The sequence below is a fragment of the Pararge aegeria genome, chromosome 4 (assembly GCF_905163445.1).
Source record: "Pararge aegeria chromosome 4, ilParAegt1.1, whole genome shotgun sequence".
NCBI lineage: Eukaryota > Metazoa > Arthropoda > Insecta > Lepidoptera > Nymphalidae > Pararge > Pararge aegeria.
Genome location: NC_053183.1, coordinates 6,869,723 through 6,987,041, shown reverse-complemented (window position 1 = coordinate 6,987,041; position 117,319 = coordinate 6,869,723). Strand labels below are relative to the sequence as shown.

The 117,319-nt window shown below is 35.6% G+C and overlaps 13 protein-coding genes across 21 annotated transcripts; 7 read left to right on the top strand and 6 right to left on the bottom strand.

The window, feature by feature from the left end:
* The first annotated feature begins 11,464 nt into the window (after nucleotides 1-11,464).
* On the top strand, nucleotides 11,465-14,129 carry LOC120623292 (zinc finger protein GLIS3-like). Its single transcript, XM_039889237.1, has 4 exons — nucleotides 11,465-11,680; nucleotides 12,018-12,241; nucleotides 12,571-12,718; nucleotides 13,349-14,129. The coding sequence occupies exons 1-4, from the start codon at nucleotides 11,552-11,554 to the stop codon at nucleotides 14,063-14,065; spliced, it is 1,218 nt and encodes a 405-aa protein (XP_039745171.1). The 5' UTR covers nucleotides 11,465-11,551; the 3' UTR covers nucleotides 14,066-14,129.
* Nucleotides 14,130-16,048: 1,919 nt separating this feature from the next.
* LOC120623323 (probable nucleoporin Nup54) lies at nucleotides 16,049-33,915 on the bottom strand. Its single transcript, XM_039889285.1, has 13 exons — nucleotides 33,684-33,915; nucleotides 33,258-33,377; nucleotides 32,350-32,442; nucleotides 30,952-31,178; nucleotides 30,501-30,651; nucleotides 29,826-29,982; nucleotides 29,121-29,229; nucleotides 28,078-28,261; nucleotides 26,385-26,473; nucleotides 24,752-24,919; nucleotides 23,561-23,680; nucleotides 17,835-17,922; nucleotides 16,049-16,965 (listed from the first exon to the last, which is right to left on the bottom strand). The coding sequence occupies exons 1-13, from the start codon at nucleotides 33,739-33,741 to the stop codon at nucleotides 16,832-16,834; spliced, it is 1,698 nt and encodes a 565-aa protein (XP_039745219.1). The 5' UTR covers nucleotides 33,742-33,915; the 3' UTR covers nucleotides 16,049-16,831.
* A 168-nt stretch (nucleotides 33,916-34,083) lies between these two features.
* LOC120637592 (endothelial differentiation-related factor 1 homolog) lies at nucleotides 34,084-34,896 on the top strand. The gene has a single exon (XM_039909441.1). The coding sequence runs from the start codon at nucleotides 34,187-34,189 to the stop codon at nucleotides 34,625-34,627; it is 441 nt and encodes a 146-aa protein (XP_039765375.1). The 5' UTR covers nucleotides 34,084-34,186; the 3' UTR covers nucleotides 34,628-34,896.
* Nucleotides 34,897-37,433: 2,537 nt separating this feature from the next.
* Nucleotides 37,434-42,668, top strand: LOC120637591 (general transcription factor 3C polypeptide 6-like). 7 transcript variants are annotated; one of them, XM_039909437.1, is made up of 5 exons: nucleotides 37,434-37,539; nucleotides 38,084-38,261; nucleotides 38,536-38,709; nucleotides 39,169-39,300; nucleotides 41,432-41,561. In XM_039909437.1, the coding sequence occupies exons 2-4, from the start codon at nucleotides 38,105-38,107 to the stop codon at nucleotides 39,294-39,296; spliced, it is 459 nt and encodes a 152-aa protein (XP_039765371.1). In that variant the 5' UTR covers nucleotides 37,434-37,539; nucleotides 38,084-38,104; the 3' UTR covers nucleotides 39,297-39,300; nucleotides 41,432-41,561. The 7 variants fall into 7 exon arrangements, with proteins under 7 accessions (XP_039765371.1, XP_039765369.1, XP_039765370.1 ...); XM_039909435.1 differs by having other exon boundaries at nucleotides 37,434-37,660; XM_039909436.1 differs by lacking the exon at nucleotides 37,434-37,539 and adding an exon at nucleotides 37,667-37,785.
* Nucleotides 42,669-45,669: 3,001 nt separating this feature from the next.
* On the top strand, nucleotides 45,670-61,164 carry LOC120637590 (zinc finger protein 429). Its single transcript, XM_039909432.1, has 11 exons — nucleotides 45,670-45,804; nucleotides 46,179-46,385; nucleotides 46,786-47,083; nucleotides 48,556-48,681; nucleotides 49,509-49,646; nucleotides 50,360-50,494; nucleotides 51,207-51,513; nucleotides 54,410-54,500; nucleotides 57,111-57,187; nucleotides 58,517-58,674; nucleotides 59,557-61,164. The coding sequence occupies exons 2-11, from the start codon at nucleotides 46,257-46,259 to the stop codon at nucleotides 59,685-59,687; spliced, it is 1,590 nt and encodes a 529-aa protein (XP_039765366.1). The 5' UTR covers nucleotides 45,670-45,804; nucleotides 46,179-46,256; the 3' UTR covers nucleotides 59,688-61,164.
* Nucleotides 61,165-62,474: 1,310 nt separating this feature from the next.
* On the bottom strand, nucleotides 62,475-63,101 carry LOC120623431 (nucleoside diphosphate kinase). The gene has a single exon (XM_039889458.1). It carries the CDS (start codon nucleotides 62,990-62,992, stop codon nucleotides 62,531-62,533), a length of 462 nt encoding a protein of 153 aa, XP_039745392.1. The 5' UTR covers nucleotides 62,993-63,101; the 3' UTR covers nucleotides 62,475-62,530.
* Nucleotides 63,102-64,641: 1,540 nt separating this feature from the next.
* LOC120623424 (DNA-3-methyladenine glycosylase 1-like) lies at nucleotides 64,642-65,613 on the bottom strand. Its single transcript, XM_039889450.1, has one exon. It carries the CDS (start codon nucleotides 65,227-65,229, stop codon nucleotides 64,663-64,665), a length of 567 nt encoding a protein of 188 aa, XP_039745384.1. The 5' UTR covers nucleotides 65,230-65,613; the 3' UTR covers nucleotides 64,642-64,662.
* A 649-nt stretch (nucleotides 65,614-66,262) lies between these two features.
* LOC120623423 lies at nucleotides 66,263-68,225 on the bottom strand. The gene is made up of 4 exons (XM_039889448.1): nucleotides 68,113-68,225; nucleotides 67,872-68,022; nucleotides 66,830-67,521; nucleotides 66,263-66,618 (listed from the first exon to the last, which is right to left on the bottom strand). The coding sequence occupies exons 1-4, from the start codon at nucleotides 68,146-68,148 to the stop codon at nucleotides 66,370-66,372; spliced, it is 1,128 nt and encodes a 375-aa protein (XP_039745382.1). The 5' UTR covers nucleotides 68,149-68,225; the 3' UTR covers nucleotides 66,263-66,369.
* A 4,071-nt stretch (nucleotides 68,226-72,296) lies between these two features.
* LOC120637841 (anaphase-promoting complex subunit 15-like) lies at nucleotides 72,297-74,137 on the top strand. The gene is made up of 3 exons (XM_039909873.1): nucleotides 72,297-72,513; nucleotides 73,173-73,269; nucleotides 73,612-74,137. The coding sequence occupies exons 1-3, from the start codon at nucleotides 72,394-72,396 to the stop codon at nucleotides 73,797-73,799; spliced, it is 405 nt and encodes a 134-aa protein (XP_039765807.1). The 5' UTR covers nucleotides 72,297-72,393; the 3' UTR covers nucleotides 73,800-74,137.
* Nucleotides 74,138-74,259: 122 nt separating this feature from the next.
* On the bottom strand, nucleotides 74,260-83,209 carry LOC120637840. Of its 2 annotated transcripts, none has more exons than XM_039909871.1 (7): nucleotides 83,003-83,209; nucleotides 82,223-82,401; nucleotides 81,237-81,344; nucleotides 79,770-80,179; nucleotides 77,995-78,129; nucleotides 76,378-76,626; nucleotides 74,260-75,258 (listed from the first exon to the last, which is right to left on the bottom strand). In XM_039909871.1, the coding sequence occupies exons 1-7, from the start codon at nucleotides 83,024-83,026 to the stop codon at nucleotides 75,128-75,130; spliced, it is 1,236 nt and encodes a 411-aa protein (XP_039765805.1). In that variant the 5' UTR covers nucleotides 83,027-83,209; the 3' UTR covers nucleotides 74,260-75,127. The 2 variants fall into 2 exon arrangements, with proteins under 2 accessions (XP_039765805.1, XP_039765806.1); XM_039909872.1 differs by having other exon boundaries at nucleotides 79,770-80,134; nucleotides 83,003-83,202.
* A 2,026-nt stretch (nucleotides 83,210-85,235) lies between these two features.
* On the top strand, nucleotides 85,236-89,510 carry LOC120623500 (protein obstructor-E-like). Its single transcript, XM_039889546.1, has 6 exons — nucleotides 85,236-85,308; nucleotides 85,388-85,509; nucleotides 86,850-86,970; nucleotides 87,051-87,245; nucleotides 88,067-88,130; nucleotides 89,369-89,510. Exons 1-6 carry the CDS (start codon nucleotides 85,272-85,274, stop codon nucleotides 89,508-89,510), a joined length of 681 nt encoding a protein of 226 aa, XP_039745480.1. The 5' UTR covers nucleotides 85,236-85,271.
* A 1,331-nt stretch (nucleotides 89,511-90,841) lies between these two features.
* On the bottom strand, nucleotides 90,842-92,203 carry LOC120637850 (trypsin-like). The gene has a single exon (XM_039909885.1). It carries the CDS (start codon nucleotides 91,875-91,877, stop codon nucleotides 90,858-90,860), a length of 1,020 nt encoding a protein of 339 aa, XP_039765819.1. The 5' UTR covers nucleotides 91,878-92,203; the 3' UTR covers nucleotides 90,842-90,857.
* Nucleotides 92,204-92,654: 451 nt separating this feature from the next.
* LOC120637733 (ATP-binding cassette sub-family F member 1) lies at nucleotides 92,655-106,081 on the top strand. 2 transcript variants are annotated; one of them, XM_039909705.1, is made up of 17 exons: nucleotides 92,765-92,987; nucleotides 93,068-93,184; nucleotides 93,644-93,748; nucleotides 94,351-94,476; nucleotides 95,489-95,593; nucleotides 96,289-96,395; nucleotides 97,398-97,581; nucleotides 98,396-98,683; nucleotides 99,179-99,255; nucleotides 99,598-99,746; nucleotides 99,947-100,030; nucleotides 100,658-100,895; nucleotides 101,449-101,629; nucleotides 102,717-102,895; nucleotides 103,275-103,508; nucleotides 104,688-104,846; nucleotides 105,404-106,081. In XM_039909705.1, exons 1-17 carry the CDS (start codon nucleotides 92,765-92,767, stop codon nucleotides 105,503-105,505), a joined length of 2,658 nt encoding a protein of 885 aa, XP_039765639.1. In that variant the 3' UTR covers nucleotides 105,506-106,081. The 2 variants fall into 2 exon arrangements, with proteins under 2 accessions (XP_039765640.1, XP_039765639.1); XM_039909706.1 differs by lacking the exon at nucleotides 95,489-95,593 and having other exon boundaries at nucleotides 92,655-92,987; nucleotides 105,404-105,505.
* Nucleotides 106,082-117,319: the final 11,238 nt, after the last annotated feature.

Sequence of the window (117,319 nt, the reverse complement as noted above, 5' to 3'; positions counted from 1 at the left end):
CAGTTCCCAAAGGATTTGTAAAACACCGTAATAAACGCGGGCAACAGTTATTTTTATATTTAAAAAACAACTTATATTTTAAATGCCAGTTCATAGTTAGGTCTGTCCTTTTTCACGCAGCAACTTTTGCATTAATAAAATTTGTAGGATGGTATATTAACACAGCAATATTAAAATTATTTAATAATCTTGGTAGGATCCATGGAATAAAGATAGACATGTCCACGCGATGGAAACTCTGTTGGGGGGAAATTCAAGTCACAAGCGTCGCAAGCATCGCCTATTTTAATTTAGCCGGCCGCAATAATCGCGTTGGCTATTTTGGAGTTTTTATTTTGGCGTAGTTCGCGTGTGGTCGGCCGGTGGCTTTTGGCGGGAAAGCAGACGTCACCAGTGGCTGACCGATTGTCACCGGTGCAACATCTGTGGCCGCCGGGAATATGGTGAGTCTTGCATGTCCAGAGTCTTGCATGGGTGGTTTCTTCGGTTTTATTTTCAATTATATATAACTGCTAGCCACCGACCTCCTATGTAGGGATTTTCTTAGAAATTAGACTTCATACTTCTTCTTCTTCAATGTGGCAGTTGGCAATTATTATCACTCAAAAGTAAAATTCGCGTAATGATAACAGACTTGTCTGGGTTCGATTACCGGCAGGGTTTTTTATTAATGGTTGTTTTTTAATATCCCCTGATCTGATTTGTCGGGAGGCTTCGGCCATGCCGATATCACCCTACCGGCAAATAGGTATGTGCCGCCAAGCATAGACACCCATTATACGGATAGGTATAAATGCTATTCTAACTTAGATGCATTTAAAGCCAGTTGCTAATCCATCGGCTATGCTAGTCTTACTAGCTTAGCCGATGGTCATAGGAGAATAATAAAAAAAAAAAAATAGTTTATTTGGGTAAATAAAATTACTTTAAACACTAGGCTTAGGCTGGAGCCTTCTTTTAAGGGTAGTATTACTACCCCTGTGTCAGAAGACACCGCTCTTCCATAACAAGAAATAAACATAAAAACGAGGGTAGGTATACAAACAAAAATATTTGTGTTGATATTAAAAATAATAGACATCTTAACAGAAGAAGATAAGTTAACTAAAAAATGAAAATTAAAGAAAAATGACATTACAATATATTTAAAGTGCAAAGTAGTTCGCGTGCGTGTTTGTGAGTATGCGTGAGGGCGTGAGTATGCGTGTGGGTGTGTGTGTGTGTGTGTGCGTGTGCGTGCGTGTGTGTGTGTGTGTTTTAACCTCTATAATTGTACTTAATATTAAATTATGCGTTTTATTAACGATTCCACTTCATTATAATTTAATGTTAATATAAATTTATTTAATATTTCTTTGCATGCATGCAATTTTTGCGGATATATTTTAAGTTTTCTGTTAATCGTGTTATATAAGTAATTTGATTGCGAGAAATATTGATTTCGCGCAAAAGCAGTTCTGTTGCGAAGAGGTTTTGCCACAACAAATCGATTACGTTTATTTAAAGCTATAAACGGTAAAGATTTGTGCCTTCTAAGAACTATGTTTAAAACATATAGCTGCCTGACTGAAAGTATCCCAGAGGTGGAGTAGAGTTGTGAAGTAGGGAACAGATAAGATTTAAAGAACATTACTTTTAAAAGAGATCGTAGGGCTCTTTCTAGCTCAATAAATTTCGTTTTGGCTGCACCACCCCAGACTGTAATACAGTAGCATATAATTGATTGAACAAGAGTTATGTACACCTTATTCAAAATTTTTTTAGAAGCTACATGTTTCAGGCTTTTGAATATCCATATTAGTTTCCTGATCCTGTTAGAGACTAAATCTATATGAAAATACCAAGTCATTCGTTGATCTAGCACTGATCTACACACCGAGGTACTTAATAGTCGAAACTTTCTGTATAACCGGGCAGTCACAGATTGCGTCATTGCGTAACTGTCCGCATGTATGAATCTTAAGTTTAAGATGTTGACCTGGTTGTGGACATTCACGGATAGTAAAACACATATATTTAGTTTTTTCTGTATTAAGCGTCAAAAGATTCCATACCAGCCACTTAGAAATGTCCCTGAGCCCTCTCTCAGCATGACTTTGAACTTCTTCCCAAGAGTTGCCAGTGAACACAATGGCAGTGTCATCTGTGTATGAAAAGATTTGTCCATGTTGTAGCTTTAGATTACACAGTTCATTGATATAGATTAAAAATAAGGTTGGACCCAAAATACTACCCTGGGGGACGCCATAATTAATATATATCTCCCTACTAATATATCCATCAATCTTGATTACTTGGGTACGCTCACTCAGATAGCTCTTAAACAAAGACAATGTCGTATCCCTTACACCAATAGATTCGAGTTTTTGGATAAGAATGGGCACCGAAACAGTATCAAAAGCTTTTCTAAGATCAAGGAAGACTGTGAGACATTTTTTATTGCTATCTAACTGTTTTACGATGAGAGTACTAAGTGCTGATACAGCTTCTTCTGTAGACTTACCTCGTCTGAATCCGTATTGGCATTCAGATAATATATTGCGTTGTTCTAAATAATTAAGCAGTCGTATGTTAATTAATAACTCAAAGTAAAAGTGCATGAGGGCAACAAGACGCAGTGGGTCGGGTTTATTGTGTAGAACAGCGGATGAAAGTTTGCATGGAAAATATTAGGTTAGGTTACATAGCACAAGTTGTACGCAAAAGTGCGAGTATTTGCTGCGATCTGTCGAGGCCTAAAGGCCTCTACGAACCTCAAGGTTTTCCCAAAAATACCCCACTGGACAGAAGGTTTGGTGATCGCAGTAGATGCGAGTGAGTGAATGAGAGAATGAATGAATGAATACACTTTTATTGTTCACCACATAAACATATAGTAAAATTATAAGTAAAAATTTAACAAAAAGTATATAATTTGGCGAGTGGTACACAGAGGAGGCTGCTGCACGTGCTCTGTTATGTTACCTTAGTCGCATCGCACGAAACCCGTAGGATAAAAAGAGGGGTGGTAACTATATTCTGATCTGCCAACTCGCGCTAGTACACTGCACAACCTAGGCATCCTCCCTTTTGGAAGGGAGTGGGTTAAAAAAAGAGAGTTCGCAAAAAAAAACATTCACGTAGAAATGATAACCTAACATTTTGTATATACGTTGATAAAGGCTTTGCGTTTTGTTATCTATGACTTTCAAATCTAATTCATAAAAAAGTGCCATTCATTTAATCTATCGCCTACACCCGGAATTTTGGAGGCCCACGTGCCCAACTCATGTTCTGAAGCCAAGTTCACGTGCTCAGACAGGGATTAGGTCCTTATCACTTATCAAAGCTATCTACATCGGCGCGGCGTTTTGTGATAGTAGCAACTCCTACGCAATTACCTACACCAGAGATAAAAAAACAGCATGTACATTAAAAAACCTCCAAGGATGTAAGATCTTCCCTTGTAAAATATTATGAAAGACCTGGAATAAACATTGCTAAAAAGTGTCCACTGCGAGATATATTAAGATCTTTTGTACGGATTAGTGAGCAAGGCCGCGCTGCGCCGCCCCTTTGTGCCAATACAATAGGGGCGCCGGGCCATCGAAATTATTTTAGTTACACTTACACAGCAACGTATTCTTTGTAGTGGAGTAAGTATCGATAAGTTGGTGCAATAGGTGCACCTATTGCACCAACTTATCGATACTTACATATGCCTTTTAAATAACAAATTCAAAAACATATATTGCGCTTATTGTACAAGTCTCAAGATATAATTCACGTTTGTGTTTTAAGAACAATGGAGAACTCCCAAACAAATTTTTATCGTTTTTTTTAGCGTCTACTAATGAAAAAAAATTAAATGTGTTGAGTATAAATTCTGCTGTCTGAAATAATAATGAAGAAATTGCGATTTAATTATTCACGTAGTGTTTGTATCCTCTTTGTTCTCAGAGGTTTTATTTTTTGCCGATGTTTGTAGAAAATAAAAATTAAAGCTAGCATCACGTCGATGCAAGTCACATCCACAATTTGCCAGTAACTGGGAAGATCCCGTCAAAATAACAACAAAATTGATTATTGAAGTACTTATCGTTAAATAAATATTAAAAAAATCCGAAGTCACCTTCACATTATCAAAGTCTGTAAAAATAATCGCATGATAATTATTTTCATTAATTTTCAATACATGCCATGTGTACAAGATTCGCAAATGAACATTTTTAGGTAGAAAATTAGTATCTAGAAAACCCGCCAAGTTGGACTACCTAAGGCTCGGGCTCTGTGGGTTCTGTATCTTGAAAATAAACATTTTTACAGCAATAATTGATCGATCAAGCATATGGCCCACTTCATTTGAAGTCGAAAACCATCGCCTTTAAACAGAGCGACACTTCGAAGGGAATGCAGGGTCCTACAAAGTACCGACCTGTGTCCATCAAGCCTCATGTCACTGTTATTACACAGGCATTCAAGCCCTTCAGATCGGAATACAGTCAATACAATTGGCGACAGAAACAAGCTCGACGGTATAACTTCCCCGGACGAGCTCTTTCACAAAAAGCTCTACTATTACTAGGATAAGCATAACTAAGTAGATTTGTAAACTTATCACTTTATGTCTCACAGGTGCACAGGCCTCCTCTCTCATAGGAGAGACTATATGCACACCACGTTCCTCTAATGCGGGGTTAAGTTAGGTTAGCCTCACTGACCTCCTTTATTGTCCACTCTATGCACTGGCTATTCACTGACAAATGACAGCTTAAATGTCCCCATTTGAAGCACCAAGCGCTAAAAGTGACATACTAGTATCTCTACTGGTTTTATATTGATTTTGGTATTTCCAATTTTAGTTCCTTGGACACTCGTATTAGAGCGTCACAATAACAGCGCCAAAATGGCATCAATTAATATGAGACAAAATACAAAGTAAAACCAGTCTGTCCAGGAGCAATAATAGTGGTCAGTAGGATAATAATAAATCTCGATAACGATCTTCACCGTTTGTTTTGTATGTTTGTTTGTTATTATTTTGTTACTGTCATTTTTAAAACTAATGGACTTTTTACAACTTTTTAGAAGCAAGTCCTCAGACAATACTTTACTCAGTTATAGGCCGGATGTTTAAGACGAGTGTTTTATAAAAAATAGATAGAATATATCATTATAAACTAACAGACTACTGAACTTTCTATTACGTTTTCTTGATAAGATTGATTATCATTGACCGCTTTCTGCTTTCCGGGGAAAACCTGAAACCTGAAGTGATTACGATAAAGATCTTGATGGCATAATTCAATTATATGGAACTGGCACACGACTTCTCTGGTGTATACCATTGTTATTGAAACTGTGTTTAAAAAGACTGTCATTGAATTAATCTTAATATTATTACACTGAATGTTTTGTTTTATATTATATAACTATAACCTAAAATAAACTATTTAAAAACTAAATAAAATCTAAAACGTCCTCGAAACCACCGCAGCGAGGCACAGTTCCTAAGATGCTGGCAGCATTTCCCCTCTGGATGGCCAAACTAATTCGTTGGCCAAGGTAACTGCCCGCTCTAGGATCACCGGTAGACTCGATAACCCTTTTCGATAATTCTTTGAAAAGGGCTCTTGCCTCCGGACCCCACGGTCCCAAAGTCTCTACACCAAAAGGCACAAAAATGAAGCTGCTATCCAGGTTTTCATATTTACGCCTCTTGGCCTGCTCGGCACTGGAAGCAGCCGCACCTACCATTGACGAAGTGGCCTGGATGTGTGATGCAGCTAGGGTATCAACACAAGTTGCATCCCACAGAAGTGACCTTCCAAGCCTCCAAGGTATGAGCGTCATACCATCAGGTCTCTTGCCATCGCTCCGCGCCAAACCAATAGGTTCTAATACAGCTGGTACGTGAGCGGTAGCTAGAGAACGTCGGATGATGTCGTTGATGGTGCTATGGCGAGAGAAGCGACCAGCGCTTCTTGAACAGGAGAGTCCATGGTGACCGTAGGTGTCAACGCTGTCACCGCAGTGGCATCGATGAGGCAAATTAATTATATTATATTATATTATATTGTATTATTTTATATTATACTTAGTTGTTTTTTTTACGGATAGAAAGTAGGTAGTTAGGTATTCTGTGTATTTTTTCAAAACCATACGTTTTTAACAAATTATCCAGCATAAATTCAGCTAACTAGAAAGAATTAATACTTGTAGTTCCTTATTTCCTAATAATTTCAATGTTATATATTTAACTTTTGAAATAAGAGGGTTTTTTTACCTGCCACCTACAACGAGCACAGATAATCAAAATCAACATAGATATTTATACACAATATGTTGTGTTTATATCCTCTTTGACATACACGCATTCATATATGAATGCGTTCTGCACTGAACGTTCTACAATAAGGAAAATTTTTAAGTAGCAGTATGCGCCACGCAAGATAAAACCGCGCTAGGTAAGTACATAGATCGATGTCCACGAGCCAAGTATTTTCTTATTGACTTCGATAGGTCCGAGTATGCATGATGAAATACGGGCGGTGATCATTTGCGCGAGCGAGATAAGGCCTAACCAGTTCGATCCAGCCGGGGGAAATATGTTCCGTGCCCCCACCGGACTCTACAGATAGCGAGTACATAAACAACCATATTAACAGTGCTTATACATATAAAAATAGTACTTAACGCGTCTTCTTAGAAATCATCACTATACTATAGATCTGTTAATGTGCCACAAGCACAGGTTTTCTCTTTTTAAGAATAGAGGGAATTAGAGCTTAGAGCGTTTGCTTACAGTTACCACCTCGCCTAACGACGCGGAGCGATTTAACGATGTTTGGATATAAGTTATTTTCTTTAAATATTATAAAATCCAAAGAAAGTATACCCGTGGATATTTTAAATGTGTCCCTGTCTTTCCTCTAATAGTACCTAACTAGTATAAAGGAGAATGCCGGAACACGGTTTCGTTTGGTGCCTCATTAAAATTGGTATCAAAAATTAAGTTTTTATTTTTAAAAAACAACCTCTCAAATCCCAATCCTCTTCGACGTTTAAAAAATCTTTTAATGAAATAGATTAGTGGTTCTTATATATTCTGAACAGTACCATCAATAGGTAGGTACAATAATCGCATGTGTCAAAAATAACCTTAATTCACGAACTTCATTTGCATGTAACTCTGAAATCCGGCGAACTAGAGTTTTAATGTTTTTGGTAATGTATTGTAATTATTAAACCCTTCAAAATGAGATAAATTCCAAGAAGGCACCTTATAAGTACTATGTGAAACCAAATCCCACACTACATCCGGCATTCTCCTTTGTACCTAATAGTTAAAGCCCGGCAACTCGCATTGGATTCTGTGGTGGTTAATCCCATTATCCTATGCGAGCGAAGGCTGTGCCCAGCAGTGTGCATTAACGCTCGTTTTCACTAAACCTAGGCTTCGCCTTAATCGAAAACGTCGTGAGGAAACCCACCTGCCTAAGAGTTCTTCATAATATTTTCAAAGGCGCTTACCACTTGGTGGTGGTGGTGTCCACGTGGTGGACAAAGGCCGAAAACTTTCTCACTCTGAGAGGAGACCCGTGCCCGGAAGTAGGCGGGTATTAAGTTGATAATGATGAAGATGCCAAAAAAATCTTCATTATTTCGTAACATTTGATATTATTATACGAAGTAGATATTTGTTTACTTGATATTCCGTTCTTTATAATGTTGTTTCATTGTCGTACCGGTGACACCGACCGTCTGCTGATAAGCTAACCGGCTAAAACCGGCGCACGCGCCGGCCGCAGGGGGCCGAGCGCGCGCACATGCAAACGTATAATGCCGTCTCACAACGCACACATGCAACAGTAACCGCTGATAACAGGCGCGTCGACGTTTACCCGTTTACACAAGTCTCAAGTAATATAATGAGTGTCATAACATGACGTACAATTTTGCACTGTTGATAGGTTGCATGTTGTACGCTACATTGTATCGCTCACGTCTTTGTTTGTAAGACAAATATTAAATAACTAGCTAGCGATCTCCCGCGACTTCATCCTAGTAAAATTTCCGCTAATTAATTTTATTCCACACAAACTTTTATTCTACGACCCACCGCATAGCTTTGCCTGCACGTTGCTCTAATCTTAAAAAAAATTAAAGTAGTTTTAACAGTTGCTTTCGGAAAGCACTAAATATTGGTTCAAGTGAAACTGATAATGAAGACCACGCATGGCCACCGTTACTACACAATAATGGTTTGTAAACAATTTATGCTCGTCGCAATAAAGCTGCTAATGGTGAAGTGCCGGGAGAACTCCTCAACCATTAGGTAACACCCCAGATTCGGAAAAAGAAATATTGTGATTTGCCTATTAGGTTAAACATAGATAATTTCAAATCTAGCTACTTAAAAGCGTGACAAAATTTTTTTTTTATAAAAAAAAGCAGCTTTTTCAATTAACTAAAAAGCAAGAAATAAATATTTTCTACAACATTTTTAAAATTACTGGTACTTTCCTAGCTACTACATATAAGGGAATACGAAATAAAATGCCCGTAAATTTTTACTATATAAAAAAAACATCTTCTCGCTTTCGAGTTAATTATGAATTGCGACTGCCCGTGTTACTTACACGGGCTTGGAAATAGCAGAGATTGCAGCTTTGTAAAAACTAGAATTTTATATTATATGGAATGGAGAAAAACCTTCGAGTCAATTGACTTACACTCCATCCAAAGTGGGATGGAAATAAACGTGCCATTGCGCAATGCCCCACACACAGCGACCACACACACACTGATGGTGTAAAGTACGGGGGAATGCTACCACCACTTACTTATTATGAAAATAAAGCTTTCTTTGCTATACTCGCGAAAAGCAGGAGAACCTGTAATGGTTGAGGATACATTGCCGTAGATCTGATTTGTGTCGACTATAAAGAATGAAGAAATTATAAATTACACCATACAGATTCTCCTGTTTTTCGCGGAGTATAGCAAATTAAGCTTAATTTTCAAAAAGAGTCATGGAATTTATCAAAGTTGCGCCTGCTGCTTCTATTCAATACCATCGCTTACTTAATTCAGTAGATAATATTGCTGACGTTTTGTTTCAGAATAATCGTCTTTATTTTTAGGACGACGGATGACAAGTAAACTTACATTTCAATGTAATACTGTTCTATTGAACTCATACACTATAACTGACAAAAATAACTAAAAGAGTGGGTTCTACACGTGGTTTCAAACAATACATTTTATGCTTAGAAACCTTTGAGATATTTAAAAAAAGTGAAATCGGTTAATAAATGACAGAGTTCTGAGGTTACAAACGTAAAAAATACAACCGATTTGATAACCTCTCCTTTTTGTAAGTCGGTTCAAAAATTAAAAAGTAGGTACGTTGAAACATATGATAAATGTTTCCTGCCACTCTTGTATGCCATATCGGTCATAGAATCTGTAACTTATCATGATTATAACGTAGAGAGGTGCTAGTCACGCAACGAAACTCCTGAAATGAACTTGTATCACGCCGTAGGTATATTGGCTTTTTCCAGTCAGGTGATCGTTTAGATAAATATCGATAGATGATATTTCCGAACTCCTGTCAGAATGAAGAGGTGTTAGGCCGTTGTCCACCACGCTATCTTACTGTGGATTCGTAGACTTCTCGTTTCATATTAGTGGTACTCACATTTATTTTTCCCACGCTGATATCCTTCACCGCTAAAATAACTTACTACAAAACTTGTGAGGCAAGTGCAGGTTATTGTACTTGGTCCCCGAGAAGAGGAGAGAGACGACGTGTTTAGATAGTTATGGTAATACGAAAAGAACAGTATAAGACACCGTAAATGTTGATTTTTAAAATATGGCCTCCCACTCTTACGAAGATATTCTTGCTGTCTGACAATAAATTTAGTATTTAATAATAAAAAAAACTTTAATTTTCCAATGGTCGAAAGATAATAATTTTCCATCCATAGGAAGTGATACGATGAGAGGTGAAGGATGGCAATCACGTCTTTAATTGATGAGAGTCTATGAGATAAGTGTACTTGAGAAATTGAGAGAGACATCACAAATCGAAAAATGATAAAGGAATTGATATATTAGTTCAATAAAGAATGTGTAGTGCTGATTCTTGACCTTTAAAGTAGAAACAAGTGTTTTTTTATACAGTATAAACTTCTTGTAGCCTCTAGAGCCTCGCGACTTAAATTTAGCTAGGTTTAGATAGAACTAAAATTAGTGGCATGTATCCCGATGTCCTAAGGAAAATCTTGTGAGTCTAAACTGCGAATGGAAGTAAACCAATCGCATAAGAAGAGGTCGTTTCTTATAAACACGTTCATATCAGTTACCTATTGAACCGAGGCGTATCAGACTGGTAAAAACTGGACTGTAGCCGAGGCAGGCGGCTTCTGATAACGCGAAACGACCACGCTACTTAGTCGAATGGCGTAACTTTACTATACGAAATTTCCAATATTCAGTAAATACTTTTTAAAATGCCAAAGAACCTTACATTTTATCCCTCCAAGTAATACAACAAGGTTGCAATAAAAGGTTTATTTCCGTGAAAAGTAGTAGCGAAAGCAAACGCACAGTGAACAATTAAGCAAGCTTGGTGGGCAAAAATATTTTAATCTACGTTTTGACTGATTTTTCAGGATTTACCACTATCGCTTCAACCAGTATCATTTCAATAATATTAGCGTCATGTTTCGGAATAATTATTTTAGTTAGGTATATAAGTGACGTCCAGGTATGTGAAATAAACTATCATTCTTAAATAACACTAATCCAAGCGATGTTAATAAAAGCCCAGGTTATGATTGTTTATATTATATTTTATGGATGTGATGAATAAAATCGAATCCGAATTTTTGATTAAATGTCTACTTTTGAGTCCAAGGCCGTGGGTTCGATTCCCACAACTGGAAAATGTTTGTGTGATGAACATGAATGTTTTTCAGTGTCTGAATATTATTCATAAAAATATTCATCAGTCGTCTTAGTACCCATAACACAAGCTATGCTTACTTTGGGGCTAGGTGGCGATGTGTGTATTGTAGTAGTATATTTATTTATTTATTTATTTATTTTTTACTTCAAAAGTCGTCGCAATAGATTAATTTGCACTCTTGCAACTAGGCATCACCATCCTCGTCGATTTGACCCGATGGTATCAAGAACGGACTCCATTTTGAAATAATTCTACTTTTAGGATTTCCTTATCGCTTTAGGCCTAACCACTTTGGAATGTTTTCCCTAATTACAACCTCGTATTTTAACATAGGTGTCTGTTATTGTAATGCTAATGGGATCATTCATTATAATTTCGAATCTTTACACAGACTTTTGTCCAAGCTTGTACTAGGCGATCCACTGTGAAACGGTTCGCAGGGGATTCGGCTTCTTATCAGTGCGTTGTCATTCCGAGACGTTTTATAAGTAGGCAACGCGAGCTACAGCCATCACTACACGCAACGACCGCGTAGTGGCCAGTACTTTTGACAATTGCAATAGTTGATATCGTATATTAGCTTTAACAACTATGTTAGTGTTTCCGCAACTGATACCCGAGATAAGGGACACAGGATGCAGGGTGTCTAGGTGGATCCCAGCAGAGCGTTTCGCCCCATACTTTGCCAGACCTACTGTTTTGCCACATATTACTAAGCAGGTGCGATATTTTTTTTAAAACATTGGGAGAGCATGTTTATGACTATAGCACTTTGAAAAGTAACATTAAAAATCATCTTTTTATTTTCCAACTATCTACTTATAATGAGTGATATTAAACTGACAATAGCCACCTAGAGCTATTATTTTTTATATGATCTAATAAATATTTTCTTTACACACTCATAATTCTCGTTTAACTTGTTCCGTTTTGCTTGTTTCGGTATATTAATCAAAAGAACTATTTTTTTTTTCATTTTAATCATTTTACGGTCTGTAATGTAAATAATCACAAACAATAACAACTTTGTTTTAATAGTTTATCTTTTTTTCTTTAGGATGATGACGATGACTCTCGAGGTGGGTCTTCCCCGGAACATTATGATTCTGGAGTGGAGATTGGTGAAGGAGTTTGCGGTTGGAGGGGATGCGGAGCAAGGTTCCCGAACGTGGCACGTTTGTCCGCTCATGTAGCGCGGTTACACGCGCACGCACATAGAGATGGCCTGTTCTACTGCTCTTGGAAAGACTGCTCGAGACCCCAAAGAGGATTTAATGCACGGTATGTTATTGTATTTACATTTTAATACTTGTAGTTTAGTGCCCCTACATATAATTAAATGAATTGACCCCTTATTAATTAACGTGATGTAGAATATAGCAGTGTTTTGGCTTCGCACTTCGCCAGTATCACATTTTTAGGAAGGTCTAACTAAAAACAGTATATGAAGTATTTTGTCGCACTAGCTGGCAACTGGCAGCTCCTGTTAAATGCTTGACAAAACCCAAACGTTATAAATTAGTATTTTTGTTTTTATTTTGTACTAAAACTCATAAAAATAGAAAACAACAAACAATGTAAATTTATAATAAACACTTCTTTGCCCACAGATACAAAATGTTAGTCCACGTGCGCACACATACAAATGAGCGTCCACACACTTGTAACCAATGCCAGAAGAGTTTCTCCAGAGCAGAAAACCTAAAAATTCACCTTCGATCGCATTCTGGGGAAAAACCTTACGTGTGTCCTTATGAGGTAATTATTGATTCTCATCATAACATTTGTAACATAACCGCAAAACCTAAAGCATGCAAGATACATACTCTAATTTGGTAATCAATGAAGAGTTTATTGAATTAGCATCTCTTGAACATATATGACATATATGACACCTACGACATCAGATACTTGCTTTCAAGTATCTGACGTTCGTAGGTGCATCGAGCCCTGTCACACCTTCAGACAGGACCAATTCTTGGCGAAACCTAAAAAGGTTTGACGATTTTTGTGACAGAGCTCGCCTGGGGAAGTACGGCCATGCTTATTTCTGCCGCCAAGAAGTATTGCTGTCGCCAGGCATTGGTCCCGTCTGAAGGTAATGGTTGGCGGTGTGATTACAGACACATGAGGCTAAACATTTGATGTACACAGGGCGACACTTCGCAGGACGTGTCACTTACATGCGAAATGTTGCTCTGTTTTTAGGTGATAAGTTTCCATTTAGCATCAGCTTGGTCCAACAATTATTACTATTAAAAAAATATCTGAAAAAAAACGAGAGCTCGTAATCAAAAGTTTTTAAAGCAAAATTTTAACAGTCAATTAGAGAATCACGCATTAACGACGTATGAACAAATATTAAATCCATGATTTCCTTGTCCACAGGGCTGCGGAAAAGCATATTCAAACTCCAGTGACCGCTTCAAACACACACGTACACACACAGTCGACAAACCTTATTCCTGCAAAGTGCCAGGTTGCAACAAACGGTACACGGATCCATCCAGCCTAAGAAAACACGTCAAGACATACAAGCACTTCGCCAACGAAATGGAAAGCACAAGGCGGACATCGTCGGATGATCGCCTAAGTTCCGATAACTTATCACCGCTAAGGGACAATATTTATGTACAACCTCAATCACCCAATCGCAAGACATACAGTCCAACTTGTATCACATCGCCGACACTACCATATAGCTCTCTGATACCATCAGACGCAGCGTTGGGTGCACCTTTAACCTACGTACCTGTTATGGATCAATTACATCCATATTCGAGACCCCTGGACATGTATCCGATTAGGGTGCCGAGTAACGAAATGTCCTACCTGGAATACTCGCAGATGTATGACCATGCGTACAGAAACTACTATTCGTGCAGCTTCAATTACTCCGTATTGAGACCAGATATCAATGAGAAGGCATTTACCTATGACGAGCAAGAGAGGTTTCAAGATATAACGTTAAATAACGCATCAGAAGCACATATACCAGAAGAACTTCCTCTAAATTTAATTTGTGCCAAACGGATGGATTACCAACCTTTAACTGAACTAGTCAGACAAACAGACTTGCCTTTAGATTTAAGTACTAAGAGTTGATTATTAAATAAAAAAATATTTATTTGCAAATGTGGTTTATTTTAAATAAATTCAGTATAAAATATTTTGCTTCTTAGTCACTTTACAAAATTTTGTCTATTAACGGAACTTAAGTTGCTAGCCAGTTATACCTTAAAATTTCCTTCGGTATATAATAATAGTATTAAGTATGAAAGGCAAAAAATACTTTATAAATGTAGTTTCCTTCTTATAACGTAAGGAATAGGAAAAACATAAGGGAAGTTCGAAGTCATGACAATACATACGTTATAATATGATCAATGTATTTGACCTGTCACCAATCTTGACGAATACAAAAATAGACACTTGCATAACATCAATCGTGTTCATTACATTTTCCGTAATATGTTTATCACTTTATCAAAAAGAAAACATAGTTTCACGATAACACATTTCAGTAGGAACTCTATTTAACAATAGATACAAAGGTTTTAAAGTTCTAGGTTCACATTACTTAAAGTTTATTGTCTCCAAAGCGTTTGAGCAAGTCTAACCAATAATTAGATTTTATTATCTAAAAATCATCACTGATATGCAAGAGTATTAGAAAAACGTCAACTAACTAACTAACTCCTAAAATATCTCTGACTGATGATTTCTCGCATGCAAACTTCAATTTACTTAGTATTTGTTTTAACACTACGCACAAAAATATTAATGTAATAGAATCATATACAATTACAAATCTACAACACATCGTAACAAATGAATCGCCAGCGAATCGGCCATGTAACAACGAAAGACTTCGGCATCACTCTGTATGTCAATAAACCGTACAACAATAAGATCATTCCTAGACCTTCAATAATTAACATTGTGAAATACCGCACCAGAACTTTTTTCCTCATTTTACAGAATGGCTAGGACAGCATCTGGAACTGCGGCTTAGAAGCATTTATTTATTTATTAGAATAACTTCATAACGTGTATAAGGAAAAGATACATGTCAAAGACTCAACACAATAACACAAGCAAAAGGTGACCTTATCTCTAAGAGTTATCCCTTACACTCAAAAGGATCACAAACTTTGTTCGCCTTTTACCTGATCATAAATTTTAAATTCAATTAGTATTTTATTAAATAGAGCATAAAATAGTAAAATTCAATTGACTTTGAAATTATGAACAATATTTGACAATGTTAGTTAAACGGTATTGGACTTTCAACTTTTATATAATTTTACATACAAGCTACTTTACAAAAATAGGAAGTTAAATTTAGACATTATGGGAGTAAAACAGTGATAAACTGTACACAAACTCGGCACTAAAACCAAGTCACGAATCACATATCAGCCTAATAACCTATTGCTGGTCTTTACCAATAGAATGTAACAGTCCAGTGGCGTGCATAGAGGGTATGCAGACGATATAAAATGAAGAAAATCTCCAGTACGAGTTATAAAAAACTTAAGGATAGGCATTGTAAGAGTTATAAAAAGCCTACCCTACTAAAACTTGGTATCCTTAATAAGGTTAGGCGGTACTTCTCGCCAGGTCAACGCCTCGAACTGTAGCAGGCTCAAGTGCGAACAAGCATGGAGTACTGTAGTCACCTGTGGATCGTCGCGCCAGGAGAATTATAGGCGACAAATCGTTAACACAGGCGAAACTACATAGTCTCCAGCACCGACGCAATGTTGCCTGTTTATCGGTTTTTTACCGGATATACTTTGGTGAGTGTGCTCAGGAACTTCACAATCTTGTTCCTCCTTCCCCGTTCTACCACAGAACAGCGAGACACCGTGAGCGGTGGCATCCTTATGTGGTTGATATTCCTTCAACACGCACGAAACGTTTTTTAACCACGTTGCCGCTAAGATGTGGAACGCCCTCACGGCAACTGTGTTGCCTGCCACGTATAATTTGAGTACGTTCAAAGCTAGAGTGAATAGGCTTTTTCTAGGCAAGCGTGCTCCAACCTAGACCTCATCATTGCTTTCTAACGGGCATGATTGTCGTCAAAACACACCCTTAAGTATTTATAACTCATAATGGAGATTTTTTCATTTTATATCATCTGCATAACCTGTGCATACCCTTTATGCACGGCAATGTAAAACAGTCCATAGCTGGATTAAAGGCCTCTTCTAGGAGGACGGATTGCGCATAATCACCACACTGGGCAGACGGGTTGGTGGATGGTAGTAGTAGACCCGAGGACGCTGCTGCCAGTTCTCAGTTATATTCCCTAAGTCGCCCCGTACGAGACCTACGCGGGAAGTGGAGAGGAAGTGACAACTGGGTTCTGTTCTGTCACAAAGACCTCCGGAATTATTTTGCTTCTAAGCTTAATCCTGTACATATACTATTACTAGTAATTGTTGTTTGTATTTTAAAAAAGTATATCCCAGAAGAAGGCCTGGCCGAAGAAGAATATCATGGCTCAAAAATCTACGACAATGGTTTAGAAAGAGCACCAAATCATTATTTAGAGCAGCGGTGTCAAAAGTAGAGATAGCCCTAATGATTGCCAACCTTCGTAAGGAGACGGCACGCTAAGAAGAATATATCCCTCAAGAAATGCGGATGATGTCACACGTATCCAACACAGAAAAAGCTTTTGAATGCGGGCTAGAATATTTCAAGTCGTGTAGCCTCAAAGATAATAAGGCTCAATGAAATTTAACAATTACAAATAAAGTTAATTTCACTAACACAAGTGTCACAGCTTTAAATGGGAACAAATCACTCGATCCATCCGACGAACCGCGTGGAATAGTCCACAGTTGATGAATGGCTTTGCTAAGCTCTGACCAGGCGAGACATTCCTTCCGCGATGGTGTTAAGAGCAGCGAGGTCCTTGCGGGCAGTGTCTAACAAGTGGGCCATGCCACGTTGTTGTAACGATAGGAATTGCTTCATATCTTCTTGCGCACCTAAAGGTAAGGATTTACTTGTTTTATTTTTTTTAATTTACAACAGTAACGACAAGAAAATATCCATACACTGTTATTATCGGTTAGAAGCAGGCGTTACTTTGCGGAAATCCATTATCTATATATATATATATATATATATATATATAAGAGAAAGTGTGTGGATATGTTCCGTATAAGCTCCGAAACGGCTTTTTTGAACTGTCAAACTGTCAAATACAGCTTTTATTTACTATGATGGTATTCTATTGTTGGGTGTACATGGGTGTAGATAATGATCTTTACCCGCTCGAGAAGAGAATGGAAGAGAATGAATACGGAGAGAAATAAATGATTTAATATATTATGAGACTTCAATTAAAAATTTAATGATGTAAGTTTATTGTTTAAGCAAAATCTAGCCCGGCGAAGCGGGCTGGTTACGCTGAAAATTAAGCTTAATTTCCACCAGACTAGACTTTACAATTATTCATTGTAAAGTCAGCATCTCCTCACATCTCCTACGCAAGTTACGCTCCGGTTTCGGAGCGTAACGTGCGTAGAGGGTACATTGCTGAAGATCTGTTTGGTGTGGAGTATAAGGATTGAAGAAATTATAAATTACACCATACAGATTCTCCTGCTTTCCATGGGCTATGGCAAATTAAGCTTAATTTTCATAATCCATACAATGTTATTGTTTATGGTTTCTTGACAAACAAACGTGGTATAACGTCGGAATAGTTATGCAGGGTCCTGTCACACTTCAACTGAGTGCACTTATCAAATGTCACAGAGCGTGATAAAAAACTAAATAAGTAATGCGACGATTATTTATCATGTTATTTGATTAATGAAATATAGGTCTATATAAAAAAGAAGATCCTTACCGGCATCCAAATGGTATCTCTCGTGAGATGCACCCGAGCTTGCGCTTCGTTGAAGTCGCATCGCGCATAGCAGTTCATTTAGGCGACCCTGGGAATCAAATATGACAATAGAATGTTATTCTATGTATACTAATAATGAAGTTATTTTGATTGAGCTAATCTCTAGAACACGTCTTATTTGTTTTTGTTTTTTTTTTGCATTTGATAGCCCAATTCTCGTGGAAGTTATAGGCTGATTAATATCACGGTACGACCCTGAGGAGCCGATCAAATGAAGAAACATAGCGGGCGGATGATATGACGCGGTGGGTTGGGGTATATGGTGTAGAAAAGCAGATTAGAAAAATTTACTTATCAAAGGCGAAAGGAAACGCTAATTATATGTTTTTTTTATTATTCAAATTTTTGATAAATTCAAATTCATTTATTTCAAGTAGGCCTACTTTATAAGCACTTTTGAAACGTCAAGTATGTATATTTGTAGTGACTCGGAATGGTTCGGAAAGCAGATTCTACCGAGAACAGCCGGCAAGAATCTCAGTAGTTGCTCTTTTCCAACATCAACATTTACAATCATTTTTCTATCTTGCGGGAGATGAGAGCGAGGCTGGCTGCTTCCAATCTACCTTGTCATTGAGGAATTCTGTCAAATCAAATGTATAGTAACCTCGCTGTACTAGATGCGTTTTTACACATTTTTTAAATGTATGCATTGGTAGGTCAAGAATTTCCTTAGCAAAGAATTTCCCCACAAAGGAGTTCTGCACCTTTCTCAGACGATATGCAGATATCACTAATAATTTATGTCCGTTTCTGGTAAGTCGATTGTTAATTTCCACATTGATAGCTTTGATACAATTTGCAGCCTTGCTCTAATAACACTATTCTTAATAACAGCAAGCTGCGTGTATGGAGAATCAAACATGTGTATTTAAATACATGTATGATTTCAAGAGACATATTCGAAATCGACCTCCAGCCCGCTGGACAGATGACCTTAAAAATATGGCTTAAGAGGCTGGATGAGAAAGGCGGACGACCGTGCGTGGTGGCGCGCTCTTGGATAGGTCTATGTTCAGCAGTGGACGCTTGTGGGCTGTTGATGATATTCGATATTATGAGAGAGCATTCCTACGCCCAGCAGTGGATGATTATGATAGGTAGTCGTGACATCCCAGTGGTTAGAGCTTCGGCCTCTCGGGGAACCGAGTTCGAACCCCAGCACGAACCTCTAACATTTCTGAGTTATGTGCGTTTTTGAGCCAATAACTATCATTTGCTGTAACGGTGAAGGTGAAAACAACACAATGTTTATATGCTAAGCAGTTATCCTCACGAGAAGACCTGAGTGTTCATAATAATGACGATGCTAATCACAACAATTAACATCCAGACAAAAATTTCATAAGATATTCAAAATAAGCAATAAGCTTTTGTATATGAATCAAGGAATTACTTCGTCATGACGTTGGCCCAGACAGCCGGTTATAACCGGACGCGTAGATAAGTGACTTGGTGATTGTTACACTGTCCCCAACACTCTTAACTGATTACGATTTGATAAAAGAGGTATGCAACTTACATAAGCTTGTAATGACAGTTTAATGCGTTATGCTATAGGGTAATTGTGTAAGGATGTTAGTAGACCGTTAATACAATGAACTCCAGGTATTACGTCTTTTAAGGTATTTTGGCCAGGATAGTAATAAAGCAGTAAGATGGCATAAAATGAAAGAACTATCCTAACTATCTAACTACCTCCTGCTATACGAGTAATTTAAAAAAATTCGGGTAGATACGGCACTGGCACTTTTGTGCACGTATGTAATACACGCCATTGCTGTAAGCGATTAACTGTAGCTCAATTTGATAATCGCAACAATATACATTGGTAACTTTTTTTGACGTACAACAGTAATCTTCCTAAGTCTAATATCTATTGGTAAAAAAAATATACAATAAATAAGTAAAAAATATTATGAAAATTAAATTATTACTTTGATGTTCAAGAAAAATTCTATGTCGACTTTGGATTCTCTTGTCGCTATTCTGCAGCGGCATCAATTCAATCAATTGCGGTCGTTACATGCAGCAAAGCTGCTTTCAAATTTCTAAACGCACTATCTTAAACGGAAATTGTATATACTAGGTCATTTGAATAGGGTAATACTAGGTCGATTTAGATAAATTTTATGTCCTGACATCACATTTAAAGATTTGTGAGAAAGTCAAAAGTCATATATTTCTTTATTCAAATAGGCACATAGATGGCACTTTTGATGCGTTATTATATACAAAATGTGTACATAGCAGTGAGTAGTGATGGCGATAACTACAATCGTAAACTTAAAACTAAAGCTACGAGGGTTCCAATCGCGCCCTGGTCTAAGAAGAAGCCCACAACAAACTTAGCCGGGTGTTCTTTTTGTTATCACCATCTCACATTGTCATTAGAAAATATTTAAGAAGCAACCTGGTTAGAGCAATTGTTTACACCCAAGCTTTTTTATCGATTACGTAATCCTTTATACTATAATAGGACTTTTCTATAAGCTTTCGCTTAATACAAACTTTGAACTTCTTTAGTGACATCCCCAAGATATCAACCGGTAATTTATTGTAAAATTGTATACAATTTCCTTTAAATGAATTGCTTATTTTGTGTAGTCTAGTGTACTGCACTGCAAGTTTATTTTTGCTTCTAACGTTCAAATTATTGCAGTCACATTTTCTTTTAAATTTTGATATATTTTTGTGAACATACATTAAATTTTCAAATATGTATTGGCTATAGAGTGTCATTATTTTAACATCTTTAAATTTATCTTTCAATGACTCTCTCGGACCCATTTTATAGATCGCACGAACAGCCTTCTTCTGCAGCACGAAAATAGTGCCAATATCAGCAGCATTACCCCATAGTAAAATTCCATATGACATAATGCTGTGAAAGTAACTAAAATAGACTAGCCTAGCAGTTTCTATGTCTGTCAGGTGGCGTATCTTCTTTACTGCATAGGCAGCAGAACTAAGCCTGTTCGATAAATTATTTACATGCGGGCCCCATTGAAGTTTAGCATCTAACGTTATTCCTAGAAATACTGTTGTATCCACCGGATTCAATTCCTCATTATTAAGTAGTATAGTGGTTTTTACATGTTTAACATTTGGTAATGTGAATTTTATGCACTTAGTTTTATTTTCATTTAAAACCAAATTATTAGCTTCAAACCATTGTACTACTTTAGCGAGATAGTTGTTTACATCGTCTAAAGCTAATTCACGTCTCTTAATTTTGAACATAAGTGATGTATCATCAGCAAACAATACTATCCCGTGATTGTCCTTAACAAGGTAAGGCAGGTCATTAATGTAAATAAGGAATAGAAAAGGTCCTAATATAGAACCCTGTGGAACACCAATTTTCACAAATGACCCATTAGACCGCTTTCCATTAACGTCTACCATTTGAGTAGTAGATAGTGAGATTGAAGAGTGTACGTGTTTAGTAAGTGTGAGCGTTCAGTGGGTTGATTGACCGCTAGCGTTCGATCGCGCACTTAGCAATGCAACGGGAAGCGGTTTGCCGTGAGTGCGTTCCTGTGTAGAAGAGCCAGAAATCGATATAATAACGAAACCGATTGATATAATATGATATGATATTAGAGACCTACTTTGAGCTCGGACCAAGAGGGCTGTAACGGGCGCCTCTTCATGTTTCTAAATATGTACATCAAGTCCCTGCGCCCATTTAGAGCGCCAGTTGCAGTTACTGCTGTACAACTGGTGTACAGCGTTTTTGTGGCATACTCTCCATCTCCAATCTACCCCTCTAGGTAGGTCGAAGAATTGTCAATGTGTGGTAGTTTAATTTTTCAGTGAGGGAAAAAATATGCGAATTCATTCCGAAGTGATAAAGATAAATGCTATTAATATTCATTATCTTTATTATCTGTCTGTAAAAAAGTTGGTGTTTGTTTAAAAAAATGTAACAAAAATGTCAAATCATTATTTGCCTAAATTATTTACAATTCCGGCCCATTCTAAAGGACGATATAGATGGACAGTGATTCATTCGAGTGTGTTGCCAATTTTTATGGAACATAAATATGGACAGCATAAGTGTTTCGTTATAGTAAGATGTTTTGATGAAATCCATCATGCCTTTAATTTCGCATGACAAAATAAAATCAATCAAGTTCAATTCGGTTCAATCGGTAAATGAATAATATCGGAATATCTGAATTTTTGCTGATCTCTGGTAAGGTAGGAGGCTTTGGCCGGGACTTGTCTCCCAAACATTTGCCAAAGCCGCCAAGCGATTTATCGTTGCGGTACGATGTCTCGTAGAAACCGATAATGAGGCTAATATAACTGCAATACCCATTACAATTTGGTTAGCTTCCATTAAATTGCATTTTAAATTGCAATAAAGCGCTAAGTTGTGATGGTATAAATAAAACGAACTAAAGAAGCCAAAAATAGAACAGGTGTTTGACATTATCAGCTATATGTATATTGTATATATCCCCAACATACTTGTGTATCCGCCCGTCTGGAGATAAGGGCCGATAAAAATCACGATAAAAGGCACCACGCTATAAACGAATGACAAAAAAACCAAATATTTTGCGTCTCAAGGCCACCCTGACAACGCAGATTTAACGTGTATCGGACAGTATTTCAGTATTGCATATTATCAGGTTTGTAATCCATCACGTACATACGACGTCTAGATACCAAATGTACCTACTGCACTATAAATACAAAACCTTCGGGGAGTGCTTGACCGAACACCAGTTCTAAGGTTATACCTTAAAACGGTTCTATTTTCTTTTTAGACGAACCAAGCAGATGACCATCGACTTGAAAGTAATTGGAAAACCATCGCCAAAAAAAAGTACAGTACCTGTCCCCCTATATGAGTGTAAAAGGAAGGTAAGAGGAGTGGGAAAGGAAGAATAAACAGTGAGATCGGATAGTCAAGCGTGCCACAAAACTTCAATGACGACCACGACCGCCCTGATAAAATCGAGCCGACTGAGAAGTAAAAGACTAATCAGAACAACACTTCGTAGAGCGTGCCAGGAACTTTGTCCATCCACCTGAAGCGTAGGCCTTATGTGCCTTTAATTACACCGGCAACCAAGCCCTACCGGAAAACAACATTGAAACGATGCTGAAAGGTTAGCAGAAATAAGCATGGCGGTAGAACTTCCCCGGAAGAGTTCTTCACAAGAAGCTCTACTTCTACTAAACAAAACTTCAACTTATAGAAGTTAATAATTAAGTCCCCAATAAAATCGTACTTAGCAACGGAATATACCCTGAATTTATGGCAAGAGCTGACATAGAAAACACCAGATATGCACATGACTTAAAGAAATAAGAACGATTCAGTAAAAATATGTTAATGGCATAAATGAGCTCATTTGTATTATTGTTAGGAGTTCATTACGATTTCAATCGTTTTACAAATATAAAAGATGATGAGTGAACATGGCGTTTACAGTTCCTTAAATTGCATACAGATGATTTCCGTTTAAACTCAATATTTCAAATTATGAAAGTACGCACGCACGCACTCTCAGACGCACACGTGCACGCACGCACACACGCTCATTTATTTGGTGGATTTGAAAACTGAACTTTCGTCTTGATTAAGTGTCGTCAGTTTAAATGTAGAAATTTATTAATAACACTGTCAATAAAAAAATACAACTTACATTGTAAAGGGGAGGTGCGGACAATTGCGACGCAAGCTCCTGCAATCGAGCACGGGCGGCTTCCTCCTCAGGACTTAACGCCATCCCCACCAGCCCAACCACTTCCTGTCGTACTATCACCTGCGAAGTAACAATCCATGTTATCAGATCTATTAGAGATAGCCAGCACTGCGGAAAAAGTCTCGCGATCTATATTATATGTGGGATATTTGAATTTCCTCGAGATTTATGACAGCACAATGAACGCCTTATTTGCTATTTTCCGCGAAAAGCAGTGCGTAGAGAGTGCATTACAAGATCTATTTGGTGTAGAGTATAAGGATTGAGGCTCCTCTACAAGAATGCGCAAGAGAGGCAACCATTAGAGAAGAGTGGCGAAGGATTGTAAAGCGAGCCACAACACCCAAATGACAACCATGACCAGTCTGTCAAGACTGTAACGACTAAGAAGAAGAAGAAGATAAGGATTGAAGAAATTATTAATCGCACCGTACAAATTCTGCTTTACACGGATCGTAACAAATCAAGCTTAGTGTTCCGCAAGTATGTCATGAGATTCCGCAAAGTTACGTAACGTAGCGCAAAGTAATTCTGTCAAAAATATTTTTGGCAGAATTTATGAAGTTTAAGATAAGGACGCAAATCTAACATCGACAAGAGTATTCGCGCGAATTTAATAAGCACCTCACCGAAAATCTTTAATTGATATACTCATTAATGAAAGTAGGTACCGAGTATCTTAGTACCAGTTAGACCAAGGCGCGTTATTATTCCTCGTTCTATGGTAGTACATTAATAAATTTGGAAAATATTAACAAACACTAAAATGAATAATTTTTCGAAAGTGTCTTCTAAATATACTTAATAATGCAATGATGTTGTATCTTACTAGAAACGGACCGAAATTTGTGGCATCTGCAAGTCGTCCACGAAAGCTACCAAGGCTCTATTTTGTCGGGTTAGGTATAAGCTTGAAAGCAGTTGACTCCACTTTCATCTCTCACACGATCACAAGATAGAGTTCTGACTGTCAAATTTTAAAATTTTGATGTTAAAAAAGAGCATCCGTTGAGCTAGGTCTAGGTAGAATCTGCCTTACGAAGTGTTGGTAGTTTCTACAAACAGACAGGCTTGTTCAAAAGTGCTCATAACTATGCCTACTTAAAATAAAAACAAAAATTTTGCCTTTACCTGCAGAAGGGTGTGTTTGAGCGTGTGCAAGGATGCATTAAGACGCGAGAGGTTGGATGCTGCGGCGGCGCGGCGCGTGCGCAACTCCGCGAGAGTTTCTGCTGCGCGCTTTAACCAGCTTGCCTGCAACGCTGCCTCTTCGCTTTGACAGCGTGCACGAAACTTTATCTACAAGCATAAAGCCTTCTTAATGTCAATTGCTCAAAGGATAAAAGGGATGATAGGGATCAGATAGTGAGTGGATATTTTGACAGCCGATAGGCGCAGCGAGCAGTGACCCTTCTTTCTGAGTTCGATTCCCACAACTGGGAAATATTTGTGTGATGTATATTGTAAGTGTTTATATATATTACTAGCGTACCCAGCCCGCTTCGCCGGGCTAGATTTTGCTTTATTTTATGTAAACCATAAACTTACATCATTAATTTTATAATATAAGCTGTATTTGACAGTTTGACAGTTCAAAAATAGGAGTACTCCGATCGTCACCAAACTTTACAGGATTACTCGCCAGGTCAATCCGGAGATTCCTTGAAAGTTTCATTGAAATCGGTCCAGCCGTTTCGGAGCCTATACGGAACATACCCTCACACTTTCTCTTTTATAAATATATATATATATAGATTCATAATAATATGCATCAGTCATCTTAGTAACCATGACAGTTACTTGTAAAGTTAAGTGTAGCTTGCTACACTTACTTTGGGGCTAGATGGCGATGTGTGTATTGTCGCAGTATATTTATTTATACACATTCATTAGTCAAAAACTTTATCTACAACCATTATTCAAGTCAAAAGCTCAAAGGATAAAAGGAGTCATTTTGTGAGTGAGTGAAAGGACGATCACACTTTTATTAGAGTCGTAACTGTATCTACAAGTATAAAGCATTCTGAATGTCAATAAGTCAAAGGGAAAGAGGGCTGATCCAGTTAGTGGGTAAATGAATGAATACACTTTCACACACTCAAACCTTTATCTACAAGCATTAAGCCTTGGAATAGGCAAACGTGTTTGGTTGGGACTCAGTGAATGAACTGATGAATACATTATTATTGAACTGGAAACTATATCTCAAGCATAAAGACTTCGGCAATAGAGTAAAGATAAAAGGTGGTGGTGGTAAGGTAAGTGTAAGTCTAAGTGAATGAAGTCTATTATAACTACACTCTATGGTTCAAGGGTTTTAGTCAATAAAGTAGTCACTTTCATTGAAGCGTGAGAAATTCATATGACATGAGAAAAAGATTAGTCATTTCTTAAGTCTACTACAAGTTAGCCGTTGTCGTTGACTGCTATATCACCTGGTGGTAAGTGATGTTGCAGTCCAAGATGGTAACGGGCAAACCTCTTAACCGGATATGGCAGTTATTTTAAACCCATACTCCTAATCGGTTTGTAGGTAACCAGCCATTGGGGAAGCCTCACACCAGACAAGTGAAAAATCCCAAATTGCTCCTTCCAGTGATCGAGGAGCCTAGGAGATATTTAATTCCACAGCTCTCGCCGCTGCGCCAGGGATGTCGTCAAAAGTTCGTCGAAGCGAGACAGCAATAGGGTCTTTAGTTACTTGGTTATTATTATTATTTTCCTGTACAAATAAAATAAAATTAAATCTGGACTAAGAACATACCTCTGTAAATCCTATGATAGGTACCGGAATATAGTTGTTAGAATCAGGATTGTCAGCTTGAGCCTGTTTCCAGAGTCGCATGTCCATACCTATTTGAAACATTAAAAATATATTACTTTCATCTCCTATTGTTTGACATAAGTCTAAGTCACTTTGTATTTTTAAGAAAGTTGTCAAAAACCACTATAGTTTACATTGAAGACGACTTGTTATACACTTGCGAACAAAGATTCACAAGATTCCATCAAGAAGCTCATGAGGTCCATGAAGAATCGACTTCATGCCGTAATTAGGGCCAGGGGAGGCAACACAAAATATTGATATCAAATATGCAAGACTAAATAAAAAAAATCTCTAAATATTTATTTAATTTTCCTGAGTCTCCTTCCTTATTACTCCACTTTTTTCTTTCTGATTCACTCAAACTAAGACAGCTCCCGAAATACAGGTACAATTTCAATAAATGTGGTATTAATTTAAAGTGAACAGTATAGCCTTTCAGATGGTACCATTTTCATTCATCTTCATAAGTCAAATACTTTTTAAAATCGCTCGTAGCAATTTACAAGTCGGTGATTCCATAGTTTTGCTCACAAGTGTAGTATTTACTGTTATTAATGATATGTTAAAGTATATATTAGTTTATTATTATTATTATTTTTAAATATTTATTATATTATGTATTATTTTATTTGTTTAATCTAGTTCAAGTATTAGTATGTATTTTTTTTTAATATGCATAACCTCCAGTATGTTATCCTTTTGTTTCCTTATCCTGAGGTTACATGGAAGAAATCCCTACAAAGCGATAAGGCCGCCTTTTGTATACTTCTTCTGTCTGTGTTTTTTTTTATTCTTCTTCTGTATTTTTATGTGTGTGCAAATAAAGAGTATAAATAAGTAAAAATAAATATTGTTTCTAGAAACAATCTCCTTTCAGTTTTTTTGTTTTATCTCTCTCTCTCTTCCCTTCCTTTTCTCTTTAGTTTGATAAGTTTTCTGTCCTTTCTCTTCTTTCATTTCTTTCTTTGTACGATTGCCCTTTCCCTATTTCCATCACACTCTCATTGTCTTATTTATTCTTTACTGGGTCTTTGACCGATGATAACTTCACAGTACATCATTGTCGTCATAATCAACCCATTATCGCTACACAATACGAGTCTAATCTCAGAATGAGAAGGATTTAGACCGTAGGACCAAGCTAGACTTACACGCCTATGTGAACATTATGGAGAACTCCAAGGCCATGTCAAGGTTTCCTCAAGATGTTTTCCTTTACCGTTATATATAATGATATTCAACTACATAAATTTGCCTTTTACAACAAGCTACAATACGGACATCTCTCGCTCTCTTACTATTACGAGAGAGAGAGAGGGAAGGAAATATCCTCTCTATTAATTGCTCACTTGGGGGGTGGACTCTAAAGATACTGCTCTAACATATGCGTTGCGAAACGGGTGACCGGCGGGACACTAGAGTAGGCCGCGTTGTTGAACGCGATACAAGCCGCACCAGGGTTCAGAAACGTACCACGCTCCGATACACTAATGTAGACATTGTGTACTGATTTGTACGTTACATATAAAAAAGCTTCAATATAATATCACTCTTTTTCTCTTTTTTACTCTTACCCTAAATCCTTTTCTCTATTTTTGACTCTCTCTCTCTATATCTATTAATTGCTCACCTGGGGGTGGACTCTGTAGATACTGCTCCAACATTTGCGGCGAGGGACGGTTGACCGGTGTGACACTGGAACAGCCTGCGTTGGTTAACGCGGTACGAGCCGCACCAGAGTTCAGGAACGTACCAAGCTCCGACGCACTAATGTGTACATTGTTGGCTGCTTTGTCCGTTACGTATATAACAACCTGAAATTTGTTTCAAGTCTTATGAAATAGCAATGAACAGTGGAATAGTTAGTGGAATTCCATTATATTATCTTTAATATAGTTTAATCCAAATAGGATATTTTTATTTATATATTTATTTTATAGTCAAAAATATATTTATTATGGTAGGTACTCAAATAAGATTGATATAAATTATAAACTAGCCGCGCGTAAAACCTTGCAAGTTATTTTAAGCTATACAGAGTACAACTCTCTGGTCTCTCAGGTCTGACACGCTGTTCTTTGGGGCTGACGTTGAACGCAAAACTGTTGCTACCGTTACGTGTTTTGCACGCACTAACAGTCGCATATAATATTTAAGCCACTCAAGCCTTATCCATATTGATATGTTTGGTAATTATGTTGTATATTTCTATTACTGGAAATTTATGAATTAATAATGTATTTATTGTACACCACGTTGACCAATAGATCAAGTTGATGTTATGCTGAAGACTCTATTTCGAATATATTAGCCATAATAAATGCATTATAGTGTAAATCAGTATTTGTGACAGTTGGAAACAGATTTTTCTGAAATATAATTTTACTATTAACATAATTATGTACCTTTTAAGTATTAAGATAAGATAAGATTACTTTTCTTCCCAAATCTTTAAGTTAATTGTCGTATACATGCTCTAAGCAATAACATAGATTTATTAGCCTGCAGTGTATTGTAGAGTTCGATATCATTTAAGAGGATTTGGAAAAGTAATAAATAGCTCAAGGTAATACATGAATTTTGATTACTAGTCGTATCTAGTATATAAGACGTAAATTAACTTCAAACATGCTTCAATCAAAATATAATGAGATAAAGTAAAATTATATCTACCAGACTTTTAGTTTCTGATACAGCCTTTATGGATTCAATATTGACAGCCAAGTTTGGTTTGTTCCCCAGAAGGCCAGATAATGAAACGGTAAGAGCTTGTTGATTCGTCCTGTAAAAAAAACATTTTTCAATAAGAAGTTTGAAAAGAGATGGTCAGTAGGAACAACAGCGCATGGTGATGATGATGATGACGACGCTAATGATGGTAGTGATGACGACGACGACGACGGCGACGACGACGACGACGACGACGACGACGACGACGACGAAAACGACGAAGACGACGAAGACGACGACGACGATGATGATGATTATTACCCTACATGGCCACTTCCTAACAAATAGTATCAGTTGAATCCGCCAAGCTTAAAGAATTCTCAGCAACCAAGCCTTGCAGCCTTGACAAGGTTGCCCGCCTAATGATATTCCACAAGATACTATATCAAAATGTATTCTAGATATATTGTATCTACTTTTGTTCTCACCCCTATCTGCACGGTTTTTTAGTTAGTAACCCATGGCAATGATCAAAGCTCATTGCCCACTCGTTTCTAATGTAGAGAATGCTAAAAATATAAAATTGCCTTCCTGCTTCTGTTTTATCCATCAAAAATCGCTTTCAAATCAAAAGTGGATAGGCATCTTCTAGAATAAGCTTCAAGCATGCTCTACTTTATACAACACGCTGAAAATAACCTAACTTACTTAATCTCCTGTTCTGTTTTATTAAACTGTAACGCCACATGTCCATCCTTGTCCTCTTTCCCTCCTAATCTGGAGTACCCAACAGCCTTAAAGCGACATAGAGGGTTCTGCTCATTAAGCTCCAACGGTGGAGCGTTACGACTGTAGTAGGCCTGTCCTGAAATGAATTTGTTATATATAAAGTTACTGACCTAAATTATTACCACTTGAAAGGCAGTCACTTTGTTCTTGTACCCCATTGATTAGCGCTATTTTAGCGCTGTACATGTTACGGTGTCTACGGAACTAAAATTGGAACTACTACATACGATTATATTATTAAATTGTAACCCGCTTTAAGCCTATGCTTCTTAAGGCCTATAAGGAATCCATAAGGCATTATTTAAGTTTCTTCGTTTATTTATGCGTCCCCTATTTATTAATAGCTTGAAATCTTGAAGATAAGAAATGGATAAGGAGAAGTTAATAAATGTTCCGCGAAATTTAAAATATAAGCTTCACAGCCGAACCGTTAGATAACTTGCTTTAATACTCTTTTTATACCGGAGAAATAAGCGGTTTTCGTTGAGATTTTAAGATAGCGAAACGAAAGAGTATGAATTCACAGGCTGAATCCAACGAACGAAATCATACGCGTTAAGTTAGTTTTCTTTTTTTAAAGTAACAAAAACTTACCAGTCCCCCATTGCGCTTGCAGAAGATTCCACTTGGCGAGCACTTGGTCTCTCTCATCACCAAACACGCAGCAATTGAACACAGCTGCTACCAAAGCCTCGTGGGCGTTTGTGGGACCCTGCGGTTGCTGCTGCTGCAACTGCTGTTGTTGCTATAATAAAAGACAAAAACTGGCAATTTTTTTGTGGCACTCTTCACATTATCCAACTAGATGGCTTGGCATCGCATCGCCAAAGCCACCAGACCGAACCAGGGAAAATTCAGAAATAATAAATTCACAAATTGTCCCAACCATATTCCCGAGTTCTCTTTGTTTATCCCAAACCAGTTTCAGAAATCAGACAGCTCAATGTAAAAGTCCACGACCTGTTAAATATTTCTAGCAATAAAAATGATCTCGCCTGGCATCTAACTAGGAAATTGTTTGTAGAACCAGAATAAAACCACTAACCTGGGGTTGTTGTTGGCCAAAAGCGCCGAGTCCGGTACCAAATCCTCCAAAGCCAGTTGTAGCTGGTTTTCCAAAAGTTGAACCGAAAGCAGATCCAGTCCCAAAAGAGCTTCCTCCTAGTGTATTTGCACCAAATGCTGGTGCTGTATTACCAAATGTCGAAGTACCAGCCCCAAAGCCTGTGCCTGTTCCAAAAGTGTTGGTTCCAAATCCACCAGTACCAAATGCTGAAAGAATTTAACCTCTATTACGCAGAAGTCACAACTAGTTGACTCAACATAGTTATTTATCATTCAAAGAAGAACACATATGCATGCAAACCTGGGACTCAGCACCCTCAAAAGTAGGCGAGAAAGAGGCGATCTCATTGAAACTTATAAAATATTAAATAAGTTACAACATTCCAAATTTTGAGGAAATATATCAGCAGGCATTGTCTAATCCTTCCAAGCACTTTATCAGCAATAGAGTTATACAAATGTGGTGTGCCTTGCCTGAAGATGTAGTGACTGCAGAATCACTTAATCAGTTCAAGAATAGACTGGATAAACATCAAAAATACAAAGAGCGCAAGAAATGATATAGACGCATCAGCGAAAGCTGCTTAGTCTATTATACAATAATAATAATAATACTCGACTCGGCTAGGACAGTCCGCCGATTCCTAAGCCAGTCGCCCTGACCTCCGGCCATCTGGTCTCCCCTGCCGGGGTGTAATCCTCCGCCAAGTATGTATTTATGTAATGTATATTTAAGTAATGTATATTTAAGTTTTATCTCTATGTATCTAAGTAAGTATATTAATGTTGTTTTGGCTTTTTTTATGTATTTATTTTGTACACGGGCGTGAGAGTAAATCTCGAATAATAATAATGATAGCATATTTAACATAAGTACATAATATGAGATTTAACCTGTTATATACCACTTTCAATTATGGTCTATTTATGGCTTTATGTAGTTCGCATAGTTAGCATCATCATTATTATCAATCCTTACAGCCCCACTACAGGGCATGGGCAGAATGAAAAGGGCTTAAGTTGTAGTCCACTACGCTGGCCAAATGCGAATTGGTAGACTTCACACACCCTCACAGAACTCAGTGGTATGTACATTTCCTCACAATGTTTCCTTCCCCATTAAAGCAAGTCATATTTTTTAACTCCTTAAAATAAACAAGCATGTATAACTTTGAAAAGTTAGAGGTGTATATTTGGGATGAAACTCATTCACTCTGAGATTCCGCTAAAGCTCTTATGATAGGTAATAATAAACCATCTTCATAATTTACTACTGTTTTGAAGATGGTTGGACTCTCTCAAATCGAAAGGTATATTGAAATCTAAAAGCCATTGAATTAGGTGGTTTTTCTTTTGTGTTTTCATATTATTAAATTACCTGTAGCAGGTTTTGCTGCAGTTACTCCAAAACCTGTTCCACCAAACATAGATGGTGCGGTAGTTGCTGCTGTACCAAGGCCACTAAATGGTGCTGAAAATTACAAAATATACATACAAAAAATAAGACTAGAACTGTATAATTACCAACCTAGTGATATCAGAGACTATTTAAAAATTAGCAACTATTTTTGACCTATCTCTATGTAAAAAGAAGTGTTAATATTAAAAAATTAGCAGGATAATGGCAAATGAAATGTTATTGTGTTTCCATTTAATTTCTATATTGTTTTTAACTATAAAGGAACTAAATAAAATGCCTGCACCTATTGTACTAAGATGTAAGACATAAGTCTTGATTGAATTAATTGTGGTTCTAATCCTGGGAAGCAAGATGCCTGCAAGATTATAATAGGATGACAGGGCAAGTTTAGACCTTTAGTAATGCAAATAGGTTTTGGAGTAACCAGTGGTGGTAGAGTGGATTCTTTCACAGAATCAAATAAAATAAACCTCACACTTTGCACCTGGAGGAACACTTAGAAATACACGATGATCCATGGAAGAATGGTTTTTACTGAAGGAAATCAGATACAGCCCTAACATCACATGCAAAATTAAAATCATGTGACTCCTGTCACTTTAATAGGTATTTGTTGTGTAGTGTAGGTACTATGCATGGGCCAGTCTTTTACCTTCAACAGGGTTGTCATAGGTGAGCACTGAGAATGTTTTTAATTAGTTTGTATGGCAAAAGAGATATATGATTCTTTTGATTCAATATTTATAACAAGGTGATTTTTATGAAATATAAAATTAAAAAAAAAAAATACTTATGCATCCTTAAACATTTTTTCATAATTTGGTTACACATTGTATAATTATTAATATCACTTTAAAATATTAAACCTGCACTAGATGTTGGTGCACCAAATGCACCAAATCCAGCTGAAGACGTAGTTGTTCCAAAACCGCCAAACCCAGCTGTACTAGTTGTAGCTGTATTCGTACTTCCAAACGCAAATGTAGCTGTAAGGATAAATAACCATATTTTGACAATAACCATATGGTACAGTGGAGCGCATACAAGGCCCAAATATACAAAAAACAATTGTATACAAATCCCTTGATTGGCATATCAAAAATTCGTGCAGTCCTTTTCATTAAATTCCTTTACGAGAAGGAACATTTATACTTGTAATTTATATTAAAATGATTGTTTATTATCATCAAATGTTGAGAGGAACAGTAGTATTTTATTACAATAAAAGTCTAGTTCGTACGAAAACAAAAACAATGTAAAATAATGAGTGTAATGTGCTAGGTATTACTTACGCTTGGAGGCTGTACCAAAACCAGAACTTTGTGTAGCTGATCCAAACGAAAAAGCCATTGTTTGGCAAGTATGGTGGACTTTTACTAATTATTGGTAAATATCTATTCGTTTATTTACAGAACAAAACAATTACAAGTTCCCGATTAAAAAAAAATACAGCAAAGTCGAATAAAACAAACGATCCTCATTCCTCAAATATATTTCCAACTCCAGGTTCCAGCTTTTTGAATCTTAGTGAATTTTTCTGCTCTGTGAACCCACAGAACATCTAAATTCTAAGCTCATGTAGAGTTTACAGCCTCACCATACCTTATTGTGTTTATATTTTCTTAGCACCTTATTTTTGTTATCTGTGGTCCGTGGATTTGTGTGAGCCCTGATTCTAGAGATTTTGCTCGCTCTACATTGTTTATGTGACTCGCACGTCTCGAATACAAGGACGTCAGGAAAATTTTGGTTATTATTTCATCATATTCAAGAAACCTTTTCATTTTCTTCAAAAATGTCGGACTGGGATACTGTTACCATTCTTCGCAAGAAACCACCAAAGGCTTCTGCTCTTAAGACTGAACAAGCCGTTAATGCTGCACGTCGTCAAGGTTTGCCAGTGGACACTCAACAAAAATATGGTGCTGGAACTAATAAACAACACGTAACTACTAAAAATACTGCAAAACTTGATAGAGAAACTGAAGAATTACGACATGAAAAAGTGCCTCTTGATCTAGGAAAACTAATAATGCAAGGCAGACAGTCTAAGGGTATGAGTCAAAAAGATTTGGCCACAAAAATATGTGAAAAACCTCAAATCGTGAATGACTACGAAGCAGGTCGTGGTATTCCGAATAACATAGTACTCGGTAAAATAGAAAGAGCGATTGGATTAAAACTTCGTGGAAAAGAACGTGGCCAACCGCTACAGCCTCCTGGAGGAAAGAATTAATAACGGATTCCCTGGGAGGCGAAGACTGAACTCCGATTTGTTTATTGCATAATATTTCTCTCATTTTTGCTGTTGAATGTGTAATTTGTTTAATTCGAATACTGTACTTTCATCATGCTTTATAATATTATGGTGTCAGGTGTACATATGCATTTGCAATTATTTTAGATCTGGAACATTCTTTTGTCTAATGTTACCATCGTGAAAAAGTTGTTATTCAGTGATTGGGAAATGTGGATGTGATAAGCAATAAAAATAGTTTTATTTAATATTTAGTTTTATTTACATTTTTACTTGTACTCGTAATTTCTATTCATTATTGTTTTGATTGAATGAATGTGTATAGGTTACGATAATAACATAACTGGTTTCAAGCGTTTGAATAATAATCTAAACTATAATATTATAAACGCGACATTGTGATTGTTTGTGAATCCATTCTTTAAGCCCTAACTTAGCCACCAATCTACTTGATTATTATAGGTACTTTACTCACTACAAAACATTCTACAATAACTTAGAAATATAATAATTTTCCTTGATATCAGAAATTCTAAACCAGCAAAACAAACATGTTTGTTCCCAGGTACACTGTGTAAGTTTTTTTTGGTAGACTACTAGATGTGCCCGCGGTAATTACGGGTCGCAGCGTACTGCTTCATAGATTAGGTACCTACACTTACCTCGATAAATCAAATACTAAACGTAAAGTCTTTTCAATCGTACTGGTAGTGGCAACTTTTCAAACATATGATATTAAGTACAGATAGTATTTCAACATATTTACACAAACGACTTAGGTGTGGGCGAATAATAGCCTTGTTCTTGCTCTTTGAGCTTTAACCACGCACTATTTGAAATCTTCAATCACGTAAACATTACCAAACATAAATACCGGACTGCGAACCTATTGCCGGTTATACCTTACTTAAAATAATTACTGGAATGTAAAAACATTAATTGCTGGAATGGCAGCCCCGAACTGGTAAGCGCAGCGTTGGTCGGCCCCCAACGAGGTGGACAGACGACATTAAGCGCGTCGCAGGTAGCTGCTGGATCCAAGCGGCTCAGAACCGTGGAACTTGGAACTCCCTACAAAAGACCTATGTCCAGCAGTGGACGTCTATCGGTTGATGTGATGATGATGATGATGAAAATAATTAAAAAAATCCTATAACAAATGACTGCAAATAATGTGTGGCATAATATAAGTCGATAGCGCTGGGTAAGCAACGTTAATCAAAGTCAGAAAATGGATTGGTGCCCGTCTTCGGAAATATAAATGATAATTTAATATCAATCAGTCTGAGCTCCTATCACTAACAAAGAATAATAATCGTTAAAGAAAGTACCGAAACCGCATTTTTAATTGATTCATACCCTATAGGTTAACCAAGACAATTTCTAACAATTTTTTTTCAGTCCTATAACAGTCGTCATAACTGTGACAACATTTTATGTATTCAGTATCGTTATGCCTCATGAGACAAGTTTGCTACAATCTGCTGAAGAGTTCTCTCCTCTATCTCCGATCATATTCATCAGATCTAGACGAGATTTGGGCAAATCCAGTACAAAAAGAATTATTTAAACCAGTTAACATTTGACAGAGTTATGGTGATAAATCCTCAAAGACTTTCATCCCCTTTCCCAAAGGAACTGAGCTGAATTTCAGAATAAAAAGTACCCAATGTCCTACCTCGTAGTATGAATTAAAATCGTGCGGTTTCATTTCAATTAATGAAGTAGTTTTAGCGTCATGCGCGGCCCAGATACAGACACAATGATACAATGAAAAAAAATGCAGTTTTATTATAACTAAGATGTCTACAAACTAGAACTCAAGGAACAAGGTATGTACGTAAATACTTTACATGGATTTTATGTAAACTGGCTACTTTACATAAAATCCATGCCACTCGCAAGAAGCTTGTAGATAGATGTCCTGGAATGCAAATCAGATTATAACACATAACTAGAATACCGAAGTTGTTAAATTGCCAAGATCGCTTTTATCTTTGCAGGCGTATAATGTATCAGAAGCAAAAACTTTTAAAAAATCCGCCGTGCCGTAAACTTTATCCTGGTGCTGATGTAAAAATTTCTGACTTTTGCAACAGTTATTATATTATACCCAGGTGGGTTTACCCTCATACTGAATATTATGCGATGAGATGATAACTGTCGCTAGCAAATTATGCGTTTTGAATGAAGACGACTAGTTGGCAATTTGTTGGTATAGTTAGTCAATCGGGTAGCAAGAAAGATCTGTGCAATGTTTAAACATAACAAAGATATGGAAACGACAAACGGATACGCTATTTCATTTATAATTTAAGTTTGCGAGCATGCATTCATTGCAATTTTCAATTAATATAAATTGAAACTTAACAGGGAACCCTATAGTACTATTGCCTGCGACTTCGTCTGCCTTTGTTTCGATTTTATAAAAATCACGCTGAACCACTAATTTTCCTGTAATCAGTAAATAATATGTAAAAGTATCACGTTTCATTTAGTTTACAAGCTATTTGTTTGTTACTAACTACGAATACAACCGCGTTAACGATCTTGATGAAATTTGGTACAAACCGCTACGATATTTTATATGGTATTTATTTATTTTTTTATTACACAAACTACTTAAATTAGTATTCTTCGCATCCTGAAACTCACATGAGTTTATTTGGACGCTGCAGATACCAAACCGTTAACTTTCACGCGATCGAATATGTAAAAAGAAAATCTGACACTTGGCACATAGTTCTCCCAACACTATCTTGGGTCTTTAATGTCTATGCTCAAGTGTCAAGACTGTCGGGTTTATGGCTCCTCAATCTGAGAATAATTTTAATTTTTAATTCTAATTGCGAATTTCCAATTTCTAACAAAAAATTAAAAATCACACTAACGTAAATATTTCCATCAATACAAATTCCTGTTGTATAAGTATTCTAAAATTTTCGTTGGCTGCTCGAACTACAGGGTGAACTATGTAGTGTGGTGCAATATTTGTTGTTGTTATCGCAAACAGTAGGTATTTTCGGAAATATGTAGTACAGATAACCTGATTTAGTATTTGCGAAAATAATTATTTAGAACTATAGAAACAATTGTATTACAAAGAGAAGGTTTGATTATGGTTATACATGTATTAGGTACTTTTTGCCTAACTCTCTTACCTACCTTTGCGAATTATAGTTTAAATTTATTTTCGTAGTGGCTTTTTTAAAAAAAATTGTCCCTCATTGGAATGTTTAACACCCCCTGTGAAATAAATTCTATTCTCACACTATTCTCATGTTGTTTTTGACTTGGTCACTGATAAATCTATTTGTGAATTTGTTCCATTATTCTTAAGTTATAGAGCTCGTAAGTTTAATAATGGCAGAGGACTGGAAGTGGAAATAGTAAGATTTTACTCTGTAACATAATTATTTGAAATATTATTTTTAGCATTCATAGACAGTTATTACAATGAGTAATATAGAAAGTTTATCAGATGAAGAAGAAGAGGTTCTCGTTTATGCAGAGTTTGAAGACACTGTAAACTTTGATAAATACAACAGCATTCATGTTTTGGGACTTGATACTAAAAATCCAATATTTCAACTGGATGACACATTTTTTACAGGTATTAAATTTTGAAAATGAAATCCCAAGTGATATTTTGTTAAGTTTACAGTGATAAATGTGTACAACTAGTCTTTTATGTTGTTACCAGGTCTTACTCAAACATTATTATCCAGCATTTACATACTTTTGCTTTCATAATTCGTAATCCTGAATTTTTTTATTATAGTCCTTGTATTTTTTTTTTTCAAGTCATTAAAATACATAATATATCAAACCTTTTGTTTAAATATTATGCCTAGAGTACTACAGTATTTTGTTTACCATTGTTATAGGTACTTATGAAAATCCTTTAGGAACATTCATGTTTTTTGAAGAAGATCCATCACCGAATACTATAGATCCATTATTTGATAAATTGTCAAAAAAAAATTTGAAGTACATTAGCAAGACTAGAAAATTTATCAACATTCAGCATGCTTATGTTAAACCTAAAGAAGACAAACAAGGTACAAGCTAAACTATGGTCAACCAATAAACAATTAATGTAAACAAATTTTGACATTTGCATGCAAGAGAAGAAGACATTATTAATGTGTACAAAAATTTTGTTTCATTATTATGGCTGCTTATATAGTTAAATACATGAATGATTGAATGAATACACTTTTATCGTACACCACATAAACATAGAAAAATACATGTGTGAGCCTGGAATCTAATGTAAACAGCAAATTATGTTGTATTGACTTAGTTGAACTGATAAATGTATATTACTTCCTGTGACTTGATAGTCACATCAGTGGGATGATATCCCACTGATGTCACTTCCAGAGATGCATGCTTATGCCACTTATCAAAATAAGTTATATTTGACAATAAAATAAATAATAAAATATTATACATTTGTTAAAAATTATTCATTTACATGTACCTAATAAAGAATTAAAGAAATCTTATTTGAACAGAACAGGAACACCAGCAAGAAGAACAGTCATCTGAAAGTGATAACATTAAACCAGCCGATTTTAAGAGTGTACAAGATGCATTAGAGAAATTTAAAAAAAGTTGGGAAGAAAATGCTTCTAAAGAATAATGCAGTAAGTCATATCAGTTAACAATTAATGAATTTTTCATAATTCTAAAATGATCAAATATAGGACTCCAAGAAAATATTTAAACCGGTCATAAATTAGTGATATTTAGTTTAGTTACTTTCTGTTTTTCTTTGTAGTAACCTTTTTCTTGATATAGTATTCCGCAAAGTATCGCCTGCTTCTATCCAATAGATAAAAAAATATATATGCCTTTAAAAGTCAACTGCTGGACAAACAGTCTCTCAACAGGAGGGTTTGCCCATAATCATTCTGGGCAGACTAATTGGTGATCGCAGTAGATGGTACTAATAACAAAGAAACACTACGCCTGCTCTCCGTAATGTTTCCTGAGTCAACTTGTTCAAGATACTATTATTCTTCATCAACCCATTACTGTCCCACTATAGGAGCCTCTCGGAATGATGTGACAGAGCTACTATCGAAATGCTTATTTTTGACGCTAAGCAGCATTGTCGCAATGATGTGTTATGTTCTGAACGGCATAGTTGCCGGTGTAATTACTGGTACATGAGACTCAACACCTACGTTTATTTTTAAACACAATGTTAAGAAAATACAGGTCCATCATTCCATGCATAGTGTCCAAAAATATTGAACACGCTGCGCGCACTCCTCACGTCACACTCGAGGAATGTTGCCAGCTCACAACATTTTTCCCATTTTTTTGGTGAAAGTTTGGACATTAGAGGTATAATAATTACTGAGAACTGACAGTTCTAGGAGCTCTACTTTAGCCACCCGGTTGGCGCAGTGGGCAGCGACCCTACTTTCTGCGTCCGTTGGTTCGATTCCCACAACTATAAAATGTTTGTATGATGTTTTTCAGTGTCTGGGTCTTTATCTGTGTATTGTAAGTATTTGTGTGTATTATATTCATAAAATATTCATCAGCTATCTTCGTACCCATAACACAAGCTACGCTTTCTTTGGGGCTAGATGGCGATGTGTGTGTTGTCGTACTACCTTTATTATTAAAGTGGAGTGGTTTTTGATGCTTATATATTAGTCGTGTATACGGTTTCTGTATGTTCTTAATTATGTGCCTTTAAAGCCAGTGATTTTTGCTATAACCAAAAACGCACATGAAAAATAAGAGTTGAGTGCAGGGGTTCGAACTCGGTCCCTCTTACTCTTACTGGTACTTACTCGGTTTAATGGTAACTTTACCTGAAGTCCATATTACGCGGCGCAAATCCGTCCGTCAGTCTCAAAATATTATAAGAACCCCATAGCGGATCTTCACTATAACTAATTCTAAGCCACAGTAAGTCTACTATTATTTACAAAATATACTCGCGTTTATGTGGTTCGACTACTATTCTTGATAGATGGGGAATCCCCTGATTGCAATTGGGATATAAAACATGAGTCATATTTATATTGCACAGTCATACATACAGTGTTGGTGGAGCTCAAAGGTTCAGCTGTCTGAATTTTTAGAAGCAATTAACGTTGTTCCGTATTTATACAAAAGGTATGTGATTGTAGTTTTACATTCGCGAAACCAAAATTGCATTTAATTTAATAGACATGTGCTAGTGATGTGTGGTAGGAAACAAACAATATCCAAAGTTCTCTGTTATACAAATATTCCATGAACCCAGGTCCTTTGTATATCTTTTTTAGTCCGCTCTGCTGGTATTCATTCACCTTAATAAAGTTAGAACCCCAAATTCCTCAAGTGTTTCTAAATTATTCCGGAGGTTATTTTAAGGGTAGATATAAGATAAATTTGCGATAGTGTCGGTGTTCTTCTACGGATCAACTCATTTCTGATTTGATCACGTAGCAACATAGCTCCGTCCATCGAGTGACTCAGCCTTCTTATGAGGCCCATAGTTAGCGACCACGTCTCAGATCCGTAAGTCATCACTGGCAACACGCACTTTAATGTACATGATTTTTTTTCTGTTCTACAAGAAGTTAGCCCTCTGAAGCAATCTCACCTGCTATTAACCTGTCAATTTAACACATTATGCTAACGATTAAGATGGAAACGGGCTAACCTGTTAGTGGTATAGCAATTAGTTTTAAACCCATAACATAACTCTATTCGGTTCAAAATATATAGACAGATACTTTAATTATTATATATACGTATTTGTTGTTTCAGATCGACAATGGTAATAAATTGCAGGAACCGCACAAACGCTAAAAATAAGGGGATGGAGTGTATATTTCATTCACTTAACAGACATTACATTAGAATGAAGAAGAACGAAAGGAAAGAGAACACCAACATACTATTTTTAGTGTTAGACCAACTCCTTAAAATTATGCGTTCTTGCGACAATCTTTTCAACAATTTAAAACCGAGGCTTGATTTCCTTGGTAGTTACTTCGACAGAATACGCGTCGGGCAACCTACAGAATACGACATTAATGTTATTTTAAAATTTCCCATCAACTGTGGCAAAATAAAATTGGACGCGACTGACTGTCAAAATGATTACACGGCCATTGTGATGCCATCAGATTTTCGAAGGCTCTCTTTAACACCAGCAACAGCCAGTCAAGGATTCACAAAAACTCACTCATGGTGCGACAAACATTATCGATTATCTGTGACTAAATTTCGTTCTTGGATGCAAAGTACCATTGACAAGGCTATGAATACTCTACCTCAAACAGATGGCTATAGAGTTTTAAAAGTGAAAAATAAATGTTTTCGAATATATTCAAAAACATCGGGGCCAGCTAACACGATAACCATTTTAAAAACTGACGGCAGTCTGATTGATATCGATTTAGTTCCAACATTTTCATTCCAGCTGCCAACAAAACCATTAAATTCAAAAATTGACTTTTTGAAAGTTGAAACAACGAATATTCGAACCTATTTTATTGTACCCAAACCAGGCAATGATGACTTTAGTTGGAGGGTATCATTTCCGATCCAAGAAAGATTGCTTCTGAATGACAAGAACAATTTGAAAGGAACTATAAGGCTGTTGAAATACTTTCGGGATGTTCAAGGATTTACAAAACTTTCCAGTTACTTTATAAAAACATTATTTTTGTGGGAATGTGAAGCGAGGGACGATCAGTTTTGGAAAAGTAACTCTTTATCATTCCTAGTCTTAACCATGCTGAAAAAATTAAAGGACTGCTTGAGAGATAACAGAATAAATAACTATTGGTGTCCAAATCATAATGTAATTGAAAAAATTAAATTTGCCACATGCCAAAACTGGTATCATAGAATATCCTTCGTTTTAAATGAAATAGAAGCTGTTGGCCGAGTAAAACCTTCTGTTATTTTAGATTATTTTGTTGATAAGAATAAGAAAGCGTAAATGTATATTAAGCTTAAAAAATAAAACCACTTACTTCAATCTTTGCCTTACTTATTAAACTCTGTAATTGTATTTTCCTTACTATTTTATTTGCCATTATGATATCGAATAATGCGATGATAATATATAAGTATACTTCGTCAGTCACTTCGGATAAGCTCCACCACTAAGATCTAGAAGCTTCAAAAATATTGTGGATGTGTGAAAAACATTTCTAGATTCATGTATCTGTTGTGTGTTGTCATCAACTTTGACCAAAGTAGTCCGCGTACATCTTAACAAGTCAGCGTACCTCTTATGTAAGTGGAGTAGCCTCTAAAGTGATAAAAGTATAGATATCCGGTACTTGCGTACGAGGGTGGGAGTGGAAGGTAGGTAGGGGAAGCCCCCCCCCACCTTTCCCCTTTGTCGGAAAAGTATAGTTTTCGAGTAATGATTTTTTTTTATAAATCATAACCTCACTTCTTTTACATAGGAATATTGACCTATATATTAAATATCCTATGTTAAATATACCTTTTTAGTGTCAGATTCTAGGGGACGTCTCGCTCCGCTCTGCTTCGCTCGGCTCTCAATGGTCTTTTATGTTCTAACCTAACCTAACCTAGCTTCTTAAAATAGATTTTGACCTATGTATTAAATATCCTATGTTAAATATACCTTTTTAGTGTCAGATTCTAGGGGACGCCTCGCTCCGCTCCGCTTCGCTCGGCTCTCAATGGTCTTTTATGTTCTAACCTAACCTAACCTAGCTTCTTAAAATAGATTTTGACCTATGTATTAAATATCCTATGTTAAATATACCTTTTTTGTTGTAACTATTCATAAACTATACCAAATACATATCTAGCTGCATTTCGTTATACGCAATTTTTAGTGAAATTTATTTTTATCGTAATTAATTCAAAATGCATTTCCGAAATCCAAAAACAGTGTATATGGACCAAGTTTAACCCAGACAAAGCTCCTAAGCAAAAAACATATGTAAAATCAAGTACCGGATATCTATACCCAACCCTCTAAAGTAGCCTAAGTAGCCAAGAGTACCGTTAAAGTGTTCGGCGTACCGCTACAGTCGCTGGCGTTCCTCCAAAGTTGTCTGCTTACCAAGAAGTCAAAAAGGATACTTTGTATCCTGGAAAAACGGAAGTACCGTTTCCGCAAAATAATTTTAACCTTGGTCAATTTTTCATCAACTTTTCCAACGCAATGCTTTAAAAACATAGAGAAATACGGACGAGGTCGCGCGCAATAGTCATACTGTTGATCACGCTATACGACTTCCAGCTTGAATTTGCTCCTATTGTTTTTCATTCCAGTGTAGTTTTTGTATTGATCCTTTTTTAGCAAAACTATCTTTTCTAAATTAGAACCGCATCATTAATAAATATTTGGATTTTGCTTATAGCACATGATTATTTATTTATTTCAGGTACATATAATCAATTTCCAACATACGGTAGTCATAACTTAAAAAGAAAAGTTTCAAATAACAAAGGCGTATGAGAATTATTGTTTTATCTGAAATGACAAAATGACAGATGTCACTAGGTTCAGCAAACTACAGGTTCCGTACAGTCGCACGAAATATAGTAATTCTTTTACAGTTAATTGTGTCAGACTGGAATTCCCTACCTGATGACATACGTCAGGCAAAATCCTTGCCTCTTTTTAAAAGTCGTTTGAAAAACTATTTTTTATGTATGTAGCGCTCTAGTATGTAGTTTATTATAATTATATGTATGAACAATATATATTATACATAATAATTATATGTTTAGTATTAGAATTTATACCATGTATGTAGTTTAGTTTGCAATATTTTTATGTAGATAGAAATTTTTATTGCCGCACCAACCCGTTCCTTACAAAAACTACTATCGCCAAAGGTTGTCTGGGAGAGATCGCTTTAGCAATAAGACCGCCTTTGCACACCTAAACTAGTTTTTTTTTTTTATTATTTTTGTAAATGTGTTTCTTTGTATTTTGTTTTTGTGTGTGCAATAAAGAATTTAATAATAATAATAATAGGTTCCTCGTAAATATTCTTGATAATATCTCACAATCTACAAAATTTAGGAAAAAAGTGTCCCGAGTTACCTATACTTACATGTATAGAAATTTAAATAATTTTAAAACATTCCAATTTGAATCGTTTATCATCACAGCATTACTGATAATTTTTGCTTGCAACAATCTTGAATCTATCACCTTATCCAGCTTTGAGTGGGAGGAGTTCTATAAAATCATCTGGAGCCAAACTGATACTGTTGCCCTTTTAGTTCGTACGTTTTTGGGCGCTGACCCGATGTCCATTTCTTCTTCCGTCAGTGGTGATAACTATAAAGCCTGTGTACCCTCAAACTAATAATTATTATCAATGATTACGTTCGAGATACTATAGCCCAAATAACATAATTTATCTATTGGTTGCAGTGGGAATAATATGTTTTAAAGAGTATCAAACAAATGGTCCTTGTTTAAGTCTGCATGTTATGAAATGGCGGGAAACTACGGAACCTGTTTTTTTATTATTGTGAATTGTGATTTGTGACCCACCCAACGACTAACCCCGCAATGTGGATTTCACTAAATTTTTTTCTCTATATTTCGGTCGCCAGGATCGAATGAATTTAAATAATACTACTCACCCTTTCTTTTTTCGGATTATGTGTTAACCCTAATGATTTCAACAGCGTAACGCGGGCTCGTTGGCGTAGCTCGGAATGAGCCCAAGGGCTCAAAGAAACTAACTGAAGTGAAAACCGGGTGAATCTTAAAGTCAGCGACCTCATCTTCGCCAGCAAAGACGCTGTGCAAAGGTGGATTGTGTGTTAGGGTGGTCATGGTGTTGATATAGGCCTCCTCTTGTTCACCCTTCCTACTCGCTTCAGCTGAATCATGTATATATATTGCATACTGATTTCAATATAAATTAAAATATTAAAATTCTATGTCATATTTAAAATAACAAGTGTCTTCTTTAATTCCTTATAATGTGCCTTAAAAAAATATTATGTCAGTTGTAATTGTCTATGCCTACTTGCCGCGGTCGCCATTTTATTTGTATCGCCATTTCGTTTATTCAGTGAGATGGAGAATTGAGATTTTAAAAGTGAGATAGAAATAACATAATGAAAGCAATGTTTTCAGCCTAATAAGTTGATGTTTGATAGTAATAATAATTGTGGTAAGAAAATGTGCTACGCTTTGTATTATTTTCGTGTCTTGTGCATTGTCCTATACTCGTTCTGCCTGTCGTTCATCGAAGACTCGCAACGAAATTTCCAATGGCGTCCATAGTTTACTTCAAGCGCGTCTATAGATAGTCCGTCATCCTTTTCTTACATTATATATCGACACTATTCACGGAGACACTGCTTTCATCGCCCGAATGATCTTTTCAGTAGAGTCGAATGATAAGAAATATCCCCCGTTACCTTCGCACTATATGTTTTGGGTGTTTCTCTTTCGTGTGCACAATTAGCCGCGCTTTTAAAAATTTCTAGTCAAATTTTCATTTAGGAAAGGGGCTAGTGTAACAAAAGCAATATTTATTTTTAGGTTTGTAGATAAGTTGATCGGAAGTGTTTTATTAAAAGCATGAATTGAAACCGCTCTGTGATGTTATAAAACTTCAAAATGTTCACTACAAACGCGGTTCAAGCCGGTTCGGTGCCGACCCTTCAATACCAAGAGCACCCTCAGAAGTCCCAAGGGAAAAACATCGAAAATGCACAACAGAAGACTCAACAATCTCAACCACAGCAGGTACCTATTTACTAACAAAGAATGTCTGCTTAACAAGATCTTCCTACAACTTTGTTTGGGTTGAATTTCTTATCTTATTGCACCCCTTTCTGTTTTAAATTCAGAAGGATTTTAGTGAGTCTTATGTATTATGTTTATTTATCAGGGAATGAAACACAGATGTTTAAATGTATATGCTTCCTAATAATAACATCCAAGCTTTTCTTTTTCTGTACACAATATTATAAATCTTTTTAGTTATTCATTCTGTAAAGGTGCTCATAATTTATTATTAAACAAATATACATAAAATCCTTTCATTAAATAATAGTTTTGAGATCTATTTTTTTTAAAAGAGTTTTTAGGCATTTATTGGTTGACATGAAGTGTTTAATTTAGAAAAATATTTCTTAACTTACAGGAGTTCCCAACATTTTGTTATACAACAAATGTGAATATGATTGGGAAAATAGGAACAGGGACGACTGGAGGTACTGGTGGAGTTAACATAGCCCAATTAACCACGAGCGATGACAAAACATGTTATATAGCACAGCCTTTCTCATACAACTATGCTTTGGTCAACCAAATGCAATTAGCGCCAAATGGAATTCAGAACACTATATCAAATATTAGTTTTAAATGTGATGTATGTGGCTTAATGTTTGGCCACCTCACTCTATTAAATGCTCACAAAAGGATACATACTCAGGACGCCGGTAATTTAAATATTATTTCTTAGTTTTATTTACACACAGGGTTTTGAAATAATAGAGCAGTGGTACCATATGTTGGTTCTCAGTGAAGTATTATTGTCACTATCCCTAGACTATTAAATTTAAAAAATGAACTTGTCTGCCTGACTCCTATAAAAGAGGAATTTGATACAAACACAAGCCAGCCCTAAAAAAATAAGGAATATATTAAAGAAAGGGGAATCAGAAATAACACCCTCTACACTGCTCCAGTTTGGGTTGGCAGGTATTAATGATTATGAGATCCAGAGATGAGGATTAGACAGCTGACTGGTGCAGTGGGCAACAACCCTGCTCATTGAGTCCTAGGCTGTGGGTTTGATGCCCACAACTGAAAAATGTTTGTGTGATGAACATGATTGTTTTTCAGTGTCTGGGTGTATATCTATATATTATAAGTATTTATGTATATTATATTCATAAAAATATTCTACAGCCACCTTGGTACCCATAATACAAGCTACGCAGGGCTAGATGGCAATGTGTGTATTGTCCTAGTATATTTGTTATTATTATTATTTAACGTTTGTCTGAACATGCTCTTTGAGGCACGGCAAGTTGGGAGCTTTTATATACAATAAAAGCCCCCAACTCTGTTCTGTACTGAGAATTGCTTTGAAAAATACTATACATACATACCTTGTAATTTTTCAGTGCAACACTGAGAATCCAACCTATTGTACTATAGTCAGTAAAGTTTACAACTATAGTAAGTAGGTACTTTAAAAAAGATTTTGCTGATACTTCATCAGTACATTTCCTCTAGAAGTAAGTTATTGATATAATATGTATCTGCAGGAAGCAAGCAATCTCTGTGCCAAACTTCAGCAAGATAGTTTGCCACCCAAATTGTAATAAATGGACAGTTTCACTTTAGCAATTGGATTTAGTTAATCCAATTGCCAAAATCTGTGCCATAAGGTCAGACTATTGTTGAACAGTGAATATTAATTACAACTCGTTATTCTACTATGTTGATTATTGTTAACTTGAATTGCCAATTGAAACCCACAAACTTCCAAAAATATTAATTATTTTTTATAAATTATTATTGGTGTACATTTTAAATAACAATATGCTTATAAAATTAATACTAGGTCTGGTAAATTCAGATACTGATAAACACTGAGGTTCTTGCTAAGAGGTGTAAAACCCCTAGGAAAGCAACAGGAACAAAACACAGGAACTGCTGAAAAATTAAATTGAGAAATGTCTACTAAAGACCTGTGTCCAGCAGTAAACGTCCATCAATGGATACGCTGATGAGATTGATGAGATTGATGAGATTTTGGTATTCTGTATGTTTGCTCCTAAAGAAATAAGAGCACCACACTTCCACTTCATTTGACACTAATAAATATAATGCTGTTCAATAACTTTAAAGTATAGAAACTCAACTCTGTTTAGTAATTGAAAATATTATAATATTGTTACAGATAACAACATAACAGTTGTGGCCACAGGAGTAGGTTCATCCAATGAAGTGACCATGCCGCCACATATCCAAATTCTCGCCACAGACCCCAATGAACAACAGCAACACCATGTGCAGATTCAAGACAGTAAGTTTTTTTTTTTTTATTACATCCACAACAAAAAAATGTGTGTGTACTTATGTACACACGTTAGAAGTTATACTTCTTTGGAGTAGCAAGATAAAATTTTACTTTCACTTTATTCTAACATTTGTTGAAATAACCTCACTAACAAAAGAAGGCATTTAATACATTGAAAGTTTTATTATATCGCATTATCTAGTTATCTCATTATTGTACAACCAAGTTTAACTCACATTCAAATTTGAAATTTTGGAATGAGCCTGCAGACTTTGACAATTGAAAGTGTAGGTACACTGTCAAAACCTGTTTTTGAAAACTGATACAGCTAGCTTCAGTGCGTCGGTTTTCATGTCGGTGTGCGCGCGCAACGTAAAAGTTACTCTCGACTTTTTTTCCTAACGCGCCAAAAGAAGTATAACTTCAAAAACGTAAATTATGCATTAGTTATAATGTGATCATTATAATTAATGCATAATTTCCAAGAACCTGATCTGATGGTATTCCTTTGGTAACCCAATAATTTCATCTAACCTTAGATGAAATTATTTTTAAAAGCTGACATCAAAACATACCAAAGCATCCTTTATTGCTATAGGCCATATCTAAGACTCAAAAGTACTATGTGTATCATGGCAGTGACAATCAAAATGGCTCATAGTGCAATTATTATAGTGATCATTATTGTATTATTTAAACATTTAACTTGGTTACATTACAGTAAGCAAGTTAAAAGCAGTCAATGCACCCTTACAATATTTACTACCTTTTTTTCTCAATTGTTAATTTATTTTGTTGCAAATAAGTTATGCTGCCTATCAATCTTTTTCTAGCTAAGCCAGTAATTATTGACAAGTCACAGTCAAAATGCATCACATGTGGTGGACCGTTAGCCAATAATCCAAAAAGAAAAGGACCAAAACTTATAAGATGTGAAAACTGCATAGCACAGGATACTGTAGATCAGAGAGGTAAGCCATACCTATTCTCATTAAATTTGTATATTATTTTAATGTTTATCACATATCCATCTACAATATATTACTTGTTTGTCAGAAAACATTCTAAGTCTACAAAAATTCGTGACAGAGAAGGTGAAGCTTAGTTAGTTTTAAACAAACTCAATTCACCATTTTCTTTGCATGTTGTGTTAATTGAGTGCACCCAGCATAATTTCTTTTTATTTTAGAAGCTTCTACAAAAGCAATGCTTCTCTTTCAGATTCTATCTAAACACAGGTTTTACTCACAATAGCAGAACATAAATGGTACAAAAGAATGTGAAACCCACTTGGCTGTGTGAGCTCTCTCAAGCCATTGATGGTCGAGACTGTTCTGTTTATGCCCTAATAACTGTGGACATTTGTCTGTTTTTTTTGATAACATTATATGATGTATTTCATACACTGCACTAATGCAGTTAATTTAGTAATAAATTTAGGTTTTACTAATTTATAATAATGCAGTCTCTGGTTTAGTATCAATAAAAAAAATACTTTCAGAACTTTAGATCTTTATTTTTCTAACAGTGTATTTAACACAAATTTTTAATTCTAACTTATTCACAATAATGCAGACCAAGTGTTTTTAAATAAACTTAGATCGCCGTATGCAATACTTATAGTACTAGCAGTTTAGTGTGTAAATACTTTCAATACTTAGATCTTTATTTTTTTTTCTTACAGTGAATTCAACACAAATATTTGTGTCGGGAGAGAATAATGTAAAGTTTGAAGTAGGCGGGGTGAGTGGTGTGCAAACCCAGAATGACCCACTTACCTCTGCACCACCCGCCCAACAGCCTCAGCAACAGAAAACAAGTATACAATTTTTTCAATACACTTTTTTAATAGCTAATAGCTCTAATATTACCAATGTGTAAAACATTGGATTATCCAATCTGCCTTCAAAAATTGTGCCAGTAAAAGTATTGATATGATAGTAGTGATACTCGAGCAAAATTGGGAAATAATTATAGCCTTGAAACAGACATCAATATGGGAAAGTGAAAAATCCTATATTAGGGTTTGAATGGAGGAAACACTCCCACTTTTTAAATTTATTTTCTAGAATTTTAAGTCATCTTTATCATTTTAGGCCTCTTCTCGCAAAGGAGAGACGGTTTTAGAGTATACACCCACTCCGCTGCTATTATGCGGGTTGGTGGGTTTTAACGACTATTTTGACCAGTTAAGTCCCAGGAGATTTTTGACGACCTCCCGTGCAGTGATGAGCGCGTAGTTTAAAGTAGGAGGTTCCTGATGCGATTCCCTACAATTTACGCTCATATTAATCTTACTACTGTTATTAATGCGAAAGTTTGGATGTGTGTTTGTAACTCAATCATGTCTGAAAGACTGGACTGATTTGGATGAAAATTAGCACAGATATAGTGATTAGTACTTTGAAAGCAGAATTGTTATCCGGGAAAAACTGACGGTTCCCGCGGAATTTGGTAAGAAGCCAGAAATGTATGCAGAAGAAGTAGCGGGCAACTAAACAAAACTTTTAATAAGTTTTAATTACTTTCAGTACAAGCGGGTCATCATCCTGTGAAAAAAAGAAACTTAGCGTCCGTTACAAAGTGTCAAAACTGTAACGGATCGGGCATAGTTTTCATAGGCGGAAATAAAAACAAGAATAGCACTTCAAATTCTGAGAAACCTTTCCACTGTAACATATGCGGGGGATCGTTTTCGCGCTACTCGTCCTTGTGGTCCCATAAGAAACTACACTCTGGTGAAAAGAACTTTAAGTGTGGTGTGTGTGGTATCGCGTTTGCGAAGGCTGTTTACCTGAAAAATCATTCGCGGATACACACTGGAGAAAAGCCTTACAGGTAAGAGTCACCTCTTATACTATTTATTGCGTAGTATCTATTAACATAGTAACCCCCTTAAGGGTAGAAGTACACGGTAGTAAGATGATGTCGAAAACCATATTCTTAAACTTAAAACAAAAGCTAAGAGGGTTCCAAACGCGTCCTGGTCTAAGAAAAACCCACAACAAACTTAGCCAGGGTTTTTTTTATTGTAATTGCCATCTCACCATGTCATTTAAAATTATTAGAAGAGCAACCTGGTTAGAGCAATAAATAATTCACACCCAAGCTTTTTTTATCAATTATGTTGTCCTTTATACTATAATTTGACTTTTCTACAATCTTACGTTTAATATAATCTTTAAACTTTTTAAGAGACATCTCCAACATGTCAATATCATCATCATATCAGACCACTACAGAGTACGGGTCTCCCACGATGTGGAGGGGTTAAGTATTGAGGCGGTAGTCCACCACACTGGCCCAGTGCGGCTAGCACCATTGAAGCTAGTGATATTTTAATTGCTTAAAATGCGCGTAACTTAGAAAAGTTAGAGGTACGTGCTGGAATTCGAACTCGGCCCCACGAAAGCGTAGTCGAAGTTCTACCTACTGGGCTATCAGCGCTTAAATATCGTAGAAAGTATTTATAATAATAGATGTCATCTTGAAGACAGGATAGTTCTAAAGAACTATATTTGTTTTAGTCAGTAGATATACACTTTGATTTTGAGATAATTGTAGCCAAATCTCATAACTTAATAATTATTGTATGGTGGGTAAAGCAACAAACGAAACGTTCACGAAAAAACTTAATCCTTTAATTTAATATACATGAATAGAAATTAAAATCGAATATTTAATTGAATTGTTGAACAGTACAGTACCTACTGCTTATTTTTGAACGATTTATCACTAAGCTAAGATTAGGATTAGGTGTTATAGGAATACTGGGTTTATAACCAAAATAATAATAAATAAATAAATATACTACGACAATACACACATCGCCACCTAGCCCCAAAGTGAGCGTAGCTTGTGTTATGGGTACTAAGATGACTGCTCAATATTTTAATTAATAATATACATAAATACTTATAATACAATATATGAACACCCAGACACTGAAAAACATTCATGTTCATCACACAAACATTTTTCCAATTGTGGGAATCGAACCCACGGCACCCAGAAAACAGGGTTCGCTACCCTCTGCGCCAATCGGCCCAATACACTTTTATTGTACACCTCACCAAGAAAATTCGCATAATACAATAATTATAATTCAGTGTTAACACGTTGGCTGCTGAAAACACAACATTTGTGTTTTAAAACTACGTAACGCGCTACGTAACGCATCCTTGTAGGTACATTTATTTTAACACGCTAGGCGTGTTAAAATAAATGTACCTACAAGGATGCGGCCGAACACGCTGGGCGTGTTTTTTCGGCGTTCTGCGAGTGCGGCAAACACAAACGCTGTGTTGTTTAAATATACTGTTAGAGCGGCCTTTACGCAACAAGTGTGTTATACGTTACCGCAAGTACGTTTTATTAAATATTAGTTAAACGTTAACGCAATCACGTTTTATTATATATTAGACAATATACCTACTTAAAATTCGTTGTTTTGTGAGTTATCTAATCATTATACATGAGTGTTTTTCTTAATAAGTCCCATGCCATCGAGAGAATCGACCATCACACGTATAACTAACAAGTTCATATTAAAAACATGTTTTCGACCAAATATTTGCAACAATAGTATAATACCATCGATCATTAAATAATACCCACCTAGATAATAGCATTGTTTTAAAATATTTTATAGGGACGCGAAGTAGATATTGATATCGATATAGGATCGTCGTCCTATATTTTAGCATACTCTACAATGTTTTTCTGCAATAAAGGTATCCGCAACATAAGTTTGACGTCAATTTGTATATTTTTTAATATTTGTACGCCTGAGTTCGCCTGCACTATTTTCATTGGTATCGGTATCGTCAAAAATTTATTTTATAAATATCGGTTTGCATTCCATTATACCGACAGAATTACAAAACGATGCATCCGCATCCTTATTTTTTCTTATCGTCTTAAATAAACGTTATCGGTGCGGCCAGCGGTACCAATAAACTACTCAGGAATGAGTTACTATTGTTTCGAATTTAAAAGTAAATTTAACAATGGTTCTGTATATTTACTGGAAGGATTATTATATTTAAAATGCATATTATTTTAAAATTTGCTTCTTTGTCGGCAATCCGCATTCGTATGTAAGTAGGTATTTAATACTGTTTTTTACTTATTTATTTATCATGATTCGTAAATGACATTCACAAGTTACACACAGGTTAACGTTGCCGCGATTTTGAATATAGTAAAATAGTGTACCTACCAGATGTAAAGCCACTATATTTAAAGCTCTTTAGAAAATGATTATTTTTGAAAAAAAGAAAATCTGTATTGACTACATTAAAGTTTTATTCTATTTTATCCAACAAAAAAATACAAATTGCTATTCAAATGCGACAAGTGTTGGGTTTTCATGTTGTTCAATAAATAAATGAGAAAATACGAGTGATGTAATAACACACCTGTTGCGTAAAGGCCGCATAGCTGTCGCGATAAGTTTAAACGCGTGTGGGGCCGCAAGCTCGTAGCGCCTGTTTCGAATACGCTTCACCAGTGCTGAAAACACGCCTAGCGTGTAATCCTGCCGCACTCGTGTACCGTATTTGTTAATGTTAGGCAGCAGTCAACGTGTTAAGGTATAAAGTACAATTATAACAAAGCGTTAAAGGCAGAATGTACAATTATAGAGGACTAAATCTTTAAGCAATCGCTTTACGTAGGCTCGATCGCAATTACAGTGAAAAAAGGATCATTAATGATTTATTGTTGTAAACAGATGTCAAACTTGCGGTATGCAGTTCTCTCAGTCGCCACATCTGAAGAATCACGAACGGACACACTCTGGCGAGAAACCTTATGTCTGTGAGGTAAGTCGAAACAAATAATGAAATAATCAATTAGAACATAAGTGTTCTTATCTGTGGATTGTAAAGCGAGCCACAACCAGTGGCGTGCATAGAGGGTATGTAGATGATATAAAATCAGAGGGTAGGCGAGGGTTTTGTTATTTGGAGATCGTTTTTAATCATCGTCATCGGCTTTTAAATCACTTCAAAATAAAGTGAAGCGTCTCAATTCGGTTGTATTTTCGTTTATATTTTGTATGTTCTACGTCTTTTGTGGTGGAGTGGTGAGCGCTTGGTCTCGTTAGCGCAGGTCCCGGGTTCGAACACCGGGCTGACTTGGTGTAGAATAAGAAAAAATAGGTTGAGTAAAAAAGTAATAGGCCCGTTTTGACATTTGTCATCGCGACGTAACTAGTTATGGAACCATAAGACTCTGTACTCGATACTCACGATAAATCAATTCAAGTTTGTATCAGTACTTGATTGATATGATTATGTATTGAAAAGTGTTCGTTCGTTCAAAGTATTCCTTTAACTTCACAACCAATTCGCGTTACTGGCTGTTGATTATACGTCCACTTTTCAACATGTTGAAACAGAGTTTGTACTATATAACAACAAACACAAAAATCGAGTCAAATAACTATGTTTAAATCAATGTCCAAAATAGAAGAGCCAAAGTTAACGTAATAGTAAACAATATATATCAAACTTAAACGAGCGCACAGTCAACTTTACAAGATGGGGAACGAAAAACTGCGCAGTGCGCGCGGGACGCTTCAGTCATGTGCCGCTTGCTCAGATACATCAACTCAGACTTATTATTTAGAACCCAGTGTCGTCAATTCAAAATTTTATTTGCGGGTTTGAGAACGAAGCTCATTCTATGCAGTCAAGATTACTACACAATATTTAATTTCGATATTCAGTAAAAAAACTGGTTACATTATTAGAATAAAAAAAAAAAGACAGAACGTAACTGTTTTCGAAACATTTCGCAACAATTATAAATTGCATGCTACTAAAAAGTAAGCGCAAAAAGAATATTCGCCATATATTCTTTCATATTATTTAACGTCCCAAAAAACGATAAAATAAAAATCAATTACATACAGTGTAATGTAATTGATTTTTATTTTATCGTTTCTTTCAGTTTTGTTCCAAGTTACATTCTGTGGTCTTGCACAAATGTCAAAACAGGTCTATTAAATTTTTAAAACGCACACGACATACATGTTCCAAGAACACTAGGCAAACTGGAAGAAAATGTCACATGGCATTAGGTTCGCCTTTTGTTGAATAGTGTACAATAAAGAATTTAAACGAACAAACAATTCTTTATAAGTACACTTTTGTGTTACCTCCTCACTTATATTTTAGTATTGTTAGCATAATTTTAACATGCAATACTCTAGATTTGTGGTTTATAAATTTGACGTGAGTTCGACTCGCCAAATTCGGTTATAAAAAAGGGGGAATGGACAACTGAAGATAAAAATAAAGTTCCTTGAAAAGGATAAATTTGCTTGCTATGTTTTAAAGTTACAGATTTTTCATTTTAATTTGAACCACGCTACAGATTTTAATTTGTTTAACCGCAATTAGTACGATACGTCCAATATTATTTTTTATTTCGATATTTAGTTCTAATTGACGGCCGATTGGAGCAGTGGGCAGTGACCCTGCTTTATAAGTCCGAGGCTGTGGATTCGATTGCCACAACAGGAAAATGTTATATATGTAAATTATAAAAAAATATGTATATTATTCATAAATAGGCATCAGATATCTGAGTACCCATAACACAAGCTACTCTTACTTTGGCGGTAGATGGCGACGTATGTATTGTCCTAATATATGATTTATTTATTTATTTATTTAATATTAATCGTAGCCGAAACTCCGCCTCACCTAGGAATGTGATACTGAAGGTGAGGCATCCGCTCCAATACTGCTGCGGAAATGCTCTACTCTAAATAGAACAATACGAAATGCTGACTTCGTAATATTTTTTTTATTCCACTACAAGTTCGACTGCCGGTTGGGACAGTGGGCAGCGACCCTACTTTCTGAGCCCAAGGCCGTGGGTTCGATTCCCACTGCTCGAGAATGTTTGTGGGATGAGCATGAATGTTTTTCAGTGTCTGTGTGTTTATCTGTATATTATAAGTATTTATGCGAATTATGTTCATAAAAAAATATTAATCAGCTATCTTAGTACCCATCACACAAGCTACGCTTACTTTGGGTTAGATGGCGATTTGTATATTTAGTTATCCCTTGACTGCAATTTCACGTGATAGTAAGTGATGAAGCAGTCTAAGATGGTAACGGGCTAACCTAGTAGGGGTACGGCAGTTTTATTAAACCCATACCCCCAATCTGTTTCTGCGCGACATCGTACCGGAACGCTAAATAGCTTAGCGGCACGACTTTGTCGGTAGGGTGGTTACTAGCCACAGCCGTAACCACCATAACCACATAAGTATTTATGTATATTATTCATAAAAATATTCATCAGCTATCTTAGTACCCATAACACAAGCTACGCTTACTCTGGGGCTAGATGGCTATGTGTGTATTGTCGTAGTATATTTATTTATTAATTAAATTATGAACTGTTCAACGCAGGTGTGTGACAAAGGCTTCGCGAGACACGCAACTCTATGGAATCATCGCCGGATCCATACGGGCGAGAAACCTTACAAGTGTGTATATTTTGCTTTTACTATCTTTTTTAAAGAGTTAAGTATGTATATATATGTACGAAGAAGCGGTGGCAATTTAATTATCACCTGCTTTAAACGATGAAGGAAAACATCGTGAGGAAACCTGCATGCCTGAGAGTTCTCGATAATTTTCTCAACAGCGTGTGAAGTCTACCAATACTAGTAGTAGAAGGCTTGGTGATGGTTTGAAACGATGATGACTAGCGGTTGGCACGGTCGCTACGGAGAGGTTCTGGGTTCGATTCCCGGGCCAAGTGGTATATGCCATGGTTTATTTAATAACATCTTCTCATTGCTCTCTAGTTGAGCCGAAAAATGCCTATAGATATTATAGGTATTTACTTATTAGCTTTTCAAGGAAATAAACCAATGAAAAATACGGCAGTACATATACAATAAGTAAAGGGAAACAAACAGTACTACACACTTACTACAGTACAGTACTTTGCATGTCTACATTGTTTACTGTTTCATTAATGTTTATTTTCCTATATGTATGTTATACGTGTAATAAAGAGTTTCTTCTTTTTCTTCTACTATATGTAATGCTATTATCACAACTATCCGCTTAGCTCGGTAGACATCATTATATCGAGGACAAGAGACGTGTTTTATTTTTTCGTTTACAGTAAAATAAAATGTAATCCCTTGACTGCAATATCCCGGTGGTAAATGATGATTCTGTCTAAGACGGTATATTACCATGATAGGATTAGATCTCGGTCGATTTTTCTAGTCCCGGGCTTTCGGGATTATCTTAAGTTTAATAATCTCGGGATCCCGGGATAGTATTGGTAATGACTTTGCATTACCAATACTATCCCAAGTAAAACATATAAATTTTTTAAAGGTTACAAAAATACAGTAAAACATATCAATTTTTTATTTGTATTTTAGTGTTATGAGGCATGGGATTCATTAAATTTGATCCCGAAAATCTCGGGACTATAATATGACCGGGATCTCGCGATCTCGGCATCGAAATCCGGATCAAATCCTTTAATTACCATACCCGTAGTCAATTTCTACGAGGCATCGTAACGGAACGCTAAATCATATAGGGCGGTAACTAGTCACGGCCGTATCTTCTCACCAGACCAGACCAGAGAAAATTCAGAAATTGTAAATTTCCAAATTGGCCTGCCTGGAATCGAACCCGGAATGTCTAGCTTAAAATCACAGCGCTCACCGCTACTTCAGGTAGGTTGTCAAAATGGCAAAAGATCAACCGCTTTCCATATGTTTCATCCAAAAGATGCTCGCCCAAAATTTAGGTTATATTAAAGTTTACAATTAATTTTGTCGTAGATGTGAGACATGCGGTTCAGCGTTCAGTCAGGCCGCACATCTGAAGAACCACGCCAAAGTGCATTCCGGTGAGAAGCCGTTTAAATGCGACATCTGCACTGCTGCTTTCGCAGACAGATTCGCACTCAAGCGGCATAGAGGCATACACGATAAGTATGGTGAGTCAAAAGTATTATAATCTGTACTTAGATATCGGGCGATAAAAACCTCGCACAAATGAAACGAAGTACAAAAATGCAATACAAACACCATTATGTATTTTTCTGGACCCAATTGCTTTGTACATTTGGTTTTAATTCAAAATAGAAGGCACTTTGGGTGAGTACATGTATTTTTTTCTAAACTGTCTTATAAAAAGAGTGAAAAAAAGAAGGGTCTGTCATAATAATAAAAGACGTACAAAATAGACTAGAGAACGTAATAATCATTATGCAGAATCTCTGTTTATTGCGTTGCAATTTAATTGCTTATGTGTTATTGATATGGACCATATATAAGGACTAAAACACACGTAAAAAGATTTCGGTCGTGTCGTGATTTTAAGGCGATGCCTTAGTACGTTATACAATTCTTCCTTCAAGGTTGGTATCAGATAAACTAATATGCATTAATTATGTATTAATATGCATTAGGTAATAGGCATGAAATTATTGCATTCAGTATGTTCAAATATTTATTGTAATTAATGAATAACTATAACATAAGTCCAAATGTCAACGCCATAGATTAAAATAAATAAGTCATACAGGCATGATAATAAAAGGATGCACTTGCAATGCATATTATTGAATTAACAATTGTGTATTTTAGAGTCGACAAAAAATATCGAGGAAGCTCCAGTGTTTGAGCCAAACTTGTGTAGTGAGCGTATTTTGAAAGATCTGTGCGGTATTGCTTATAAAGAAATTATAAATGACTTTTAATTGTATATCAGTTAGTTTCGAAAAGTAACGGCGGTTTAATAATATTTGATGGTTGTTATTTTTGTCATCCTGATTAATTTTGTTCAACACAATAATTCAATATATTTCTTAAAACAGGTCAAACTACACCCATGATGGTTGCATCAAGAATACAACTACCAGAACCAGATGAACTCGAGCAACAGCAGAATAGTGACCAACAAAATTCTCAGTCAGAAGTTGAACTCAGAAGTCAGACTGCGCTATGAGTTTAATATTAATAACTCTTACTTTAACTTGGGCTTGGTCAGAAGAAGCGATTTAGCTGATGACTAAATTGTAAAATCAATTCAATTATTTCAAGAAGGCGTAATAATGTCACTTTTGTAACTGAACTGTTTGTAGTGGCTACCACCAGTCTTATAAGCAGATTCTACAGGGAAGTAGCTGGCAAAAAACTTTAATTTTGCGAGATATTTAAGTGTCCCGCTATATAACTTCCAGTTACCTTGTCATTAACAAAATCACCAAGTATACACTAACCTTTACCTGTAATAAATGAGTTTTAACATTGTTTATACTTTTAGGCATTGATAGGTCCAAAATTACGCTAGGTATCATGTTATAGAAACATACTCTTGACTCCACAAAGGACTTCTAAACCATTACACGATATGGAGATGCCACCAAAAACTATATTATTTTAGATTTCTTGTGAAACTATTCACTAGTTTCATATTTAATTGAATTTATCTTGTAGAGGTTTGCATGATCTAAGTTTAACAACTGATTCATCTGAATTCGGAAATCGCATCTTCTGTTCACGCTCTTATTATTTATTTATACCCCACCCTGTGTAAAGTTTAAAAGTCACATAATTTATCAGCTAACTGTAAATATTGTATAATTTATACATCTAGGTGTAATTAGTGAACGGGCATCTTAATCAAGTTAATTAATTACCCATATATTATTATTATTTGAAATAACTGCAATATTCTTTGAAGTTCCATACTAATGTCTACAGTATTAGATATTTAATCCTTTTTTTATTACAACTACAAAACTAAATAAATATGTAATCAGTATCTATTCTTCATTGGTACTGTTAGAAAAAAAAAAACTTATTATCTCTGCTCTGACATAGACTCAGAATAATTTAAGTATGTAAATTTAAGATCAAAATCACATATTGATTGAAAAACAATTGATGACACTGCCATTAATATATAATAGGTATGAGAAATGTATACAATGAATTGAGCGATTTATTTTTGTATCTTTAGTATGTAGAATGATTGTTATATTTTTAACAGCTTGTATGTAGCAGTTCACTACTTGAGCACATGTAATATAATAATAATAGGATTTATTATTGGCTGTGGATTTAGCAAAATATACTTATGCTCATACAGAATGATCGTATGAAATTTGAAAACCGCATTCTAACATTTTACATACATGTAAATAATAAGGCTTAATTGGGTAGAATAGAATTTAAGTATTTTAGATGACTCAGATGAGTTACTGATATTTGTAGAGGATGAGATGAACTTAACTAATTACTGAGAAATAGTTTGTAATGTAGTTAAATTACTTTTATAAGTTTAAATAATTCCTAAGTACATCTCATCCAAAGAGCAAAGCTGGTGCATCAAAATGATGCTTTGTGTTAAGGTAGAAATAATTTTTTAAATCATAATGGTAATGATCCATAAATATAGTAAAAGAAAATTGAAAGAAGCATTCATTTGTTTTATTTGTTTCATGATACATCTGCTGTCAATTATTGTGAACATTACCATATTTACAACAACATTTTATTTTCTATATTCCACCAGTGGAAGGAAGAAGGAATTCTCATTCCTTGTACCACTGAGTCTGGATGATGCTCTACTTAATTTCCCCAGACCCGATTGTCTATAACGCCTTATTATAACAGGCCGCGTGAAGGCTAACAGAAGCAGAAGAAGAGTACCGACCCGTTGGATCGAGAGCATTTGTAAATGCAACCGTGCGAATATACAAGGCTCAAGATCGTCTGACTGGCGAATCTTAATAAGTACAGATGGCATAGATGGTCACAGCCCTCAGTCAGGTTACGACGAAGAAGAGAAGAAAATAGTATTTTGAGGAAGATAATATTCGTACCCAATAGGCTGTGAAACTACTGGACCTATTTTAACCAAATTTACCAATATAAAGCTAAATCACAAAGTAACGTTTGCTAACTGTTTTGTTTTAAATTTGAGATTGTTAAGAAAATTGCAATAATATAACATAAATAGCTAAATTTAGCTTGCAAATTAAAATAAGAGAAATATTCATGATACCTACATAAAAATAAGTACATTAGAAAAATTATTTTACAAGGCATAAAGAAGTAAGGTATAAGCATAGACAATATAACATGAGGTACAATACAATATTTATGCAACAACGCAGGGAAAAGCTAGTTTAGTATAATGTAAGAGATTTATCTAGAGGGAAATTAAATGGAGCATCATCCACTCAGTTCTACAACAAGGAAAGACAATTCCTTCTAGTGCCACTGGTGGAATGAGTTGGTGGCACGAGGAAGCAAAAATTAAATAGCTAGTAGTTATGTTATGATTTGTAAGAACAAAAAATATATCAGGATAATCAAACTGACACAAATAGACGAATAGAATGGACTGGGGGCTTACCATCACCAAGGTCAGTATTATTTTATTTCATTCCCATTTTGTACAATGATGACAAATACTCAATGATAGCATCCAATAGAAACAACCCTTAGTTTACATAAAATGTCTAGTTTTTTAAATTCTTTAAGTTACCTGTAAATGAGCTAGGTGTTTGAAATTATTTAGTAAATTAAATATTCAGATAAGTAATGAATACTATATTCATTGTTTCCAGTTAAAGTAAGTAATAAGTGATATACTTATTAGGCTGTTTGTTGTATAGTTGTTAACTTCATAAAACACAACTATACATAACCAACATGAGCCTTTACCTCCCCTAGAAAATAGGGTGTTTTTAATTTGATTGGTAAAAGTGTAAAAAAACAACAATGAGATTAAATAATTAGTTTATTTCATTAGACACATAATTTAATGGAATTCTAAGCTTATTCATATACCCAGTTTTCTGCAGCTGGGGTCCATCCAACAACTTCCTTTTCAGTGAACCAGAGAGCAATTTCTTTGTTAGCAGATTCAACACTGTCTGAGCCATGGATGATGTTGCGACCAACTTGAATGCAAAGATCACCACGGATTGTGCCAGGTAGAGAGTCTGCTGGATTTGTAGCACCGAGCATTTGGCGACCAGTCTTCACAACGTTGAGTCCTTCCCATACCATTGGCACGACGGGTCCTGAACTCATGTACTTAACTAGACCCGGGAAGAATGGTCGCGACGACAAATCGCTGTAGTGATTTTTAAGGAGTTCTTCAGACGGCCACACAAATTTCAGAGCTACAAGCTTGAAGCCTTTTTTCTCAAACCTCTGAAGAATCTCCCCGACGAGTCCACGTTGAACGCCATCGGGCTTAACCATGATGAAGGTTCTTTCACGTTGTTCAGCCATTATGAGAGATTTTGAATTCAATTTATGAAGAGGTTATACACGAAGCACAGTGGCAGCGGGCAGCGTGAAAAGAACTTCTTTTTACAAAAACCGGCTGTCAATTGAATGCAGATTGAAATGTCAAGGCCAGGAAATGACGAATGCACTCTATGACTCTATGGTTTAACATTCAAAATAAAAGTATTGGAGCCAGAAGTATCAATCAATGGCTGGCACTATCACGATGCATTTAACATTTAGGATCCTTTACTTGCGCGGGTTGAGTTTAACAAGGTACCTATGCTGGGGTAAGAACGGATTGGGGTAGTAGCGAATAATTCTTATAACATCCAAACCATTTTTTTTATTTTTTAATACGGGCTATAGGCCTGGAGCCTCGACGAAATAGGCATATTGACTAATTTTGAAATCTTTCCCTATGATTTCCGAAAGTATTTATCCAAAAAATATCTTATTTTGCAAGAATTAAAGGTTTTGTTGATACGTACAAATTGCGAATCATATAATTTGCATAATGGTAAGTATACTATTACTAAATAATGAATCACAGACATCTTTTTTTATATTCGTTTTAATAAGTATAAAATGTAATCGTGATCACAAAGTAGACGCAAATGAATGAATGAATGAAAACACTTTTATTGAAAAAAGAAAAAATTTACAGAGATACAAATACAACAGCACAATAAGGTAGAACGTACAATTTGGCGGCCTTATCGCTAAATAGCGATCAAAAATAGTAAATCTTATATTTGCGTCTATTTCGAGATTATGAAGATTAATAGCGATCTCTTCAAATATCGATCACAATTAATATTTTAATAACAATTTACTTCTACGTAATATTATATTACCTACATTGTCCTAAATTCGTTTCTATGTTGCTCTGTAATTGAAGGTCAAATCGACAAAAACTATTTGCAGGTATTTATACTTATAGACGTAAGCTCTCCTCCCTCACATACGAAATCCTCAGTGAAGCCTACTAGCCTACTACACTATAGGGAGGGCTCTAGATTAATTACTTATTAAATATTTAATAATATGTATCCAAGTGTTTTAACATTTGGGTATCTCCTAAAATAGCTTATCGTCTGCATAAGGTACAGAAGTTATTTTTTTGGGATTGCTATGTATTGCTAAGGTAATTTTGGACTTACCAATGCATAGGTTTAAACAATTGGTAAGAACACATTTAACAAATCGTGGTTACTATACGATTGATGACATTAACGACAGCTTCCAAGTAGCCAGATAAAAAACTTCTAAAGATTGTAAACTGTAAAATAATGTTGAAAAAGCGCAATCTGCGGTGCCTTTCGAATCTGTGGTAGATAGCCCTGAACTGTAATCACGCCTAGGATTACTTGCAGCGATTCAGCTTTTGACGGACTTCGATTGTCTAGACCTAGAGGGTAGCTATTCACTCTTGATTTAAGTTACTGGCGTTAGTAGTTTGAGCTGGCCGGTATAACGATAGCTGGAAGTAGTGGATATTTCAGATCTTTGCGGTGCGTATAACGAGAAAACAAAAACTAACTAGAATCTACTGGGCACTACGGAACTAGATCAAATCGTTTTGAACACAACAAATAGCACACATTTGATATTCCTATTTATAAAGGTTGTAGGTAATTAAAGATAGGAAGGAAGAAAGAAACTTATTTATTTTATATATTTCTGCAAATACATTCACATAAGTGATCATTGACTAATCCACTTGCTTGCATAAATGCATAACAAATTCTAGATCCAATATACTTAAAGCCTCTCTTTTTTAAGGCCTTAGAAAGTCCTTTAGATATTTCGGTCTCTGTTGGTATTTCACTATTCGAAATCCAGCTATTCTCGATGGGATTATAATCTACAAAACTCCATACGAATTTTGAAAAATCCTCACCATTCTCCATCATTTTAATGTAACATTTTGCATTATTTACAATTGATTCGATTTTGCCTCTATGCCTTACAATTTGCGAATCACCTACAAGTCTATTGATATCATCAACGTTAAATTCAGCAATTTTGTATGGATCAAAATTATGAAAAAGTTTTCGATAGTTTTCTCTCTTTTTAAGAATTGTTATCCACGATAATCCTGCCTGTTGACCTTCAAGACAAAGAATCTCAAATAGAAGGATGTTGTCATATTGAGGCTGTCCCCATTCGCAGTCATGGTAGGTTATATAGAGATGATCCTTGGTTAACCATCCACATCTGATTTTTTCACTTTCCATTTTATGATCAGATTGTTCCAAGCTGACTAATAATTATCATTTAAATATAACCTCATTTTTTTGGTCTGAATTTTTTCCATTTAAGACTTAAGATTTATAAAAATAGATCGATAGATAGATAATTTGTTGTTAACAGCATAGGCAAAATATTTAAAGTAGGTTCTTATTTATTTTCAACAATAACATAAACAGCACGTGGAATATCAGTTCAGCCAAATAGATTATAAAAACACAAACAAATTAGTTTTAATTGTTGCCTGGTGCAAATGACAGGTACCTAGGTAACAATTATTGTTTAATAAAGCCATAAATGAAAGCACTGGAATTCGAATGTAGCTTTAGTCAACAATGCACTGCAACCAGTAGTTTTGACAAGTAGTTTACTCTATGGTTGCGACTTCATTCAATGATTCAATCACCATTCACTGGCCACCCAGCCTGTACCTGTGACTAACTTACCGGTTTCTTTATTCCGATTTTCGATCTTTCGAATATATAAGTTAATGTATCGATGGTATCTTAAATATATTTGAAATCCGGACACTTCTAACATTGCTAATTGTACACACAAATCAAACTAAATTAAATTGATTGTTCGTTTAAAATAGGCCTATCCTTAGAAAGTCTTTAATGCACATAGAGGAAGAAAAGAAGGTTAACAATTAACAAAACAAACGGCAATACTTAAGTTGTAGTATCATTTTCACTACTACCTAGAGAAAAGGGTAGGTCAATTTAAGACTTTTATGCAGCAGAATTGGTCGTAAAATATAACTTTCTTTTTTTCAAAAGATATATTTTATGTAGGTGCAATAGAAAAAAATAAGAAATAGACAACAAACAATTGTAAAAATGACCTACATGGGCGAAAGCGATTTTGAAAACTAAGAATTGTTTTGCGTACCCTATGCCTATATTTTATCCAGTGCTTATTAAAACGAGTGAACGTTAAAATATATTCCAAGATTTTTTTTTTTAACATTACACTACACTACTTGGACATTAATTAGGTACTTTTATAATAAAATTAAAGTTAAGTCAAAATATATTCCTTTACAAAAAAAAACCATCAGATCGCAAATAAACCAGCAATTTAGTTTTTGGCGAAAAATGATCATAGAATTTAGTAAATTTATATTATTAGTCATACAAACTGGGAGTATTCAAATTCAAGTAACCAGTGCAAATTAACCACCGTGGCCCACCATAAATTTTCGTGAGCTTAGACTGATAATTACATCTATGAGGTTTTATATATCTTCGAGTTCCTTTTCCAAATATAAAATTTTTCATCAGGCTTATACTGTCATCTCCAAGTGTTCCATCAGAGAGTTGCTGAAGGAGCGATGCGTATTCCGGTTTTGATAGCTCGTTAGATATGCGGTCCATCTGAAATAACGATATTTTATTGTGTACAAGGTATGATTATTTTAAATTATATAATTAATCTACGCCTTGGTAGAACAATCATGTCAAAGAGATTATTATTCTGTTAGTTATGTATTAACAAGTTATTATAGTCAGTAGATTTACTACCATTGCAGCAGTATTCAAGGAAAGACATCAATGCATCGAATAAAAAGTCTGCCGAGCTACTTACAAGAACTCTTAATTGACCATCTGTTAATGGTGTTGTTATTGGTCCCAATAACAAAATACTACTATTTTTGTCAAGAGTTTCTGGATCCACGAGTATCAAGTTATCATTACTTCTGCTTTTTATTTCGTCATTTACAATCAGAAACATAAATTCATTGTTATTTTGGATATTTGATGCTTTTAAATCTGTTAAATAAGATTTTTCTTTCGGAACATTTGAAAAAATGTTACCAGATATTTGAAGATGGTTTGCTAGCGATTGTCTATCACTTTTGCAACACAGAGTTTTTAATTGAGATACAAGTATATCGAATAATAGTTCTTTTTTCTCTTCAGTCAAGTCTTTTTGTTCTGGGCGATAATTTAAAAGATCTTGAAGTTTCTTCCAAGCGAGAAAATTTACTTCGTTTCGCTGTTCCTTAGGAATTATTTGCTTATTATTTAACTTATAATAAGCTCGCTGATTATTCTCAATTTCTGGAGTGACACCAAATCTTTTATTGTAATAATTATCAACTTCAACTTGAAAATCTCTTCCCATAACAGAGTTTTTGCGATCTTTGTTAGAATTTCCACCAAGTGCTATTTTAACGATATCATCTAAGTCATATGATATCTTTTTCGGTTGATCGTTAAGCAATTTGACAAGTTCATTGTCAGATAACTTCGATAATAGATAAGTAACATCGTTATCTATAATAAAACAAATATTCATTGAATATAATCACGATAGTTTAAGTACTAATTAATATATACAGCATCATGAATGTATTTTCATATTGCACAAACCTATTTACGAAACTGCGAATTGTATCGGGAATGAGCTAATTTTGAATATATATTTATCATCATAGAATTAATACCAAATCAATTACTTTTCATCAATATGAAACCTGCGCAGACGCAGGCTCTTAAGGTGCACACGGATTGCTAATATAAAAATGTACGGTGCTAGAATTTCAGACACTTGCGTTTGTAACCAAGTGTTAATGTTTGCAGTTGCACAATTAGATTATATATAATTTTATATATTTTATACATACCAACATTCTTTATTACTGTAGATTTTGGTAATTCATTTTCGTTTGGTAAATATCCTTTTGAATAAATAAAATCTGTAATTTCATTCTCGGGGCCACTTTTATCCCCAAAATAAAAAGATTTTTGCATTGAGGTCGGTTTTACGGCTGGAATCTAAAATTATATATAAACAACTGATATTTTCCTTGAAATTATAAAACTAATTATTTTTTCAATTTCAAATATACAGGATTGTTAACATACGGAAAACAAAGTTACAAGCTTAACAATGGTGTACATATTTTCTTACACAGCTTTCCGATTAATGAAATCGATCAAATGCTCCTAAATGGATTTATACGGCCCAAAATGTATCTCATAAAAAACACCAAAAACCATAATGAGTAAGTGCTCGTAAAATTGTTTTAACGATCGCGATAAGATTTCCCATTAAACATTTATGCGAGCGTATTGTTGTCCTACTAAAAAATATTATTAACTCAATGACTATGCCTTGTGACTAATTCTTCTAACTAAGAATCATTATTCTTTAATAACGGGCAGAGCCAATAAGCATTTAATTAAAATATGACATTACCAAAATATGCTACTAATACATATTCTATACAAATGCTGTGTCTGAGGTATAAACTAAATAAATATCGAGCAATCCAAATTATACCAATTTATTACCGTACTCGCTGTTGCCTGCGACTTCGTCCGCGTTTGTTTTTGTTTTTTAAAGCATATTTTTAAGTTGTATATTCTTGTAAAAAAAAGGATCTAGGTTTTAAAAAGAACTTGTTCAACTAAAAATAGCTCTTTTGTTTTGATCCTTAAATGTTTTAAACTTGCAATTAATTCTGCAATAAAATATGGCCGATTGAAATTAATCAAAAGATGATTTACTGCTATATAAATACCCTTGATGATAAAGCTAGCTACTGAATACTGCGATACTTCTGTTAACCACTTTGGTTCCTACAGGCGCGGAGCGCGGCGGTTTAATAAAACAAGAGAATACAAAAGCTGTTATTGCAACTTAACTATGATAGGTTTAACTGTGTCCTTATAGACAATTTTTTGTAGGTAATTTAGGATTCTTTAATTATTATATTTCATAATTATTATGTATCATCAACTGGACAATATTTGTTTGATCAACATGAATGTTTTTCAGTGTCTGGGTGTTTATAAGTCTTTAGTATGTATAATATTATAAGTATTTATGTATATTATTCATAAAAAATATCATCAGTTATCTTAGTACCCATAAAACAAGCTACTTACTTTGGGACTAGATGGCAATGTGTATACTGTCGTAGTATATTTATTTATTTATTTGTCTATAGTTTTTCAGTAATATAATGAATTTTATAGCTAAAATTTTGCTACTTTGGGTTACATTATTGCTATTTTCTTAAGGATTTCCAATATTGTTTAAAATAAATTATAGCCTATGTTACTTCGTGATAGTTGGCAAAGAAATGGTTAAAATCGGTTCAGTATTTTAAACTTATAAGGTAGTGGGTACAAACAAACAGAAATCTTTCATCTTTATAATATTAACTAGCGGTCCCTCAAGACTTCGTCCGCGTATGAGCTAACCATAAAAAATAGTTATATGTTGTCACGTACTTTTTTTTAGCATTTTAAAGAGGTACAATTCCGACATACCTACTTACTTGCGTCATTTTGGCGTACGTTATACATAGCACGCATTGGAATCTTTTAAAAAGGATATTTTTGTGCTGTTTTTGCAACATGTCTCATTGAGTAGCTAGGTCGTGGTAGCTATTGGTCGTAGACTATATATAAATACTATATTATAAATAGATAAACGTACTATCCAACACAAAAAAAATCCAATTAAAACCTAAGATTAGCGTGTTCAGCTAAACAATTGCAAAAGCCTTATAATATTATAGCTGACCCGTGCCCACTTCATTGAGTGTAAAAAATATTACTCGTGATGTAATTATGAATGTGTTTTGGTCAGTTCTACCAAGTGCTATGCCAGAATTATTGCCAGACTTCCTAAAGGAAGGTTTCTTTTTGATTGCATATGTACGTTGATATGAAACTCCTTTGTAATATTAAGTTCGACTCTGTTGATAGAACTTCACAGTAGTTTATTGTAATTCGAATATTGAGTATTGACATCAATGTTATTGAATGAAGGAATGAATGAATACACTTTTATTGTACACCACATAAACATAACAAATTAACAGTAAAAATTTAACAAAAGGTATACAATTTGGCGGCCTTATCGCTACATAGCGATCTCTTCCAGGCAACCAAAGGCGTTAAAAACAGCTCAAGAAGAGAGGAAGGTGGTGCATTTAACTGTACTGTGTTGCAAATAAACATGCATAAACCTATATATACAAATATAATATGTACATATAACAAACTGTTATTCTGTTATTGTCTTGTATAATTTTAGTGAATTAAAGCCCAGAGCTACGTTTTGCGGCAATACCTGTTTTATTTCATACGTATTTGCAATTTGGCTACATAACCACAGTTCAAATGAGTCAATCAAGTGATTATGATGGAACATGTACGGAATTTACCAAAATAATATACGGTCATAAAAGGGGTCCGATATAAGCCAACATAGATTAATTCTAAATAGATTGACATGTTGAATATATAAAATAAAAAAACTACTTTTGCCTTCCCTATGGGAAAGAATAGAATAGAAAAAAATATACACTTAAAACCGTCTAATAGAAATAATATCACTAAGAAGACTACGACATGGTCTTGGTTTCATAACTATCTCGTTTTATCTCTTTAACCATTTCTCCAAATTACATGCAGTAAAAGGGAGAAGTCTTTTGTTTTAAATAATTAAGACGTCATAATTTATAATACTATGACTAATAAACATGACCTAAAGATTTAATATATTTATTTAATTTACAAAAGTTATAAATAATTTATGCTGTCGCTGACTTTTTTGTAGACATTATCAAGCTTCACAACTTCACTATCGAACTATGGAGGGTAGAGGTAAGGAGAGTCATCTGTGTATATGAAAAAGTGTCGTCAAAATGTATTAAATTAGGATGGCGCCACATTTGCATCAGGGTAACTCTTAAAAGAAGCGCCAAATATAAATATTGTTAGAGTAGGCTTGAAAAATAAACAAGGAAGTATGGAGATACAAGGAAGTAAGGTTATATTTACCACAATATTTTGTACAACGTAAGTTGTTGAAATTCTCAGTAATTAACTACTTTAGTCGATAATGACATTACATTTTTTAACTCGGCATACTTCAATTCATCTACGATTGCTACATTCATACCATACCCTGTGCATCCACCAGCGCCATTGTGGAGGATTTTTGAACTGTTATTTAGCGCATACACTGGACACTTTTTCAACTTTTCTCCCATATAAGATGACTCTCCTTACCTCTACCCTCCATATATCGAACTCAATCGTAGATGTACTCACCGTTAAGGCAGCGTTCGTAAAAAACGTTTTCTTTCAAACGATTTTTCTCCGACTTTGCAAATCCAAGTTCCGCGAAAAGCACTGTATGGGAACCACAAATAATGTGGGCAGAAGGTTGCCAATAAAAATACTTTCTGCAAGAAAAAAGAAATATGTATATATGTTAATTTCTATTATAACATTCTTGAATATCCTAAAAAGTTTTCATTAACATCATCATCATATCGATCCATTACAGGGTTTTCGGCCGTAGTCCACCACGCTGGCCCAGTTGGTGGACTAAAATGCTTAGGACATGGTATTTAAGTGTCAGTATTACATGAGAAAGACTACCTACTGTCTTTACGTATGTGAGAAAGTATCGATAACAAAAGAAAGTACGGATACTTCTAAGGTATCGATACTTTTTGCGAATCTAGTTTGCAGTAATCGTATATCGAAATCTGTGGTTTTACTAGAGGTGAGTGTTATAATACAAAACACATTATTTACAGTTTAACACATTATTAAAATGCCACTTAACTGTTATAATAAAAATTGTGTACCGCTGTTTTATTTCGATCGAAATTACATATATTTGATAAAATAATAGTTTTTTTAAACTATATATACATAGTGTACGGCGGTCTGTAGAATAGAATAGAATAGAAAAACTTTATTGCAAACCAACACAATAGGAAAAATATAATCTGTAGTGCGAAATGCAGATATTTTATTATAACCAGTTAATTTGATTTCTCTATTGTTTGGAAGTAAATAAAACGTGCGAATAAAATTAATAGGTATATACTTTAAATTTGAATTAAAGCGTGAGTTGCTGACTTTTAGTTTTACAATGAATAAACTATTATGGTTGTTAAAAATAACTGCAAACCGTTTTAACAACAAACAATTATTTCGATTAAAATTTGCAACACTTAATTTTCATTGAAAAATTATATCGGTTTAGCCCACCTCTACGTTTTACTTCAATCTTCATTAATCTGTGGTTTTACTCAGTCTTGTCTCATCCTATATCCGCGAAGGGAAGGATAATTTTCAAGTTTTATTAACAATATTCTTGAAAGTTTAAACATGAATATTCCATTCCCAATACTTTATCCGCGTCTTGTGGACCCTACTTGGTTCAACGCTGACAGCCCTTGTGACGAAGATGCAGAGCTTACCAGTATGGAACAAGCTCATCAGCAATGGGTAAGTATGACAAAATGGCTAGGTACCTACCTTCATTTCCACGGCTTTGCGAATCTTGCAACGATCCATAGGGAGAAGGTTTGAATATTTTAGAGTCTTAGAGTATACCAAAATAAATTTCATCACATATTGATATGCTTTATATTTCCAAGGATAATATGCTTTTAAATTACAATTCTGGACAATAAAGATACAAATTTGTATTTTCTCTCTCTTATACTAAATATCATTATCATTTATTATCATTATTTTAGGAATATACTTGTTAGAAGTTTTAGTTTATTGATAATAGATACATCAAAATGGCAGTCTGCCATATTGGAACAAAATCGATATTTTCAACAAAGGTTCGGTTTTCTTTCTTCATACAAGTATATGAAAGGAAAACTGTTGTATTTATGTACCCCACTGATAATGGACAACAAAACAAAAGATTTTTTTTAATTTTACATGGTATCTAAGTCTAATAAGAATTTGAGCATTCATTGTATGAGGTTTAAATTGGGCAAAGCTCTCAATCTGTCATTGCCATAGAGTCCACTGGTTCTTAAAATTTAAACATGAATTTTAAAAGATTGATATTTAAGCCCACATGGCTAATCACTTTAAAAAAATTACATTTGTTCAACTTTGATTAGAAAGACATATTTTGATTATAGCTGAACTCCATTGGCCAGCAATATATGAAACGCCCACCACTGGGAAAGCCTGATCCTGAACCAATGGAAGAAGAAGCAGAGTCTGATGAGGAAGAAGGTACTTATCTTATTTTTAAGATTTTTGTGATAAGTTCTTCTTGATGAAAAGATGGGACCCACTTTCACACTTGACAATTATTAGATTATATTGACTTAGAAAAATATGGTTGTGTATATAACAAGTATTGAAAACAAAACAAAAGTAATATTTCTTTCTAGCACTGCTTTAAGCCACTTTATCTTTGAACTTGCTGATATATTTATAGGCACTTTTGTGTTGACCTACTAGTGCCCCTAAAACTGAAATTGTATCCTGACAATGGGTTTTATTTGTTGAAGTGTAAGGAAATTAGAAATGTGTACATGTACAATAAATTTACATTATTCTTCAATTCACCAGGTAATGACGAGTCTGATGAGTCAGAGGAGTCCCATGATGAAGACGAGGAGGAGGAACTGCGCACATACACTCCTCCAAGGAACAACAATGAGGCTGACCAGGAGTTTGAGGGGAATGAAGCTCCAGATCCCAGCACTCAAGACCAAAGTGCAATCTGGCCTCAAGGCCGACCTCAGCCCTTGAATTAGGGATACAGTTTCATCATAGGCCTTGCCTATAGTAGATCTCTTCCTACGAGTGACTTAAGTTTGACCTAAGTTAATCAATTTACTATGAGTTTCTTGTTATATGGGTTGAGTTGTTTCATCTTAGACAACTATGATTCGCAAGTTATATTGTAACTTGGGCACACTTAAATACAGAGAAATTGGTTTGTTTGGTCGACAGTCAGGCAATTGATGATTCCCCAAGAGCCGGCAATGATAGTTTCATCCAAATTAAGTTATCAGAAGTGCATCCTTGCCTTCTGTTTTGGCGCTGAATGTTCTAATTTTTATGAATTTTGTACCAATTTACAGCAGCTTTTATGAATTAGATGGTATTTAATTTTTTAGATCAGTGTATGTTCTTCTTCATATTAGAAACATTTACTAGGTTTTTTATTAGTTATTATTACTTACTGTAAACGATAAAAATAAAAAAACTGTATCACTTGAATATGTTTTTATTTACAGAACTTAGCCTTCACGATTTTTCTTTGAAAGCCTTACATATTAGTTTTGTTATACAATTTAAAATAAATATTAAAATACATAAAATTAGAAACAATATTTTGTTTATTTACAAGGTATATTAAAAATAATTCAAATCCTGAATAAGATAAAATAAGCTTCTGCTGATGTATCAACTACAAGTTAGTTACTGTGGATGTATTTCACTACTAATTACATAGTGGATTGAAGTAATATTGAAGGATGCGTAAGTATATTTCATAAGGAATAACCCCTGTGAAAATATTAAATCAAAAGAAGCATATTATTTTTTTATACACAATAGCATATTTATTGACAACCCTATTGAAGTTCAAAGACCGACACGTGCATAGTATTACGCCACACGACGCGTAGTTATCTAATAAAGTGACAGGAGTCACATGATTATAATTCTGCAAGTGATGTTAGGGCTGTATCTGATTTCTTTTAGAAAAACTGTGTCCGTGGTTAACTCGAAAACTATTTAGTTTTCGTCGGTTTCATAGATAAGTCTCAGAGACACTACATAATGTACCTATAAAGCCTGTGAGGTATTACTCCAGTTTTCATTTACATTTTGTACAGGCAAATAAATTGCACAGGTGCCAAATGTAAATGAAATAATGTTAAAATAAATATATAAGGGACAATGTTGTGTCTCTATTAATACTGTCTGCCATCCATCCATATCATGGTAGACTCAGAGGTTCACTCTTAGATTGACCTTTTATATTGTGCCAGATTTATTCCTGAATCCTTCAAATCTAGAGTAGGTACCATGATTTCTTCCTGTTTAAATAATACCATTGAAAAGAGAATCCTCATTATATCACACTGGTAACATCTACAACAATATTGACAACTCTTGTTAGCAAGGGCCCAATCCTATCTTCACCAACGTTACTCCATTTCTTGGCTAGACATTTTTCAATATATTCGTGCGTGGACTTTGGATCTGCAATAATAAAATAAAAGCCTATAAGTTTTCAAACAACTACAGTATAGTTAATTTCTGTCTTATATATTACAAAAATCACAATCTTACAGACTAGCTTACTGTCTCTTTCACCACAATTATTATAAAATCATAATTAATATTATGATTTTATAATAATTGTGGTGAAAGAGGTTTATAAATATCTCTTGCAACAAAGATTGCGTTATGCTAGGATGTTTAGATACAGATGACGGGTTCAGAACACGGCATTTCCCTAGTGCGGATTGGTGTACTTCAGACGCCTTTGAGAACATTATTACGAACTCTTCGGCATGCAGGTTTTCTAACGGTGTATTGAAAAGTTAGAGGGGCGTGCCGGGACTAACCTAACCTAACCACTAGGCTATCAGCGCTACACGTATATTATTTCCATAGAATTGAAAACGTAAAGAACCCTGATTCAGCCATCGCATGAAGAGCATTGCGTCCGAAAACAGACCTCAACCTTTGATTTCGATTTTTCTTCAAATCCGCGGACTGTTGATAGCTCACAAACTTTTCTCTATTTCGTTCGGTTCGGTTCGGGAAACACTACTAAAGTAGTGTGGTTTTTGATTCTTCCATATTAGTTTGAGATAAAGTTTTGTCCTTTCCCCGGGGAGAAAAATGTCTCTGCCAATGTTAGCCGTGCGGGTGGAGAGAAGACATCAAACGATTCGCAGTACGGCTAGCATGGGCAAGGATAAAACATTATGTTCTCTCACAGCTTTATAAACTCTCAGAGCACTGGCGCACAAGTGGAAATAATATCCAAATAATATATCTGTAATAATAAACGGGGGTACACTTCTCCTATTCCATGTTCCCGTACACACGCAGGTACGCAGGTGGACACGTAAATTATATCCCTTGTCAGGGGATATAATCTTGGGATATAATTTTTATCTACTGCGCTTACCCTACCTACTACTACTACCCTGCAGGAAGTCGTTTGACGCGAGCGGCACAAGAGCCAGTGTGGCCGGCAGATGTTAATGATTATGACATCCTTTCGAGGGCTTTTGTTTTTGACATTAATTGGCACACTGGACTGTGCAGAAGTATGTACAGAATGGAATTTACTGATAAAAAACTCACCGGAATTATTGGAGCATTTAGCCAAATTCAACGTGAAGAATATTGCGCTCCTCCTGACGAGGGGACTGTATTCATCGCAGTAGTAGTGGAATGCCATTGCGATTTCTGACGGGACGTTGTCAACGTCTTTCACCAGCATAACGCCAGTTCTGGCAACAGCTTCCTCGTATTTGTTCATGAACTCCTTCTCGGTTTGCATTTTAAGTTTCACAGTGTCCACAACCGCATACAAGTTATCGCTGTCGTTACCTGTATACAAACGTGTTTAGCAGAGGTAGCCAAAGCTAGGTCTTAAATTACACCTAAGCGGTTTTTGTGGTGCTAACAATTTTTTTTTACCAAATTCAATCAATATTATAAAGCTGAAGAGTCAAAATCGGGGTTTTTTTTTTTAAATTATGTAAACATGTATGTATGAACGCTTCATAAGTGCTTTTGATTAGAATACATGAATAACGAATCTTTGAATTTGTATTTTCGAGAGCTTACGCTGCGTAAACGATTAAAGTTATGAATATAAAATCATGTACGACAAAGTTGTCCCCCTTTAAAAGATCTAACAAAGAGTCCGCGACAGCATATGTCTATCTTTTATGGAGACCAAAAAGCGGAGAGCGTTAAATAATAAAAAATACTCAGGGATCGTTGCCCATTCGATTTTCCGGGATAAAAGTATCCTATCTCACAGGTTCTTTAGGCTATTTTGTGCGAAATTACATCAGGATAAGCATAAAGGTTGAACCGAGGCATAGGTATATTTCCGCATTTATAATATTAGTACGAAAGTTCGTCGACCTCCATGGTGCATTCTTGCGTGCTGTGGTCTTGTAAGAGACGAACCGCTAACTGATTTGGCGTTCCGGTACGATGCCACTTAGATAACAACCGATAGGTTTTTTTATGGAGATGCGTGAGAAAATTTACTAAACTTAGGAAATGAGCAATAGACATGATGACATTAACAAATAATCGCTGAAATGTTGTATGAGATTTATATTCCAAGTGAGATTGGTATTTATTTTCAATAAATATAACTACAGAATCTAGCGATCAGCCATGAGGTAAACGCCGAATCCATAATATAAACATAATTTTGAACTTGTCGCTTAGTCTTTTTGCTAACAGTACCCATATTAAATAATCTTTAGCTAGGGAACAAGGACTTACTAAAACTCTAAATTGCCAATTACATATTGAGTACGGCCATGCCACCCAGCGAGCGTCTTCGCGTTTTTTTTTATATTTAATTTTATTAATTTCTGCAAAACCAAGATATTTTTGGATATTCGGTAGATACAGACTTCCGAACGTCATAGTGCAGTGCAGTTCATCAAAATAAGTAATCATGCCTATTATGGATATACTAGCTGTTGCCCGCGGCTCCGTACCTACGCTGTTTTTTGGTTTTTTATGAATCCTGCGGGAACCCTTCATTTTCCCGGGATAAAAAGCAGCCTATGTACTAAGCCAGGGTGTAATCGATCTCCATTCCAAAATTCAGTCAAATTGATTGATTAGTTTTCGCGTGAAAGTGTAACATAAATCCATCCATCCATCCATCCATAGAAACTTTCGCATTTATAATATAATATAGAGATAAGAGTACACAAAACTTACGTAAGAATCTCGAAGCGGTCGCAGCTAAATCCTCAACAAAACTGTTAAACAGTGTCGGATTAAAACTGTTACTTTTGCTGTTGTAAGCAAATATAAACGATCCAGTGTCTTGCTTTTCAAATATTGTAGCAACACCTGTAAATTAAAAAAAAAACGTTTCACCAACTCTCAGATGATGACTCACGACGTTAGACGCCTCTAAAGTTACGACACCGATTCGGTTACCGTGTAACCGTTACTGCGTACGTTTGATACGCGATCGTAAATGTTCTACTCTGCTACTGCTACTTCCAAAACTGGTACTTATTAATTTATATTTTTATTGAACTTTTTACTGGATTTATTATTGCATTCCATTTAATTTAATTTAGTTTTTTATCAATTAAATTATTATCAACATAGTCAGAATTTTAAATTGCATTCAATGTTTTTTTGTAAAGTAAAGAGCCTTAGTTGCTTTAAATAAAAAAAACTATTATTATACATGCATATAGTACATGTGTTACGGTAAACTCATTACCTATTAGTCTATAATAGCTATACTAATAGGTCTACAGGAAAGTTCTGTCCGCTCCGGTTACAATCAGTTTCAACAATTATGCGCATATTCCTGTGACACATATTTGCCTCTCTCTTTTGATCGCTAACAATGTATACACATTTTCGTCGCAGATGAACTAAAACTAAGATTATTCTTGTTAGTATTTAGTGAGGCGCGATCGTGTACACATGGCTACCGACAAATTTACGCCACTGTATTTTGTACGAATTCCAACAAGGAAGAAATGCTACAGAAGCGTATAGAAATTTATTGAAAGTGATTCGGTACAGAGACATCTGTCGAACGATTACTGTTGCTGTATCGATTACTGTCGGCAGTAAAACGAAGTGACAAAATAATAAATACTTTAGTTAATATTATTTACTGTGTATTCGATTTTTAACTCCTTTCGGCCGCCCGTTTGGATATTTCCCGTATGTTATATTAAATCCACCCAAGTTTTTGCGAGACCCCTGCGCGGCGTGGAATTCATTTTTAATAAATCTATCGATGTAAATGCTGGTCCACTATAGGTCACAGGTCTCCTCTCAGAATAAGAAGGGTCAAGGCGGTAGTCTAACCACGCTGGCTAAGTGCGGATTAGTAGACTTCACACGTCATTGAGAACATTATAGAGAACTCTCAGGCTCAGGTTTCCTTAACCGGTTAAAGCAAGTTATATTTCAATTGTTTAAATTAAAATAAACACACATTGTAGATATTATTTCAGTCATATTATATAGTTAAGCGGTTATACTAGCGATTGCCGGCGTGAACTACCGTTTTATACAAATCCCGTAGGAACCCTTTTTTTACCTGGGAAAAAAGTAGCCTACGTTAATCTCCGTGTTTTCAATTTACCCTATCCCGAAAATCAAGTTGATTGGTTGCTAAGTTAGGGCGTTAGGGTAGGATAAAGAAACAAACAAAAAAAAATCGCGTTTATATAACCTAATGTAATACTGATTATGGAGTTAATTACTTGAACTTGCTACTTGTAATATACATAGCTTTTTATTACTCCACCATAAGTTAGCCCTTGACTGTTATCTCACCTGGTGGTAAGTGATGATGCAGTGTAATCAGCCTTACTAAGACGTACCTATATATTTGAACTAACTAGGTTAGGGCACGGGCGCCGTGACCAATTTCCTAACTTGTGCGCCACTGCCTTAAAAAGGTTGGTAACCCCTGTTAACTAGTTAAGAATATATTTACTGAAACCAAGGCTCACCTGTCCTTACTTGCAGAATGGAAGTATCCTTGACCTTATATTTTTCACCTAAATCCATAATATCGCTGTAGAAGCTAATCTTATCATAAATGCTATTCATCTTAGTTGGTTCACTGGGGTAGTAGCCTATGTAAAATACTGCAATACCAGCTGTAAGGAGCATCAACAGCATTTGGAGTAAGAACTGACAGGACGTTGTTTCCTTTTCCTTAGGTAACTTTTGTCTCAATTGCGAATGTGAGCGTGTTTGTTGATTTGCACTGGTGTTTATTCTCCGTTGTTCTGGAGTGTCCTGCGACACATTTCTGCTGCTGCGTGCGTCACTCTGTTGGAATGTTGCATTCGCACTGGCGTACAATTCGTCACTGTAAAGCGAAAATGCTGGTGGGGAAGACTTGGATAATACGTTGCTGGAAAAACAGACATTACCATCTCAAGTTTAACTATTTTTCTTTAGTAACATAAGTTAAGTATTATGAATATGATATGAGAGATAGTGATGCAGCAAATGAAACAAGCATTTTTTAGGTTGAGATGGTAATATATGGTTTTATACTATTAATATAATGGTTTATTATTGAGCGGCCCCTCTCGAATTCGTTCGCGTGTAGTCCAAACTTAAACATATGCTGCCGCGGACTTCTTTTAGAACTATTAAAGTTAAAATCGTTATAATACATGATTGTATCGAAACTTTAACCGTTTACGTAGCGCACGCAGTGGAAGCTATCAAAAGAAGAAAAAAAACCCGATTTTGAAACATTCTGTTGAATTGAGAATGTTTCAAATTCGGGTTTTTTCTTCTTTATAGGAGCATAACAATGCTCCTATTGGTCTTAGCGTGATGATAAATAATAGCCTATAGCGTTCCTCCATAAATGGGCTATCCAAAACTGTTATATTTTTTTCAAAACTTCCTGAGATCATCAGTAAACAAACAAACAAACTGCAGCTTCCTTCAGAAAAGTTGCAAAATCTCATGAAACAAATATCATGAGCTCCAGCGGCACTTCATAATGACCACAAACACTGACGAGAGTTTAACAACAAAGAAGAAAATAAGGTAATTGCAATACTGAAGAAATTATATAAATAAAATTTTGATTTTAGTACTATTGTGTATTAAACTAAGCTTATATAGTACAAACATGTAGTCTAACCTGAAGTTGCAATACGCAGGTCTATTTTTAAGTTTATTGTATGCCTGCATCATATAAAATGACCTCCAAAATAGATAAATAAATAGGTTCAGGTAATAAACTGCACTCAGTTTATTTTCTGAACCTTTTATTTCTGACAGCTAATCTATTTATTTCAGACGGTCTGACACTATGCAGCATTATAATTTCAGATTGGACTAATTGTTCTGATCACTGTAGTAGATATTAACATTGTTTGTTAATGTAAATGAATGATGTAGGTAATGAAATTAATTATCTACTTTTACTTCTTGTTATTATCACTCACTTTTCATCAGAATCGTCTTCACTGTATTCAGTATTGATGTCATGCGAATTTCTACGAATATTTTTTTTATTCCTTACTGGTACAGGAGATGCTGGGCGCGCCAATTTGCTGAAATTTTATCAATATTGTTTTTGAATTATTATCGATTTACTGCCTTCAATAGTCTAGTGATTAGAAAGTTTGACTGCAGATCTTGGTTCATAAGGTTTAAATTTTTGAATAAGGCTAAAATTGTTAGGCATTGTGTTTCTGTCTTTTCTGTCAATACTTAGTATTAGCCCCAAGTAAGTAGCCTCAGTGTGGAAGATGGAACATAACAGTCCCAGTTATTAAAATAGCAATAGTATGGTGGGCCTATGCTCTATAATTATATTTGTTATAAAGGCAAAGGCCTGTGCCCAGAATTGAGTAAAAGATACAGATGAAAAATAATTGCTATCAATTTGTCACTAATTTTCCTTACCTTAAAAATTGGTGGTACAGAGAACTTTCTCTTTCGAGAAAAGAACTTGATACAAGTTTTTGCCCCAAATCGGGAATCAAACCACGCCAGCAAGGGTAGACAAAATACACAAGCTCTATAAAATCTATAAATTACTCTACAAATACTAACACCTAATAATAATTATTGAATTAGAGTTTTTATTTGTTTGAATGGTAGTTCATTATTATCAAACAATTACCAGCCCAATACTGGATTAAGGGGTAAACTGTTGTCATTCTAAGAGTAAGAAGATTTTAAACCATTGGCCAACACACTGGCCAATTGTGGATTGGTAGCCTTTACACACTTTTGAGAACATTACGGAGAACTCTCAGCCAGGCAGTTATATTTTGATTCCTTGCATTCAAAACATACTTAGCTCTGATAAGTGAGAGGTGCATGCCGGGAATCTTGGTCGCCCCGAAAGGGATGCAGAAACTCTAAACACAAGCCTATCACCACTTTTAAATAGTACTTAAATAAATTAATGATGATAGTTTACCTCATAACATTGTCCACTTCATCATGCCCCTGCTCTGTATCAGGCCCATTCAGTTCATTTCTTGCGCGGACTGCATTGAGTCCGTATCTTCCCATATTTCTATTACACAAGTATACACAGCTACTGTTATGCGTGTGAATACTTTTTCTTGCAGATGGTTTTATATGTGCCCCCCCAATCTATTTCAAAAAGTATTATGAGTATACAGATACGGCATTGATGATAGTTGAGGTTAGTTAGAATTATACAACGTAATAGTAAAATTATTTATTTGAGGAAGGATGAAATTAAATTTATTGGAGAAGAACATAAACTAAATGTTGTTTACTACCAATGTTAAATGTCTGTCGCCAGGCACCTTCTCTGTGGAGAAAAAAGTGTCTTGCCTATGCAGAGAGTCTTAAAAGTATTTTCCAAAATGCAAGCAATCTCCGTGACCAATTTTTTGAAGATCAGTTCAGTGATTCGAGTCAAGCCAAGCATAGGTACAACAAACAAACAAACAACAAACAAAATCACTATATTTTCACTTGCTTGGTTTCATGGTAGGTATAATGGTGATTTCAAATATAGGTATGTTTTGGATTGATATCATTAAATTATCACCTTTTTTCACGTTTCAAATTTAAGATTGGTCCTTGATATAGGGAGCCTTTAAAATTTCTAGACCTGAAGTATATAGAGACCAAATTCTTTTATAATAATAATCTATTAACATATTGATATAAAACTAAATCTTTTAGTAATTCAGGAGATTCGCAAATTCTTTGATAAACCTACCTCATCTTTGGATTCCCGATTCATTTAAATTTTAGTAAAATAGGCACGCTGCACTTATTACTAAATAATAAGAACAAAATTGCTTAATTACTATCAGTTCACATAATTAACTTGTGGTTTTTTTCCAATTCCAATTCACAAAATATAGCCGTCGTATTTTATGATGTTTCTCTTTATATCCTTCTTTTTAAATTCAGTCCACAGATAAGCTATATACCGCAATCAGTACGAATGTATTTATTTTTAACATCGATGCGATATATCGATTCATTTTGGCCTTCTTGCATTCGTTTTAAAAATTAATTAAAACGCAGAAATATCAATCTGCTTTAGAAAAGTTGACGAAAGAGAAAGAAAAGAACAAAGTTAAGTTGAACAGACAATTTGATCCCCTCTTTTTCAATTTTGGTTCGATGTGGGTACAATTGGTAGAATAACAATGGTTTGCGTAAAAGACAAATTCCCAGGATTCATCAAACGTAACATGACGTAGCTTGAAAAGCAAATATATCACACAACAAATACCGATGAAGTCAATGACTGTTATACGCAGTTATTAGTTCCCTTACCAACTTTTAGACCAGAACTTTTATTTAATTAACTGGATGATTAAAAATCGTTTTAAATACTTCTCTCAACCTTAGTTAGATTATATTATATTTTATCTCAGAAAACAGTAAACGAAATGCATTCACTTATCACGTGATTATATTTTTAACCCTTCGGAATAGCTGAACCGATTCTGACGAGAATTTCGCAGTCATGTATGAGTTGTATTCGTATGTAAACAAGGAGTTCGTAATCAAGGTTTTTTAAATTCTTCCAATCCTAAAGTTTTTAAAGTTTTTTTACTACACTACAAGTTAGTAGTGCCAAACTTCCCACCCGACGACTCTAGACACAATCCAGACATTTATTATAATATGTATATATATATTTTATTAATTTCTCGGGGTTCGAGCCCAAACCAATCACTTAAAAGATCACAGCGATCACTGCTCCAACGACGCCGGGGTTTTCAGACATCTGTTTGAAGGGAGTTCCATGAAAAATCCATCCATAGGTTGTAATAATATAACATCATACTACTTATATTTTGAAAGATCACTCTGTATGACTTTGTAATTTGTATAGCGACTAATAGCCATTGATTAAGACATACTAAATGTTACTACTGCCCTATAGTATGTCTATTACTGCGGGAAAAGGGAACTCAAGTATAGATATCTACTTAGGCAGTAAATCGTTAGTTACTTAGTTATTAGTTTTATCATGAGACCGCAATCTTAGCATAATATTATGTATAATTAAAAATCGTTTTAAATATTTCAACCTTATTAAGATGACTAGAGTATTGCCCGCGGCTTCGCTTGCCCACTATTCTATACTATACACATGTGTAGAATTTGTTTATTAACTTTAGGTACTTATTCTGAAGTTTTTGTATTTATGAAGTAGTTTATTTTTTGTAGGTAAAAATCAAGTCGAAATTGTATATATTGTATAAAACATAATATTTTAATTATTATTATATTTCTTACTAAGTATTGTTATTTTCAGAGTAACTAAGTTCCTATGTTTCAAAATTGAGGGCTTTTTATTTGGTTTTTTTTGCAAAAATTCACAAAAAGTGTGGTACAAGGGCGGCGCCAAAAAAACCTTTCTTTCGACGTCGTTTTTTTCCGAATTTAAATGTTATTAAGATTTCACATAAAGCAGGGACGAGATAGACGGTTATTGACAGTCACAGAGTTAAATTTTATAGAACATAATCAAGTCTGGCTTTTTATAGGGTGAAACAAATACGGCATTTTATGCTGCTAACGATTGTAGAATGCGATATTATACACATTACACAGAAACCATGAAAGGCAACTAGTGATCGTCAGAGCCTCCTTGGTCAGGATTTCTACGGTCAGGGCACCTTGCAAAGGTGAAGTTGACTTTGGCCACTCAGATGAAATTCGAAACAATTTGAGTCCATATTCTTTTTGCGTTTAGTTCCTATATCAACCAACCAATTACAAATTGAAATAATGTACGGAATTCTTACAGGTTCATATAAAACAAATCGGGAAAACATAAAACAAAAAATTTACTGATGACAAAAAATATTAATAAGTAATGACCAATCGTTATTAATTATTACTAGAATAATAAATAAGATAAGAACGTTATAAATATCAAATGATTTAATTAGTTCTGTATCACTTTTCTAAGGGAATTTGAACGATCATCATCAATAGTTGCAGTAAATCAAATTAAAACCATGCTTTTAATATTCGTGTTACCGTTGTTATTATTAGGTATGTGATTTTTATATCGTTTTTTATTTGTTTTTAAAAAGTGTCTACTTATATCCTTAAAAAAAACTATTATTAATAGCAGAAGTTCCGGATACCCATGCTCAGAGCTATATTGCGACACAACTGTTTGACTACAGGTGCCAAGAGCCAAACGGTTATGAATCAGTGTCTCGCAAATGTGACGAGTACATAGAATGCAAGGTAAGTTGGGATTCTAGGTGAATACATTTTTTATTACACTACAGGTTAACCGCACGGTCTGGGCTAGCACAGGCAGGAGAAAAAAATTATATCTCCCGTTTATATTACCTTCCAAGTGATATAATTAACGTGTTCTCCTGCACGGGAACATGGAATAGGAGAAGTTTACCCACCATAATTTACCACCAGCGTGGCTAGCATGGGCAGGAGACAATTATATCCCCGGGGATAGGATATAAATTTATCTTCTCCCACAGCTTCATCAACTCTCAGAGCACTGGCGCACAAGTGGAAATAATATCCATATAACATATGTGTAACGGGGGTAAACTTCTCCTATTCCATATCCCAGTGATTTAGCATGTGGGACGTTCATTATATCCCTTGTCAGGGGATATAATCGGGGATATAATTTCCCCGCCCGTGCTAGCCCTGCAGCACGGCTAGCATAGGCTGGAGACAATTATACCCCCGGAGAAAGGTAATACATGTATCTTCTCACACAGCAAAAATGGAAATAAATAAAATATATGTGTTATTAGATGGATACATTTTTATACTTACCCCGGAAATATAGTTGTTTCCTGCCCATGATAGCCGTGCTGGTGGTAAGTGATGATGCAGTCTAAGATGGTAGCGGGCTTACCTATTAGGAAGGATGGCAGTTATATTTAACCTATAGCCCTAGTCGGTTACAACGTGGCATCGTACGGGAACGCTAAATCGCTTAGCGGCAGTGGCGTGCATAGAGGGTATGCACAGTATATAAAATGAAGAAAATCTCCAGTACAAGCTATAAGCTAAAACTTAGGGATAGGAATTGTAAAAGTTATAAAATCCTACCCTCAAGTATTTATAACTGATATTGGAGATTTTATTCAATTTTATATCATCTGTATACATTGTGCATACCCTCTATGCACGCCACTGCTTAGCGGCACTTCATTTTCGGTGGTGGGGTAACTAGCCACGGCCGAAGCATCCCCAGACAACTTATTTAGCCTATATGTTCAGCAGTGCACGTAGCTACATTGAGATGATGATTGTGAATGGTGATGTTTGTTTTTATGTTAAAAGCAATATGAACCGAATGCTTTAAGACGAGCTAGAAAAACTATATATTTTTTAAGTATACAGTTTTTCTAATACCATGAATACCGCCGCACAGCCTCCACACTGTACGCTAATGAGTTAACTTATGTAATCATCATCATCAGCCTATCTCAGTCCACTGCTGGACTAAGGCCTCTTTGCACGCCATCTCGGTCTATTGCTGGTTTGCTGCATCCAGTTCTTCCCTAATTAACTTATGTAATACGAATCTCAAAACATTCTTTCAGGAAAATATTGCAATTCAGCACTCATGCCCAGATGGTCTCCACTTTAACTCAAAAGTGCAATGGCCTAATTATCCTTGTGGTTACCCATCGGAGGTTCAATGTGGTAACGGATACGAAATTCGTAAGTAATGTTTCTAATTACGACAATCTTGATATCAACGTTGGTAAATCACGTCATAACCGTAATGTTATTCATTGCAGAAAAGGCACAGCCTTCATCAGAATGTAGCCATCGTTATGGATTCTCCCGCTCAGATGGTAATGATTGTGGAACGTTCACCTTGTGTTATGAAGGCATTGCTATAATGATGAGTTGTTCCGATGGACTCGTTTTTAACGTAGAGAAAGAAATTTGTGACTGGCCAATCAACGTGCCGGAATGCAGTCACTCAAGAGGTACGTTAACTTATATTTTGAGATTTTGAGTTTAAATAGACTACAGATTCACTTTAGTTCAGTCTACAGATTCACTTTACACAGGGGCTAAATAATAAATATCAGAAAGCTCTCTGCTGGAGTTCCTATCATTAAAACAAACAATGAATGAATGAATGAATGAATGAATGAATGATTGAATATAGTTTTCTTGCACACGACAATAAGTACATAGAACCAAAAGAAAAGTATATCAACACAACGTATACAATTTGGCGGCCTCATCGCTACATAGCGATTTCTTCCAGGCAACCAATGGCGAAGATAAAAAACAGTTACAGAAAAAAGTTAGGTGGTGCATATATACCCATAAAATACATATTGCATTACTTAAACAATTTTTGTTCAATGACTTTTCAAAATTCAGTAATTTCATACAAATAATTAATAAATCATGTCATTGCCGTAAGATATGTGTGCATACCAAACCGCGGAGAGCGTGCGAGTCGTGGTTTGCGCGCTATTGAATGTATTATTTATGTAAAATATTATGTATTATTATTTCCCAAACTATCGATTTAAAATGTCGCAGAACAAAAGTTGTTTGTTTAAACGTAAACAATTACAAGCCGAGTGCATTCTGATTCTTGAGAAATTTTGAGATTATATTTCTCAACGTGCCCCGAGGTTTCAACCTTATATAATTATAATAAACCAAAAGACAATAAGTTTATTATGTTTCTCAGTAAATGGGCTATCATTTTCTCAAATCGAAGTTTCTGTGATTATCGCCCTCAAACTTTTACCGTCTATACTCTTATGCTTTCTGTACCTTATTACAGCATTAGAAGGTTACACATGCCCAGCGACACCTGCCGATGAAGAGGGAAATATCTCTAAAAACAGGTTAGTGATCAATTTAATTTCAATATGATAGGATCATTCAGTAAAGTCACACACATATTGAAGCGGCGATAGCCAAATGATTAGGGCTTCGGCCTCACTTTCGAGGGGACCGAGTTCGATTCCCGGCAAGCTACTCTGACTTTTAAGCAATTAAAATGTCACTCGCTTTAACAGTAAAAGAAAAAACTTCGAGAGGAAACCGGCATGCTTGAGAGTTCTCCATAACTCTCTTAAAGGCGTGTGGAGTCTACCAATTCATGTTAGTAATAGTAAAGCCTCGTTGTTCTAGAGGTTAACATGTTTAACTACGGACCCCGAGGTCCTGGGTCCAAATTACGGGTCGGGTCAAATTACTTCTGAAAATATTACAGATGTTGGATACTGAAACTTCTTTTCTAGAACAATACAGTACCTAACAATTCGGTATGTTATTTTTCTGTAAAAGAATCTCCAGTACCAGCTCGGAGTTAGGAAATTGGCGGTGTCAACGCCAGTACCTCGGAGAGCACGTTAACGCGTTGGTTACGGTTATTATCACTACTTCACTGTGACAATAGTCGTTAAAGTCCACCAACTCGCATACCCGTGGTGGGTATATCCTCTAATGCCGTCTTTCCTATGAGAGAAGAGGCCGGTCGAGGCTGCGGATGATGATGGTTAACACATGTTAGTGACATTTAATGGGACCACGCGACACGGAAAGAGTTAACGCGAACTCCGAGGCACTGGGTTGGACGGACGGACAACCCCAATATCCTAACTCCGGGCTGGAACTTTCAGTTTCTTGAAAGTCAAACCCAATACGTAACAATACTTATACGTTGTCGGTATAGATATAATTGTATTTTTCGGTATTGCTTCGACATGTTGACCACTAAATCAATGAGTTTCGTGAATATTTGGTAAGTACCAGCGAACGATAAAAACATAGAAGCATAACTGCTGCTCCAAAATAGCCCTACGAAAACATAGCCTCAGTGGGAGTAGCTTATAAAGTGTGCCCAGCATACGTTTAGTACGCTAGTCACGCTGACAGATTAACTGCCGGTCAATCACGGCTGGTCCTTTACTGCATGACATACAGTTGAAACGATCATGTATTTTGCAATTCAATACCTATTTCGCATGACAATTTGTTAGAAGGGACGACGACTTCTATGTTTTATTCGTTCGCTGGTTGGTATATTTGATGAGAAATTTCAAAAGATTTTGCTATATTTTATGATTTCTGTACGCAGATATGGAAGAAGCTGCAGTCGTTTTGTTGCATGCCAAGATTCATACCCACGCCTCCTGAAATGTGATATCGGCCTCCATTTTGATGAAAAAACGGAGAGTTGCGTTGACGCGGAATACGTAGTGGATTGCGACCGAGACTAGAATAGCTATTGTTTATGCTATTATGCTATTTATGCAACTGTTATGTAATAAGGGCCATCTTAAATCTAGTGCTATTTTTTCAAACTATGACAGCACAAAATAAATTAAAAATTAAAAAAACCACCGACTTTGATTAAACCTCACTGTACCAACCCTTTCGTTTGATACCCATATTGTGGGAGATGTAAAAATAAATGTAACTCGAAATGTTGTGGCGGCCCCCATCTTGGGCCGATTATCATCTAATATAACTTATTCTAAAGCGTCAGCAAATAAACCTATGGAAAGACATTATCTTATCTAACAATAAAATTGCGTAGTCTTCGGTAAATAATAATAAAATTGATACTTTTTATTGTTGTTTAAATTGTTACTTAATTACTGCTTCTGGTGACATAATATGAGCATCAGACTCCATTTATGACCTAGGACATTTAATATGTAACTTAAGCTCACTGACCTAGGAATTTATAATGGGGTTCCTTGGAAATTAAAATTAAGACTAGGTAGGTACAACTCAGTGATGCTGATCTGGTGCATCTAGATAAATTTCATAGCTATACCAAGTTTACAGAGTCTGAAAGTTGTGCAATTATACCTTTGTATGTGTTTTTTTTAAATGAATCAATATTTTTAGATTGTCAAATCATGTCAATTTTGTTTAGTGAGAGTAGCCCAGAAATGGCACCTCTGTCTTCTACATCAAAAGGTAGTCCACTTTTCTGTAGTCAAACATATAGGTCTAAAAATAATGGTATCTCGGGTGTCCTGGTCTGTTATTTCTGTGGGAAATAATTAAAAGTAATGCTATCTTCTATATTAATACCTGTCAATTTATTTTAGCTTTGAGCATTCTGTCAGAATTTGCAACAGTTATTACCAAACATTGGTTCTGATTCTGTTGTAATGACTCTCTAACTTAACTAAATTGATAAGATATCTTCTAATAGTGATATCCTTCTCAATGGCAATTGAAATTGAAAAATGCACCAATAGGTACTTTTAGACCTGTCAATATCGGGAAAGCTAAGAACAATTAATAGTTCTAACAATGAGTAGTACTGTTCTTAGAACTAAAGTTTAAAGATTTGTAGAAGGTAATTTTCTAATTGCCTAAGTACCAAGTTGTGTGCATATAGGGAAAAGAGAACAATTATTCACCAAGTTATACTTATGCAGTGATGAGGTCGAGGAGGCAATGCACTTGCGAAGAAAATTATTGTGTAGGATTTTTTTGTCTTAAATGTTACGTTAATGTATTTTAAAATAAGTAAGAAATAACCAGTGAATTTCAAGTATTTATTTATTAAAGAAAATTCGATACAGAAAAATTTAGGTTTTAATCAATTAAAAGAAACTTAAAATGAAAAGCATCAGTACATAACAAAGATGCATAATTTTATTAATGTCTCCTGAACTGGTAAGTTTATGTACCATTTCCATACGAAGTACAGGTTTTTTTGGATAACTTTGTAGTGCCTCCTCTCCTTGTTCAGTATGTTTTGCAATTTTTTCGTCTAACCAGCTTTTAACAACATAGATTGGTAAAGCATCTATCATACGTTTGTTTATGGCATACGTAGACATTATTTCGTTAGTGCATTCATCTTCACCTCTAGTGATTAAACCAACTAATTCATTATTAACAATAATAGGTCCACCTTTGTCTTTAAAACACGTAGGGACTTTTGTATCAATACAATCGATAAAACCAACGATTTCTTCTTGTTTGGTATCTCTGGCATCTAATCCAACATATTGTAATTCTTTCACCTGTCCAACGTCAGCATTTAATCCAAAACCTATAGCTTCCATTTCATTAAGGTCATGTAAAAACGTTAAATTGCTAAGATTGATTTTGGTAGCAATAGTGCTATTGTGTTTTTGGGTGTAAATAACTGCAACGTCTTTGGTCGATTTCGGTCCAGTATATGTTGGAAAGCTCTCACTTTTAATTATGTGTAAAGATATTGTACTGTCGTCTTTCTTATCGTTTGTAGTATTTAATAGGACATGACTAATAGATTCAGTACACTTTGCAGTGGTAAGTATCAGACCGTTTGCAATAATAGACCCAGCGCAAACGTATTCGTTACGAGGAGACAATATTGCCACCATAAATGGAAATTGTTCGGGACTTGCTGGACGAATTTCATGTATCTGAGTATTCTTTCGTCTGGTATTACACAATGACACGTTACCGGAAGGTTCCAAGGGATCCGGGGGTATTTCCATGGATTCTGTGTCGCTTATGGTCTCGTCGGTATCCATTCTTTTCTTCACATTTCCTCCATTGCATGTATTAGTATAAAGGAATAAAAATATAACAAAAATTAGAAAACGCAAGAAATCAAAATAGCGCCTCATGATTTGCTTTTTATCGGATGATATTCTATTTTCTATTCTTATGTCTTCTGGCGTTGTTCTTCTGTTCTTTAATAAAATCTTTTTAAAAGTAGCCAGTAACCATTAAATCTAGTTATGTTAAAAAAAGTTCAGTTATGTTTCTTTTAGTCATTGTCCGTAAGGTTTCTTTTTTGAATAGTTCTATTTACAGAATTAAGAACATACAGAAACCATGTACATGACTAATATTATATTAATAAGGGCTATCTTTCCGACAGTTGCCAAACAGTCTTCTCAATACAAAATACCAAAAGTGGAGAATTGGTAAAATCTGAATGAAATACCTATGTAAATTGTATGATTTATACCAGGGCTTCTTAACCTGGGCGCCGCAGCACCCTGGAGTGCTGTTGAAAGTGCAGAGGTGAACTAAGAGGGGCTCCAAAAAATGTGATAATTATTTTTTATAGTCTTTGTGCAGCGGCGTAATCGAATGCCCCATTTTAAATAAGTATGTGGATATCACTTAGCTCAGCTATTCCATTGTAGGGGTTGTTTTTCTTTATTCTTTGTTAAAATTTATTATTTATTTTGGCTTTTTTAGTTTAACTAACATGTACCTATCTATTTTAATATAACTAGCTAGGTTAGGGCGCGGGCGCCGTGACAAATTTCTTAACTTGCGGCATATTTGGCGATAAATTCATAAAATTGACGGTGTTTTAAAATCGATGATGGTGAGGTTCCCAAACGTAAACGTCGTCAATTGTCAAAATTGACATGTCATATGTGAAATGTCATTAGTTTTAGGTCGTGTCGGAAGTCGTAACGATAAAATTTTGTAGTTGAGAATTCTAATTTAAACACGCATAAAAGTTAGAACAATAAAGTTTTGAAATACAAAAAAAATGTCCAAGAAGAGAGGAAATAAGAAAAATCAAGATTTGGATGAAGATTTGGATGAGAAAAAAACATTGAATGATACTCATGACTTAACCTCAAAAAGCAAGGGTAAAGGTAAAAAGAAAGGCAAAGGGAAGGATTTCAGCGACGACGACGATGTAATGAAGAAGCCGCAGATATCGGACGAAGAGGAAGAAGTTAAGCCAGTTAAAAAGTTACAAAAGAAAGGTTGATTGCTCAATAAATTCGGTGACATAGTTGCATACGTAACTTTTGTATTCTATATACATTTCGTGTTTTGTTTCTAGCTAGTAAAAAGAAAGGCGGTGGGGACCCGTCTGACGATGAGGACGATAGCAAGTCACAAGTCAGTAATACCACAACCACTGCAGCGAAATCTGCCAAGCAGAATAAGAAAAAAAAAGGTTGTTTCATTTACTTACTATGGCATATGGGTTGAGGGCAAATGCCCTTCGGGTGATCACACCAAAAGCCTAGTTAGTGTTACTAAACATAATCTTTTAAGGATTGGGTTATGCTATTAATATCCACTTTTAGGAGAGATGATAGATAATATCCAAAATACTATTGCCAGAATGAGAATGTTTGCTTACAACTAGTTGTAGTTGTCATCAAACTTTTTTGTGGGTCTTGTTGTGGATCTTAAATTGACTAACCTGCATGGATCAATAGAGGATCTATGTCCTATCTCTATCTTCAATAAGCCCTGTGCCTAGAAGTTGAACATAATTTTTTTTTATAAGAATGATTAAGCTGCTCCTGATTATTTTCTGCACCTACTTCACCATCCAGGGTAGGTTGGTGGTACTTCAGGCTACAATATATCTTCCCCCATAATTTATTGTTGCTTACATCTTTTTCAGGTAAAGGTAAAAAAGATGAAGATTGGTCAGATGGGAATAGTGATGAAGAGATCAAAGAGATTTCAGAAGAAGAAGAAATAGCCAAACCAGTTTCCAAAAAGAAAGGTTAGGATTTTTATATTTTTTTAGTTATTTGTCTAATGCTGGACTAAAGGCCTCTCCCAATGGGACGGTAGGCCTATAATTACCACAAGGGGCAGACAGGTTGTTGATCGCAGTAGATCAATATTAAGCATAGAGAATGCTGCTGCCCAGTAACTCATATATTCCCTCAGTTGCCTAGTACGGAGCTCGCAGGAAGAAAGGTTTGGTGAAAACTGAATTCTGATCTGATATTAACACACAGCACTGAACTAATATTGATAGAGTAATATTTGTTTGTTAATATTAGAATTTTTAGGTAAAGAGCTTAGGATACATTTCCATTGAGCAAGCAAAGGCAGCAATGGGCAATGATAAAATCTCAATGACCTGGATCCAGCAACACAGTTTGTTGGTTCTAATAGTTGGCAGAGCTGCAGGACATGTGTTTGACATGCCCTGTGTAGTGTTGCTTTGTTCATATGCAAGGGGTTTCCATTAACCATCAGGTGGGCCACCTGCTTCTCTGTCAATTATTACTTTCAAATAATTCGGTTATAATCTTAATTTTATCTTACATATATAAGTATAAATTGAATATATTTGCATCAAAAGTTTTGTTTAAGGTAAAAATAAAAAGAAGGCAGTAGCTGCAGAATCATCAGATAATGAGGATCAAGATGATGCAAAGTCAATAGTTAGCAATGTATCCAGCAATGCCCCAGCGCCTGTCAAGGCAAAGGGTAAAAAAGGTCAGTGTCTAAAGCAATAGCTAACCTTTTGTTTGAGTAAGAATTCTGGGTTATGTTGTGATTGTAATTAAACAGTGTTTATTCCTTGAAAAAACATTCAATTTCAATTAATTTAATTTGTTAATGTAAAAAAAGTGCTGGTTATTTTTGTCCATGTTTATGGCACAACATGTCTTCCTCTTTCACTGACCTGTATTAGCGGTCATCTTATTATTCACTCCTTTTACACACATATCCTCTTTCACACAATCCATCCATCTCTTCATTGGTGTTCACTAACTCCTTTTTCCTTCCACATACACATTTAAAATTTTTTTGGTAACATGACTTTCTGCCCTGGATATAAAAATTACATATTTATGAATTTAAAATAAAACCGACTTCAACATACGCCTAGGAACTGAAAACAGAAAACTCGACTTTTTTGTAGGTAATAAGAGTACTTTCACATGCGCCTTCCCTCTGAAATTCGCAATTCCAAATCACTACCCATCTTCAAAAGCAGATTGTTTAAGTATTACCTAGTACAATAGATTGTATTACTATGAGGTACATACATTTGTCTATTATATGTATATGTATATATATATATATATATATATTTTTTTTATTTTTTTTCTTGCCTGTGTATGTTTCATTGTTTGCACTGTCCCTCTTGTTTTCTATTATTACTTTCACCAAGGGTTGTCTGTAAGAGATTGCTTTTGCAATAAGGCCCCCTTTGCACACAACTGTATTTAACTTTTTTATTATTATTTTCTTTAAATTGTTTTTAATTTTACTTATTTTTGTTTTGTTTTCTTGTGTGTTTCTTGTATTGTTTCTAAGTTTGTGCAATAAAGTATTCTAAATAAAAAAAATAAATACTTTCACACATAAATACATAAAAAATATGTACTACATGTAGTAATCGGGTAACACACAAAAAAAAAACCGATGAATTTGAGAAACTCCTGCTTTTTGAAGTTGGTTAATTAAAAAAAGTTTGATCTTGTATTTAATTGCATTGAAGGCAAGGGAAAAAAGGATGAGTGGCCGGACGAGGAAAGTGACAAGGACTTAAAAACTGAGCCGGAAGATGAAGAAGATGTGCTGAAACCTGTTGTCAAAAGTAAAAGTGAGTAACCACAATATGCAATAATTTGTCGACATTAGTTGGATGAGCAAGAATTATTCTATACAACTGGAGGATGAGTAGCTCATACCTGTCTATTTAGTATTTAGTGGCATATTCTCTGATAAGCATCAGAGTTTGTCGCCAAAATGGTAGGACTTTCGCAAATTTGTGTAAGTTTGAAACCCTTTGAGCTACTAAGAATAGGCAGCATAAAGTGGGCTTCAGAAATCCCCATTGGACGTCAATCGGTTAAGATGATTATGACAATCTGCATTTGCAATAGGTGTTATTACTTGGCCTCATTGACCTCTTTTACTAACATTGGACACACTATCCCTTTACAAAATTACCAAAATTCGAAACACGAAATCAGATATATGATTATCTCGGGATCTATCGTTACAGTGTTCTTAGTCATTTAGTTCCTTGGACACTTATTACAGCTTCACAGGTTACAGCGCCAAAATGGCGCCAGTTGAAGACAAATAATGAAGTTACAGCAGACAGTACAGTGGTAGAAATAGAGCTCACTAATGTTCTTCTTCTTCTTAAAGTGCCATCTTCTTTCGAAGGTCGTCGATCATTAAAACTATTTTTTATGCCACGGCTCTGAATAGGGAACGAGTGCTTTTTGCGAACCGTATGCGTAAGTTTTTAAGGCAAGATGTTCTGATGAAAATGAATTTATTTTGCAGTCAAACAAAGAAAGAAAAATGACATAGATAATATTGAAGAGGAATTAAAAAAATTTGAAATTAAAGAAGACAAACCAGAACCCCAGGAAGAACAGGAAGAATCAAAGGTAGTCATTAACATTAAAATTATATTATTTATATATAAAAAAAAGTACAGTAACATATTGTACAACTAAGTTTGGTTACTATGAAAAATGTACTCTTCATAAATCAGGGGGCACGACAGTGCCCCTCCTCCAAGTCGAGCGCGAAGCAAACACTGCTGTACCATCCTTTATTTACACAAATTTTCGTCATCCAGTAAGCTATAATCACATACTTAAAATCCAAAATTTCAAGTCTGTAGGTCAATTTTGTTCCGAAATTAAGCGACAGCAAAGTTTCGCTTTTATGAAGAAATCGCAGTAAGGAACCTTAGACTTGGCACAACTTTATCTAGATTTCATTACTTTTTAGAAATAAACAAGCAGCTCCATCGAGACTTGGCTAGTTTTTTACAGAATGTCTTTCAAAACACTTGAGTACATTAATAATAAAAGTGTTCATGCAAATTAAAAGTGTCAAAAACGCTTTAACAGAGTTTAATTACCAGCATGTACCACAAACTTTTCAGAGCTATGTGTGTTAGTATAGTGACAAAACCGGCATGTAAGATAGTTCTCCATAGTGTTCTCAAGGGTTTGGAACCCGTTTGGAACCCTTGTAGCTTTAGTTTTAAGTTTACGAATGTGGTTATCGCCATCATCTCACTACCGTGTAATTCATATGTACGCATCAAAAGTGCCACCTATGGGCCTACTTGAATAAAGATATTTTTGACTTTGACTTTGACTTTGGGTGTGAAATCTACCAATGTGCATTTGGCCATTGTGGTGGACTACAGCCTAAACCACAACCAACCTACAAGGTACGGATCTCTTCTTGAGAAGAGACCTGTACCTTATAGTTGGCCTTTAATGGGTTGTTACTAGTGGGTCTAAAACAGCCCACACACTTTGACACTTAATAGGCTCAGAGCGTCGTGTTCTAAATCACATTCACCTTAAAAATTCTCAAATTATTTGTGGGATACTCATGGGTTGTGCATGATGATGATGATATTTTTTCAGGCATCAGAAGCTACAGAAGACAAAACAGAACCAACAGAGAAGAAAATGAGCCACAAAGAAAAAAAGAAATTAAAGAAGCAACAAGAGTATGAGAAACAAGTGGAGTTGCTTACTAAAAAGGGTGGTCAAGGCCATAGTGAATTAGATGCGAACTTCACAGTTAGCCAAGCACAGAAATCTGCGGGTGAGTTGAGAAACATTGAGCCTTATTAAAATAAATTATAACGATGCTTTCTGATAAAATATATAGTCACTTAAGGTGATGAGTGCTGCTTTGACTGCCGGGTGGCGCAGTGGGCAGTGAGTGCTTTCGGAGTCCAAGGTTGTGGGTTCGATTCCCACAACTTAGTAACCATAACCCATGCTACGCTTTATTTTGGGCTACATAGCGATGTGTGTATTGTCGTAGTATATTTGTATTTATGTATTTGTTTAAATGAGGTTGAAATAACTAAAAAAATCAATCTATGCAGTTTGTACAGCGAAAAAAAGATATGTTAGTTTTGACCATATTTCTGACCAAACAGTTGTGCGCTTTACACGATTAGGTAAAATTTTTCGATAAAAAAAATGTCAAAGTTGCCTCTAACAAAAATTTAAAGTATGTTGGGATGTAATAAAAAACACTGTATATATATATGTAGACATTAGTGAATATTTTGCTTTGGTCGTTAGTTTCACGCCATTGTTGACTTAATTTGAAAAAAAAAAAGACAGCTGATGGAGGCGCAGTGGGCAGCGACCCTGCTTTCTGAGTCCAAGGCCGTGGGTTCGATTCCCACAACTGGAAAATTGTGTGATGAACATGAATGGTTTTTTAGTGTCTGTGTGTTTATCTGTATATTATAAGTTTTTATATATATTATTCATAACAATATTCATCAGTCATCTTAGTCCCATACACAAGCTATGCTTACTTTGGGGCTAGATGACAATGTGTGTACTGTCTTAGTATATTTATTATTGTTATAATTTTAATTCGTGAAATTGCTTTTAAGGTCAGATGGCGGCACTGGAGAATGCGGTCGATATCAAGGTGGAAAACTTCTCAATTAGTGCTAAAGGCAAAGATTTGTTCGTGAACGCGAATTTACTGATTGCGAACGGTCGTAGGTACGGCTTGGTCGGGCCCAATGGTCACGGCAAGACGACGCTATTGAGGCATTTAGCTCAGCGCGCTTTTCCTCTCCCGTCGCATATAGACATACTGTTGTGTGAGCAGGAGGTCACTGCTAACGATACGAGCGCTGTAGAAACAATATTGGAAGCTGATGTCAAGAGAACGGGTAAGTTCCTATGCATACAAATTGTGTGAGTCTTTGTGTGCGTTCTTGCGTTTATGTGTGCGTGCTGAGCATTTAGATCAGCGCGCTTCTCATATCCCGTGGATTATAGATATACCGTTGTGTCAGCAAGAGGTCAATACTTATGATACGAGTACTGGAAGCTTATGTCAAGAAAACGGGTATTTCTGTGTATTAAATATGTTTGAGTCTTCTTGTACGTACGTCCTCGTGTTTATATTTGCGTGCATACAGCTGCTGAGCATTTAGCTCAGTGCGCCTTCAATCTCCCGGTAAATATAGACAAGCGCTGTAGAAACAATACTGCAAGCAGAAGTTAAGAGAACGGGTTTTATAAGATTTAACAAGTGCGTACTCGTGTACGTACAGTTCGCGTGCATATGCCTTTTGAAATTTACCTGGAAGAAATTGCAAAATAAATTTATCTTTTAAAATCCATACATACAAGTTTATGCAAAAATATTAATTGCTTTTCAGAACTTCTTAAAGATTGCAAGGAGTTAGAAGCTGAAATAGAAAAGGGAGATCTTAAAAAACAAGATCGATTAAATGAGGTAAGGTTAACGGTTTATATAAAATTGATTAAAGCCTCTTAAAAGATTTAATTTATCATCTTAATGCATCATCTTCCATATACTATAGCTTTTTATTTTTACGATTTTTGTAACTGTAGCTGTAGCAATAAAGCCAAATTGCATCACTTCCATAACCTTCCCTAAATTGTACTAAAAAAAATTGTTATTTTATTTTTGTTGTACAATAAAAGTACCCTTTGATTAATTTGAATTAAATCATTCATATTCATTCATACGTTTTTTTTATTTATTCATTTTCATTCATTATTTTATTCATTCATTTCTTGGTTTCATAAATTTATTTTCTGAGTGTATTTTCAGGTGTATTCAGAGTTAAAAGCAATAGGCGCAGATTCTGCGGAACCCAGAGCTCGTCGTATTTTGGCTGGTTTAGGGTTCAGCCGTGAGATGCAGAATCGAGCCACGAAGAATTTCTCCGGAGGATGGCGTATGAGAGTTTCTCTAGCCAGGTATTTATAGCACTTATTTATTTATTTTTGGGTGACTATTAACGTCATACCATGATATTTATTGCATTTAAAATAGATGAAAAGAAAATGCACGAAGGATATCTACTATCCTAATATTAGTTTCTGGAATACTCTAAAATAACTTTTCACAGCAAATTACTTTACTTTTTGAGGAATAAAAGTTATATTATTATTTTCAGAGCATTGTACATTGAACCTACGTTATTATTACTCGATGAACCGACGAATCATTTAGATCTGAACGCTGTAATTTGGTTGGATAAGTAAGTAATGTTTTCTATTTTATTCATATTCAAAAATTCAAATAAAAATATATACATATTTACTTTAAGTACGTAGGTATGGTATTTAAGCACTTTTGAAACGTCAAGTCTGTCTGTTCGTAATGACTCTACGACCGATTCGGAAGAGAGCTTCTAGAAAGAAATTCATCAGTTTCTCTTTTCCAACATCAGCATTTTAAAAATTTATAAACACTATTCTGTCTTGAAAGAGTTAAAGCAGCGTGGTCCAATCCATCAACTGTGTAGTAACCTTGCTTTCATAAATGTGTTTTAACACATAGATTAAACTTATTTTTTCTCTTATTGCTTTACACAAATTAGCCAATGTCAGCTGCAGACAGATTAAACATATGCATTGGTAGGCCCAATATAACCTTAAGAAACATGTTATAAAAACATACCCAACCCCCGACTCAAAGTTTATGATTTGAACTATCATAAGTACAATGCAACTCTGTCGCCAAATTGTATACTCTGTTTTGTGATTGCCTTTCCGTTTAATATACTTTTTATGGTGTACAATGAAAGTATATTAATTATATAATAAAATGCATCAAGTTATATTTTAGGTTAAACTGTATTAATGGCTTAAAATTAAACTTTCAGCTATTTACAAGGTTGGAAAAAGACTTTACTAGTCGTATCTCACGACCAGTCCTTCTTGGACAACGTGTGTAATGAGATTATACATTTGGACCAACAGAAGTTGCTATATTATAAGGGAAACTATACTATGTTTAAGAAAATGTACGCACAAAAACGGAAAGAACAAATAAAGGAATACGAAAAACAGGAAAAACGAATCAAGGAATTGAAGGCTCATGGACAATCCAAGAAGGCTGCAGTAAGTTATCCCACCTACTGTATAGTGTTATTTAAATGAAAAATGAATCCAATTGCGGTTTGTCTCGTAATATGCAATCAGCTTTATATGCTTTTTTTATTTTTTTTGTTTGCTGGCCGTTACCGCATGGCACAACCTATCTACTTGCACGTGTCATGCGTTTTGAACTAGGACCTAAACCCTTCTCATTCTGAATGGAGACCTGTGCCCTGTAATAGACCAGTAATGGGTCTTTAACCAGTAATAGGTTGTTAAAGATGTTTTTTTTTTTTTTTACGACATCGCCATCTAGCACCAAAGTAAGCGTAGCTTGTGTTATGGGTACCAAGATAGCTGATGAATATTTTTATGAATATAATACACATAAATACTTATAATATACAGATAAACACCCAGACACTGAAAAACAATCATGTCCATCACACAAATATTTTCCAGTTGTGGGAACTCACGGCCTAGGACTCAGAAAGCAGGGTCGCTGCCCACTGCGCCAGTCGGCCGCAGTGAATTTGAAAAAATTGTTTTGTTTATTAGGTTTATTATTTTAAAATAGGAAAAGAAACAGAAAGATGTGTTGACCCGAAAGCAAGAGAAGAACCGCAGCAAGTCTCAACGAGAAGAGGCTGAGGACAGCGCGGCGCCGATTACTCTCCTACAACGACCCAAAGAATACCTCGTCAAGTTCTCCTTCCCCGACCCACCGCCTCTTCAGCCGCCTATATTGGGCTTGCATAGTAAGTGTGATCGATTTATCTTATTTTCGATTTTCGGATGGACACTTGCCGATAACCACCTGTGGCGTGCACTGTATGTGTGTGAAAATGGCATAAAATGGCAAAAATCCTCCTCCTGTACGACTTATATATCAATTTTAGGGTAAGCAGTGCTTTTGCGCATGTGTGAAGTGCACGCCACTGACCTGATGGGTTGCTAAGGCGTCACCGGTTGCTAAGGTGCGGGGGAGTGGGGCGAGCGCGAAAGCTCGCCATGAGAAGAGCCACAGGGCCCGATGACATCGGGGGAGATTTATGTCCTGTCCCTATCATTTGTCAACTTAAATTTTTACGACTAAATGTACTGTGTGTGTGCCTCAAGAATTTACAATATACAGTGTAGAAGTAGCCGTTTTATGCTTTTTCGAATTTAGGATGATAACTTGACAGCTTACAGTAGGAATGAGGTATTGTATGATCGTTAATGAACCTTACGTTCCGCGTCGCAACAGCGATCTCACACTTCTGTTAAACAGATTCAAACAGACCTGACCGTGTCAGAGGATACAAAAGTTAGAAACTCAAGCTTCATGTGACTTTATGTTGTGTGAATGTTGTATGTGAGTTAGTATGAATGTAATGTGGATGTGTATATAATATTGTAAATAATATGATATAAATATGTCCTGCGTGTTACACACGTTTATTCTCTTCATAGAACATGGAATTGATAAATTCGTGGCAATGCTGTTTGGTCAGATTACAATTTATGATGCAAAACATTTAATATTCAATTTATTTTTTGATAAAACCATTCCGATTTATGACTTTTACATGCTACACGACTGGCAATAATCATTTGTGTAATGATTATAGTTTTTTTTTTAAATAAATAATTACGTGACAGATAATGGGAAATATTTTTAATATTCGTAAAATATATCAATATTGTGAGATAATCCTGTTGGAGCTTCATGGTGTCGGTTTTTTGTGACTGTGTGCTCGCGCGTCGTAAAAATTTACTCTCACCAGTTTTCCCTAACGCGCCAAAAGAAGTATAGTAAAAAGATTAAAAAAAAGGGTCTTAATATGTTACTTTGTCTTATAGACGTGGATTTCAATTTCCCTGGCCAGAAACCACTGTTCAAGCAAGTCGACTTTGGTATCGATCTTAACACTCGGATAGCTATTGTCGGCCCCAACGGAGTTGGGAAGTCAACCTTCCTCAAGCTTTTGGTGGGAGAGTTGAGTCCAATACGCGGGGACTTGATTAGAAATCATCGGTTGGTGAGTTTACATCTAAATTTCCAAAATTTTGTAAATTAATCAATTATAAAATATTTCTCGCTACACACTATTTTTCTTAGTTTGGTAACCATGGAATAAATGTTTAGATAAAGAAACAACCACATAAATGTTTAAGAGTGACTGAGATAGAATACATTACGCATTTTGTTTTCTATTTTAGTTATAATGGAAACTGAATGATATATAAAATGCTTGGTGAAAAATAATCAACCTTCCATTTATCCTGATACTTAATCTATCTCAATATCTCGTAGGCTTCAGAAGTTTCATTTTTGCCGTGTCGTTCTGTGTGGAAAGTGCACAGGAGATATATATATATATATATATATTTTTAATTGTAAATTCCATAAAAAAACAGCGGATCGGTCGCTTCGATCAGCACTCCGGTGAACATTTAACGGCGGAAGAATCTCCGGTAGAATACTTGCAGCGTCTCTTCGGATTGCAATACGAAAAGGCAAGGAAAGCTCTCGGCACTTTTGGGCTGGCGAGTCACGCGCACACGATCAAGATGAAAGACCTCAGCGGGGGACAGAAGGCGCGAGTAGCGTTGGCTGAATTGACGCTTATGGCACCAGATGTGGTTATTTTGGTGAGTTCTCGCAGCTGTTATTGTTGCAAATTAATAAATTCCCTGCACGGCTATTTTGGGCAGGAGACAACTATCTCCCTCGGGAAAGAATAAAAATTTAACTTCTCCCAGAGCTTCATCAACTCTCAGAGCATTTGCGCACAAGTGGAAATAACATCCCAATAATATATGTATAATAATAAACGGGGAACGGTTTCGACCAACATCTTAAGAAGCTTTCGCTTGGTTGTTGGATCAAGGGTCGGAGACAGAAGGCAGTAGTCCTTGAAACGGCGCGTATTGTTAGGGGATTCCTCACTCTGGAACCCTGACCGCCGGTTGCTTGGGCATTTAAAAGCCCCTCAAGCGATGGTTGGATGTTTTTTCTTATAAATTTTTAATAGTGTTTTTTTTGTTATAATTTTTGCCGCCTGCTTGTGCTAGCCCTGCAAGTGGTCAAGCACCAGGAAGATATTCCAACTAATATATAAATAAATAATACATATACTACGACAGTACACACATCGCCATCTAGCCCCAAAGTAAGCGTAGCTTGTGTTATGGGTACTAAGATGCCGGATGAATATTTTTTTATATGAATAATATACATAAATACTTATACAATGGATATAAGCACCCAGACACTGAAAAACATTCATGTTCATCACACAAACATTTCCCAGTTGTGGGAATCGAACCCACGGCCTTGGACTTAGAAAGCAGGGACCCACTGCGCCAATCGGCCGTCTAAATCACGCGGGAGATATTATAGTGCGCTAAAACAAGTGTACTCTCTGTTTTCTCACTCTCTTCGTCCGATCTCCGAAACGACCGGAAAGAGATCAGTCTCAGGACCCTTCAACGTGCCCTCCGAGCACAGAGTAGACTCACCGCCGATTTTCAAACTCAGCAGTATTGTTTACATGTATAGAATTTTTATAACTAAGAAAAAGTCCGAAAAACTGTGAAGGATAACATCGTGAGGAAACCTGCATACCAAAGAGTTCTCCATTATGTGGTCAAAGGTGTGTGTCCAACAATCCGCACTGGGCCAGCGTGGTGGCCATAATGGTTGATGGTCATAAATAACATTATTTTTTTGACATATATAGATTATTAATAGTTTATGTTATTTTAACCTCATTTAGCAGCACTCGGCGCTAGAGTCAGAAATAAAGGCTGTTTTATTCAATTCGATAGGATGAACCGACAAACAACCTCGACATCGAGAGTATAGACGCCCTAGCGGAGGCGATTAACCAGTACAAGGGCGGCGTTGTCATCGTGTCTCACGACGAGCGTCTCATCCGCGAGACGGATTGCGCGCTATACGTCATAGAGGATCAGACCATCAATGAGGTATGCGTGATACTCAGGTTAAGTACTTTTAAGTGTTCAGTATACATAATTTTCCATTTCAAGTCAGCTCTTGACTGCAAGATAGTTTCTACACAGCGTCGTACTGCCGAAGTCTCCCACCAGACGAAATCAGAAAAAAAATCAGAAATTATATTTTTCCAATTTGCCCCCGTCGGTTATCTAACCAAGGACCTACTTAAAAGCACAGCGCTCACTACCGCGCCAGTGAGGTTGTCAAGAGGAGCCGAAGTCTTAAGGCACGCCCAAAGAGTGCCAACGGGCCCCTTTTACTACGCCTCCTTTGTCCGTGGACAAGGACGGACACGTCCTTAAATATTAGTCTCACCTGGTGTTAAGTTGTGATGGCGTCTAAGATGGTAGCGCAGTGCAGCAATGCAGTTATATTATAGGTGTTAACGCGATATCGTACCGGAACGCTTAGTCACTTGACGGCACGTTTTTGTCGGCAGGGACAAAAACGTTTGGGGCAGTAGGCCCAAGAATTTAGAGATTTATGCATAACAGAATTGGCACAATGTTCGCAATTTTTTTTATAGGTTGACGGAGACTTCGACGATTATCGTAAAGAACTTTTGGAGAGTCTGGGTGAAACTATCAATTCGCCTTCAATCATCGCCAACGCTGCGGTGCAGCAGTGAACAACAACAAAATAAATGTATTATATTATATTATCTACCTTCACTGTTTCCCTGCATAGAGATTTTACCCTGTTGGAAGAAGATAGAAAAACTTGTGTGCATAAAATTATTATATTACTATGTATAGACCAGAGTTCCAAGTAAGAGATAGACGGTACGGTTTCCATTATTGTAACTAGATGGCGCTCCTTCGATACCATATAAATATTAGTTAACTTTCAATCGATCGAATAAGTAAACGTACGTAGAAAACCTCATATTTGGCACTCAGTAGGACTAGTATCAAAGCCACGAGAAATTTATGTCCACCCATTATCTTTTCTATAAGAGGTAGAAATAATTATCTCGTTGCCTATACTAGAACTACAGGTCAGTGTATAAAAAAATGGCACTAACGCATTGTTGCGAAAAGTTTAAAAGAGCACAAGCATATTCTCTGCGTGCTTTTTATTTGGCCGAACAACATGCGACCGAAGTAACCGAGTGGTGAAGTAGGAACAGAGTGGTGACATGATAGCAGGCTTAATATAAAAACAAAAAAGCGATCTCTTCCCTGTTGGTATTAACTTAAAAAACTCTTAGAAGGTTATGTCACATAACAAGTGTGCTCAACATTTTTTACTTATTGTAAGAAACAATTTAATGGCATCTATGCAAATGGCAAACACGATGATGATCCTATCGTGAACCCACTATCCAAAATGTAATAAATAATTTTAAAGAAATAGAAAATTGTCGCTGTATTCTGTATTGTATTATATTATCATAATATTTAAATAATAAAATATTTTTTTATACAAAACTTTTTTATTCCTTATTTTATCTATTTATTTCCTAAAAAGTGATGGTGATAATCACTGTCAATATCACTAAATCAAGTGTAAGCCATTCTTAAAATTATTAGTTTCCAACACGCGGCGTATTGGGAATCAATAATTTTAAACTGTATACAATAATTTTTCGTCTGCGCTTTCACATAATATATTGCAGGTGGTCTTTATTATTTTTTTTTTATTTATACTTTTTATTTGCACACAAATAAAAATACAGAAGAATAAAAAAAACACAGCAGTATACAAAAAGCGGCCTTATCGCTTCGTAGTGATCTCTTCCTGGCAACCTTAGGATAAGGAAAACAAAAGGATAACATACTGCAGGTTGTGCATATTAAAAAAAATACAAACTAATACTTGAACTAGATTACACCAATAAAATAATACATAATATAATAAATATTAAATAAAATAATAATAATAAACTAATATATACTTTAACATATCATAAATACATTAATAACAGTAAATATAACATGTCGTCTTTAAAGTAAACTATAGTGGTTTTTGATAGCTTTCTTAAATATATAAAGTGATTTAGACTGCCTTATGTCGATTGGGAGCGCATTCCACAGCTCCTCCTTCCTTCCTTTTGATGTTGATAAAATTTTTATAGTATGGGAAATTCAGCAAAGGGTGATGATAAAAAGATATAATTTTTGCAATGTTACTTCTATATTTCCGTGAATGGAACAAAGGAGTAGAGAAAGAGCAATGGAGAGAGAATGGATTGTTTAAAAGTAGTGGAGTGAGTTGACCGCTAATAGAAAGAGAATACGTAAATTACATGTGTCGGTCGTAGTTAGATCAAAGTTGCGCTCGTCCATACGGAGATAATCCCCGTCAAAACTGAGGCATTAACAGGTTTACCTCACACTTTCTTCAAATCGAGTGTATATAGTAATACAATTTATTAGTATACTAGTCGGGTAACACAATTCGGCGGTAAAGGCCCGAAATACTAAGCAGTAGAAAGGCAAAAGCCTTCATATTCTAAAAATGCTGTCAATAAATAAATCCATAAAAATAATGTAATTAGATACATTTCCTACTTATAGCAGAGGGTAGCTAGTAGAGATTAGTTGAGCTTCTTGTGACAGAGCTCGCCTGGGGAAGTAATACTGTCAAGCTTTGCAGTGTCCCGGTCAGAAGTGCGTAGTTGTCGGTGTAAACCAACGCCTCGGGCTATCGACACAGGGCGGCGCTTTTAGACACGTCCTCCTTGTATACCCGGCGAAGGTTTTCCGCTTACCATCTGGTAGGGCATCTGCTTGATCCAGCAGTTATGAAAAAAATGGATACTAAAAATACCTACCTAGGTAAGAAATTAAAATTATAAATTATATAAATATAAGGACAACATACACATCGTAATCTGGACAAAGTAAGCGTAGCTTGTGTTATAGATACTAGGTACTGATGAATGTTTTATGAATAATATACTTAAATACTTTTTATATACAGATAACACCCAGACACTGAAAAACATTCATGTACATCACACAATCGTGTGGGACACCTACACTTTTACTCCGAAAGCGGGATCACTGCCCACTGCGCCAACTTTCTTAAAACTGTTCTATATATTGTGTTACTAAAAAAAATATTATAAATTAAATTTTAATATTAAAATTAAAATATATGCAAAGAACTCTTTTCTCGAGTTTGTATATCGAACCTCAACCTTTCCATGTTTCGTGAAATACTTGCGGTTAATGGTGTTTATAATATTCCCTTTAATGGGTAGTTAAAATAAAGACGAAATTGTATTTCTGTGAAAATACAAGAAACAACATTTAAAGCCTTTATTTCAAGTGTTTATATCAAATAATTTCTTCATAAAATTAGCTCTTTTTAAATCTTTTTAAATGTCTCTTATGAATGTAAAAAACACTGGTGACTTTAAGAAAAGGTTCGATATACGAACTCGAGAAAAGAGTTCTTTAATATATACCTACATATAGGTACTAATCCTACACCCGAATCGTTTATAATTCCATAAGGTGATTGTTAAACGTTAATTCGAATATCCTAAAGCTTTTTGGTCTTAACAGAAACCCCAAAAGTACTTTAAAACTTAGCAAGATTATAAGAGGTACCTACTACCTTTTATAATTTCGCCAATAACAGTAATTTTCTTAGCGGGTACCAATTGCGGGAATTTCTTTGAACGTTTTTTTCCTCAATTTGTTCTCAGCCTTTCGCCCCTCCATTACAAACTTCTCAGCTTCATTAGAGGATTTAAAACGCAAATTTCCTTTTCGATTGTAACTTTTTTCCACTCCTTGAAAGGAAGCTTCTTTAAGACTTGAAAGAAAATTAGTATCCTCCCCTTTGAAAGCGGAAACATGTTTTTAAGAAATTCATTTGAATTCTTATTTAACAAAATCTGCTAGAATAATTAGATTTCCGCCTTTTTATACGGTAATTAAGTTGTTCCGTTTTCTAATGGAGACTTAGTTCGGTAGGTATAATTTATAAGTACTTGAGTTAAGGGCGTATCGAAACTCTGAATACTATTAGGTAAGGTTCTATGGTAGGGTAAGTAGAAGGAATTGCGTTCACATGCGGAAAACAGTCTCTATATTTTTAAATGTTGGTTTTATTTCGAAATCAAGATAAATAATAATAATAACTAGTGGTCACCTAGTGGTCTAAATTAAACCATAATTTTAAATTATAAGTTTGAACATTACCAAGTTTCTGTTGTCAAAGATACTAAAGGTACTATTATACTTCTATAATCACATATTTCGCCAGAAGACTACAATGTTAATTTTTCTTATGTCACTACTGAAAAAGAGTAGGTATATATGCGTGTGTATAATGTTATTTTTATAATTTAATGTATTTTTTTAATTAGGTATGCCTGCCAGCTCATATTGGAGCCTCGCGGTGGGTCTGATTTTTTAAACATATCAGAGCCGGCATGTGCCTGAGTAGTGGGGAACATTAATAGGCTGAGTATGATGACGATTTAATTAACTACTTTATATTCGTGATACTTAATCTTATAATTATTGCAATTCAGTACTTTCAGTAGGTACTACAACTGTATTTAGGAATTCACAATGAAAAGTGAAACCGATAATATAACATTTAATTATCTGTCTGGCTGTACGTCCGTGTGACAAGGCTCTTTTACACAGTGACGGCTAAGGTAGATACCTCAATACCTCAATTTGGAACAAACTTCTATAAAAGTTAATGATCTATTATTTATCATTGTAGAAGTTTGTAATTAGTAGGTATACTGAGAGTGTCTGAACCGCACTTGGCCGGTTTTTACATACTTTGAAAATACTTACGCCAACTCTAAATGTAACCTGATTTGCAAAAGTTGCAACCCGGTAATGAAATACACTAAGATATTATTTACCTTTATCTGTGTGCTTACACAAAACAGGTTACAAGGACAGGTACGTCATATATGTTCAATGGATATAGGTAGGTACATAGACATATGTGTAAAGTATAGTATATAAGCTACAGAAACATTTGATAAATCAGAGAAGATATAACGTTACGTTAACGCATTTTCTCTCACAGCACACTACGGCTAAACGCATTACACTGAATTATCTCCTAACAAGCCAACAATAAGAGGTATGCCTATCACCCCGAGAGCCTATTACCGTCTGAAGAACATCCCCGCCCCTTCTTAAGTTATTCCAACCCCAGTACAACCTTTTCACATTAACTCTACTATACGTATAACAGAGCGAGATTAACAAGGTTCCATTGTGATACAGTTCTAAAACTGAACAGTGCTATAATTTCATACAATGTGTACACAATAGAGCCGATTACTCTCCCCAGCGACATGATTTTATTTGTGCAGTTATTACGTCGTCGAAGAGATATTTAAATTTCATTAGGTTTGTTTTACACTTAATTTGTGAGGGGAGTGTGGCATCGCTGGGGTGGGGCCCCGTTATTGCTTTGAGTTCTCAACTTATTCCATATTACCCCCTCGTGCATTGTATTGGTGATTTGAATTTGAGTAGATAAACATCAAACAACCACCCGGTCGTGGTGCTAAGTGTCTAATCTACTGATTATCTTGAAATTGATGCTAGGACCGCTTTATGTTGTTAATGGAGAACGTAGTTTTTTTACTAAGCAATGGACGAATTGGCTTTAACTAGCCACGACTGCGTTTTGTAAACCTCGTGCCACGGAGAGGACGTTGGACCGTGATAAATAGGTCGCCACTAACACGTTAAAACAATTTGAAAGCTCGCCATCCTCTTTTAAACAGCGTTTTGTTTTTAAGTACTTGTGCTCATCAATCTGAGAAGTACATGTTCAGCCTCATGTGACAGGTACACCGGCAACTACCAGTTCAGGTCGGAACACAGCAATGCTGCTTGGAGCAAAAAATGAGCATGACGGTAGATAAAAGCTCTACTACTACTTAAAGCGTCGAGGGTATAAGCTATAAATCCTTGGCTTCTTTAAGACATCTGTATGGGACATGTGCAGCCGCGGGTACCTAGTACCTACATATCGGGTTTATCATCTGCGACCGAGCAGAGATTCTATAGTGATTTAACCAGAACTTTTCAGCGAGGTAGAAAGAGGAACTTACATAAACTGTTCGCGGCTACTTTATATCAGATTAATATGCCTCGAACAGTCCTTGTAAATGTTTCCGTCATCACCTCGCGCCTTCATGCTCTTGTGTTATTAAGGAGCCATACTAATCTCGTACAGGCTGACGTTCGGGATATCCTCGGTAAAGTCTCCAGTCGTGTCAACTGGCTGTATCTGATGGACAGATCTCTTACGAAATCTTCCAGCCCCTGTTCTGCTCAATGGCCAGTTTATGTTTCTCGGGAAAGCGTCACAAGTCGCACGTTTGTGACTTTGAGATCTTTCTATTAATACGCCGGTAGTCGGACGTATCTGTCGAAGACTGAAATCTCATTTCTTATCTCTTGTCCATGAGCTCGAGCTTATGGGCTGAGAACATCTTGGTTCTATTTGTAGGGTGGGTCTTGAAAAACTTAGATCAAATCACATGGACAGTTTCCTATAGCCTGTTCAAATTGTCCAGGGCATCGCAGTCTAGAAGATCAAATTAGTTTTCTGGGTTAAATATAACTGCGTTACCTTAACAGGTTAGCCCGACTACCATCGGCTGCATCGTGAGTGTTGAAATTTCAGTCAAGAGCTGTAACTTGTAAGAAGAAAAAATCATTTGATACAACGGCTATCCGTAAAGGCAAAACCTTATTAACTGGTGAGAACATCAAAGCGAATATCGGAAATCAGATGTACCAATCCAGAAAACTTTCGTGTATGCGATTCATTTGTGAGAATATCTACGCGTACTCGTATATCCTCATCCAATGTGGGTAGGTACGAATCCAGTGAACTTTTTCTGTAAATGAGGTCCATTGTAATTTGTCCGGGGCGCGGGCTGTGTTATAAGTGGCAACATTTCGCAGACGCAGACTCCATTAGCGGTGTTCGCCGGACTGTCACAATCATTTTTCTTTCCCGCCACCGCTAATTCTCGGCCGCGCTTCAGTGAGCATATACTGCGGGCAGTGATTTTGACCCTTGTAGTTTGTTTTTTGTTAAACCTTTTTTCTTTTCGTCATTATATTGTTTGCTGGAAGGCTTCGGGCGTGCTTAGTGATAACACTACCGATAAATACTTGCTGCTAAGCGATTAAGTATCCGGCAAGATAAGGTGTTTGATGAGTTCAATATAATTGCAATACCTCAAAAAGGTACCTTCAAGAGCTTGCAAGAGCAAGATAGCATTCAAGAGCCAACTTGTGAAAGAAGTTTTTGTGTTGTCGTGGAAGAAGAAGATTTAGTTTATTACGCGAAAAACATTATTGAATACGTTCAGCAAAATTGTAGGTATGGCAGCCTTATTGCTGCAAGCAATCGCTTAAAGGAAACCATTGTTAAGATACAATAAACTCACTATGAAAAAGACAAAACAAAAAGCAATTGTCAATGCTGTCCCAAAGGATTCATTGGTTGTTGGTTGCTAGAGTGCATCATTCCAATTTTAGCTAATTTTATCTACATACTTCAATCAACACAAATATTTTGTATAGGTAATTACGTGTTACAATATCAACAATCAATGCAAACTTGTGCATTAAAAAACAGGAAGTATCAAGATTTATCACGCAATGGTCAGAGTGCGGAGGTTGATATCGACTTTTATTACTCTGGAGGGGTTGGTCATTAGCGAGATAAAGCTCCCGCCACCTGATAAAGTGCGTTTTGTTGCTCGCTTATTTCTCTATGCCCTAACTGTTGTATAATAAAACATTTTGATCAAAAGGAGCTTCATCATCTGATAGAAATATCCTATTACAACGTAGACGTTTGACGGCCGATTGGCGCAGTGGGCAGCGACCCTGCTTTCTGAGTCCGAGGCCGTGGGTTCGATTCCCACAACTGGACAATATTTGTGTGATGAACATGAATGTTTTTCAGTGTCTGGGTGTTTATCTATATATTATAAGTATTTATGTATATTATTCATCAGTTATCTTAGTACCCATAACACAAGCTACGCTTACTTTGGGACTAGATGGCGATGTGTGTATTGTCGTAGTATAGTATAAAAAAAAAACGTAGAGGATTAGGTGTCTAGGTATCCGATAAAAAAAAAATGACAAAGAGTATGAATTGCGCTAGATAACAATTCTTTGGCTTAGATGATGTGCTTAATGACGATTATAAAACTAAGTGTAAACTTGTAATAGTTACTCACAAATCAAATAGAAATTTGGGAAACGTTGACGCAAAATGCTTTTCAGGTAAAATTTAGAGTTAAGTCACAGTGCTCAAATAAAATTTTAAACATATTTCCCAATGACAATAAACATTGCTTGTTTGAATTCTTTAATGCACACACATAATATAATGAGTCATTTATATTCTGTGTGTGTTCAAAAAAGAAACAGCAAAAAACTTAAAACTGTTTGGCCTGCGAAGGCGGTCTTATTGTAAAAGCCGTGTCTCCCAGACAATTTTCTTTCACATGCATAAACACTAAGCAGTAGGTATATTTTGCTAAAACAAAAACAAATTACATCCCATATTACAAATGCTATTCACGTAACTATTACACCGAGTTTCCTCAGCATGATGCTGCAGTATTTGATTACTTCAACGGCGGTTTTCAGATACTTGGGTCACGGCTCAACTGGGAAATAAACATTGATATTGTGGAACAGATAAATATATTAGTGAAATTTTCATAGAAATGGGTTGAATCCTAGAGAGTGTCACAGGGATACCAAAGGGTTTCTGCGGGATTCTGAGGGATTCTTGAAAACCCAAAATTCAAGGACGAAGTTGCGGGCAAAATCTACATACAAAAGTCCATAGTAATTGTTTGTTCGTTACCTCTGTTCGGCTCAAACAGTACATCAATTTTGATTGTATATTGCATAGAGATTTTGGATATACTACAAAATTAATGGATATCATAAATATCCTGGAAAAGGAAAGGATATCCTGAATATCCTGGAAATGGAAATGGAATATTTTTCGGGATAAAAAGTATTTATCCAATATAATCTTTCGCAAGGCTGAATAATAATAATTTTAAAAATGCTGATATTGGAAAATAGTTCTTTGCCGGTTTCATCTCTGTAGATTTTGGTGTCTGAACCGGTGGTAGAGTCACTACAAACAGATAGACTTGACATTTGAAAATATTAAATTTGAATTTGAATTTATTATTCTATGTTTTCAGATATCTTCCAAATTTCATCAAAATCCGTTCAGCCGTTGAATAAAGAGATACCTGAAAATAAAATTGAGCTGTAGAGGAACCCTGCTAAAAGTAGCAAGTATAAATAACCACATGAATCTGTTAATGCGTGTTATAAGTTTTATATTAATAATAAATATAATAAATAAATATACTACGACAATACACACATCGCCATCTAGCCCCAAAGTAAGCGTAGCTTGTGTTATGGGTACTGAGATAGCTGATGAATATTTTTTTATGAATATAATACACATAAATACTTATAATATACAGATAAACACCCAGACACTGAAAAACATTCATGTTCGTCACACAAACATTTTCCAGTTGTGGGAATCGAACCCACGACCTTGGACTCAGAAAGCAGGGTCGCTGCCCACTGCGCCACTCGGCCGTCTTGTTGGTATTCAGACCTTGTTTACCAGAAACAAGGTCTGAAGTCTGATTGTATAATGGTTTGTATTTTTGTAAGGTGAGAACATTATGAACTTTCTGACATATGGGTGCCTTTATTATCCATGTCCATGTAGAAAACACATAAAGTATTATATAATTTTTGATAAATAACTATAAATACAACCTTTTAAATACTATATAGGCACATCAATATAAAAATAACTTAAGAAAATTTTTTTTGTTGCGCTTCCATATAGCGTCGGTAATCTATGCCCTCAGGCCTAAGTCTGCACTGACGAACTAATATTTAATTAAATCTGTTTAAAAAAAACTATATAATGTATAATTCCGAAAAATTGCAAGAGTATGCTAAACTATGTCCCATCGAAATTTAAGCCGAACTCCTAACCACTAGGCTTTTTTATCTCCGCTTTTTTTATCGTAAGCATAGTAGTAAAAGATTTATTTTTCAATGAAACAAGCATAATACAGATCAAATGCAAACGCGGAGTAATGTGGCTAATAAAGAACAATAGTGGTGGTAGCGATTAACACTTTACGTGGCGCGATCCGATGATTGATGAGTTTACCGCTCACAATGACTAATAGAGTGCCACGAACATATGATATTCGTTACGGGGAACCGTTAAACCACCTTTGATATTGTTTCTGCGAATTACGTGTCTATTACATACCGTCTTGGAAATTGAATTTTATATCATTGCCTACTAGCGACCTAAAAGTTAATTAGACGAGTCGTTTTTTTGAATCAAATTGAGTAGGGAGCAGTGGATTTTATCATCATTAAGAACTTATAAAAGTCCACAATTGGACTAAAGGCCTCACCAGATAGGAGGGTTTGCCCATAATCTCCACGCTGGGCAGACGGGTTGGCGATCGCAGCAGATGGTAGTAGAAGAACAGAGGACACTGCTGGCTGTTCTCTTTTATAATCCCTTAGTCGCGTACGATACGATACCGGGAAGAGGAGGTGTGGAGACACCTTTATTCTGACATGACGTGGGATTTAAGCTATCATATTCTTAAAGTGGTTGACAACAAACCGTGCGAACCCACTAATATTGAAAGTACCTATCTTTGTAAAGCGAGCCAACCGGCTCACATACCTGCTACTTTTCGAAAAATTCTAAATGTTTATTCTTTCACATAGTCCTCAACTAGCGAGCACTTATGAAATGTCAGAAGAATGTACCACGTTCGGAAAGCAGGGTTGCACCGAGAACAACGGCCAAAAAACTCGGCATCTACTCTTTTAAAAACTAAACTGAAACTCTTATAAGTTAAATTTTGTTTGGAAGTTTGTACTCTTAGAAACACTTAATTAAGCTTTGCTCGTGTGCCTAATGTTTGTGGACAGATCAAATAGGAAGTGATTTGAAAATAAAGAATCTGTGGTGTAATGTCAATCTTAGTGTTACTGTAGTAGTTATTAATATAATTTTATTTTAATTTTAATATATGCAATTCAAAAATCACATGCTATAACGGGGAAGGAAAATATCGTGAGGAAACCTGCATAATGGTGAGATAATGGTCTCAACGCGCGCCGTGAGAAAACGGCTACGGCCTTAAACCTTTTCTTTCTGAGATAAAGACGCCATAGTGGGCCGGTATTGGGTTGAAGATGATGATACTATTATAAACTATGGGTAAAAAATTATGCGATGATGAAAAGCGCCTCAAAATCCGTTGCGCAGTTTAGGTGAAGTTATCAAATAAACAGGCAGACGCGAAAATTACACACACAGTTTTACAATATGTAAAGAAGAGCTAAAGAAGATGCATTTTACCAGTATTTGTGATTTTTACGTTCTCTTTGCCTCGAAGTAGTTAGTGTGTTTGACTACATAGTCAAACATACTCATTTCGACAATTCTCGGTTCGATTCCAACGTTTTGGACCAATTTGGATTTTCTATTAAGAAATTTTGAGTACCAGCCTAGAGTTATGCTGGTACTGAAAATTACAGAACACCAGCACCAGTACGCAGTAGCGTGCAAAGCGTTTATGACCACGGTAGGCATAAAGTAGAAAGTTTGTATAAAACGGAAAAAACCTCTTTCAGTAGGTACCTACGTGTAATATAATTTTTTTGGGTAGGCAATGCTTTTGCGCCTATATGAAGTGCACGGTGCTTATTTTGTATCTTGGAGAGCACGTTAACCAGACATCCTCTGATTTAGCATGAATATCATGCGCGATATTATAATATTTGTAAAAAGCAGCAAAGCGGAAAGTTGTGTTTGCAAATAAACTTGTTTTCACATTACAGTAATGCCGTACAAGTAGGTACGTACATTTTATATGGAAACGGTTCACCCCCTGTGCTTCGGGGCGAAAAATCCCGGGTCGGGGCAATAAACGCGATTAGACAAACATTTCCTGACGCGAGCCACTTTTTCGAAAACTTGGCGAATAAATCAGATCGGTGGTGCGTCGCAGTTTTCGCGTCTTCTTGCCAAATTTATGTACCGATCGTCCCTTTCGTATGGAGATGTAGCCTCCTATTTACATATAAATACCTCGATTATTTGAATTATTCAATCGAGAGGGGGCGGCGCTGACAAATCACTTCCTCAGGAGATGGCACAAGTCAGTAGGCTCGAGTTCAGTTTGACGTGTGCTGGATACATCGCCCCAGAGAAGTTTTTATGACCCTTTATCGTAGCTCACCCCCAGGGTGGCTATAAAGGCAAATAATAAAAATTAGTTTTTATGACTATTCTAGTAAAATGATAATATTTTCACTCCTCCTAAGAACCCACATGCGTGTATTATCTATAAATTTATGTCTGCTTTATTTTT

Coding starts and splice junctions, on each gene's coding strand:
- LOC120623424 (XM_039889450.1), bottom strand. CDS start 65,229: ATGGAAAGTGAAAAAATCAGATGTGGATGGTTAACCAAGGATCATCTC.
- LOC120637592 (XM_039909441.1), top strand. CDS start 34,187: ATGTCGGACTGGGATACTGTTACCATTCTTCGCAAGAAACCACCAAAG.
- LOC120623431 (XM_039889458.1), bottom strand. CDS start 62,992: ATGGCTGAACAACGTGAAAGAACCTTCATCATGGTTAAGCCCGATGGC.
- LOC120623323 (XM_039889285.1), bottom strand. CDS start 33,741: ATGGCTTTTTCGTTTGGATCAGCTACACAAAGTTCTGGTTTTGGTACA. Junction 29,983..30,500: donor GCAAGCGCAATGGGGGACTG/GTAAGTTTTTGT, acceptor AATTCATTTCAG/GACAGGCCTACTACAGTCGT. Junction 23,681..24,751: donor TCAAACACACCCTTCTGCAG/GTAAAGGCAAAA, acceptor GTTACTTCGCAG/GTGATAGTACGACAGGAAGT.
- LOC120637840 (XM_039909871.1), bottom strand. CDS start 83,026: ATGAATCGGGAATCCAAAGATGAG. Junction 81,345..82,222: donor GAAGTGGACAATGTTATGAG/GTAAACTATCAT, acceptor ATAAAATTTCAG/CAAATTGGCGCGCCCAGCAT. Junction 80,180..81,236: donor GAAGACGATTCTGATGAAAA/GTGAGTGATAAT, acceptor CTGTTTTTCCAG/CAACGTATTATCCAAGTCTT.
- LOC120623500 (XM_039889546.1), top strand. CDS start 85,272: ATGCTTTTAATATTCGTGTTACCGTTGTTATTATTAG. Junction 85,510..86,849: donor ACGAGTACATAGAATGCAAG/GTAAGTTGGGAT, acceptor ACATTCTTTCAG/GAAAATATTGCAATTCAGCA. Junction 87,246..88,066: donor GGAATGCAGTCACTCAAGAG/GTACGTTAACTT, acceptor ACCTTATTACAG/CATTAGAAGGTTACACATGC.
- LOC120637850 (XM_039909885.1), bottom strand. CDS start 91,877: ATGAGGCGCTATTTTGATTTCTTGCGTTTTCTAATTTTTGTTATATTT.
- LOC120637841 (XM_039909873.1), top strand. CDS start 72,394: ATGAATATTCCATTCCCAATACTTTATCCGCGTCTTGTGGACCCTACT. Junction 72,514..73,172: donor AACAAGCTCATCAGCAATGG/GTAAGTATGACA, acceptor TTTTGATTATAG/CTGAACTCCATTGGCCAGCA. Junction 73,270..73,611: donor AGAGTCTGATGAGGAAGAAG/GTACTTATCTTA, acceptor TCAATTCACCAG/GTAATGACGAGTCTGATGAG.
- LOC120623423 (XM_039889448.1), bottom strand. CDS start 68,148: ATGTACACCATTGTTAAGCTTGTAACTTTGTTTTCC. Junction 67,522..67,871: donor TACAGTAATAAAGAATGTTG/GTATGTATAAAA, acceptor GTTTTATTATAG/ATAACGATGTTACTTATCTA. Junction 66,619..66,829: donor ATGGTCAATTAAGAGTTCTT/GTAAGTAGCTCG, acceptor TCGTTATTTCAG/ATGGACCGCATATCTAACGA.
- LOC120637733 (XM_039909705.1), top strand. CDS start 92,765: ATGTCCAAGAAGAGAGGAAATAAGAAAAATCAAGATTTGGATGAAGAT. Junction 95,594..96,288: donor ACCTGTTGTCAAAAGTAAAA/GTGAGTAACCAC, acceptor TTTATTTTGCAG/TCAAACAAAGAAAGAAAAAT. Junction 101,630..102,716: donor GCCTATATTGGGCTTGCATA/GTAAGTGTGATC, acceptor TTTGTCTTATAG/ACGTGGATTTCAATTTCCCT.
- LOC120637590 (XM_039909432.1), top strand. CDS start 46,257: ATGTTCACTACAAACGCGGTTCAAGCCGGTTCGGTGCCGACCCTTCAA. Junction 49,647..50,359: donor GGATACTGTAGATCAGAGAG/GTAAGCCATACC, acceptor TTTTTCTTACAG/TGAATTCAACACAAATATTT. Junction 51,514..54,409: donor ACTGGAGAAAAGCCTTACAG/GTAAGAGTCACC, acceptor TGTTGTAAACAG/ATGTCAAACTTGCGGTATGC.
- LOC120623292 (XM_039889237.1), top strand. CDS start 11,552: ATGTTAGTGTTTCCGCAACTGATACCCGAGATAAGGGACACAGGATGC. Junction 11,681..12,017: donor TGCCACATATTACTAAGCAG/GTGCGATATTTT, acceptor TTTTTTCTTTAG/GATGATGACGATGACTCTCG. Junction 12,242..12,570: donor CAAAGAGGATTTAATGCACG/GTATGTTATTGT, acceptor CTTTGCCCACAG/ATACAAAATGTTAGTCCACG.